Below are 144,179 nucleotides of genomic sequence, written 5' to 3' on the forward strand. Positions count from 1 at the left end.
TTCGATAGCGCTATTCTCTACTTTTTCAATATCGATTACGTCATAGTCTTTTCTTTCTTCCGCCAATATCGTTTATGGTTTTTCTTTACTTTTTTTTGACTGAATCGATATTCTTTATTCGATTGTTTTGCAACTTTATTCAAGCCTTTAATTCTACTTAATAACATACGATGGACAAAGATATCATAGCTATCATAGCATATTTTGACGCTGATGCGAGAAAAACGATAAAAATTGAACAATGCCGATCAAGCGGCGTTGAAAGGATACGCATTTTGTTTGAAGTTATGCATGATTGAGCAACAGTTCTGAGTTAGCACTTAGCAGGTAGTACTCCTCAGCAGGCTTTCTTTACAAAAATAATGTATTTTATGTGTAGAAAGATATAATGATTGGGCCAAGATAGGCCTACTCAAAACCCAATCATTCTTTTGGTGTGTGAGTACTGATTAGGCAACGAAAGTTCGTTACCGAACTTACCGGTATGCGGCATCAGCTACCATTCCAAGCAAACTTTGTTTAGGTTTGTGACACAAACTGACCAGTGACGAATAATAAAGTTTACTCAAATCAAGCGTAGAAAGTTATGATAGGGCTAGGCCTAGTGAGTACTAGGTTAGCTCAAACAACCAAAACCCTATCATTCTTGGGTGCCAGATGTTTCGTCCCTGAGATGTTTCGTCCCGATGTTTCAGCCCTACAAGTCATCAGCTAGTTTGGTGGAAAGAGCGAAATTGAGAGTGGCAAAACACCGTAACCAAAAAGAAGTTTTATTCGAAGTCGGCATGTAGGCCTACTGTATTAGTATATATAGCTGCATTTTAGACTGTAGCTAACCCTAACTCGAGCGATCGCACGCACGCCGCAACCGCGCGACGACGGCAGTGCCCTTGTCATGGGAGACAAGACGAATCACAGACCAGAAGGCTTACTCTCAACAAATCGTAGGTAAAATATTGCTCTAGCGATCATGACAACCGGTCTTCAACTAGGTCGTCTGTCGATGATTCGGCGGCGACCGACCCGAACAGCCTCTCCGCGGCTCCGCCGAAAGAAAGACAACCGCCCTCTTCGCCCGCTCCGGCTCCGAACCGACCATTCAAAACAAGTTTTAACAATTTAGAAAATAATATTTAGCAATTCTAAACAATATTTCAGGTTAGGGTACTTTTGTAATTGGTCTAATTACTGAATTATGTATCCAATATTTCATAAAACTGTTCCTCTTCCTCTGCTGATCAAACCAAGCATGATGTCTTTTTCCATGGATTTGCTTCTCATTATGTGGCCAAAATATGAAAGTTTCTGCCTGACGATTCTAGCTTCTAGGGATATGTCCGGTTTAATTTGTTCGAAAATTTTCTCATTTGTTACTTTGACTGTCCAAGGAACACGCAGTAACCTTCTCCAACCCCACAATTCAATTGCGTCAATCTTTCTTCTGTCTGTTTTGTTCATGTTTCGCATCCGTAAGTTGCAATTGGAAATATAATAGTTTTGATCAGCTTCTTTTTTGTTTTCTCTTTTTTGTTTCTTTGGCACTGCATGCAAAGAATTCAAATTTGGAGGAGTTGGGAAATAAACTCAGTCAGGTGATTGTCCCCATGGCTAAATTCTTAGAGGCAACACTGGTAGGCAGTTTAAAATCAGATACTTGATTTGTATTTTTTTGAATTGCGTTTAATATCGATTAGTCTATTCTATATTCTCTACTTTTTTTGGAGGCTATCGAAATCGGATATTTTTCTACTTTTTTGTTTGACTATCGATATCGATTTATTCCCTACTTTTTTCAATATCGACTTGCAACCCTGGCTATTAGCCTAACCTTTTGCACAGTTACCGTATGTACTACCGGTATATTAGTAAGCTACTGTTGCGGTCATTGGTCAACCTAAGCTATATCAGTCACCAACACACTAATGACATAACATTTTTGATGATTATAATTGTGCATATTAAACATTGGCATTGATCATAATAAGTGCCACCTGCAACACAGCCTTCAGCAGTGACGAGGACTCAGTCTAGGTGTTTGGACAGATGTCGAGCAGCCACTGAATTGATTCATCATCCAGTTCATGCAGAACAAGCATACCATTTGGCACATATGGTAGATAACACAGAACTTTGCAGATGCTGTCGCCTGCACTTTGTTCCTCCTTGCCATACTTACATTCTGGCGGATGAAACCCTCCCCCATTTGTACATATTGAAGCAGAATAGTCCGACACCAGTACGCAAGTGGCTGAGTCACACCCAGGCCTTTTGTGGTAAAAGCTGCTGCAAGGTTGCAAATAATACAGCAAATACTATAGTTTTTTATATTCAGTAAGGTACGCTTGTCCCTGGTGTCAACCTCTGAATCTGTTTCATCTCCTATGATAGTCAAGACTTCAAAGGTATCGACAAACGTAGAGTCTCTTCAAGGCACCGATAAAGCCCTGGTCCATTGGCGCCATGACTAATGTTGTATTGATATGTAAACAACCCTTATTCTGCAATAAGCACTTACACGTTTCTTTTTATTAGGGTGCGCTAGGGCATTGCCAAGAATTAAAATACATCGTACTTCATCAGGGGTAAACTTTTATGGCATTTATGGCAACTTCTTGATATTTTTGAACAGCAGGCACAAAATACAAAAAAAAATCTATAGGCTAATTGGTAGCCTATATAGCAAAGATAAACCAAGCTTTCTTGGAGTTGTGACCAGCTACAGAAATGTCGCATTCAATTATTTAGTTGCGTAAGTGCTGGTGTTTTTTTGTCAGCTGCGTAGCCGAGTGGTGAGAACATCTGCATGACGTTCGAAAAGACGTGGATTTGACACCACTCCACAGCATGCGGCGCGTCCGGTCCCACGAATTACCCATAAGTACCCATAAGCACCATAAGTACCCATAAGCCCCACAAGTCGCGTCGAATTACCCATAAGTACCCATAAGTCGCGTCGAATTACCCATACGCCCCATAAGTCGCGTCGAATTACCCATAAGCCCCATAAGTCGCGTCGAATTACCCATAAGCCCCATAAGTCGCGTCGAATTACCCATAAGCCCCATAAGTCGCGTCGAATTACCCATAGGCACCATAAGTAGCATTGAATTACCTAGAAGTAACGTCGAATTACCCATAAGCCTGTATAGTGTAGAGTGTAGTCTATAGCCGTCTAGAAGCCTAGTAGTCGGCTGCATAGCCGAGTGGTGAGGAGCACGGGCTGGGCGTTCCAAAATATAGTTTGACACCGCTCAAAAGCAGGACACTTGAAGGCATGCCTAAAGGTGGAAACAAAGATTGGCTTCGTTGCCTTCTCGTCCGCTTATGTGTAATCTGCAGTTTGCTGCAGCAGATGGAGTGTTTTGTCCGATAAAACACCTTAACATTGGACAATTTTCCCTATGAACCAGGTGACTGCAGCATAGCAATCGTTCTCGCACTCAGCCAGAGACTTAATTCTTGCTTTGAACTTGATAATTAAAGAAAAAAAAGAATAATGGCAAGGGTGGGAATCAAACCCGTGTCACCAAATTCAATAGCCTTTGCCTTAACCACTCAGCCACGTAAGCGCTCGTGAAACCTTCGCTTGATTTGTTTATATGGGTAGCCTAATGTTTCGAGAACGTTCACAATATTATCAGTTTAGTTTGTTTTTATTTCTGACCATCACAACGAAAAAACAATACACGACAAACTTAGCACAGATTTATAAAAGGTAGAAGCGACAAAACGCGGACGTTATAACGTGCACGATACCAAAGCCTGCAGATTACATATACGCTGACATGAGGCGTAAGTAATTCCACGTTGCTTATGGGTAATTCGACGCAACTTATGGGGCATTTGGGTAATTCGACGCGACTTATGGGGCTTATGGGTAATTCGACGCGACTTATGGGGCTTATGGGTAATTCGACTCGCGTCGAATTACCCATAAGTCGCGTCGAATTACCCATAAGCAACGTGGAATTACTTACGCCTTCATGTCAGCGTATATGTAATCTGCAAGTCGCTGTTGCGACTTGCGATCGTGTCACTTAAACTGATTGTCCTGCTTTGGTATCATGCATGTTATAACGTCCGCGTTTTGTCTCTTCTACCTTTTATAGACCTCTGCTAAGTTTGTCGTATATTGTTTTTTCGTTGTGATGGTCAGAAATAAAAACAAACTAAACTGATAATATTGTGAACGTTCTCGAAACATTACCGATATAAACCAAATTAAGCGAAGATTTCACGAGCTCTTGCGTGGCTGAGTGGTTAAGGCAAAGGCTATTGAATTTGACGACACGGGTTTGATTCCCACCCTTGCCATTATTTTTTTTTTCTTTAATTATCAAGTTCAAAGCAAGAATTAAGTCTCTAGCTGAGTGCGAGAACGATTGCTATGCTGCAGTCACCTGGTTCATAGGTCTATAAAAGGTAGAAGCGACAAAACGCGGACGTTATAACGTGCATGATGTTAGAAACGATTCCCCGCCCATTTAATATTATTGTTGTATCTCTGCTCCATTCTATTTTCATGCTTGAGTGACCCGGCCATGCATTAACAATTTTTGCTAGTTGATCTTTCTTTTTACGTTTTGGCATGGACTGGAGTGGTCATTGTTTTATAAAGCTGGAGAACTGGAGATTTGGAGTGACTAGGGAATATGTAAGAATTCGGTAAGCAACTGTTTGTTTCGTTTTATTATTGTCGTTTTCAATACACCATTTCTTCTAATAAGTAAGGCCTGCACTTTATCCAGTCTAGGCAGAAAACGTTTGAGACATCATTTATAAAACATACCTTTGCTTGGTGCAAGGTTATGCCTGTCTAGTTAACTCTAGCTAGTTGTGTAATTTGTTTGTTATCCTAGGGTAGTCTTTTCAGGTCTGCCAAGGATTCATTTATGGTATGTGCCTTTGTCTAGCTCACTTTAGCTAGTTGTGTAATTTGTTTTGTTATCCTAGGGTAGTCTTGTCAGGTCTGCCAAGGATTCACTATTGGTTTGTGCCTTTGAGCCTGCCATGCTGTAAAGTTTCTTTGAACTTTGTAACTAGTTGTTTTGTTATCCTAGGGTAGTCTTTTCAGGTCTGCCTAGGATTCATTTTTTTGGTGTGTGCCTTTGAGCCTGCCATGCTGTAAAGTTTCTTTGAACTTTGTAACTAGTTGTTTGTTATCCTAGGGTAGTCTTTTCAGGTCTGCCAAGGATTCATTTTTTGGTTTGTGCCTTTGAGCCCGCCACGTTGTAAACTTGGTTTAAATTTTGTAAATAGATCTTCACTTTGGGCAGTCTTGTCAGGTCTGCCAAAGATTGAAGCTTCTAAGCCTGTACTCTGTCAGGCCATTGTTCTAGTCAGGTAGAACTGGTTACCGTTAAACCCTGTAATTTTAGTAGGTTGCTTACTGACATTCTCCGTAACATCGTGAAGGTCAATTGTCACCTCACCAAAGGTAAGTACCATACAGATTTTGTTTTTTGTAGCTTGTATATTGCTGTGTGTTAATTATGGCTCGTAAAAAGCCCAAGCAAACTCCAAGACGGAGTAAGCCAAATGGTTATGCTAGTGGCTCAACAGAGCAGCATGAGGCCGCCTCTAATATTAGTGGTCAACATGACAGTAGCGAAGAGCTGCCAGGTCTTGTTGTGTTAGAACAAGAGCTGGTTGAAATCGAGCTTGGCATAACTTCCATCGACATGGAGCTATGCTCAAGTGATGATTTCCTGAGCTCTTCTGAAGTTTTGGAGGTAAAGAAAAGATGCCTTGAACTTCAAAGGAAGCTCTCCCTTAAACGTTTAGATTTACTCAAATGCAAACCACAGCAATCAGGCTCAATAGAATCTAGGATGAACCGTATGGGGGAAAGCATTTATGGTTTGCTTGAAGCATGCTCTACCCTCATTCGAAGCTGTCGAGAGCAATCCAAGCGAGTGTCACATCAAACATCATCGGTAGTTATGGATGCAGGCAGTGACACAGGCAAAGCTGCTGAGTCTAGCAGTCACGTGACACCCCGTGAGAGTGGTGTAAAGATACCACCTGTAAAAGCAGAACAGGGTATCCTTCAGGGCAGCAGTAGTGCTAGTAATATTCTTAATCCTTACACATCTCCCTTTCGCACTGAAGCTAATAATAGTAGTGAATTTCCCATCGTCGTGCCTCAACCCCAGCTCAGTGCAGGGTTTCAAAATGTTCATGGTCCTCGGTTGTCGCTGGAGAAGTTTGACGGCAATGTGTTAAAGTTCTTTAACTTTAAAAGGCGTTTTGAACGATACATTGAGTCAAACTATCTAAGCTTTGAAGATCGCATCGCCTTTTTGGAGGACAATTGTGTAGGCCAGGCCTTGGAAGTAATATCTGGCCTGAGTTGCTTGCAAAATAGTGAAAGAGCATATGGAATGGCATGGGATAGATTGAGAAAAAGGTTTGGCAACCCTGGAAAACTCATGGCCAAAGTGAAGGAAGATTTGCTGCAAGGACCCCCTATTTCAGAGTGGGATGCGCCGGGCCTCACAAAGCTTTGCGACAAGATGTATAAGTGTGAAGTCAGTTTCGATGGCTGGGGTAAGTCCCATCTTTTAAACAGTGATGAGGTGCTTCAACGGCTGTTCCTGCGACTTCCTTATAAGCTAAAGGAGCAGTTCGTTAATGTTAATCACTTAGGATCGGACTGTGCCACGTTTGGTGATTTAAGAGTCTTGGTCGAGGATGCAGCCTCTCGAGCCGACAGCCAATATGGCCATCTTATGCAACCAGGCAAAGATGTTAAGAGAGCTCCACAACCATCGCTGGCTCGATCTAATCCGCAAGGTGGCTACAAGCGTGCTCCGGTTTGCACAACCCAAGAGCAGATTTCCCAATCTGCTAACCATAAACAAGAGTCCTGTTGTTTGTGTGCAGAGTCGCATGCCCTATGGAAGTGTGAGATGTTTAAACAAAAACCTGTTGCAGAAAGAAGAACCCTGGTGCAAAAGCATAGACTGTGTTTTTGTTGCTTGAGAGCAGGCCACAGAGTGGTTGATTGCAGATTTAAGAAATCTTGTGCAACGTGTGGATCGAGGCATAACTCACTTCTGCATGTAAACCGTGTGGAAGTGGAAAGTCCCTCTTCCCCGAGGAAGAGCATCTCAGCAACAACGTCCGCAACTGTGCCAGCTACATCTGGGACAACAATTTTTAAGGTTTTACCAGTTAAGGTATGGGCTGGGGACCCCTCCAACTATACCTATACTTATGCTTTTATCGATGAAGGGTCCAGCGTCAGTCTATGCTCCTCAAGCCTCGTATCTCGCTTAGGAGTTGCTGCGACGAAAAGCAATGTAGAGTTGCTGACCACCAATGCTGTCTCCTTTCATGACAAGAAAATTGATTTTTTGGCTGTGCAGGGAATGGAAGAGCAAGCTGTGTTTTCCGTTGCAGATGCTCTGGTGATGGACCAGATTGTTGATGTCAGCCACAGTATCCCCACCGAAGCACTTAGTAGTGCATATAGTCATTTGGAGGACTTAAAGTTCCCTGAACTAAAAGATAGGAAGGTTGAGTTGTTATTGGGTAGCGATCTTCACCAGGCTTATCTTTTGCAGGAAGTTCGTACTGGCGCACCAGGAGAACCATGTGGACTGCACACTCTTCTGGGTTGGACCATTTATGGGAAAGATGGCGGCGATAGGCAACTCAACTCACCAGTAATGGTAAACTTTCTTAGCGTAAAAGAGTCTTGCGATAGAATGTTAAATGTGTTGTTGCAGGATTTTAATGACATCGGTGAGCCACAGGTACCCTGTCCTTCAATTGAGGATAAACGTGCGCTGCAGATCATGCAGGACACGGTGAAGAAGGTGGATGGACACTATTCTGTAGGGCTGTTGTGGAAGGATGAAGACCCGGACTTGTGCAATAATCGCTCTATGGCACTCAAGCGCTTAGAGGGAATGAAGCGCCGATTTATTGCTGACCCGGAGTTATTCAATGAGTATCGTGGTAAAATGCAGGAATATGTTAAATGTGGCTATGCTGTGCCACTTGAAACTGGTGTGGTAGACACACCAGGGAAGACGTGCTATGTGCCCCATCACTGCACGACCAATGCGGCCAAGTTTAGAGTCGTTTTCGACTGCAGCGCGAAGTTTAAAGGCGTGTCATTAAATGACAAGCTGCTTCATGGCCCAGATCTCACCAATAACCTTATAGGAACATTGTTTCGCTTCAGGCAACATCCGATCGCTGTTGTGGGCGATATTAAGGCCATGTTTTCCCAAGTACGTGTAGACGAAGGAGACAGGGATGCCTTTCGATTCTTATGGTATCCGGACGATGATCTCAAGGGGGAACCTGTCGACTACCGTATGCAAACTCATGTGTTTGGAGCAAAGTCGTCGCCATGCTGTGCTGCCTTCGCACTTCGGATGACTGCCAAAGACAATGAAGCAGGTGCTGATCAAAACACTGTTAACACAGTTTTAAAAAATGTTTATGTTGACGATATTTGTCATTCATGTGAATCGCCGGATCAGGCTATCGAACTAATACAACAACTGCGTGAACTATTACAAAGTGGCGGCTTCCATTTAACTAAATTCCTGTCTAACAGTGCAGAGGTCTTGAGTTCTGTGTTGCAGGAAGACTTGGCGTCGAAGGTCGATTTGCCTCAGTGCCAGCTTCCAACGCAGAAAACCCTTGGTGTTGTGTGGAATGCTGCGAGCGATTGCATGGAGGTGAGGGTGAGTATCCAACAAAAGCCTAACACCCGGAGAGGCGTTCTCTCCATGATTTCGCAAACATACGACCCACTAGGTCTAATACAACCCTTCATTTTACCTGCTAGGCAACTCCTGCAGCAGGCATGTGACGCTCAACTTGATTGGGATGAACCCCTTAATGGCCTTGGGCCAGTAAACATTAATTGGGAAGCTTGGTTAAAGGCCCTTCCAGAGCTTGAATGTGTTTCCATCGCTAGAAGCCTGACTCTTTTTGGTAAATGTGCTATCCGCTTTGAATTGCATGGTTTTTGTGATGCCAGTACCAGTGGCTATGGGGTCGTGTTTTATGTTAAAGTGTTTTATGATGATTCTGTAGTAATTTGTAATTTTCTATTTGGCAAGGCTCGAGTGGCTCCATTAAAGCCTGTTAGCGTACCTCGCCTGGAGCTCACTGCTGCTGTGCTCGCTGCCAAAGTCTGCAATTTTATCCTGACGGAGTGTGATTTTAAATTCAATTGTGTTGTCTTATGGACAGACTCAACTGTTGTGCTGCGTTACATTAATAATACTTCGACTCGTTTCCACACCTTTGTGGCTAATAGGCTGAGCACTATTCACATGCTTACCAGTGTCAATCAATGGCATTATGTACCGACTACTTTAAACCCCGCTGACCTCGCGTCTCGGGGAGTTTGGCCTGATAAAGTTAATACCGCTAAGCTTTGGTTTAATGGTCCTAAGTTTTTGCATGATGTCACGAGCAATTGGCCAAACCAGCCCGACTTTGTTGGCGGAATTTCGTCAGACGATCCAGAGGTTAAAAGCATTGAATATTGCTCAGCTCAGCAACACGCGATTACGGACTCAGACTCTCTCTGTCGGTTGTTTACCCGCTACTCGCATTTCCACGATCTGCAAAGAACGGTTGCATGGTTGCTTCGCTTCAAATTGTACCTGAAAAGGAAATGCCGAGATGACTCCTTGACTGTTAAGACAGATTCGCTCAGTGTCGAGGAGATGGACGAAGCTGAACTTGCCATTGTCACAGCCGCCCAGCATCAAGCATACCCGACGGTGTTCGCAGTTCTCCATAACCACCCAGGATTTGACGCCCCGGTGGAACTCGTGTCCGACCTGCAGTTGAAGAAGCATGTGGCTTTGAAGGAGCTACAGTCCCTAAACCCCTATGTTGTTAACGAAACGTTAAGAGTTGGTGGGCGATTGCAACAATCTTCTCTGTCAAGCGGAAGAAGGCATCCGATCATTCTCCCATATCAGCACCCAATCACCGATCTAGTGATCATGAGGTATCACGAACGAGAAGGACACATGGGATGCTCACAAGTCCTTACCGCCATTGCTTCCCGTTATTGGATTGTCAAAGGGCGATCAGCTGTCAAAAGGGTCTTGCATTCCTGTATGAACTGTCGTTTTTGGAAAGCTACCGCCGGAAAACAGCAGATGGGCAACTTACCTGCTCCACGCGTAAACAAATCCATTCCTTTTCAAGCTGCTGGCACTGACCTTCTTGGTCCATTGATGGTAAAGAGCGGCCGCAGCAGTGTTAAGCGATATGTTTGTATTTTTAATTGTTTGGCGACCCGTGCTGTGCACTTTGAGGTCGTGCAATCCCTGGAGGCAAGTGCATTCATTCAAGCCTACCGAAGATTCTGCAGCCGTAGAAACGTTTGTCCTACTGATCTGTACAGTGACAACGGAGGAAACTTTGTTGCTGCAGACCGCGAACTTCGGCAAGGACTCAAGAACCTCCATCAAAAGAAAGTCACCGATGCCTTACTTCGGCATGAAACGAACTGGCACTTCAACCCTCCGCGTGCTTCACATCAAGGCGGCTTCTACGAAATATTTTTTCGTTTATTAAGAAAATTGATGCGGTCGCTGGTAGGAAACGCTACGTTGGATGAGTTCGACCTTCTAACGCTGGTAGCAGAGATTGAAAGAATTTTAAACGATCGTCCCATCACTTCGCTCCCATCGTCACCAGATGATCTGCAAGCCCTGACTCCAAGTATGATACTCACCGGATCAGCTTGTGACACCCTACCGCCAGATGTTTTTATGAAGGCTGACGGTTATCGACGCTCTTGGAGAAAGACCCAATACCTCACAAACAAGTTTTGGGAACAATGGCTGTTGCAATATCTCCCTCTGTTGCAGCCCCGACAAAAGTGGTTTGGCACATCTCCAAGCTTGAAACCAGGCGATTTGGTACTGGTAACGGACGAGGCAACTAAACGTGGGCACTGGCCCAAGGCTATTGTAAAGGAAGTTATGCCGGACACTAATAAACTTGTCAGACGCGTGCGAGTAAAGGTTGCTGACGGTACAGAGTTTGTTCGCGACATCAGAAAGATCTGCCTGCTAGAGGGCAGTATGGACTTTTAAAATGACAATTTTGTTTTCTAGGCTGGCTGGTTGGCACGATTGCACAACTGACATTGCTCATGCTGCTTAGGTTTCATATTTGAATTGTATTGCGTGTTTGTGTTTATTTTACTATTATTATTCTTGTGCTCCTCACTACCGCAGCTAGCGCGGCGTCGTCGATGCATTTGCATCCAGCAGTTCTGCCATAACTGTGTTATTGACTCCCATTAATAGTGTTGTTTCTATTTGCATCCTGCAGTTATTTACACTGTAGCAGTCTAGCTCTGTTTTTGGTCTGACTATTTCACACACCTGTCTCACTACTAATGCTTTTGCTATGTGCGATATTATTTTTCGTGTTTTGTCAATTCATTGCTTAATTATCACGACTCGACTTAACAGTCGCGTGTTTTTTCTGGTAGCCTACTTTTGCTCTGACGTTAATGTCACTTGCGCTGGTCATAGCATTGTGCAGTATTAGGTTGTATGTGTGCTTTTGTTTATGCCATATCCCCACTTCTGCCACTGGTACCATGTATGCTATCATTTGTTTTTCGTGTATCCGTTTATGCTGACTTCCAGTTGTCGGTAGACTTATGTTTTTGTGCTTAATTTTAGCAATCGCTAAGCATGTTGGTCAAAAGGGTTTTTTAACTCCTCTTGGGCGTGTCTTCGATGTCCTTCTGTAGGCTACTGTTATGCATGTTCTATTAAGTTTGTGTGTAATGCAAGCCAGCCTTTGTGTTGCAATTGTGATCCTTGCTAACCGCGAATATTTTTGATTCTGGTCGATATTTGCATAATTCATGTTCATTGTCGTTTATTTGGCCACCTTGTGGCAATTAGTTGGTTTGTATTTTGCTTCGTTGTAATCGTTTTACAGTGGTAAAACCCTCATTTGTTAAACTCTGGTTTTGGGGGTGGGTATGTTAGAAACGATTCCCCGCCCATTTAATATTATTGTTGTATCTCTGCTCCATTCTATTTTCATGCTTGAGTGACCCGGCCATGCATTAACAATTTTTGCTAGTTGATCTTTCTTTTTACGTTTTGGCATGGACTGGAGTGGTCATTGTTTTATAAATCTGGAGAACTGGAGATTTGGAGTGACTAGGGAATATGTAAGAATTCGGTAAGCAACTGTTTGTTTCGTTTTATTATTGTCGTTTTCAATACACCATTTCTTCTAATAAGTAAGGCCTGCACTTTATCCAGTCTAGGCAGAAAACGTTTGAGACACATGATACCAAAGCAGGACAATCAGTTTAAGTGACACGATCGCAAGTCGCAACAGCGACTTGCACATTACATATACGCTGACATGAAAGCGTAAGTAATTCCACGTTGCTTATGGGTAATTCGACGCGACTTATGGGTAATTCGACGCAAGTCGAATTACCCATAAGCCCCATAAGTCGCGTCGAATTACCCATAAGCTCCATAAGTCACGTCGAATTACCCAAATGCCCCATAAGTCGCGTCGAATTACCCATAAGCAACGTGGAATTACTTAGCCTACGCCTCATGTCAGCGTATATGTAATCTGCAGGCTTTGGTATTGTGCACGTTATAACGTCCGCGTTTTGTCGCTTCTACCTTTTATAGATCTGTGCTAAGTTTGTCGTGTATTGTTTTTTCGTTGTGATGGTCAGAAATAAAAACAAACTAAACTGATAATATTGTGAGCGTTCTCGAAACATTACCCATATAAACAAATTAAGCAAAAATTTCCCGAGCGCTTGCGTGGCTGAGTGGTTAAGGCAAAGGCTATTGAATTTGGTGACACGGGTTTGATTCCCACCCTTGCCATTATTCTTTTTTTTCTTTGATTATCAAGTTCAAAGCAAGAATTAAGCCTCTAGCTGAGTGCGAGAACGATTGCTATGCTGCAGTCACCTGGTTCATAGGGAAAATTGCCCAATGTTAAGGTGTTTTATCGGACAAAACACTCCATCTGCTGCAGCAAACTGCAGATTACACATAAGCGGACGGGAAGGCAACGAAGCCAATCTTCGTGTCCACCTTTAGGCATGCCTTCAAGTGTCCTGCTCTTGAGCGGTGTCGAACTATATTTTGGAACGCCCAGCCCGTGCTCCTCACCACTCGGCTATGCAGCCGACTACTATAGGCTTCTAGACGGCTATAGACTACACTCTACACTATACAGGCTTATGGGTAATTCGACGTTACTTCTATGTAATTCAATGTTACTTATGGTGCCTATGGGTAATTCGACGCGACTTATGGGGCTTATGGGTAATTCGACGCGACTTATGGGGCTTATGGGTAATTCGACGCGACTTATGGGGCTTATGGGTAATTCGACGCGACTTATGGGGCTTATGGGTAATTCGACGCGACTTATGGGGCTTATGGGTAATTCGACGCGACTTATGGGGCTTATGGGTAATTCGACGCGACTTATGGGTAATTCGACGCGACTTATGGTGCTTATGGGTACTTATGGGTACTTATGGGTACTTATGGGGCTTATGGGTAATTCGTGGGACCCGCTGCGTCTCGGGAATGGCAAGCCAAAACGAGGGGACCAGCTGACTTGCCTATATGTAATTTCGCTGCTTCCTGTTGTCAGTTGTATCGCATCTGTGATGACAGTGTTCTGTAGGCTACGCCATCGCAATAGGCGCAAATAAAATCATGATTATTATTTACCTACTAGGCCTACACTGGCTTTAGTCAGTGAGTATTGATAGCATTGATAGAACTCTACCGTACCAGAACGGATAGCCTTTCCCTGCTTGACTTCTTTCTCTTGAAGTTTTCCTCACCTCGACGAACTTTAATATTCTTAAAAATAGAACACCAAACCATGTTCTGCCTCGTCTGCATTGTAAACCTGAAAAAGGTGGAGGCCTTCATCGTGATAAGTTTTGTTAATTTCTAGCAAAAAGGGGCAACGCTGCTACATCTGCATCACCAGCGTCACCATGCAACACCTGGTTAATAATCCGTGACGATTTCAGAATCGTCACTGCCCTTAAAATTCCCGATGCCAAGATGAACAGTAAGTTTGGCTGCAGCTGTCATTAACTCGGAACCTCGCGCACTCACATTATTCGTGCTTGCACACTTGCTCAGAGCCTCAGGCTATCTTTAGGTTAAGTTATAAGTTTGAGAACAAGTCCTTGTCAAACCGAGTCCGTTTCCCTTAAACCGCTGGTTGACTGTAATTTACTGATAAGCTACAGAGGTTAGTCTATCAAATTAAATAAAAGGATAGCTTAACACATACCGGTACAAATATTGTAATATACGATTTTACAGAAATAGAATGTGCTGCGCCTCCTGCATGTAATCATTTGTAAGGAGTGTTCACCAACAGAAAGCCTATCTACCTCTAAACCAGAGATGTGTTGTTGGGAGAGGGTCATTGATGCGGGTCGTCTTATCCGGGTGGCGTCGATGTCGTCCCTTGCCGATGTCGTGACATCGATGTCGTTCCCTCAAATATCGGGATGCGCAATTATTTACGCCAACAGAAAAAGTTTCATGAGTAAATTTATTGTTTCATGAACACAAAGATAAAAAACAATTAAAAAGCAATGCCGTACCATTTTCAAAGTTTTTGACTTAGGTTACTCAACTACATTTCCATATTAAAATTGTTATTTTGTATCGTAGCCTCAGAGCCTCTGGTAGCCTATTCTCTTTTTCAGATGTTTGCTATGGATGTTTGCTATCAGTTCAGTTATGGTTGTAGATCAGTGTTTCTCAGCCTTTTGTGGTTCATGACCCCTTTTAGGTGATTAATACAGCCTGATACCCCCTTCCTGTTATGTTTTTTTTTTTATAGATATACAAATTAGCACAAAAATACATTTCAATAACATTTAATTTCAAACAACTATGGTGAATGTCACAACTTTTAAGGCGATGGTTGACTCTGTAACTGCATGGCCAACTTCGAAATTAGTGTTTAGGGGTGCTTGATAACGCCAATCTCATATCATCTTCAACTTTCCTTCGATTTCTTGCCTTCGTTTTGATATGGACAAGACAAGACCCTGGGACAAGAGCTGAAAAAAGATTTTCGCAGCGAGGTAGCATATATTGTGGCAAATGGAAATAATATTCGAAAAGCTTGTTCAGATAGTTGTGGGTATGATTTACACACGGCATAGCACACCAGAACTGAGAGAGTGGCATTTCATGAAAAAGTCACATGGGAAAGAATCCTTTTGATGATCGTAACATGGCTGGTCTTGTTATTCATCTGGAATATCAGCAACATCCAAATCAGTAGGGAATTGATTTTGTACAAATGCGGCATCTCTTTTTTTAAGCTCAGGGAAATATCGTTCTACCTGAACAAACGATGATAAATTGGCCTACAACTCAGCTGCGTACCGTTTTTTTTCGTAACAGTGCAACCAATTAGTCACTTGCTACAACATTATACTGTATACTAAAGTGATTGCTGCAAAGATTTTTCATTTATTTGAAAGTTTTTGCGATTTCGAAAATCTTGTATGAATATCTTTGCGACCCCCATGAAATGACCTTCACGACCCCCAGGTTGAGAAACGCTGTTGTAGATTAATTTTATGTTTCGAATCATGATTTCGATTCAGTTCAATTTTCAAGGGTTTTAGTTTTTTTGTTGAAGTTTATAATCCCCCGATGACAGCAGAAGAACGCAAATAACGAACTAAAAGAACACAAATATTATAGAAAACATTTTGCAAGGTTAAAAACAATGAACATTCATTACGGGTCCCTACAAATTCATTCGGTGTATAATCAAGTTAGGCATTATTTGGCTGCAACGTTTTCGATCTGGAAGTTTGTTTTTTTCTTTGCAATGAACTCATACTCGCAGAAAAGCAAGGTATCATTCGCAGATCATCCGAACTACAATGCTGGTATTCGGGATGTTGCTGTAGCAGCTACAGCTGGGTAGGCTGTGGACGGATGCTCCAGTCCAGACAATTCGACGTCCGCTGGGTCCCACGAATTACCCATAAGCCCCATAAGTACCCATAAGTACCCATAAGCACCATAAGTCGCGTCGAATTACCCATAAGTCGCGTCGAATTACCCATAAGCCCCATAAGTCGCGTCGAATTACCCATAAGCCCCATAAGTCGCGTCGAATTACCCATAAGCCCCATAAGTCGCGTCGAATTACCCATAAGCCCCATAAGTCGCGTCGAATTACCCATAAGCCCCGTAAGTCGCGTCGAATTACCCATAAGCCCCATAAGTCGCGTCGAATTACCCATAGGCACCATAAGTAGCATTGAATTACATAGAAGTAACGTCGAATTACCCATAAGCCTGTATAGTGTAGAGTGTAGTCTATAGCCGTCTAGAAGCCTAGTAGTCGGCTGCATAGCCGAGTGGTGAGGAGCACGGCGCGTCGAATTACCCATAAGCCCCATAAGTCGCGTCGAATTACCCATAGGCACCATAAGTAGCATTGAATTACATAGAAGTAACGTCGAATTACCCATAAGCCTGTATAGTGTAGAGTGTAGTCTATAGCCGTCTAGAAGCCTAGTAGTCGGCTGCATAGCCGAGTGGTGAGGAGCACGGGCTGGGCGTTCCAAAATATAGTTCGACACCGTTCAAGAGCAGGACACTTGAAGGCATGCCTAAAGGTGGACACGAAGATTGGCTTCGTTGCCTTCCCGTCCGCTGATGTGTAATCTGCAGTTTGCTGCAGCAGATGGAGTGTTTTGTCCGATAAAACACCTTAACATTGGACAATTTTCCCTATGAACCAGGTGACTGCAGCATAGCAATCGTTCTCGCACTCAGCCAGAGACTTAATTCTTGCTTTAAACTTGATAATTAAAGAAAAAAAAGAATAATGACAAGGGTGGGAATCAAACCCGTGTCACCAAATTCAATTGCCCTTTGGCTATACCATTCCGCCACGCAATCGCTCGTGAAATCTTCGCTTAATTTGTTTATATATGTAATGTTTCGAGAACGCTCACAATATTATCAGTTTAGTTTGTTTTTATTTCTGACCATCACAACGAAAAAACAATATACGACAAACTTGGCAGAGGTCTATAAAAGGTAGAAGCGACAAAACGCGGACGTTATAACGTGCATGATACCAAAGCAGGACAATCAGTTTAAGTGACACGATCGCAAATCGCAACAGCGACTTGCAGATTACATATACGTTGACATGAAGGCGTAAGTAATTCCACGTTGCTTATGGGTAATTCGACGCGAGTCGAATTACCCATAAGCCCCCTAAGTCGCGTCGAATTACCCAAATGCCCCATAAGTCGCGTCGAATTATCCATAAGCAATGTGGAATTACTTACGCCTCATGTCAGCGTATATGTAATCTGCAGGTTGCTGTTGCGACTTGCGACCGTGTCATGTTAAACTGATTGTCCTGCTTTGGTATCATGCACGTTATAACGTCCGCGTTTTGTCGTTTCTACCTTTTATAGATCTGTGCTAAGTTTGTCGTATATTGTTTTTTCGTTGTGATGGTCAGAAATAAAAACAAACTAAATTGATAATATTGTGAGCGTTCTCGAAACATTACCGATATAAACCAAATTAAGCAAAGATTTCACGAGTGCTTCCGTGGCGGAGTGGTATAGCCGAAGGGCTATTGAATCTGATGACACGGGTTTGATTCCCACCCTTGCCATTATTCCTTTTTTTTCTTTAATTATCAAGTTTAAAGCAAGAATTAAGTCTCTGGCTGAGTGCGAGAACGATTGCTATGCTGCAGTCACCTGGTTCATAGGGAAAATTGTCCAATGTTAAGGTGTTTTATCGGACAAAACACTCCATCTGCTGCAGCAAACTGCAGATTACACATAAGCGGACGGGAAGGCAACGAAGCCAATCTTCGTGTCCACCTTTAGGCATGCCTTCAAGTGTCCTGCTCTTGAGCGGTGTCGAACTATATTTTGGAACGCCCAGCCCGTGCTCCTCACCACTCGGCTATGCAGCCGACTACTAGGCTTCTAGACGGCTATAGACTACACTCTACACTATACAGGCTTATGGGTAATTCGACGTTACTTCTATGTAATTCAATACTACCTATGGTGCCTATGGGTAATTCGACGCGACTTATGGGGCTTATGGGTAATTCGACGCGACTTATGGGGCTTATGGGTAATTCGACGCGACTTATGGGGCTTATGGGTAATTCGACGCGACTTATAGGGCTTATGGGTAATTCGACGCGACTTATGGGGCTTATGGGTAATTCGACGCGACTTATGGGTACTTATGGGTAATTCGACGCGACTTATGGGGCTTATGGGTACTTATGGTGCTTATGGGTACTTATGGGTAATTCGTGGGACCGCGTCCGCTACAATCTGGCAACCTTGTGACTAAATGTAATTTTTTGTTGCTTTTTGCATACCAAGGTTGCGTAATGCGATGCTTGTTTTTGTTTCTTGTTGAAATATAAGATGTAAATTGTCTGTAGGAATTCGCAATTTTCCATAAATTTATTTGGAGTTTTAAAATTTTTTATGCAGTGTCATTGAGCAATATCAAGTATCGTATTACTGGTTCAGCTCTGGGAGTGTGCTTGAACGACACATATAAAACAAAGTTCTTCATTCAATGGCACCTAGGTAATAAATGGAATAGTTCACAGGCAACACCATGCAAAAAGTTCATTTTGTAAATCTCAGTGGCCAGGCCTGCATCGGTGGTCAATATTCCACAAAGTATTTGAAACTGGGCAGTGGCTATTTGACCGGCGCCGGTCTTTGAATCTGAAACACTATTTGACCGGTCATGACGTCACTATATAGGCATTTTTTTCTTTTTTAAAGCAAAAGACGAGAAGAGTGCCTATATAAGTTCTAAATTCAACTCCTATGTTCAACTGATTCGGTAGCGCTTAGGATACGTATCGGGTTGGTGCTCCAGAGGGAATGAGTTCGATACTACGGGGAAGCGTTTTTTTTTTATTTTTAGCTAAATTTTGACCCGAAGTGACTCAATCGTTAGGCTTCTGCATTTTTGTGGTCAATTTTTAATTTGAGTAGCTTACAGCCCAATTTTTTATGTCTTCAAATATGAGTAATAAAGTTAAGAGTTTTTTAATTTTCTTGAATTTAAGAATTTCTCTGAATAATTTTCCATTTGTCATAAGAGGATGTGACCGTGTTTGCTCGTTTGCCGAACGACGCAAAAATGTAATGACGAACGGAAAATTACCCAGAGAAATTCTCAAATTTCAGAAAATAAAAAACTCTAACTTTATTAACTTAATTTTATGTTTTAATTTCCTTGAATTTAAGAATTTCTCTGGATAATTTTCCGTTTGTCATAAGAGGATGTGACCGTGTTTGCCGAACGACGCAAAAATGTAATGCGGACTCACTCCCTCTGGAGCACCAACCGGAGACTTATCCTACGCGCCACCGAATCAGTTGAATATAACTGTCGAATTTAGAACTTATATAGGCACTCTTGTCTTTTGCTTTGAAAGAGGAAAAGAAAAAAATGCCTATATAGTGACGTCATGACCGGTCAAATAGTGTTTCAGATTCAAAGACCGGCGCCGGTCAAATAGCCAAACTGCCTTGAAACTGCTAGACTTTCTCAAATGAACTGTCTTATTCCGAGAATAAAGTAGCCTACATGGTATACCGGTGCGTTAGCACCTAGTCACTTCAGCATGAAGATGCTTTTATTTTTTTACAGACTTTTTAATAATAAAGAAAAACTGAGTTTAAAAGCCTCGTAACGTATTACTTAGAACTACATTATATATCTCATATCATAGATCAGGATCAGGGTGGTCCAAACCCTGGCACGCGGGCCGCATGCGGCCCGCGTGAAGCTTTTGTGTGGTCCGCAAATGCTTTGTGCATGCCTGAATTATTAGTGCTAAATCCAAGGTTTAAAAATACACCTACGTTTTATAAATACATTACCTTCGCCACAACCCTAAATAAGTCGCGCATAATCGGGTCAATAGGTAACTATGAGGGAACAATGTCGGTTTGTGACGACACAAACGTGCGTTGATATTTTGCTTTTGTTGCTAGCACTTTCTCAGTTATGAAGGCACTTTCTCCCTTATGAAGCGATTAAAAAGCGACACACGGAACAGAATGGCCGATGAAACCCTGGATGCCTGCTTACGTCTGTCGACCACTGAATTTAAACTAAAGATCGACACTATATGCAAAAGCAAAAAACAATAATTTGTTTTGGTTTGCTAATTTGTTGACGTGTTATGTATCGCATCTTTTTTACCAGCTGAAAATCACTTTTTGAGTCGCAAGCAGAGATTAAAAACTTAGTGAGTTAGACGTGCAGCAAAACATTAGGTCGATCAGAACAGCAAACTCAGTCCTTTCATTGCAACTGTATTTTGTCAGCGACAAGATTTGTTAATGTTCATAGCCTGCGAACAGTAAGAATGTAGCTAACACAGATCGATCTATAGAAAAGAAGTTTAAAATCGCAACCTAATTAAGTTTTTATTTAACAACGTTTCTACTTTCAGCAACGCCTTATCATTTCTCACTATGCGGCCCGTGAAGTTTTTCTCAGATCCTAATGTGGCCCTTCATGTTCGCAGTCTTGGACCACCTTGTCATAGATCATTCATAGTGTTTTTGTGTAAGCTTCTAGGCCAATGGTGGGCACAACTCTTCAACACATATTCTGTGGCTCTTGTATTGAATCTTAATATTACAAAAAAATTAAGTTTATATTTTATAAATATGTTCTCTCGCAAATTCAACCAAGCAGTGATGTACCTAAGGTATGGCAGGCATGGCTCGAGCCATGGGTGCCACATTGACAGAGGCGAGAAAATCGGTTTGTAAAAATTAAAATTTGTTACTTACACTTTCTTCGAAATCTAATTTACACCCAATACAATACAAAGATCAAAAAGGAGTCTCTTACTGTAACCATTGTTAAACAATAGAATTGTGACGTTGCAAAAACAACATTGTGCCTCTCCTGGCTCATTTTGCGTTCAGTCAGCAACTATTGGAAGTTTCATAAGTCGCTAAGCAGCAAATTAATTGAAGCATAGAAGTAACACCAGAATTTATTTATTCAGTTTTATAAGAATTTATAACTTTTTAAATTCAAAACATGGTGCAACCTTGACAAATGAACACTTGGAAGAATTAATTTGCACAACATTAACAACTTATCGTCCAAATTTTCAGAGATTAGCGAGTCAAGTACAAAACTGATATGGATAAACAATGATTGTGTTTTTATTGCTGTTATGTTATTTTGTGTCATCTGATTTTGCGGCTCGCCGGTGTTTATAGTTTATCCGCAAGCGGCTCTTTCTTAGAACAACTTTGCCCACCCCTGTATCTAGGCCATAAGATTTCAGCTCGATGCAGTTCAGAAATACCTTTTTTGGCTAACTAAATTCAAGCAACTCATTTTATAATGACTGCTTTGTTGCTGCTTCAAGGTGTTTGCGGCATTTTTTTATTTGTAATTTTATGTTATTAAAATGTGGAATGGCCCGTTTCGGCGAGTCCGATTCGGCTAATCCGATTCGGCTAATCCGATTCGGCTAGTCCGATTCGGCGAGTTCCCTATTCGGCGAGAGCCTTTTTTGGCGAGTGCCCTATTCGGCGAGATTTTGAAATTTTATTTTTGAAAGGGAATTATTGGGTACCGTAGCCTAAACCATAGCCGTAACTGTTTTCACATCGTTTTAACGTCGCTGAACGTGCAGAAAGGAATAAAAATAAAATGTTTGAACTATTAAATTAAAATTCGTCAGTTCAGTTCATATTTCTGACCATCATATCAAAAACAATACACGTCAACATAGCAAAGGTAGAAGCGACAAAACGCAAAAACGTGCTTGAATTCGTCATGTCAGTTCAGTTGTTTTTAAGGTAGAAGCGACAAAACGCGAACGTTAAAACGTGCTTGTGACCGGAGTAAGTTATTAAGTTGAAAGAAATTTAGCACGGTCGCAACACCTTCAGAAAAATTTAAGATGTAAAGAGAAAATAAAAAAAAGAAAATGTTACAAAAAAAAAATCATGTTTATATCTATAAGTTTGTACTTTTGAATAGTTAAAATGATTAGTTTGGATCAACAAATGTGTGGCCTACAGCTTGGAATGAAAGGAAATTATCGGGTACGGTACCGTAGCCTAATTATCCCTACCAGCAAAAATTTGTTCCAAGAACCTAGTTAGCCTAGCAGTTCATTTTTACATTGAAGTAACAGAATGAAATTGCTAACCAAATGTGTGGCCAATTGTTTTAACGTCGCTAAACGTTGAAATCATGTGGAAAAGAGAACTTTGATGACTAGGATACGTTGCAAGCCTTAAAGCAGCCGGCGGCCATGGCCGCTAGGTAGTGCTTGAATGACCGCCTGTGCTACCTCCTCCGTCGGCCAAGTTTGGCCGCCGGTTTCTTCTAGCCAAATATTTGATTTCGCAATAGAATGATTGTGGATTAAATGTCGAAAATATGCAGTATCAAAGAGTGACGCAGAATTAGGTCAGCTCATCATAGTCACTACTGTTGTATTGAATATATCCAGCTGCGATCACCAGCGCTGTAAGTCTTGTTTGCAATTCCCGATGTTTATTTTAACAAAGTGTTAATCCGAAGTGCTAATTTACATCAGCTGGCAATATTGTCGTTTTTATATCGATTCAATGTTGTCGGACATTGAATCGTTGTTAAAAAGGAGAACTAGGTTAGTTGACATCCGTGGGTAAAACACGTGTCTTCATAGTTGAGAACGCTGTGGGTTAGTGACTTCACACCCTCAATGGTGACATCATAACGACATAAATGGTTGGGTTTTATGAAAGGCGGCATGCAGTTGAAACAATTTACTGAGCTGCAAGCAGTTAAAACAATTTAGGGTCGTTAGATGGTCCCGCAATACCGTTTACAATCCCGATAAAGCATTTAATGTGTGGTACAACGATTCTATTGCAGGACGTCGCCCAGACTTCAACAACGCTGTTCCGGCGGGTCGATTGCCCTCTTGATTAGAATTGAAATTGTGATGAATTTTGTAACTTGGTTGGTTGAATTAAGCAACGTTGAATTTGCGTTCTTTTACTGTTATACGTTACGTGGCGCGCCTTCTGACCAAGACGTTTAATTTCTGATTGTCGCATTTGCCGCGTGCCGGGAGCCGTGGTTTCTGGAGAGTATTTGCCATTGTGTGTTGAGTTTCATTTCATTATCGAAAAAAGCAAGCTAGAGAAATGAATGTGTACCACGGATTTAAGTTGTCGTGTTAAAGCCATTGTAAGTTTATACAAAATCAGGTTTTTATCCCAACTCGCGCTCAATAAATCAAAAAACAACAAGAAACAATTGCAAGTATGATTCAGGCAGACCGAGGAGGGATTGTAGGTAGGCAGTGAGCACCTACTCATGTAACCAAACGCTAAGTGATCATTTTAACATTGTTGCAAGTTTAATGCTATTTACTTGTGCTATCGTTATTGTATTTTGGCCTCCAAGCACGCAGATTTGGCCGCCGAGAAGGAGCTCTCGGTAGGCCACGAGTTTTAAGGCCTGCGTTAAAACTGAGAAACGGAAAAATCACGATGCCAAACAACACCATTGAAACTTCCACAGGACGCATCCAGTGGAATAATTAACCAAGCTAACAATTAACAACGTCTGGAAAAACGTTGAATAACTCGCATGATCAGCAGCAACCAATTCCCAGACAGCAAAATCCGTCATTTTTACAATGCAAAAATGATGTTCTTTTACTGTCTGCGTAGTTGCGAAATCTATGACGCTTCACTCTTTTCAGTTTCATTTCCATGGAAAGACTGAAACAGAATTGTTTACTACGCCTTGTCTTTGTGATCACGTGATCGTGAGACGGTGAGTTTCCTTTGCTTTGCCAAGAATAGATATGACGCAATAAAAATTTTTATTATAATTTCACGGTTATAAAAGTGTTATGTTGTTTCAGGCAAATAATGTTGTAGAGTGCGCGTATAGCTAGTAGCTACGCCGTTTCACCAACAAAACCAGGACTTTCAATAACAGAAACACAACATACGCGCTTTGAAACGGCAGCAACAACTCTAGTCTGTATGTTCCCTGAGATCAGGATGCACATTTGTTTCTTATTGATCGATTCGACCAAATTAACTGAGGTGTTAGTGCCGGGTGCATAAGCAATAAGCACAGTCTCGCCAAAGCACGAAGAGGAACTGAAGCTGTTTCACAATCACAGCAGCAGTGCATGCGAGGCCAAGACGAGATGCCCTTCACTAGATTTAACGTTGATTTTACATCTGACTCATAACTTCATGCTCAACCAAGCAGGATCTCATCCCAAACACCAAATCCGCCTTTTTTGGTTTGGTGGGTTGTAAATCTTTATCTTCGGACTGACAAAGCCTTGATAAGTTATTCCTGGTAGTTTCGCATACTTGTGTTGTAGAGGCTTTTGACGTAGGGTTGGTTACCGACATTGGCAGCGAAGTTTACGATTGCTGAAATGTTGTTGCCAGGAAATTATTCCATCCATTTGGTTGCCGCTGAATGGAGAGCAGTCCTAAGAATGCGTTGCTCAAGCGCACACCCCGAGAGTCGAACCAGCGGCGCTTGATCTTGAAGATTCTTTGTTCACGAAGCCACACGCTAACCAACTGAGCTATCATCGTTTCAACGTCTGCAGACGTTAAATCAATGTAAAAGTGACGGATTCAACTGTCTGGGATATAGCATGAAGATAAATGACGACGCAGGGACGGTGGCCCGAGATAACTGCATCGCATGTTGTTTTCTGCTTTAGAGAAATTAAACCAGAATTAAACGAACACAACAAGACCAGCTGCAAAAATTTACTTATTTTTGGGTTGCCTAACATCAAACAAAATCCATGCAACAAGAAACTGATTGCTCACTGGGATGGACCTTCTTACTTTAATACACGTTGAATCAACGTTAACTTAAACTTTTTTTTACTATAGCCTTTGAAGGTAATCACTGTAATTTATTGTGTTCGCTCGTTCAATAATGCCAATTCGCAAACGTCACATTCGGTTGATTCAATAACATTCAAGCATTCTGTTCTCAGGCTTTGCAATGTTGCTACTCGAAACGAAGTTTTATTTAGGGACATTGAAACGTAAACGTAGCCTAATTCTCCAAGCGAATAGGTTTAGAATGAAATAAAATTGTTGTGCGATTTGAAACAAAATCACGTCAAAGAAATTTTGCGTAGGTATGAAGGGAATTTTGGTTTGAAAATAATTTTACTTTGAACACTTTAGTTCTGAAGAACTCGTTGGCAATTTTTCCAACGAAATGGCTCATGGCATCTCACTAGAAATAGCAATATGCTTTCTGCGTTCGGAGAGTGTTGTGCCTTTCATATTGAGAGGACAAAGAAAGAAGCTTGCTTTTGTTTCGTTGCAGTTTCTGGAACAAACAGTTCTAAATCTTGCGTGGGTCAAGTCAAGAAGGTTATAAATGCTGTATCATGCGATAGCAAAGTAGGTTATAGAAATTTTAGAAATGAAAATAAAACTGCCAAAAACATCTTTGCACGATACATTTCCCCAGTACTACATTGATATAGCGCTTGCAAAGCTAAACTTGAATTTTTTTACAAAAATTGTTAGCAGGGTCAGGCTCATGAAATCCAACAAACCACATGTTGCCGATATTTGTCATGGTAGAAAACACAGCAAAACCATTTACAAAAGTAAACAAATGTCACAAAGAAATAAAAAAAAGGGTTGTCCGAGTAAAACATGCGGTTATTTTCTTGCCCTACCCATGTGAATTGTTACACCAAATATAAAGTTGAAGATTTTCGCCAACTTATATAACGCAGTAAGACGACTTTAGCAAACCTTAGAGGGCTATACGATACTTGGCTGGCCTCGAAAACTGGTTTATGTCAGATTCTATAAAGTAAAAAATAATACATCAATTGTCAGCGCACACAGATACTGCGGTGGCCCTCACCGCAGACAAGAGAATATCTGAGTGAATTTTAAACTTACTGTAAAGAGAGTAAGAGAATGATAAGTTTGTATAAGTTTCATTTCACAAGCAGCAATTTTCACACTGATTCAAAACCTACAGTTGTTGAATCACTGTAAGAAAAGGTCGGTTATTTTCAGGTCGGTTTTTCAAAATGAGTCCTAATATTTCTCTGAAAACGATGGGCATCGATCACATCACGGTCTGGTTAGCTACTAGTATTAAACGCACAAATGAGTCATTCGGACGCAGTGTAGCTAGTGAAGAAGTAATGCATCATCATATTTCTGTAGCTGATAGTATAACAAATTTATTGCGAAATATCATGTCGTCGGCTGAATTAGAAGAAACACGCAATTCAATCATTTATTTGCAGCTAGGGAAACTCGCAACAAAATATTTCGTTTTAAAGTAAAATGCTTGTTCATTTTTGCTTCCAAATCAAAGCCTGCTTGTTTCGAGAGGAAACACACGAAAACCTCGGGTGGCAGAATGCATACTGCTAAAGTGACGACCTACTAGAGCCATGTTCTTCGAAAAAGTAAAATTTATTAAAATGGTTTCCAAAGAGAATAAAATTTCGTTTCGAATAACCCCACCGTCAGAATTGCTGACACAGAAAGCCGACATTTCCACCATGCTTAATTTTCTTTAAACGCAATCTTCACACAATGTTGGTCCACACAAACTCCAAACACGGTTTAAACATATGATACCATGGAAATGCAACCGGTTTGTCGCTGGAGTTTATGAGTTGGAATTAAAAAAATACATTGAAACTATTCGAAACACGTTGGAAGAAACTGTTTTCCATAATTTCTTAGTAACCAAATTCGTTCACACAAAGCCACAACTTCCTAGACAAGGCATGCTGAAAGAAAACTTGGGCACGTTCAACAGCAAATAAAACTACAACATTCATATACCTCATCGTGAAAAAGTATGAGAAGTATCGCCACATTTACATTTATTCAACGTTTAGAAACGTTAAAACAAACCAAAAATAGCGATGTTGTACGTCGAAAAGATGATGAAAGAATAATGAAGATACTTTTGCGATGGACAAATAAATAAGTGCGGTGTTTTTACAATAGAAACACTTAAATTGAAGAACATTTAAACTACATTTGACACACTACCAAAGCTAAGCATGTCCCATCATCTGATTCACCCTCAAGGCAAATTATCTGTTAGCAAAAAAAGACAAGGCTAACATCATATTATATATAGGGTTGCCAGTTCGTTTCTATGTCCAAATTAACTTTCGTGAAAATGGCCTTCTATTCAATTTCTAAGTGAGCAAAGTGGCAGCTGATCGGCACGGGAATCGAACCTTTGTTTCATGCACAGAAGACGAGAGAGCCAATCGAAATGTTATTTCACCACTGCTAGATATCTGGTGTAAAAATTTCTACAAAATAACAACTGAAAGAAATATCCGCACCAGAACAAAGAAAGAATTGACGATTAACTCACTCAGTGGTTCTTTTCGGCTCCACCATAATATGGGGTTGTATACAACATTGCGGCATAGGAATAATATAACTCGCAGACACCTTGATATTCCCAATAACGGTACTACGCATCTGAACTGACAAAATAGAATTCAAAAAAGATTCAATCGATTTCTTACCAGCGTCTGAGTAAAATTAACTTCCAAACACTAAACAGAAGAATTGTGATTATCGGATCAAGCAATGAATTCACTCATCATATCACTTGGTAGAAAAAGCTGCAAAACTTTTGGAGTTTTGCATAATCGATAAGAGCCTGACCTAGTTCTCCCTTTGCACAAATTTTCATGAAAAAAGTTGTAACTTTCTGAAAACAGGAAAAACATAATGGTAAAAAAAATAAAAGTTATCGACATGTGAAGCTTTGACCTAAAGTTACAGCTACATGCAGGGGTGAAACAAAAATAACCAGGGGAAAAAATAAAACAAAACATTCTCTCGTTTCGAAACCCGAATAGAAGTGTCTTTCTGACGCAATCTATGTGGAAAATGTTAAGCCCTAGTTTCACATCAAATGAGAAAAGTCGTTTCTCACCAAGTTTAAACATAAAAAATTACCCACAATCACAGTACGCTTGAAATAAACAACAAAAAATTGCTATCCACGTTATAATAACATATAATTAACCGGTAAAACAATTCAGCTATTCAGGATGTAAAGTCTACATAAGATGTAACAAATGATAGCAATGATTCGCTGACAACGAAAAGGCACTAGCCAGGCCCTAGTTTCATAATAATTAATCTTTTCGGCATTTCACTTTGTGCACAAAGTTAAGATTAACGCTTGTTGGTACAAAGCCAAGCAACCGGCGTGAGACGTGAAAATGTTTTTTACCCAAATATGACGGCGACCATTTGAACACATAGATGTTTGTATGAGCAATAGTTTACCATTGTCATTACATCATAAGCCATGCATTCAACGGCGAAAAGAGTCCGCGGGGAAATACCTGCTACATCACTCTTTTGCAAATAGAAAAAAACTGTCTTTTTGAAATGGGGTTAATTACGCGAAGAAAGAGATTTTCGAACAGAATTAGGCAAGATGCGATTGTGTCACTCACGAACAAAATTACACAAATTACGAGCGGAAATTGATATATGCAATATACGTTTATACAATAAGATGATGTCATAATCTTAACTATTAAATGTCAAGCGCTTAGAGGTTATTGGAATATCATGATTTATGTAAATATTCTTCGGGATCTTTGCGAAAAAACAACCTGTTCTTTCTTGACGTAACAAGGTTACTAACGCAAAATTAACTTTTGCAGAAAACCTGTTTTCATTAATCTAGGGTGACTTGACAGTTTTGGATTTCACCACATGTTGAGTGATATGTCATTTAAATTTATTATTTCGAAATATCTTTATCTTGGTTAGATATTTGGCTGAATGTAAAGACGGCAGCGTTCAAGCATTGAACTTCAGTCTGCAAAAATCTACCTTTGGTGATATTCTTAAAGCTGTCAACATGCAGAAAACAAAGCCTTGTTTGATCTACCCGACCCAGTGATGGGTGAAATCCTGGAAAGATTTTTAAATTATAATAGAATTTCAAAATAAATTATCTCTAGACTAGGCGAATCAGTATAGAAAATTGTATTGAATTTTACACACTGCGAGTTTTGAAGTATTGCCGCCCAGTGACTCCAAACTTGGGACATTCGTTACTCCGCAAGCTCGTCAAATGTTTTATAACATTTTCATCCTTTCTCTCCTAAGCATTGCGTGTCATCTCCGGTACAAGGTGCTCATAAGTTGCAAAACTAAGCAACGACGCATTGTCCTCACGCTTGTTCATTGCACCAATACATGGCGAGTAGCAGATGCTTAACTTTTGATACACAAAATTTGGGCCTGGCTATACATGGCTAAGCATAAAGCATGGTCACTTTTTAGCCATCATAAAAGCACCAAGTCCAACGCACGCAGCAAGAACACCAACACTCATAACAGAGCGAATTCCTGTCGAAAAGTTATTCGGATCAAATTCATTCTCTTGAGAAACATCCATTCTGTTTTCGCTGGCTTTACTCCATTCCACAAAGTTTTCCTGCAAGAAAAAAATCTATTTCAGCAATCGGTAACTGTAACATGACCCTTCACCGCTCTGGTGGTATAGCTCATTCATTCTATTGTCTGCTGAAATAACTTCGATGATGAAAGCGGTTAAGTATGAGTGCTATATATATAGCGTAATATCATACGGCGCAATTCAAGATATGGAATGTCTCTCGTGATTCATCCTTGTTCAATGTAGGTTGCTGAACAGAATTCATTTGATAACGGTTTCGACAATCAAAGAAAATTCTACAATGCCAACGTCAAATAAAGACCATGCCAAGTAAACTACAAAATAACCTTTTTTAATCAAACAACAGAGTATTTGCAATAACTTCTGAAATATTATGTTCTAAAAAAAGTTTATTTCAATTTCAAGTACAATGCGTAACGACAAAATCCCATTTTCTACACAAAAATACGAACACTTACGGTAAACAAAGTCAACTCTCTATGAAAGCTCATCTATAACACTGGTCTGCATGAATTTATTTTCTCTATAAGAATGAGATCAACGTTTTCGAACTAATTTTGGGGCGCTGATTCCAAAAGTGCCGTGCTTTTTTGCCTATATCACATCAAGTTTTAAAGTTACGGTCAAAAAAAGCAAAATATCATGTCTGAAATAGGTGTGTCACAGCCTGAAATGCGAAGACCACAGATTCGGAACCAGCACCCCAAAAATAGCTATGTTTGCATGTTTTTAATGAGAAAACAAATTTGAAGTTGGAAAATGTAGGCCAGTGTAATTAGACCAAAAAAGCTAAAAATTGTCAGCATAATCAAATTCTAAGCAATTGTATCAAAGCATCAACGACCCGTAATCTGTATTTACACGGAAAAGATACAAAATCAGTTCTTTCCAATTGCTGACAAAGTACTGAGCAAATCAAAACATTTCTCGATACAGTAGCTTAGCAGTGTTCTTATCATTAGCAAATTAGAAAAAAAAAAAACTATCAATTAGGGTTATTAAATATTTATATTAAAACTAACTTATACATTGGATGAACCAAATCTTTAAACTTTATGGGTAAACTTTGAAGGCTACTTTTGTGTATAACATCAACTTCTGCATTCAAATGATTTATGTTATTGAACAAATATTAAACAAAATCAGTGGTGCTAGAAGAATGGAAATTTAACTTGGTTTGTAAATTCACATTAAATTCAATTTTGAAACGATTAATTTTTACACTGCAGAGCATTTAAAATTCCAATTTTATCGCGAATAGGGTGAAGAACTTTGCATAAATTCTATTTGATTGCGGTTGTACTTCATCCGCAATCATATGTTGGAGCTGTGTCATCATCTTAAATCATTGAAAAGAAATCTAATTTTGACAAAAATATTAATAAACACTTTATATATAGCATGTTGAATGGAATTAATTATGAGCAAAGTTAAACCAAATAAAATTTGTTGTACATGTGTCATAGCCCAGGTATTTGATGTGAAATACAATGAACCTGGTTGCAAATTTCTAACTTGTTTTACCATTTTAATTCTCATTTAACATTAGATGAAAAAATGGATTAAAACAACAGCATGTCCATGATTCTGCATGGTACGCTTCGCAAAAAAACATCATTTGGCTGATGTCAAATTTGTTAAGTTGTTGTTACTTACCCATCCACCTCGCTTTGCAAGCCATTGTGACAGTTCAGTGTCGAAAAAGGTTGTTACCCAAGAAACAATGCTATCAACTGCTTCAGGAGATCGACATTCCACTGCTCTTACAGCTAACACTCCAGCAAAAACTAAGAGAGCAATAATATGTCCCCATTTAATATGATCGTCATCAGCATTAATTCCGTTTGCAGATGCATATTTAATGTTTGATGCTGTAGCAATGTTTCCATTTTCTGTAGGTCTTCTTGCTGAATATGTTTGCTTCAGTGGAAGACGAAATAAGTCTTTTGTAATCTTTGAGAATATATGATGTACATCATGTGTGGTTAAACTTGTTGATCTGAAATCATATGAGACAAAATTGAAAAAATTTGAAAACAAATGTATATATATATATATAAACCTAAAACATTCTTTTTGAAAAATTTCTACAGTATTTCTAAAAAGATTCTATTTGAATAAGGACCTTCTGATGATCCTCCTTTAAGTGAAACAGGCTGATAAGGACTCAGCTAGTAATAACTACATATATATATTTGATTTAAACCTAAAACAGATTCATGAAGCCTGAAACCATTGTCTTAGTACCTCCAAAACATATTAAAATGCTGTTTTGTGAGAACAATTAAGCTTTATAGCAGGGCTGGGGAGCTGGAGCCGGAGCTGGAGCCTGGAGCGTTGGAGCCAAGCATTTTCTCCGGAGCTGGAGCCGGAGCTGGAGCCTTTTTAAACATTTCTTGTGGAGCCGGAGCTGGAGCTACAAAATATTTATCAGCTCCAGCTCCAGTATTGAATACAGACGAAATTGGTTAATAGTATACAGCTTATACGTATCAATCGTTTATTTGAATCAAAACCTGAAATCCCAAACCAAATCCAATCTGATGTACAGTGCCGGCAAAAAAAATCTTTACATTCAGTCGGCAAAAAAAACTTTACATGTAAAATCTGCAGAAGTTCTTAGCTTACTGTTCTCGCCAAAAGCATTGCGTCACAAAAACGCTTATAGTTACATCATTAGCTACTCTCTGGCAACACTTCGCCGTAAAGCCATTGCTCTGCGTGCGTAGTGTTGCTTTCCAGCATCGTGAATAGTAAGGGGGGTGAAATCGCACAAAATTTTTCATTTTCTTGAAGTTTCGAGGTCTTGCAAATTTTTTTTCAAAAACTAAAATGGGTTGAAAGAAGAAGCAAATGGAAGAAAAACCTCGTGTCTTGACTTTGTGAAAGAAGGGAGATTCTGTGATTGCTGTAGCCAGAGATATTGGGGTCTTCAGAGAGGCAATGTATCACCAAAATCTTTGCAATGAGTGAATATTTCACCTTTTTAATTGATAAGTTGCCTCTCTTGAGACCCCAATATCTCTGGCTACAGCAATCAAAGAATCTATCTTCTCTAACAAACAGGGTTGGCTGATTTAAATCAAATGATTTAAATCATTGATTTAAATCATGATTTAAATCAAACAATAAAAATCAAAAAAATCAATTAAAAAAATCAAATGATTTTTTATTTGCTAAAATAAAAATAAATACATCAACAAACGTTTCACTGCTTCTCTGTAATACAAAAGTTATATTTAAATACTTAAGGCTATAGGCTATGCATGTTTTGAAAGGCAACTTAGTTTACTTGGCAGTTCACAAACAGTGTTGTTCACTAAACATAGTTTTTGAGCAAGTTTTTTCCACTTTTGGTCTGGTTCAATCAAAAGTTCGAAATCGATTGGGCACTGCAAAAGCTGGCGAGCTTGTATTTATGTACAAACTTCTCAATGCAAAATAAACTGCAATTTTGTGTCATCTGAACTTTTATTGTTTTGGTATGGTACGTTGGTAACATAATTATATTACACAGTTAAACTTTCTTTGCAAAAAGTCTGGTTGTAGGCTATGCATCAGTTGAGCAAAAAAGCAAAGTACTGTGTGCTCAAACTTAAGGAAAGATTTTAGTGTAGTGAGATGACAGTCTGAGACGTGCCTCAATCTCGATATGCACATAAAGCAACATATCACACCTACTTAAAAATATGTGCAATAGCGTGACGCGACAATTTATCGAACGACAATTCATCGAAACGACTGTTTATCGAAACGACAGTTCATCAAACGACTGTTTATCGAAACGACAGTTTATCGAACGACGAAGCACATATGCAATGGAATACTCAGGGGCTAGAGGATAATGGTTAGGGGTTAGGGTTACTGGTTAGGGTAAAGGTTAGGGGTTAGGTTTTCGATTAACTGTCGTTCGATAAACTGTTGTTCGATTAACTGTCGTTTCGATAAACTGTCGTTCGATTAATTGTCGTTCGATAAACTGTGTTTCGAAAAACTGTCGTAGTGCCATGCAATAGACACTAGACAGGCTAGCCTACAATGTGATAATAAAAATGATTAAACACTTGCAAAGCAAAGCCTTTCAATCAATCAAGGGGTTAAAAATAATTCTGCTATCTTACTAAAATGATCTCTTCTCCCAAGTAGACTCGACGCTTTTTTATATAAAAAAAATCAAAAAAATCTGATTTAAATCAAAAAAATCCGATTTAAATCAAAAAAATCCGATTTTTTTGATTTTTTTAAAAAAATCATGATTTTTTCCAACCCTGCTAACAAAGTCAAGGCACGAGGTTTTTCTTCCATTTGCTTCTTCTTTCGACCCATTTTAGTTTTTGAAAATTTTTTTGCAAGACCTCGAAACTTTGAGAAAATGAAAAATATTGTGCGATTTCACCCCCCCTTACTATTCACGAAGCTGGAAAGCAACACTACGCACGCAGAGCAATGGCTTTACGGCGAAGTGATGCCGGAGAGTAGCTAATGATGTAACTATAAGCATTTTTGTGACGCAATGCTTTTGGCGGGAACAGTAAGCCAAGAACTTCTGCAGATTTTACATGTAAAGTTTTTTTTTTGCCGACTGAATGTAAAGATTTTTTTTGCCGGCACTGTAAAGTAAAAACATCGGTTAAGAGAATACCGCTTAAAAGAATAAGTCGGATAAAGTATGGAGCCGGAGCATGGAGCCGGAGCCGCTGTTTAAAAATTTATAGCTCCGGAGCCGGAGCTGGAGCTAGTGGATGAATGCTTGATAGCTCCGGAGCTGGAGCCTATGCTTTTTTGCAGTGGCTCCCCAGCCCTGCTTTATAGATATGTTCAACAAGTATAATACAACAAACAGATCAGCAATTCTTCAAGTACGTGTATCTCCACACGAAGCAAAATTTACATCACTTTAAAACTCTTTATTTAAAAAATGAAAAAAAAACTTAAAAAGGCATTATTAATTATTATTTATATATTGAACCATAAGCATAAAAAGCCAAGTAACTTAATCAAATTTAACATCTTTAAATTTATTACAACATTTACAGAAAAAAAACTACATTGAAACAAATTTTGAACATCTTTGACATCACAATCATGATGTCCTCTTCAGAAATAATATGTCTATTCAGAAAATTTATCTATAGCTAAACAAAATACAATGGTTATACATATATATATATATTAGGGTGGCCAAAAAAAATGGAAATTTTTTATTTTTGTTTGCACACCCCCTCATTTGAGGAGGATTCATGAAAAAATGACACTGTGAAAATTTGAAGTGAATCCGACAAGAGGAAGTGCTCTCCCACCGACCTCTAAATTTGCTTTCTTTGGCATAATTCATCAAAATTCCGTGAATATGTGACGTAATTCTTTTTTGACTTATCTGCATTGCAGTTGCAGCATTTTTGTGTTAACCATTGTTTTACTCTGAATTTATGATACAATAAGTGTTTCCATATGCAGAAAAACATAAATAATGCACAAAATAGATCACATTAACAAGCGTTTGGTATGAAATTAAATGCACTGAACTTTAGCGAAAACCGTATAAAAGTATGTTCACTAGTCACAATCGCAACGCTTCAGGTGACAGCACATTGCCCAGAAAAAGCAAAAGAAATGTTTGTAAAGAGTCAAGCCATTGATTTTATTTAATGGAGCTGTTGGCAAGTTGGCTTTTACTTGCACTTGTTGGAAGCAGCTTTCTGTGGTGCTCGATCACCTGATAGAGAAGCTGGCGCTGTTGTTCATTTTCCGCAAGGACTTCATTGAAGTCAGTAGCTAATTTGACTGCCCAGTGCCCGCTCTGCACAATCATTGACGACTTTGAGATCATGGCATGCAAGAAATAGCAGCCTTCGATTAAATGCCTGCTGCATGACAGTGATAGCTCCAGTGTGGATTCCCGTATTGCTTGATGTCGTGTCAAAACAAAGTGCAGCTAAGTGCTCTGCTACAACTCGTGTATGAATTCCACTACTTTTTGGCCCATTAGTGATCCCGTTCCAACAGGCAGCTTTGGAATGCCAAGCAGTATCTCAACATGCATACCAGAAACTACAATGGCCAAAGATTCGCACTTTGTGCCATTGGCATTAGTCAAATGTTTACCATGAAAATGAACAACAAGTGGAACTGTAACTGTTGGTTTAAATTTTTGCAGCACTGCAGCTGCCAGGCTTTCACGTGAGGTGTTTCGAGGCATTCATGACAGAGGAATGTGACATTGTCAATTCATTTATATCAATTCCAGCTGCAGCAAGAGCAGGAGTGACGATCATCATTGCTTGACGACTTGATGTTATAGTTCTGTTCAGTGCTGCATTAAACAGTGGATTATCGATAATGCAGCGTTTTGGTAATGGCTGCTCCTACTGGGTTTTCTTTTGTTTTGGTGTTATTTGGATTTACGGTGCAAACAGTGGGTCACTGGAAGAATCTTCATCATCTGCTAATCATTTTCAGATGAGAAAGCAGCAGCACTTGATGGTACTGGATCAATGCGATTTCTGTTGCGTCTCTGTTCATCATCTTTGCGCTTTCTATACTTTGCAGCAGCTTGCCGATGCATTGGGTCCTCTGTTGTCATCAGTATCTGTCATGCACCACCTTGGTCTATCAAAAACTGGCAGTCTTCTGGTATTGTTATGCGGCATTCCCAGTTAGCATGTGCAATATCAAATAATGCACTTAAGCTCTGGGTGAAGTCAGCTTCTGAGGTCAGCTGGGAAGCTGAATTTCGCCTCCCTTTGTGCTTTGATTCTCCTATATGCTCTTGATGGATGCGTTTTAGTTTGGTAACAACGTGAGTCTTTGCAGTGGTAGCGATATTACCTTTCACTCACAAGAACTGTACTGCAAGCAAGTGGCAGTGTAACCTTATTGATCTTCATCTCGTAGAACCACACCACATACAGGCAGCTGACATAGCCCCTCAAGGGAGTCAACACTATAGAGTGGGTGTCCATTTGTTGACTCTCTTGAGGGCCATGTTAGCTGCCTGTATGGGGTGTGGTTCTTCGTCGTCTACTACGAGATGAAGGTCAATAAGATTACACTGCCACTTGCATGCAGTACAGTTGCAGATGAAGTAATATTAACTACTACCATCTATGCCACTTTTTGGTTTGCAGCACCTTCATCAATATCTGCCCCTACAAATGACCTAGCAATGTCACAGCTCACAGAGGATTATAAAGAGGTTGACAATGCAATTTCTCAAGTGGCAGAAAAAAGTTGAGGTTGCGCTTGTGGTACATCAGTGAGGATCTTGCTGCACTGCCTTTATTCAGTGATAATAACACAGATGAAAAGAAGGCAATCGTTAATGCTCTTAAGAAAGACCCATTTCCCGAAGATGTTCGTCGTGTTGCCCCAAACAAAATTGTCAAGTTTTAACGTCTCTCTTTGGCACAGTTTGTAACACAGCATTCACTTAACCTTTTCGAGTCACTGCTTCTGTTGACACATGGCGTGATCGTGATGATTATAAAGAAGCATGCAAAGTTTGGCGTCATCTCAAAGCCGTCAATGATTGTGCAGAGCGGGCAGTCAAATTAGCTACTGACTTCAATGAAGTCCATACAAAAAATGAACAACAGCGCCAGCTCCTCTATCAAGTGGTCGAGCACCACAGAAAGCGGCTTCCAACAAGTGCAATAAAGTCAACCAATGGCTTGACTCTTTACAAACATTTCTTTTGCAATTTCTGGGCAATGTGTTGTCACCTGAAGCGTTGCGATCGTGACTGGTGAACATACTTTTATGCGGTTTTAGCTAAAGTTTAGTGCATTTTGTTTCATACCAAACGCTTGTTAATGTGATCTATTTTGTGCATTATTTATGTTTTTCTGCATATGGAAACACTTATTGTATCATAAATTCAGAGTAAAACAATGGTTAACACAAAAATGCTGCAACTGCAATGCAGATAAGTCAAAAAAGAATTACGTCACATATTCAAGGAATTTTGACGAATTATGCCAAAGAAAGCAAACTTTGAGGTCGGTGGGAGAGCACTTCCTCTTGTCGGATTCACTTCAAATTTTCACAGTGTCATTTTTTCATGAATCCTCCTCAAATGAGAGGGTGTGCAAAAAAAAATAAAAAATTTCCATTTTTTTTGGCCACCCTAATATATATATATATATATACATAATATAAATAATAAATTCATCAACAGCAAAAACCTAAAAACTGCACAGTGCTTCGGTATATTATTTTTGAAGAGGATATCATGTGATGTCGAAAACGTTCAAAATTTGTTTCAATGTAGTTTTTTTTTGGTTTTCTGTAAATTTTGTAATAAACTTTAATATGTTACATCTGATACTTGGCTTCGTATGCCTATGGTTCAACAAGACAAACTCTCTACCAAAAGCTCTTCTTATATCTTATATTATTTATTTTAATTATGTATATATATATAAATTGTTGTTTAAAGATCTGAAAAACAATCAAAGCAGATCATTTTAAAGCTTTTAAATCACATCATATTATAAGCTGAAAGTAAAAACATTTTTGATGTTTATTTTACAACATAAACTTGTCTGGTTATCTCCTATATATTTTAACAACTTGGTGGGCGATTGGAGTGTTGGTTCAAGACAAGTAATCTGAACACCTCAAACTTGAAAACAGTTCAAGAAAAAACAATCAAACTTTTACAATCACAAAATATATCTCTGGAAACACAACTGTGTAAAACTTGTTGCTTATGCTCCATTTAAAGTTATTATAATATATTGTATAAAAGACATACAATTTTAGGAGTGAACAGATTTTTAATGTACAGTAGGAACAAAACCAAAAAACTTGAGCGATGCACTCCTTGCATGTGGCCACCATACAGCAACTTTGCGACAAAAAAAAATCATTTTGCCTCCAGCTTTAGCATTGCCTGAGGCATGAGTCTTTGTATTCTGAACAGTTATATACTTTCTTTGTGTAGATTTTATTGTAACAAAATTGTAAGATATGTTACTGGTTGAATTTTTAACATACATAAACCAACACTCCTCCCTCATAGTAAAAAAATAAAATATTGCAAATTATACATGAGTAAAAATGCAAGTTTACCGTAGTAAAAGAAACTGATCACAGCGAGTAGCAAAATTAAAAATTATCAAAAAAAAAGTAAAATCAAACATTTATCATTCAACTATTTCATCAACAGATGTGGAACTAACTCTAAATACGGTAACTCAAATTTCAACAGAATTATTACTAGCCAAAAAGTTAAAGAATTATTCTTTTCATCTTCACAAAATATCTCACACCTGATTTCTTCAAGGAGATCAGGAAAAGTTTCTTTGTATCTCTGTTCGTATTGTGCAGCAATGTTGCGCAAAGAGAGGTTAAGTCTTGATGGTGTTTGTTGTGGTGATGGTAAACCAAGCAAAATTTCAGAATTTTCATGATTCATTGCTCCACGCCCATCAGGAATGTAGTTTTCAACAGAAAGCGTTGAATGTATTTTGTACAGAATATAATCTTCTACAACCCGCCTTGTTTGTTGAACCATATTTGTTAACAGTACAACTAGCCTGGTAGCATCATTAACAAAAAAATGAGTTTAAAAACTTAGCAGTTTCTGAGAATCATGTAATCAAACACTCTGAAAGCAAATAAAATAGGACTTTTGACATTCCTTTCAAAAGTGAATGATATCAAACTGTCAAACATATAATGTCTTGTTAATTTCTTTGTTACCGTATTAGACAACGCTCAACTCTTCTATAGAAAAACAGGGATATCTAGAGAAGGGGATACGAAGGCTCACAGCAATTGCCTTATTCTGATGACACTACCAGGGCGGTAGTTTGCAGCGCGTGAAACATGCGGTTCTTTTCAAAATTGCAAAAAGTTTTGTAGTGCAACTGGTACAGTCAGCTACAGAAGACAATTAGTAAATGTTACATAGAGCATATTTAAAAAATACTTGTTTGGAAAGACAGTTGAAAAGTTACCAGAAAGCTGTTTTTCTTAACAAAGCCTTTGCGGTGGGCTAAATGTAAAGCAAGTATACGGGTAGTTGAATTAACAAGTAACCATAAGCATGCTGTGAGTATCCAAGCCTGATGCTAACAGCGCAATGCAGGTTATCATAACAAGATTTATTAAACTACTATTGGTGCCAATTGTCATTTTACGATAAACAGAGATTATTTACGATAAACAATAGCTCTTCTATTGTCAGACGTAATAAAAGCCTTCGTATCCCCTTCTTTAAATATCCCTGTAGAAAAATATGTCAATACATAGCCTAATCTCAAATAAACCAAACTATCAAATTATATTGTTTGATTACAAATACATTTTTTGTAAAATTTTAAAAGTACAAAAAGCAATTTTATAAACTCACTATATGTTCACAATATTTTATTCTTCAATGTTGATTAAAGTACAGTATTTGATCCAAAATACAAGTTATCAGATGCAAAGTTAATTTCGCTGGACAATAACGTATATTATATAAACATCATAAAATGGTTACAGTAGATTGTTGCCTTATCTCATTGACAGTAGAACAGCATTGTGAGTGCGCTATTTAGACAAGTTTGTATCATTGCAACAAAAAACTTTAAAACTATCAAATAAACAAACTGAACCTTTTGTTCAACATATTGCTCACAATACCAGACTTGCTGTTTGTCAAGTATGTGAGGTCATAGCATGCACTGCATACTAGCAATATAAATCCTGAAATCAGTCAAGTAGGCTAGGTTAAGCCTAGCTATGGACACAATCCCAAAGTAATGAAGAATTTGATCTACCGTACTTAATTTATCATGAATGTTTAGTAGGTGTTGTAAAGCTTTTAATTATCTTTTTTGATTGGTTGTGTTTAATTGATCTTGCGTTGCTCTGTGCACAGTCAACAGGTTGGTTTCTGGCATAATTCACAAAGCTATTATTCACATTTCTCTTCAAACGTCCACTTTGCAGTTGTGCTGTGAGGGTTGCAAAGAGTTTAGATGCTTACCGTACTTTATGTTTAGCTATGTTTTATAAAGCTTTTGTTTTGGCAATCTTATTACGTAAATAAAATATGTCAGTGGGTCTAAAACTCAGGTTATGTCACTTGATTGTTGGGCCTAATAGTTCAAACTTCTCAAGTACATGGTTAACATGAAGTTCCTAACTTCCATAGCTCATACCTGACCATGCTTTTGGTCGGTATCCACTTATCTCTGTATAACATTTCGGTCAAAATGTTAAGCCATTCAAGAAACATTCTAGTCTAACAACTGACTTGACATTCAATCGCTTATAATGTGATAATGGAGTTTTTTGGTATTTAACTGGCTCAAATAGGTACCGTAGCCTATAAAATTTCTTTGCCTACATAACGAGAAGAAATTTTGCTTTTGTATACGTTTTGTTAAAAATTCTTTTATTTCCCCTCTTTCAAGAAAAGATTTCCTGAAATGAAGAAATTTCTTCACAACTTCACAAGTGAAAGCCCTGTGCGAGTGTGCGTGCCAACCAAGTTCCAACCTTCCTGAGCTAAACCCCTGGTCCCAGGGTTGCCAGATCAAAATTGCAAAAAAAAGCCAAACTTGACTAAAACTCCAGCCAAAATGAAAATAAAAAAGCCAAATATCTTTTGAGAAGAGCCAAAAAAAGCCAAACAAAGCATGACTATCAAGTACTAAAAACAAGTTATCATCACATACTTGGTGTTATTAAATGGACGAATTAACAGTACAAAGCACTTTTTGCCTGTTAGGGTGCACTGCAGAGAGCATAGCCAGAACAAAAGTATGTTTGGCTAAGAAAAGGCTCTTCAAAATATTCTTCAATTAAACAGTAAGAAATCTCGCACTCTTAAAAAGAGTGTGAAATATTGATTGAAGACCTAGAAAGCCTGTTTTAGAAAACTGTTGCACATTCACAATAAACTTACAATTTAGGACGTAAGGGGCAAAATAAACTCTTCACCTTGCAAGGCACATACAAACATATAAGTGGAAACATTAGGTGCTGGCATGAAATCATGAATCATATTTGAAAAAATTTACAAGTCATTAGTTGAGTCTTGCACGATTTAACTTTTCGTGTAGGCCTACATTAAAGTGGCTCTTAAAATTGAATTTTACTTGGGACACCCTTTCAAATGGTGAGATTGTCAGAAAAAATAACTCCTGCAAACTTTTTTTTAATTTGAAGTTGATTTAGGGGTGGCGGTGGCCTTCCCCCCTAAAGTAGGTTACTGTGCTCTCCCTCAAAATACCAAATCTGCCTATCTCAAAAACCACTTGAGCAAGAGATAGTCTACTGTAGGCTACAGTTTTGTGTCAAAACATGCAGAAAACATAGTTTCCTATCTGAACATTAAATGCATCTATCTTAAGTAGAAAAGCAGTTATTTAGAAAAAACACATTTTAACACAAAAGGTATGATACTGATAGCATTAGCTCTATAAAAGATATGTGACGATCAGTGTTCCCTCTAAGAAATTAGGACTCGTGAAATCTGTCCAAATCTTGATTTCACAATCTTTTTTGTGACCACCAAACAGTCTACAGAATTTTGTTTATTTTCTCAATTTTTGAACCTTAAGGAACACTGGTGACGATATTCATTTCAAAATGCAATTCTGGTAAGTGATATTATCGACAATATTGTTCTTGGTGCAATTTGGAAAACAGTTTCCTGTATTCAGTAACAACTTGCAAAAGAAACTGAAGTTGGACATCATCTTTAGTTTCAGTTTGTTAAAATCCTAGATTACAGCAACTCCTCTCTCTGCTCTGTCATTGACTGGTGAAAGTCCCTTTGCTATGTGTAAAGCTTGAATAAATGCACCATATTCAGTCCAATGAGCAGGATCCTTCGAAAGTATTGCTTCATCTACACCCAACAGCTGAAGAAGCCGTTTTGAATTTAGAGTTGCAAAACTGTTCTAGACCTTTATTGCCAAGAAACGCATCTAGTTTGACGCTTCATCTCCTTGATGGACGTTCTGCTGTTTCATCTAACATGTTTGCCGTCATTAGCTTTTTACTTTCCAGACAATCGGGGGATTAAACAAGACTGGTCAGTAGTCACCCTAGGGTACATCCCAAACAACAAAATCCTTCATTTTTACATCGATTTAACGTTTGCAGATGTTGAGTCAACATAAATATGGCGGATTTTGCTGTCTGGGATGTTCACACTTAGTCAGGATTTTACGGAATTACCAACGAGAAAAATTGCAGATGTAGCCTATATGTTCAGTACTTAAAAAGTTAAAAAAAAATCTATAACTTAACTGGTTAAAAAGCCAAACTTAAAAAAAAGCCAAAAAGAAGCCAAATTACAAAAAAAAGCCAAACCGTAAATCTTCCAGCCAAAGGCCTTAAAAAAGAGCCAGATTTGAGAAATTTGGCTTGAAAAAAGCCAACCTGGTAACCCTGCCTGGTCCAAGCAAACTGTTCACTGTTCAGGACAGGGAAGGGTTGCCAGATATTTTCAAAATTTCCAGCTCAAAAGCAATTTCAAACCAGCTCAAAATAGCCCAATATTGTTGCTTGTACAAACTAGCCCAAAATGAGAAGAATTCGGTCACAAAATCAGTCCAAATTGACGAAACACGATCAATCATTAAAGATCTTATTAACTTACTAAGCGTTCTACCTGGTTTACAGCATTAATCTATACCGTGGTAGGGTAGAAAATCGCTAGCCATAGTGGGGAGCCAGTGAACAATATGAGTATGACACCTACGGTATATAACTCTACTAGACACTTTAGTAGACAGTAAGACAGAGCACTGAAAGCAGGGGCGCCAGAACGACTTTTGACTGAGGGGGGGCAGGATTATGAAAAAGGGCACTTTTATTGCTGAAATGCCATTTTTTTAAGTTTTAAGATAAGATATAGCAATAATGCTCATCTATCGAGTAATGATAGAAGTGTCCGGTATACAAAGAACAATGGCACGGAAGGGCATCATGCTATGTTATAATGATGTGGACCTAATTTACTGTGATACCGAATTTTGTGTCGTGAATATTATTTCGAAGCAAAAATGAAAGATTATAATTAGGTTGAAAGCGATATAGCAGAAATTGTTATATTGCAAATTGTGCAGTAGCTTCAGAGGTGGGCACCCGCTACTTTTAAAGTAGCCCGCTACTCGCTATCGCTACTTGGACCAAAGTAGCGCGCGCTACCACTACCCGCTACCAATTTACAAAAGTAGCGCGCTACCTGCTACCGACCAAAGTAGCGCTACCTGCTACCGCGCTACCTGCTACCGACCAAAGTAGCGCGCTACCGCTACTTCTTCCGCTACTTTTGTCTAAAATGACACTAGGAAACACTCTTCAAGTCCCTAGTGACGCAAAATGACCTTGAAAACGAATGTTATCATTCGTTTACACTGTCATTTTAACGTCGTTATAGAAAACACATTCTAAGGATATTTATTGGTATGCATCTTTCAAAAACACGAGCATTTCAAAATGAGAGTCACTAAGTCCTGCTCGCTTTGGCTTTAGCACATCTTTTCCAACAGAGAAAAGTCTCTCCACTGCAGCACTGGAAGGAATGGGGGTGTTGTATTTAATAAACAGATGTTTTAACTCGGTATTCGAAAAGCTCAAGGACTTTGATTGCTCCTGTCCGAAAAAAAGGTGTCCACAATTGCTGTTTCCTTCTGCACCGACGTTTCACGGAATGGCGCCACAACACACCAAAAAATTCATCCCTGGAGTGGTGACTAGTGTTGGTGTCACTCTTCTCGGTATCAACCTGGCTTAATGTCTCCTGCAACAGTCGAATCACATCTGTCTTGACTTTTTCTCGCAGTGCGTCAGCATCATCCGTGGAAACGTAGTGCAGAAATTGTAGCCACGACGTCTTGAAGGAGGGATGAAGACATGATGCCATAAGACATTTCATGTCGTTGAAGCACTTGTTGAATCGTTTCTTCACCCCTTCAAGGACTTTCACTTTCAACTCCTCACAGGTCACAAGATCACTGATCTCGGTCAACTTCTTCGTGCAAATTGTAATGGTTGGAAGCAAGACTCCGTAATACGCTTTGGACTCGCCCTGGAGAATGTCTAAAGCCTTGCAGATAGGCTTCATCACACGGAGATATTCGCCGAAGAAGTTGACGTCAGCTAGAAATAAATGAGCTGTTTAGAAATAAAATAAACTATGTTGTAACTTCTAAGTTGTAAGCAAAACAAATCACACAAAATAGCCCTGTAATGATTTCTTTTAACAAAAACCATCGTGTAAGAAATTTTTATCAGCAACAAATATCTTAGCTAACCATTTGTCAACAGTTTTACTTTAACCAACACGATAAAAAACCTTATTTTTGGACATCTTAACATTGGTGATGACTGATGAGGTAATGCTCACTGTGCACATGTAGTCTATATATTCTATATAAAATAAACCATATATATACAACTTTACTTCGGCTATTATTAAAATTAAAATGAACGTTATCGAATTCATACCTTGATCGCAGCTCCACACCAGAAAACGAGATTCCCAAAAGACCGAAACTTTGCAACTAAGCCGATTATATAGGCCATAGCCTATATAATATAGCTGCTTGACCACGCCAGTGTTGCGAAAAAAACGAGTAGTTTATTCATTTTAAATTAAAAAGTAGCGGTAGCGGAGTGCGACTGAAAAAAAAGTAGCGCCTCTCCCGCTACTTTGGAAAAAAATAGCGCCGCTACTGCAGCCGCTACTCCAACTAAAAAGTAGCGCCGCTACCGCTACTTTTACCAAAAACGTAGCGCGCTACTGCCCACCTCTGAGTAGCTTACATGACCTTAAAAGGGCACAATTGCTCCCCTGCCCCCCATCTACAGAAAAATTGAGGGCAGGGAGGCATTCGCCCCTTCCCTCCCGCTTCCAGCGCCCCTGACCGGGAGCAGGTAATAATTAATAGATTAAACAAGCGGCCATACCATTCCTCCTTCACGTGACGTTTCCATCACTTTTCCGCTAAGGCGCTAAATGCGCTTATCCAGTTTAACAGAAAAAAAGTTCACTTAAAATTCACTCTGATTCATTCACTGTAAAGCGAAGTTTATAGAATTTCAATGAAAACTGTTGTGATTTTTTGCTATTTTATGCTTAATATTGCTCCAAAAACAAGCCCAAAAACCCGCAGTAACAAACAAAAACAAGCCCAAAAACCCGCAACCCGCGACTGCTCTATTTTTCCCGCAACTCTTCAACCAAACTAGCCCAAGCTGTGAACAGAGAGTGAACAATTGGAAACAGTGTTGCCAAAATCCTCCAAGTGAATTTGTTGGTTGATTGTATGAATCATAATCCTAACAGTAGATTGAGAAATCTCCTTGGCAGCTTAATCCTGGCAATTTCGTATACTAATATAGGCTTTGAACTGCTGACTCAGGCCCGGTCACCGATTTTGACAGATTGAAGTTTCCAACAATTGAAGTCTTGTTTATGTGAATACTATCGTCCACTAAGTGGCGCTAAATAAAAAATAGTTTTGAAATATGTTTCTCAAGCCCGCACCCCGTAACGGAAAGTCGCACCAGACGGGGCATAACAAGCTAAAAATTTCCGGGTGGGTGCAAATAAACACTGTTGCAATATGTCAGTGCCTTCCTCAAAGAGTTTGCTAAAGCGAAGCATATAGAAGTGGATTTGGGGGGGCTGATTCCCCAGAAAATTTTGAAAAAATACCTTAAAATTGCGCATTCTGGGAGTACTTTTAGCCTATGTCCATAGTAAAACTCTGTCAAATGCAGAGATGTACGTATACGCCGCAAGTTCTACGCCGTATACTTGCGGCGTAGACTTTTTGTTTACGCTAACGCTTGTGGCCACATTTTTTTGGATAGTTGTCGCTTGAAGCTACGCCGTAAAGTTTTCGCGGTTTTTTAGCGCATAGCGTCAACGCATACTTTTTAATATCTTAGCTGTTGTTTGCATTTTTTTTATCAAACTTTCCAAATTTTGAATAAGTTGAAAGAATGTTTTCAATGGGTAGGCTAAACCAGGCGCGGATCTATGGGGGGGCCCAAGGGGCCCGGGCTCCCCCGAAATTTTGTGAGAAATTGTTGAATGGTTTGATATGCTTCTAAACAGCTGATATTAGTCCCACAGCGTTCTTAACTTATCCCGGGGGGGGGGATTATTTTTTGTTATTATTAAGGTTGAAATTATCCATCGATTATACATTTTAACAGAGGTGGGCAGTAACTTGTTACAAAAGTAACTAGTTACTGTAACTAGTTACTTTTTGAGTAACTGTAACGGTAACTTCATTACTATTTTCCAAAAGTAACAAAACGCGGTAACTAAGTTAGTTCCTATTTTAGCACTTTTTCAACAGTTACAGTTACAAGTTACTTTTGTATTGAAATTTCAGTTTTTAATTGCCATTTATTTCTCTGCACGTGTTTGAGTCTTGCTTAGTGCGTGTTTGCTGCGTTTTGCGCAATAATGCATTTTTCTCGCAGATGTATCGGCGGAGCACTGCGCATGCGCGGTTCTACTTTTGTTTTGTGGTCTTGTGGAGAAGGGTTGCCATATTGGCGAATTTATCGCCAAAGTCCAGAAATCTGGCGATTTTTTAAGACGTTTCGCTTCATATTTATGATTTGGCTCTTTTTTGGCGATTTTTGATAACTGCTGATTTGGCTAAATTAATTGTCTTTGGCGATTAATCAATATGTACCAAAGACAGGCAAGACACAACAATACAACAGGGTTGAGCATTATAATAATATATTTTACATATTTACAAATGAGTTTAACAGTCAAACGTTTTCGGTTTAACTTAAGCCCTCATCAGGAACCTGAAAATATTTATAAAAATGCAGTAAATTTCAACTTCTTGAAGGTAACTAACTAACTGACTATAAGCATCAAGAAACACGCAGCGATTAAAAGCAATTTGTTGATGCTTATAGTCAGTTAGTTAGTTACCTTCAAGAAGTTGAAATTTATTGCATTTAGTGTAACGCTTGCAATGCCTCAAAAAAGATTGTCTGACATTAAAACCAGCAACAGCATTGCTGATTGCTTGCCGTTGGTGGACGTTCTTGTAGAAGCACTACAAACCAGATTTGGTCATTGGTTCGAGGACAGCGACTTTCAGCTTGCGACTGCATTCCACCCACAATTTAGACTTAGGCTATCTGTGTTTAATGCCTGATCATTAAGCGACACTGCTGAATTGAAGACCAAAACAAAACAGAACATGCTTCAAGCAATTGAAGAAGCAAACTGCTCTGCTGAAGAGGGAGTAGCAGCGACACTGAAGTGGATGGTGGTAGGTAGAGCCACGGAGGACTTTTTGCACCAATTTACGCAAAAACCAAGAAAAGAAAGCAATGCGGTTGAATCTGTTACAGGAGTATTTGGAAGCGGACCCTGAGAACAAGTTAAGCGGATCCAGATTCACAATTGGACCGATGAAAAAACTGTTTTAAAAACATAACACTCCCATTCCGTCAAGTGCTGCAGTAAAAATATTGTTTTCATTGCAGCACTTGTTCATCACCAGACTTTATTCGTTCATCCCCGACGCCGACACACGCTCCATCGACCTGACACTACCAAGACAGGCATGGGTGCGCCTCAACCGTCTCCGTATGGGCATCGGGCTTTTTCGTTCAACCATGCACCAATGGGAAATGGCCTCTTCTTCCTCCTATGAATGTGGTGCCGAGGAACAGACCGCAGACCACATCACTGATTGATTGATTGAATAAATCTTTATCCTCGGACTGGGAAATCTTCTTGCAGAACTTAATCCTGGCAGTTTCGCATACTTGTAGACTAAAGACTTTAAATCACTGACGCAGGCCCGGTCACTGAGATTGACAGAGTGAAGTTTCTGATTGTTGAAGTCTTGTTGCCGGGAAATTATTCCATCTATAAGATGTCGCTAAATTAAGAGTAGCCCTTAACGTGCGTTGCTCAAGCGCATGCCCTGAGAGTCGAACCAGTGCCGCTTGATCTTGAAGCTTCTTCGTTCCAGAAGTGACGCGCCAACCAATTGAACTATCGGGGCGGACATCATCAATGACTGTAACATCTTCAAGCCACCTAACGGAGTGGAAGGTCTGCGTGTCATGAATGATGAAACCAAAGACTGGCTGCTCTCTAGTAGCCTTCCAGTGTAGTCCGGGAACATCGTGAATCTGGGGCGGTAAAAGAATAGACTCTCGGCCCCAGAGGCTCACACAACGACGACGATTGGGCAGGCACATTTTGAAGCCCAAAAGGGCAGGCCTGAGTGACGAGCACTTTACGCGACTTATGGGGCTTATGGGTAATTCGACGCGACTTATAGGGCTTATGGGTAATTCGACGCGACTTATGGGGCTTATGGGTAATTCGACGCGACTTATGGGTACTTATGGGTAATTCGACGCGACTTATGGGGCTTATGGGTACTTATGGTGCTTATGGGTACTTATGGGTAATTCGTGGGACCGCGTCCGCTACAATCTGGCAACCTTGTGACTAAATGTAATTTTTTGTTGCTTTTTGCATACCAAGGTTGCGTAATGCGATGCTTGTTTTTGTTTCTTGTTGAAATATAAGATGTAAATTGTCTGTAGGAATTCGCAATTTTCCATAAATTTATTTGGAGTTTTAAAATTTTTTATGCAGTGTCATTGAGCAATATCAAGTATCGTATTACTGGTTCAGCTCTGGGAGTGTGCTTGAACGACACATATAAAACAAAGTTCTTCATTCAATGGCACCTAGGTAATAAATGGAATAGTTCACAGGCAACACCATGCAAAAAGTTCATTTTGTAAATCTCAGTGGCCAGGCCTGCATCGGTGGTCAATATTCCACAAAGTATTTGAAACTGGGCAGTGGCTATTTGACCGGCGCCGGTCTTTGAATCTGAAACACTATTTGACCGGTCATGACGTCACTATATAGGCATTTTTTTCTTTTTTAAAGCAAAAGACGAGAAGAGTGCCTATATAAGTTCTAAATTCAACTCCTATGTTCAACTGATTCGGTAGCGCTTAGGATACGTATCGGGTTGGTGCTCCAGAGGGAATGAGTTCGATACTACGGGGAAGCGTTTTTTTTTTTATTTTTAGCTAAATTTTGACCCGAAGTGACTCAATCGTTAGGCTTCTGCATTTTTGTGGTCAATTTTTAATTTGAGTAGCTTACAGCCCAATTTTTTATGTCTTCAAATATGAGTAATAAAGTTAAGAGTTTTTTAATTTTCTTGAATTTAAGAATTTCTCTGAATAATTTTCCATTTGTCATAAGAGGATGTGACCGTGTTTGCTCGTTTGCCGAACGACGCAAAAATGTAATGACGAACGGAAAATTACCCAGAGAAATTCTCAAATTTCAGAAAATAAAAAACTCTAACTTTATTAACTTAATTTTATGTTTTAATTTCCTTGAATTTAAGAATTTCTCTGGATAATTTTCCGTTTGTCATAAGAGGATGTGACCGTGTTTGCCGAACGACGCAAAAATGTAATGCGGACTCACTCCCTCTGGAGCACCAACCGGAGACTTATCCTACGCGCCACCGAATCAGTTGAATATAACTGTCGAATTTAGAACTTATATAGGCACTCTTGTCTTTTGCTTTGAAAGAGGAAAAGAAAAAAATGCCTATATAGTGACGTCATGACCGGTCAAATAGTGTTTCAGATTCAAAGACCGGCGCCGGTCAAATAGCCAAACTGCCTTGAAACTGCTAGACTTTCTCAAATGAACTGTCTTATTCCGAGAATAAAGTAGCCTACATGGTATACCGGTGCGTTAGCACCTAGTCACTTCAGCATGAAGATGCTTTTATTTTTTTACAGACTTTTTAATAATAAAGAAAAACTGAGTTTAAAAGCCTCGTAACGTATTACTTAGAACTACATTATATATCTCATATCATAGATCAGGATCAGGGTGGTCCAAACCCTGGCACGCGGGCCGCATGCGGCCCGCGTGAAGCTTTTGTGTGGTCCGCAAATGCTTTGTGCATGCCTGAATTATTAGTGCTAAATCCAAGGTTTAAAAATACACCTACGTTTTATAAATACATTACCTTCGCCACAACCCTAAATAAGTCGCGCATAATCGGGTCAATAGGTAACTATGAGGGAACAATGTCGGTTTGTGACGACACAAACGTGCGTTGATATTTTGCTTTTGTTGCTAGCACTTTCTCAGTTATGAAGGCACTTTCTCCCTTATGAAGCGATTAAAAAGCGACACACGGAACAGAATGGCCGATGAAACCCTGGATGCCTGCTTACGTCTGTCGACCACTGAATTTAAACTAAAGATCGACACTATATGCAAAAGCAAAAAACAATAATTTGTTTTGGTTTGCTAATTTGTTGACGTGTTATGTATCGCATCTTTTTTACCAGCTGAAAATCACTTTTTGAGTCGCAAGCAGAGATTAAAAACTTAGTGAGTTAGACGTGCAGCAAAACATTAGGTCGATCAGAACAGCAAACTCAGTCCTTTCATTGCAACTGTATTTTGTCAGCGACAAGATTTGTTAATGTTCATAGCCTGCGAACAGTAAGAATGTAGCTAACACAGATCGATCTATAGAAAAGAAGTTTAAAATCGCAACCTAATTAAGTTTTTATTTAACAACGTTTCTACTTTCAGCAACGCCTTATCATTTCTCACTATGCGGCCCGTGAAGTTTTTCTCAGATCCTAATGTGGCCCTTCATGTTCGCAGTCTTGGACCACCTTGTCATAGATCATTCATAGTGTTTTTGTGTAAGCTTCTAGGCCAATGGTGGGCACAACTCTTCAACACATATTCTGTGGCTCTTGTATTGAATCTTAATATTACAAAAAAATTAAGTTTATATTTTATAAATATGTTCTCTCGCAAATTCAACCAAGCAGTGATGTACCTAAGGTATGGCAGGCATGGCTCGAGCCATGGGTGCCACATTGACAGAGGCGAGAAAATCGGTTTGTAAAAATTAAAATTTGTTACTTACACTTTCTTCGAAATCTAATTTACACCCAATACAATACAAAGATCAAAAAGGAGTCTCTTACTGTAACCATTGTTAAACAATAGAATTGTGACGTTGCAAAAACAACATTGTGCCTCTCCTGGCTCATTTTGCGTTCAGTCAGCAACTATTGGAAGTTTCATAAGTCGCTAAGCAGCAAATTAATTGAAGCATAGAAGTAACACCAGAATTTATTTATTCAGTTTTATAAGAATTTATAACTTTTTAAATTCAAAACATGGTGCAACCTTGACAAATGAACACTTGGAAGAATTAATTTGCACAACATTAACAACTTATCGTCCAAATTTTCAGAGATTAGCGAGTCAAGTACAAAACTGATATGGATAAACAATGATTGTGTTTTTATTGCTGTTATGTTATTTTGTGTCATCTGATTTTGCGGCTCGCCGGTGTTTATAGTTTATCCGCAAGCGGCTCTTTCTTAGAACAACTTTGCCCACCCCTGTATCTAGGCCATAAGATTTCAGCTCGATGCAGTTCAGAAATACCTTTTTTGGCTAACTAAATTCAAGCAACTCATTTTATAATGACTGCTTTGTTGCTGCTTCAAGGTGTTTGCGGCATTTTTTTATTTGTAATTTTATGTTATTAAAATGTGGAATGGCCCGTTTCGGCGAGTCCGATTCGGCTAATCCGATTCGGCTAATCCGATTCGGCTAGTCCGATTCGGCGAGTTCCCTATTCGGCGAGAGCCTTTTTTGGCGAGTGCCCTATTCGGCGAGATTTTGAAATTTTATTTTTGAAAGGGAATTATTGGGTACCGTAGCCTAAACCATAGCCGTAACTGTTTTCACATCGTTTTAACGTCGCTGAACGTGCAGAAAGGAATAAAAATAAAATGTTTGAACTATTAAATTAAAATTCGTCAGTTCAGTTCATATTTCTGACCATCATATCAAAAACAATACACGTCAACATAGCAAAGGTAGAAGCGACAAAACGCAAAAACGTGCTTGAATTCGTCATGTCAGTTCAGTTGTTTTTAAGGTAGAAGCGACAAAACGCGAACGTTAAAACGTGCTTGTGACCGGAGTAAGTTATTAAGTTGAAAGAAATTTAGCACGGTCGCAACACCTTCAGAAAAATTTAAGATGTAAAGAGAAAATAAAAAAAAGAAAATGTTACAAAAAAAAAATCATGTTTATATCTATAAGTTTGTACTTTTGAATAGTTAAAATGATTAGTTTGGATCAACAAATGTGTGGCCTACAGCTTGGAATGAAAGGAAATTATCGGGTACGGTACCGTAGCCTAATTATCCCTACCAGCAAAAATTTGTTCCAAGAACCTAGTTAGCCTAGCAGTTCATTTTTACATTGAAGTAACAGAATGAAATTGCTAACCAAATGTGTGGCCAATTGTTTTAACGTCGCTAAACGTTGAAATCATGTGGAAAAGAGAACTTTGATGACTAGGATACGTTGCAAGCCTTAAAGCAGCCGGCGGCCATGGCCGCTAGGTAGTGCTTGAATGACCGCCTGTGCTACCTCCTCCGTCGGCCAAGTTTGGCCGCCGGTTTCTTCTAGCCAAATATTTGATTTCGCAATAGAATGATTGTGGATTAAATGTCGAAAATATGCAGTATCAAAGAGTGACGCAGAATTAGGTCAGCTCATCATAGTCACTACTGTTGTATTGAATATATCCAGCTGCGATCACCAGCGCTGTAAGTCTTGTTTGCAATTCCCGATGTTTATTTTAACAAAGTGTTAATCCGAAGTGCTAATTTACATCAGCTGGCAATATTGTCGTTTTTATATCGATTCAATGTTGTCGGACATTGAATCGTTGTTAAAAAGGAGAACTAGGTTAGTTGACATCCGTGGGTAAAACACGTGTCTTCATAGTTGAGAACGCTGTGGGTTAGTGACTTCACACCCTCAATGGTGACATCATAACGACATAAATGGTTGGGTTTTATGAAAGGCGGCATGCAGTTGAAACAATTTACTGAGCTGCAAGCAGTTAAAACAATTTAGGGTCGTTAGATGGTCCCGCAATACCGTTTACAATCCCGATAAAGCATTTAATGTGTGGTACAACGATTCTATTGCAGGACGTCGCCCAGACTTCAACAACGCTGTTCCGGCGGGTCGATTGCCCTCTTGATTAGAATTGAAATTGTGATGAATTTTGTAACTTGGTTGGTTGAATTAAGCAACGTTGAATTTGCGTTCTTTTACTGTTATACGTTACGTGGCGCGCCTTCTGACCAAGACGTTTAATTTCTGATTGTCGCATTTGCCGCGTGCCGGGAGCCGTGGTTTCTGGAGAGTATTTGCCATTGTGTGTTGAGTTTCATTTCATTATCGAAAAAAGCAAGCTAGAGAAATGAATGTGTACCACGGATTTAAGTTGTCGTGTTAAAGCCATTGTAAGTTTATACAAAATCAGGTTTTTATCCCAACTCGCGCTCAATAAATCAAAAAACAACAAGAAACAATTGCAAGTATGATTCAGGCAGACCGAGGAGGGATTGTAGGTAGGCAGTGAGCACCTACTCATGTAACCAAACGCTAAGTGATCATTTTAACATTGTTGCAAGTTTAATGCTATTTACTTGTGCTATCGTTATTGTATTTTGGCCTCCAAGCACGCAGATTTGGCCGCCGAGAAGGAGCTCTCGGTAGGCCACGAGTTTTAAGGCCTGCGTTAAAACTGAGAAACATTCACAAAAGCCCTTCGATACGTTGCATTTTTAAGATTATGCATTTTGAAGATAATGTATTCAGACGTTGAATCAATGTACAAATGAACTGTTAGGCTAAATGGGTTCTTGGAACAAATCGAAGGGCTTCTGTGAATGTTTTCCAGTTTCAACGTATCCTAGTCAGCAAAGTTCTCTTTTCTACACGATTTCAACGTTTAGCGACATTAAAACGATGTAAAAACGGCAATTTCTGCTGGTCGGGATAACTAGGCTACGGTACCTGATAATTTCCTTTCAATCCAAGCTGTAGGCCACATTTCTGAAGGTATTGCGACCGTGCCAACTTACTTCGGTCACAAGCACGTTTTAACGTTCGCGTTTTGTCGCTTCTACCTTTTTCTACACCTTTGCTATGTTGACGTGAATGGTTTTTGATATCATCATCAAAAATAAAAACAACTGAACTCATCATCATAATCCATCGTCGGTTTGTTCCCCACTAGTGGGGGTGGCCGATTGTTTCCGCGCAGCAATTGTTTTAATCCCTTTTCTCCATTTCACCCTGTCCCTTGCATCTTCCTCCTTCAGTCCGACTTTTTTAAACTCATCTTTCACTTGTTGTTTCCACGTTCTTCTTGGACGACCGCGTTTCCTCTTCCCATCCACCTTTAGATCTAGTGCCTTTCTAAGAAAACTTCCTTCCTCCCTCCTTATCACATGTCCATACCATCTTACTCCATTTGCCCTTGCCAGTTGGTCTATGGTCTCTCTCATCTCTAGCATATCCAACAATTCTTCAGTCCTTTTTTCCCTTCTCGTTTTCACCCCACACATTGCTCTCACCATTGACCTTTCCGTTCTTCTCAGGATTGCCAGTTCACTCTCTCTCAATATCCATGTCTCGCTACTATATAGCATTGCAGGCCGCACACAGCTCCGATATACTTTCCCTTTCATCCTTAGTGAGAATTTTCTGCTATACAACATTTCCCCACATTCCCTGAACTTTGCCCAGCCCAATCTTGCCCTTGTTGTCACCGCTGCTTCACATCCACCATTTCCATTTATCCGATCACCCAGATAACAGAAGTCTGTCACTGTTTCGATGCCATGGCAGAACTCATCATCATGGCCTTCCACTTCATTCCTTCCTTTACTGCATTTCCCACAAACAAAACACTTCGCCAATCTTGTTGCGGCTCTCTTGACATTAGCACATCTTGCATGTACCCACTTTACATGAACTGACATGACGAATTCAAGCACGTTTTAACGTTCGCGTTTTGTCGCTTCTACCTTTGCTATGTTGACGTGTATTGTTTTTCATATGATGGTCAGAAATAAAAACAACTCAACTGAACTGACATCACAAATTTTAATTTAATAGTTCAAACATTTTATTTTTATTCCTTTCTGCACGATTTCAATGTTTAACGATGTAAAAAGTAAAGCGGCAATTATAATTAAGCTACGGTAGCCTACCCGATAATTCCCTTTCAAAAATAAAATTTCAAAAACACGCCGAATAGGGCACTTGCCGAAAAAGGCTCTCGCCGAATAGGGAACTTGCCGAATCGGACTTGCCGAATAGTAGCAGACCCATTAAAATGAGGACCAACTAAAATCATTAATATATTTTTCTGTGCTTGACATTTGTAACATAGGGAAACAGCTTACTTGATAGCTGGTATCGTCAAATATTCCGCATTTGCACAACAGGCAAACTAAAAGTGTTTTTCCTCTTTTTGCATTTTGTAAATGAAGACTTTTTTAATTGTGAGGATCGTACTGTAACAAAATTTCATTGTTGAAGTTGAGAATTTTTCTTGGTAGATTTTTTTTTTTTGCCAAAATAGGATGCAGTCATGTCAATCAAAAAAATATTCATTTAATCAATACCGTTCAACTGTTTGCTCTAGTTCCTTATTCAAATTCCATTTAATATAGTTACATTAAATTAATATTTTACATTGCAGATTTTATATGCTGTACAATGGCTTACTCTGGCTTACTTTGTCAGAGATTAAATATTTTAACAATCAAAAGTCGCTATTTGATAACCACTACAAGCTCATTTACTCAGCTATCATGTCAGTCAAAAGAATTGGTATCATCTTCAAACGCATGTTTGAAAAAGCATACAATACCCCATGAAACAATATCTACAAAAATCTACCTCAAATCAAGTTCAGTTAATTTCATTTTGCATGCTAGGTATTTTCAAACTCACCAAATTTTGCTGGATAAATCCAAACTTGAAGATTCTTTAAAGGAAAAGCAAAAACAAAAAATACCGATTGGTGAAACATCTTATGATGCATTGAGTGACATGAAAATTGATGCAGTGACATCAGAAGCTACTATTGAAGTAAAAAAGCCATCTCTTTGGAGCAGATTTGTCGCAGAAGTAAAGCATTATTATCATGGATTTCGGTTACTTGTCTTGGATGTTAGAATTGCTTTTCGATCATTGCGGAAGCTGTTAGGGGGCAAATCTCTTGTGCGTCGTGAACGAAAACAGTTTCTGAAAGCTGTGGCTGACATTTTTCGATTAGCTCCATTTTCTGTATTTATAATTATTCCTTTTGCTGAACTTGCATTGCCAATAGCTTTGAAGCTTTTTCCAGGCATGCTGCCTTCAACATTTGAAACTTCTTCCACGAGAGACAGTCGACTTAAAAAGCAACTCAAAGTTAAATTGGAAATGGCAAAATTTTTGCAAGATACTGTGGAAGACATAGCTGTTCATACAAAGGAATCTTCAACCAAAAGTGAAGCTACAAAAAACTTTATAGAATTTTTCAAAAAAGCCCGCAATGCCGATGAGGGTCCAACAAATGAAGAAATCCTTCAACATGCTAAACTATTTCAAGACGAGTTAGCATTAAATAATATGGATAGACCTCATCTTATTGCTCTTTGTCGTTTAATTCAAGTGCCAGCTGTTGGTAATAATGAAATTTTGCGCTTCTTAATTCACATGAAGCTTAATCAACTCCACGCTGACGACAAACTGATCATGGAAGAAGGTATCAATAGCTTAACTACCCAAGAGCTTGTGGTAGCTTGCCAAGCTAGAGGAATGAGAGCGCTTGGACTTACTCGAACTAAATTAAAACAGCAACTTGGTGAATGGGTTGATTTACATCTAAATCACGATGTACCCAATTCTTTGCTTCTTTTAAGCCGTGTTCTTTACTTACCAGATAACGTTCCTGTCGAAGAAAGAGTAAAAGCAGCCATTTTAACTTTACCTGAAAAAGTTGCTGGGGAGGCTGAAGTTAGAGCTGCCGAACTTAATTTAGAACGAGTGGATAACACGACACGGTACAAGGCTGCCAAGTTGGAAAATGCTGATATAGTAAGTGAAAAGTCCAAAGCTGCAGAAGAAAAGTCGGCTAAAGAGGAAGTGGCTTTGGAAGACAAACAAAGGGATGTTGTTACAGCTGCTGATAAAATCAAAAAGAAGCAGGCAGGAAAAGAGGTACTTTCAGAAGGACCTGTTTTAGTTGACAGTGCAAAGTCGATTTCTGAACACAACAAAATTACCCAAGATGACATTGATGTCATTGATGATGCAATCAGCAAAATTGTTCCAAAAGATGAAGAGTTGAAATCTGAGTTGGAAGAACTTCGCGAAGATGTGGAAGAGTACAAATCAGATGTAGAAACCTTAACAGCTGAAATTAAGTATGAACAATTTAATGCTGAGCTGCTTGATACAACTGCTGGAAAATTACTGCAGAGAAAAGTCAAGAAAATGATTGACAACATGGAAGATATGCTTGACGATATAGAACACACTGAGACACAGAAGACAGATATTGACAAGGCCATAGCAGTAAAAGACTTAGTTCGGACAATGCAGTCTCTTACTAAACTTTCTGAAGAAAAACTTCTTAATATTTTTGGTACTTTAGATACAAACAAAGATGGTCATATTGACGTGGTGGAAGCTGGCAATGTAATAAAAATTCTCAATCAGGAAAATGTTGAAGTAACACCGCAACAACTGGAAGAAATTGTAAAACTTTTATCCAAACAAATGGATTTAAAGGATTCTGAAAAGGGAGAAAGTAAAGGTCTTGAAAAGTAGTTGTATTCTAATTGACTTTCCTTTTCCAATTCGTTGTCTTCAAGCTTTTCTCTTTATAATCAATTAAATCTTTTATTATCCAAATTCTATTTTTATTGGTTAAAAGCGGTATTATACTCATAAGTTTTTACTCTCTTAATGTGTGTTGCTGTCGATCTGTGTAATTTTGATAAATAACATCACTAATGTGTTCATAAAACCATCAGCATGTGGTGACACTTCTACCATTTAAAGTGATTATTTGTATGATTGCTAAACAGTAATTTATTGATCTTTTGCTTTTGTTCTAGTTTTGCTAATTCAATAGAGATTGCAAAATTTTAAAGTTTAATGATATATATATATCATATTTTGATTTGTCCACTTGAAAGTCACACTTTGCATGCAAGTTTTGTTTTCAAGTGTTTTTGAAGGGTAAGGTCAGACAGGGAATACTGATACATACTACTGTTAATACACAATAAATTTCTTGAACTGGTTCCAATGATTGGGACAAAACTTTCTTTACAATCTTAAATACTATACTTGTACTTTCTTACATTTAACTTAGTGTACGTTGTACCATGAGTGGTATTTTAACTACTGTGCACTGTACTCTTCAAATAAATACTGCCTTTATTAAAAAAGATGGAACACGTGTAATCGTGTATGTCAGGCAAAAGCGTACTATTTACCATATTTTTACTAAAATACTAGTTTGACCATGGAATTTCACTTGCTTGTCTTAAAAAGAAGATGCTATCTAGTGCACAATATATACCGTACAGTAGTATGACATGCATTGCAATCAGGGTTGGAAAAAACCTGGGTGTTTTTAATAATAATCTTATTATTAATATCCAGCTCGCCCGGGTTTGTATGGGCAAAACCTGGGCTTTATTGGCAAAAATAGGTTTTGTCTCGAAAAAAATTGTTTTTGGGACTTTGTTCGGTTATTATTTATGCGATATATATTCATGTGAAAAACATGCTCCTAGGCCAGTGCTTCTCAAACTGTGTGCCGCAAAACTTTTTCGAATTCTAGAAAATAAATTTTGGCTATGTTTACTAATCCTATTCAATGATTGAGTTCAAAAGCTATTAAAGTAATCTTACCATTTGCATCTTCATTTCTCTGTGAATACGCATTTTCTATTCTGACAGAAATTAAAAGCAAATAATGGGAGATCATCTTGGAAATAACGACAAAATGCAAGTGTGCTCGGCAACGACGGAGCCTTGTTTCAATCTTATTTGTTCCCAAAAACAGGCACACCCATTGCATTAAAATTTGCAGAATAACATTTTTTGAAATAAATTTGTTTTCGTAGTAGGTATGCCGCATATTTTTTAAATCTTCTTGGTGCGCCGCAGGGTGTAACAAGAATTTGATGTAAACATATACATAGCCCGGAATGGCCCGTTTCGGTGAGACCGATCCCTTAACGGGGGATTTTTTCAATTTTTTTTTGTAATTATCGGGTACCCTAGCCTAATTATCATTGCCGTTTTAGGGTTAGGATTAGGGGTTAGAGGTTAGGAACTCACCGAATCAGACTCACCGAATCGGACTCACCGAATAGTAGCAGACCCACATAGCCTACATTAGTTTATTTTCTAGCAATAGTTGCAACAAAACTAATGCTAGAAATAACAATTCTGATGAGCACCTAAACTTTGCAGTATTTATTTGATTAGTTGTTGAAAATAAAACTTTTGAGAAAAACCTCTGTTTCTTTAAGTTTTTTTTATTGAACAACTTTGAATTTTTCACAAATTGGAGCAGATTTCTTCATTTAGCCTTGAAACAAAAACTCGTTTTTTATAAAAACCCTAGTTACCCACTACAACACTGATTGCAACACATATATGTATTGTGCAGTACATCCATACATTGGCTTGCTAATCCTGGGTTTGGTGTTATGTTTCTATGTTGTATGCTTGCTTGTCTTTTTATATTAATGGAAAAAGTTTAAACATTATATTGTCGCAGAAACATGTTCATTGTTCACCAAAAAGATTAAATGTTATTTTTATTTAGCTGGAATTCGATGTAAAAAAAATATTATTCTGCAATGCAGATACAAAAGCTTGGTCTTTCGGTTGGTTTCATGCACTAATCTTACATTATATGAGGAATCATTTAAAATCTCAGGATGTTTATATTGGTAAAGTGATATCCATGAGTCATGTGGTTCAGTTATATGTTGTAATCAAGTTTTAATCTTTACTAAGTTTGATGTGCTTTGTACTGGTAGCAAAGAATAGTATGTCTATGAATAACAGCAATAAATTGGAAAGTGTTGTTTCTGGATAGGTTTAAAGGTCTTGATTAAACTGGCATACTGAAAACGTTTTATTTGTGAGGTAGTCATTCGTCAGGCTATAAGCAAGCACACGGAGTGGTGTTACTTCTGGCTTTGTTCTCTTTTTTAAAGGAAAATGCTGGTGCATCCACTTTTCCACTGCACTCTGTTTCTTTTATCTCAATAGTCTTATTTCATGGCCTTTTGTGAAGTTTATTTATTGTTCTGAGGTTTCACTTTCCAACCTCCAACAGCAACCAGTCCATGAGTCTTATTCTCCTATTGCTCACTTTTCAGTTTATCTGACCAAACTGTATTTGGATCAGTTACAAATGTAATTGAATGCAATTAATTACACATTTTCATATTTGTAAAATTTTGAGACTTTTTGTTGATTGTGTAATGTAATTATAATTTTCAAAAATTTTTGTCCTAATTCCCAGGGTCCGATTCGGTGAGTTCCTAACCTCTAACCCCTAACCCTAAAACGGCAATGATAATTAGGCTACGGTACCCGATAATTTAAAAAAAATTAAAAAAAATCCCCCGTTAAGGGATCGGACTCACCGAAACGGGCCATTCCGTAATTCCCATTATATACATTAGGTAAGTCGTAAGCATGATATATATACATCTGTTAAGCTGCTAGTTGGGGTTCAAAAAGGACTTCTACATTGCAACCTAATCTTTAACAATGCAATTCTGCTTGTAGTAGTACGGTAGTTCAGTTTTAATCTGGTGATGTCCCCGTTACCGAGGGTGGCCAGGTTCACCTCCAAGTGTCGCAATTGCCTTCACACCCTGCCTATGATATGTCTACAATACATGATAAAATCAAACTGTAAAAATTTATTGATGATAAATTTTTGTAATTGAAATGTGTAATTAATTACATTCGAAATTAATTGTAATTTGAGACAATTGCAACTAAAAAATGTTGATGGTGTAATTGAACTGAAACAATCCAGTTGATTCAACTCTTGTTTAGATACTTTCAATTTCCACAATCTGCTCGAAGCATTGTTTGTCTCAAAACTGACTGTTTTCGTTTTTATCACACATTCTTGTGCTTTCATCACTCTATCATTTCTGTTCTCTAGTCCAGACTCTACAACATAGTCTGTTTCATTCATGTGATCTACTACTACTACACCTCGTTTGTGTTTTTGGCATCATTCTGTGACAAATTACTTCTGATTTTGGTTGAACTCAACACTCCAAGATTTCCGCTGAATTGTCATCAGCTTTTCTTGCGCACAATATTTTTTCTTTACTCCGTTCACCTTCTCAAATGGTCTTCTTCTATTCACTTGTGATCCGGAATGATGACAATGCACTTCATTGAACTTCACTATGATAACTAAATAACATTACTCTGTAGATTTCTCAAATAAAATGTCTAGTGGACAGCAAAAGGCTGCTTCATAGTTGTAGCACAGAGTGACCAATTGCTTTGTTAGAACCTCGCCATTCAGAAACATCATTTCGTGGGGTTGCTTACAATCTGCTTGTTAATATATGTAAAGATCAACCAGATTTGCTAACAATAATAAAGTTTTACATTATGGTCTTAACAGTGCATTGCGAAATTATCTTGCGAAAGGTTTTGTTTATCTGACGCAATTTAAAGTCAAGGAGAATCTTATTAATTTATTAAGCTTACGTTTTGTTTTTCCTACGGAAAACCTGAATTGATTTTAGTGAGCTGCTTGTATTTTTTGATGCAATTCTGAACTTTATGTTCATCTATAATTGTAAGCGTTTTTTTAACAGTTGGTTTAAAAAGTCCAATAGCAGCATTTGAATTGTGATCATGGTGGATGTTTCTGTGGTGAAACAAGAAAATACTGACAATGCTTTGGCATTAGAAGCTGAGTAAGTAACTTTTTTTATATGTCGAGAAATCTTTTTTTTCTGAAGAAGCAGTTAGTTGTATTGTCTTTTTGGCGACTGCTATAGCGTTTGGTATTCGCAAACGATCTGGATGAAAATGCTGAAATACTGAGCAAAGTTCAGTTTGTGTATAATTTTAAAAAGTTCTAAAACATGGTACACTACAAGCATCGATTTGCATTGTCCACTTGTTACTTTACAGAATCATCAGTCTATGCGCAAGTAGTCCAAAGGGTGTCAGTGATAAATCGCTGGAGAATGCCGTGGCGACAGTGGATGTGCGACAAAGGGCTGCAGCTATTAACCGACTACTTACAATGGTAAAGTGTATTTTATAATCAAGTTTTTCAAAGTTTTTAGCACTGAGTTTTGCATAATTTTTTCAATTATATGTTCCAAGAACAAGAGTATAAAAACAGGGAGCAAGTCTTTTAGGCGCTGACAGTTAGGCGCTGGTCTAATAGGCGCGCACACTGTGGCGTCTGGATATTTAGGTGCGGAGCACTGTGGCGCCCGGTCATTTAGGTGCTATTCCTAGTAAAGTATGTAGATTGTATCAGCATGGCAGCTTGCCAGAAAATTATATCATGGCTTCCGTGAGTGAAGCTGCTTAAACCGGCAATGCTTTTCACACAAAATGTTTCTCGAACAAAAAGACTGTAGGCTAAATTACGTAAACTTTTTGCTTAAAATTTTCCAAATTTTCTCCATAATCATTCTGCTGTACCTCCTAAAGCATTGCGCGCAAAAACGAAGTAAAATTTTTCTCATGTGCAGAATTGTTTTGGCATTCGATTAAACTACATATATTTTCAAATTATTTTATCATGCTTGGGTAATGGGTAGTAAAGATTATAATGAAGTACACTTTTCTGCCAACTTTTAATTTTTTTAGAAATTAGAAAAAACACCGTATAGAAAGTTGCCAGTTGTACATTGAATGTTTTAAATTTTATTGCAAAGCTTTGCATCTTCAGATAGCTGAAGATGTATGCTTTCATTTGATGTCAAGATTGTGCGTCTACGTCGATCACATGAGATGTTTTTACGGCGTAAATACAACAGATTTGTGTGAAAAATGTCTGGTTATTTAGATTAAACGTCTTGACCTCGGTGGTTGCGAAAGAGTTAAATCAAATAATAACTACACTAAACATCAGTAAAAAAATCATACCTTAGCCTATATTGAAGCGGGTGGTTAAAATTTTTGTGTGCAGTGCCTGACTTTGCAAGTAGCCTAGGCTACAGCAAAGAACCCACAGCAAGCTCTTTTGTTTGAGAAGGTAGGCTACACGAGGTGGAAGGATGAAGATTTTTATTAAACAATTAATAAATACGAAAAATGCGCAATCAAACACTGCAACGTATACATGAAGCCATCAGCAGCAATTTTTTCACGATTACGTGAAGTTGAAATAGTCGAAGCTGCCATATCAAACTTTGCTTTGTGATGTGGCAAACTTTTCGGTGCAAATGAAGTGCTCAGATCCAACATCGGCTTATATGCAGGGCAATTAGACCAGTAGACCACCTGATCTCCACAGGACATGTACTTCTGGAGTAGAACTTGCCGGTTTAAAGGCGCAGCTTTGTGCAATCTGTTACCTTTAATAATTACTTCTACTTGAGACAGATAGATCGTGTGGAGTTGAGGTGCGTGAAAACGCTCTACTACTCTTGATATTAGCACATTTTTACAGGACATTTGCAATGCATCCTGAACACAAGTTGCAGCCAGATGGAACTTTACTTAATCTGTTATCTTTCGCAATTACTTCTGTTCGGGATGGATTGGCCATGTGACGAGAACGCGTAAGACGCTCTACTACTGTTCACATGAATACATTTCTACAGGGCATATAGGCTACACCTTGGCTACAAGTTGCAAGCATAATGGTGGGACTTTGCTCGTTATTAAACCTAGTCGGAGTTTTGACGGAAAACTAAGTTACTCTTCACTTAAGCCTACCGCCCGGTTGAATACAGGCTACGGTACATTTTTTACTGATGTTTAGTGTAGTTATTATTTGACCTAACTAAAAGTGAACTCATACATGTTCGGAAACTTGAATAATTTATTGATAAAGCTTTCGCCGACGCAAACCTGGACTAACAAGAAATAAATGCTGAACACGCGCATTAAAAAAACAACATATTTTTCTGTTCAATATAACATTTTATGTGAAAATCATTGCCGCTTTAAGCAGCTTCACTCACGGAAGCCATAACATATTTTTCTGTTCAATATAACATTTTGTGTGAAAATCATTGCCGGTTTAAGCAGCTTCACTCACTGAAGCCATGACATATTTTTCTCTTCAATATAACAATTTGTGTGAAAATCATTCCCGGTTTAAGCAGCTTCACCCATATATTTTTTCTGTTGAATATAACATTTTGTGTGAAAAAGCATTGGCGGATTAAGCAACTTCACTCACTGAAGCCATGACCAACAACGCACACGCATTAACAAAACAATATCTTTTCCTGTTCAATATATTATTTTGTGTGAAAAGCATTGTCCTACGCCCCTACCTGCTAAGCTGATACAATCTACAGACTTTACTAGGAATAGCACCTAAATGAACGGGCGCCACAGTGCTCCGCACCTAAATATCCAGACGCCACAGTGTGCGCGCCTATTAGACCAGCGCCTAACTGTCAGCGCCTAAAAGACGTGGACCCTAAAAACATACAGTTTCAGATTTACTTTCTATATTTTTGTTTAAAGGGAAAAATCGAAGTTTTAAAAGGATCTTCGGGACTAATTTACAGATTGAAAAGTACTTCTGCAATCAGGTGATATTTGCTTATCGTGTATGATTATACAATACATGTCCATAAAGAGTATAATCTCGTGAACGAATTGTAGACCATATTCCAACTTGTGAAACTATGTGGCATTCATTACGTACCGTACTGGTAATTTTTCAAAAACCATTACGTATATTACATAGGATTTTCAAAACGATGTAATGTTTCCGTTTTCTCTTTACATAATACAAGGTAAGGTCACAATACAGTTCTCACTTTGTACATTGCTGCAGAGATTATTTGTTAAGTTGTCACTTCATCTATGTACTTATTAAGCTTTAGATGATCACTTTGCACTGTCAGTGTACATGATTTCAACGTAGGGTTTGACTTGTTTTTTCATTTATATAAAGTAACTCACTTGCGAACGTGACGTCTGAAGCAAGAATAACGTGCACAAGCGTTATGCTTTTTACCTTGCACATGGGATGTCTGCTATCTCAAATGCAGGACATTCCATTACGAAAGTGATCCCATAGTTCACATTCATAGGAGAAGTGAAACTTTCTCTGTTGTACGTACCAATGTAAGGTTGTCATGTTTTTAACTGGTCGTAATTCTGTTCAATGCAGCAACATCAAAGGAGTGGATAGCCAAGAGAAGTTGGTTTATCAAATTATTGAAAGTGCCGGAAATAAAGGCATCTGGACCAGGGAGATCCGGTACAAGTGCAACCTTATGCTGACGGAAGTGAACAGAATTTTGAAGACCTTGGAAAGCAAGAAGCTCATTAAAGCCGTCAAGTCAGTTGCAGTATGTAATTGTGCATCCATCAATTTTGGTTTTGCTTCCATAATTGCCGTTATTCCCGCTTGTTTAGAGGCATTACTTTTTTGTGTGATGTCATTCAAGCTGTTGTTTAGGCTTCCAAAAAGAAAGTCTACATGCTCTTCAACCTACAACCTGATCGTTCTGTTACTGGAGGCGCATGGTACAGTGATCAAGATTTCGAATCGGAATTTGTTGAAGTTCTTAATCAACAATGTTTGAAGTTTCTTCAGCAAAAGGCAGAAAATGGCGAAAAGGATGTAAGTAACTGTAAAATTTATAAAAAAAAATGTTCTTATTTCCATATGCCAACAAAGGCTTGGACGTCATTATCAGGATTCTTCATTCATTCGTTCACGATGTCTCATCTTAACCAATTCAGGCGATGCTCTCTTAGATGGTTATCAACATTAAAAACTTTGGAACTATCTAATGAAACAAACTTTTAAACATTTTTCTCGGTGGCGCAAAGGTGGGCCGGTTTTGCTTGAAATTATTTCCCTCCATCGATCACGATCTTCCGCATCTCCAATCCAACATTGCACATCTCTCTTCACGGAACCTTTCATATTTAATCTCAGTGTTTCTCTGTTGCCATCTCCTTCAATAACAATGCATTTTTGACTCAGACCGAATCATCCTTTTTCAACATATCAACACATGTCCTTATCATCTCAACTGCCCTTCAAAATTGGTTTCACTTTTGCAGTTCGGTACTTGGTGTCCTCTTATCGGAAAATCGTTCATCTTTCTTTGCACCCTCCTTTCTCTCAAGTCTCAACACATATTGCACAGTCAGATTTCAAGTTTTACGGTCTTAGAATATTCCGTTCTCACACATGCTGCATGCGTTTGAATAGTTTAATTAGATTACTTATAATATAATTCTTGTATAAGCTATCTTTACTACTTTCAACCATATTTTTCCATACTGATTACTGGTACTACTAACTTTACCTTGTGTCAACAGATGGCGTTGTCCCCCATTGCGCAGAACGCCAGCTCGTTTTGTTCTTCAAAAGAGGTCTTGGATTACATATTAAAGTTGGGTATAAGCAAGGTATGCCAGACAAAACAAATGATAATTTGGAGTATAAGTTTGTGTGCTTGGGATTATTCATCACACATACATTTGGCAAAGAAATGTTGTGCTCTTACTGTTTTTCAATGCGTTTCCCACAATTTCCAAGGCCTTTAACAAGTAAAAATGCTTTTTAGCGCTTGTGAAACCTGAGCTTGAGGTTTTATGCATAAATTATGAAGCCAATGAATTGCGACATTTTGAAGGTGTTGAAGTGGTTGAAAAACCTAATACAAATCTAGTTGGATCGAAAAAGTTTTCTGAAAACATAAAGCTCTCCATTTTGTGAGTGATAGCGACAAGACGAAGCATTGACTGATTCATGTGTTTGCACGAACGTTCAGATCGACCTGGGAGCAGAAGACATCGAAACTATCCTCGATACGTTAATATTCGATGGGAAGGTAGAGATGACCGTCGTACCAACTGCCAACGGTGAAACCTCAAAGCACTTCCGATCAGTGAAGCCACTTATCGAGGCCACTAACTTTACCAGAACGCCGTGTGCTGTTTGCCCCGTATGTGACAATACTGCGAAAGTTGTGCTAAAGCAGGGGTTCCCAAACCTTTTTTACACCGTGGCCCCATTTGAAAATTTTGAGAACTTAATGGCCCCTCTATTTTTTTCAACTTTTGAAAAAATTGAGAAACGTCATTTTAAAAAAAAACTTGTTTATACAGTAACCGGTAGTAGTATTTTTATTAAATTTTAATTTATTTATTTTTGTTATATAGTGTTGGAGTGGACTTAGAGATGATAAATTAAAAAAATTCTTATTTTTCAAATTTTTTCATGGCCCCCTTGAAAAAGGCTCATGGCCCCCAGGTTGGGAACCCCTGTGCTAAAGTGTATTGTTGTTGTGCATTGCAATTTTTGTTTCGTAAACATACAATCAAGAAGTACACCACAGGGTTTAGGATAAACGAAAATCAAAAAAAAACTTTTTCGGGCATTTTTGCTTCTGCAACGCTCTAGTTAACAACTTGAAGATGTACTTAATTTTAATTAATAACTTATAAATTTTTAAATATTAAATAAATATTAAAATATTAATTTTTTGTATTAAATTTTTTCAATCAAATGCATGTTTGGCTACTCAAGAAATTGCAAACAATACTTCTGAAATTGAGTTATAAATTAACATTTGGAAACTACCGAAGTATCGGTTGTAAATCAAAGCCACGTATCTGCCATGGTTCTGTGAACCTGTTGTATCGATAGCTTTTCGTATCTACATTATTACCCTTATGGCATGGTTTAGCATCTGCAACTGTCTTACGGTGTTAACATGACTGCAAGTAACTTAATGAATTCTACTGTATTCCCGTTCTAGGTTTTCCACCAATGCATTCCTGGTGGCCAGGTGTCGCCTGAAGGATGTGAGTATCTCAAAGACTGGATGGAATATTGACGTGGCCGAAGGTTGAGCGACAAGTCGAGATGTGGCTCTCTGGTAGCTGTGCGCTGATTCAGCTGCTTTACGTTGACGAGGCATGTCCTGTTGGACTCTAGTGACGGTTCTTATTGACTTTGCGTGGTATTTTGGGGAACTTGTGGGAGATAACGAAAAACTCTTTGTGCATTTGAAGTTGAACGTAAAACTTGCAAAGCATTTACAAATACTAAAGAGAATATGGAGTTTATGTGACATACTGTATGTCTGCGAACTATGCTAAGCGAATGATGAAAGGAAATTTTTGCAAAATATGTTTTGATGGTAAGCTAGCTAAATTATTCAACATGTTGAGGAATGAAAAACGAAAGAAGTCTAAAAGCTAAAAAAAATTATTCTATATTTGGCCTAATTTGTACGGTTCAAGACCACAATCTTTGCCAGCCAGCAGACACCAAAGCAGCAGATTAACTGGTTAGAGTCCGCTGTAACCTTACAACTCCGTAATCTATGACGTTTTCACTAACATTATCACTAAATAGGTGTTCACGATTCTGGAGGCTGTTGGTCTATGTCCTACCAGTATTACGTGTGTACCTACAGTAACCTAAGCTTTTTCCAAAAATGTATGATTTAACATGGATTCTTAATTACTTTACTCCGAATACTGCCTTGGATCACCTGACCTTTATTAGTACGATAGTAGCTGATGTTAGAGTGCAGCGGCATCAATGCCGGCGCACACTAGTAGAGCATTTGACCGTTTTTAGGATAGACGTTAGACAACCATTCTCTTGCCTGTCCGCTTCATCAGGTGAGTGGTTAAAGCGCCACTCATGATTAAGCGGCGCTGGTTCGGCTTTCAGGGTATGCGCTTGAGCAACGCATTTCAGGACTGCTCTCCATTCAGCGGCACCTAGTGGATGGAATAAATCTCCGGCAATAAAACTTCACTGCCAATCTGGCCATGCGTTAAGCCTCTACAAGCATGCGAAAGTACCCACAATAACCTATCAAAGAAGCTTTCCCAGTCCGAGGATAAAGATTCAAAACCAACCAACCTTCTAGTTCCACAATGCTAAAAGAATATTCAAAGCCGAATCTGTTTTTAATTTGTTTTTAGCCTATAGGCCTATTCTTAAATACTGTAGCTTAGTCTAATTAGTTTAATGGTTTAGCTTAAAATCAAGTTTAGCCGCTAAAATGAAAAAGTGACACGAAGAGTCCCTTGTCGAAATTGAAAGAACTTTTAATTCAGTAAGCTATCTTGTCTTGGACTGGGAACCAAATTCAAAACAATCGTTGGTAGGCTACCGTAGCTTCGTTTGTTGGTGCAGCAAGTGCCACGCAGACACAATGGCAATAGAAAAAGTATTTCGTGAAACCTTTATTAATTTATCACTGGTCTTTCCTCTTTTTATAGTGGCAATGATCACACGTGCTTCGTTCCCTGCTTAGGGCACCAAAATGTTGAACCATTTCTCTTCGTTGGTTTATTGACATATTTTTACAATGTACCGAATCAATACAATGATTAGCATAGCAATTTTTTATGATAGTAGGCCTAATACAATACGGTACGCCATTCAAAAATTAAACAAAATGTTACCCAGATACAATCAAGGTTAGTTAAGGCAACGCACTAACATTGAAACATTTCGCAGTAGCCTACACAGTTTGGAAAGTCCTGGTTTGAACGACTCAGTTGAAAGAAAGCCACTGCTAGTCATATTTTTAATACAAAATAAAAGCAAGAAGTAGGTCAAGTTTTCACAGACCCAGTTTGCTTGCCACATGGTTTGACAATTATCATTCTGAGAACCGTTTGATGGACGTAGCAGCCAACATGTAGCCTAATACTGATGGAGCTGAAATCGTTCAAGTGATTAGGCCTAGGCTACATTGAATTCAGAGCATATGGGCTCAGAGGCTTTCACTGTTTGAAACTGAAATATTTCAAAATAATTCGAATTTAATTTTCGAAACAAAATTTCAAGTTGTTTTTCTTGCATTTTAAAATACCGTATATGCTATAAGAACGTTTGCATCATTTCGATCAACCTTATTCAGAGTAAAATTTACTTCAATTGATTGAGTTTCGCTTTACTTCGTTTTGAGTTTGACCAAAAAACTTCGTTTCGAGCAGCGCTGATCTCCACAAAACTTTCCAACAAAAGCGACACCAAACAAAAGCACATTCGAATTGTTTGGCCGACTGCAAATTGAAACTATCAACCGTCAGCTTATTAAATTTCCTATTTATCTTAATAAGGTCATACAACAGCCATACGTCAGCCCAACATGGAAACTGAAAACTTTTCAAGTGCATGGATGCTTCAAGTATGTCACTTTCCAAATGATGTCTTCCTGGCATCGGCCATGTTGTGATTAATCAATTGTTTCTTAAAAAGTTCGATGTCAGTGTCAGTATTGTTCCAGCAACATAGAGCATGAAACTTTCAAAGACAAAGACGAGTCGTGGAAACAGGAAATGTACTGTATGTTCTTCATGGAAACGTCAACTGTGAAGCAATAAGTAAATTTAGGCTGCATCTTCAGAAGCTTCAGGAAGACTAAACTTAAACTTAGTCCACCTCATCACACCGTTAAAGTAGGCTACACGAAGTTGTAATTGACTTTTCTATTATTGTCTTTAAAGCTTTGACTTATAACATCAAAAGTGGTTATTTGTAATCTTTGTAGGCTATGTAGTTTATGCATTATTTCGTTGTTTTGGATATGGGCAGCTTTGTCTGATAAAATAAATAATATAAAGTAAGCAGGGCGTGGGTGCTTTGGTTCAACGTAAGAAAAATTGCGGTTTTGAGAATAGCCCACGTAAGCTTTTTTGAATATCAAATAAACTGTTGCCAAGTAGCCGAGCCGCTATTACAAACAAGAACATAAAGCGATTATACGTAAAAATATGTGATAAGCCACTTTTTAACAAGTTAAATTTATTGCAACCCACCGATTTTGTCTGAGAATTATCTTTCTCAAAGGTCATCCGGAGACTCTCTTACACAGCGAATTTTTTCTTGTTCTATTGTGATTTTCCCGCTCCAGCTTAGCATACACAGCCCACGTGTTGGAGGTTTTTGTACTGATAAATACAGAAAATAAAAAGGTAGTCATAAAAATGAATACATGGAATGTTAAATTAAATTGCCTTGCCTATTTATTACAAAACATTTAAACTAGTGTATGTTTCAAATTTTTGTAAATGGGCCGAAGTAGTCATTGTCAGGGAATGGGATGGAAAACAGATTTTGGGATGGAAGATGGAAAATTTCAAGGATGGAAGATCTTAATGATGGGATGGAAGACAATCTTCCATCATTTCATCCCAATTCCATCATTAACTTTCTAGCGCTTTATTGAGACATGCAAAATATTACGTTGCTTGCTGAAATAATTCGAACGGTGCGTTCAAACAATAATTAATTCAAACAGTAGCCTGCGTAATCCTTATGAAAATACTGCTGCTAAATTTTTAGCTTAAATTTAGCCTATGGTTTTTAGGTTGACTTGTGGCATAAGTTATTTAACGGGGAGATCACAAAATGTGAAGATGGAAGAGATTTTGAGATGGAATGGAAGAAAATCTCAAGATGGAAAAAACGTCTTCCATTTCATTCCATCCCATACCCTGGTCATTGTAGGCCTATGTATTCATTGTTAAGTTTATGTCTAACCATCACAACAAAAACAATAACCTGAGCTATAGGATAGCCTAGCCGCAGTGTTGGGCGCGATAACTCATTTTTCAGTTAAGCGATAACGATAATCGATAAACGAAAAATGCCTAAAGCGATAACGATAGCCTAAACGATAAATCAAAAAAAAGTTAAGCGATAACGATATACGATAAATTATCACCGATAATGTCCGATAACGATATTTTTTCTTGATTAGCGCTGCCTCATCCCATGCAGCACGAACTGTTTTCATCAACATGACGAAAAATCGAACATAATATAGGCCTACTGTTATGGACTTCTAAATAGTAAAATCTGGACTGGAAACGCAGTGGACAACAGTAGGCCAAACAGTTGGTACAACAGTTGGCCAACAGGGTTAGCTACTTGGCTGTTGGTCCACTGTTGGTCAACAGTTTTACCAACTGTTTGGCCTACTGTTGTCCACTGCGTTTACAGTCCAGATGCTACTATTTAGAAGTCCATGATACTGTAGTGTAAAGGGTCAAAACTTTTTGTAAGTTATGTATAAACAGAATCGCAACAGCGGCAGTGGGTATTGAATCTTCAACCTGTTGATCCAGAATCAAACCACTGAGGTAACCGCCGTGCTTATAATTATTATACCTTCAGATACCAGTTGGATGCTTTTATCAATTGAGTTAGGCCTACACTGCCGCTTACGTGCAGTGGGTTAACTTTTTAAGTTAAATGGCACTTACGCATTTGATTATTATTTTTAGATTAAAGTTATATCGCCAAGCTAGAAAAAAATCGATCTTACAGTCTATAACCGATCTTGTGTTGTTATTGTGTGTGAATTTTGTCTTTTAAACTGAGTTTGTGACTTAACCGCACGTCTCAAGGCAAGTTCTTGCAATTTTAGTTAATCTACTCATCTAAAGATTTAATGCGCTTAAAACAATAAGTTTCATGTTTTGACGAGAGAGATTTTATTTTTTTACGACAATTACTTAAAACTAACACTTCCAACGAAAAAAGAAAACACAAGAATAAAATAGTTGATCGTGAGGTGGCGCGAAAGACCATGTTTCCGATGTAAAAGCGGCCTCGTATTGCGACACTTTCACAAACCACTTGCCAACTTCTTTCGCTTCGCTTCAAAGGAATCTGTAGCCTACCGCCTGTGCGCTTACATTTTAATTGTAAAATTCATTCGCGATTGCCGATTGCAGCAAAACAACAAGAGCCTTGTTGCATGCATTTCATTGCAATTTGCAACTCTAAAAATTATTGTGTTGTCAGGGCCGTCGCTGCAGGGGGGCGTGCCCCCTCCCCTGACAACGACCTGTGCACACACACTTCAGGCACTGAAGAAGAACTGGTTTTAATTTTAGTTTCATTAACTAGGTGGCTAGTCAAAATATTACTTTTCATGGTCTTTCCACTTGTGTATTGATCCGAAATAAAATTTATCGGCGATTAATTATCGGCGATAATCAAATTTTGCCTTTGGCGATAACGATAAACGATAACTGAAAAAATAATTGAGCGATAACGATAAGCGATAAAAATTTATCGCCGATAATGCCCATCACTGAGCCTAGGCTAGGCCTACATGTCAAACATAGCAGAGGGGAAAGATCTAGAAAAAGGTAGAAGCGATTCAAGTGACAACGCTAACGTGCTTGGGACCCAAATAGGATAAGCAGTTTAAATTTTGCACGGTTACACCTTTAAGCAAGGATACACATTGTAAAGTTTTATCACTTAAAAAGAAAAAAACATCCTTGCACCTATTTTTCAGAAAAAAGTTAACCTATACACATACGCTGCTACAAGCATCGTTAATTCGTTAGGCTATAGGTCTGTTGTTAAAAGTTTAACACCAACCAACTTGGTTGTTCGCTCAAAATCTCACAACCTAGCATGCCTTTTAACAAAAAGTAACCTGCGGCCCCCGAAAATATTGATTTGGTCTTTATTAGTTGATCCGCGGTTCATCAACTACAACACAAAATTATAGCCTACCCTTGCTTGGCATTCAGTTATATACAGTATATACACCCATGTTGTCATGACGAGTGAGCGCAGGTAATTGATGGCGAAAATTATAACCAACTGAAACACTAAGGTAAGCTTACTTACATTCTGGTTTGCGATTCCAGTTTGCTTCTCCCTTTTCCACTTGTTCTGTTGAACAAGATGTTTTGAGGAATAATATTGTAATAATCGTATTCATCGTAATATTTTTCTTCGAACTCGTTCATTTTGAATTTTATCAAGTACGTTTCTGAAAGGTAACCGTTTAATTTGCGAAAACAATCTGTTGTGAAAGACCTGTTGCAGCTTCCTTTGTATATGCTCACGAAAATACTGCGTAGTCTGTTATTTTTTCTTTTTGCTTAAACGGTGATGAATCATTGGTTGATAGACGATCACGTGAACGCATGAACTCATTTCCCTGCTTGAGGGCAAAACAGACACGCAAACATTGCGTCATGTCTGTGTTCAAGTAGACTCGTGGCTGAACAAAGCATACACAATGATGAAACGCAAAGCATGTGGTAAATATTTTTCAGCATATTATAAACTCCGAGTGCTTTTCAACCACTTAACGGAAACGATATTGTTGTTTTACAAGCTGGTATAATTCTCATGTGACTTAACACATTGTCAATGACGACAAAAGTACTTATACAGTTATACACACATCTGGCTTGCTTCTTGTTGACAATATTTTTGACCAACCTGCTTTTGGCGCCCCTGACCCTAGCACAGTGGTTCCCAACCTTTTTTACCAGGTGGACCCTTTTAGCGGATATTCAAATTTAAATTCCCCCCTTATAAATTTGGTTCGTTAAAAACTCGTTTAAATTTATATTTTAATCTAAGTCTTGAAAGATAAACTAAACTTTTATTAGCTTTTTAGCCTGTAATTTTCTTTTTCATACTAAAATAATTTAATTAATGAAGAACGTTGCTGAAAAGTATTTTATTTAAAGAATACGGTACATTTAAAATATAAAAGTCAATGCATTTAACAGTCTGTGTGAAGCTTGTGATTTTTGTTTCGACAACTCATGAATGCTGGAAGAGTATTGGAAAGAGCACAACGAATATCATTCTCCACGTCTAATCCATTTCTCCGTTTTGTTTTCATTTGCAAAAGTTGAAAAACCTGATTCGCATAGATAAGTGGAAGCAAACGGAAGGATACCTCTCTGCAGTTTGGAATAGGAATTACACATTAATGGCCAAAATCCAGTGATTGATTTTTCTCTGAATACGTCCCTTGCAAGAATCCCACTTGAGCTCTAAAAATTCATCCTGCAATTTATCGGGAAGTTTTCCATCAACAATGTAAATGAATTTCGTATTAAATCAAGCTCATCGTCATAAATTTCAGAAAAATATTGAATGAATTCCAGTTCTAATGCTGTGATATGTTGCAAAATCAATTCTTTTTCCAACTCTGGAAGAACTTGTTCTTTGCGTCAACAACCAGCACCGATGATAATTCTTTAAACATAGTAACATGTTCAATTGTTCATTCTAACTTTTCTCTTTCAATTACCAAGCTTACTGGTGAAAGCTTCCAAAGCATCTTTAAATGCTAAGCTTTACTGGCATCTGCTCCTGGAAAGGCCACCCAAGCCAGGCTGGTCGAAAGTTAGAGGCCAGACAAAACGTAGTCCCTTCGCGACCAGGACAGCAGAGCCTTCTAGTAGGCTACCTTAAGACAATCTCCTAAAGACAGTGACATAAATCAATCGCTTTCTTCCAACCTGTCTTGAGCCAGAAGGAAGCAGTACTCCAGTAGCCTACAGTTTGTAAATTCACCTGGTATCAATATGTCAATGGCTCATAGATACAGATAACCCATGTTGATGCGCAATCTGCTTTGAACGGAAATGGCGATTGAATATATAACGTATATTGGTGTTTTTCCTTGCATTTTCAGATTTAGTTCTTTCAATGGATCAAACAGATCAACCAAATAAGCAAGGAATTTAATCCATCTGTCATCATTCAGAAATGAAACAAACTCCAATTTTACTTAAAGGTCAAAAAATAATTTAAGCTTGTCTCTGAGCTCTAACACTCGCTTGGTTACGTTTCCTCTTGAAAGCCATAGAGTATTTGAATGAAAAAAAAAGCAGGCCTAGGTAAGGCCTACGCGATGGTCTGCATCCATGTCAGCGCACAGTTGCTTAAATAATCGGGAGTTAATCTAACAATAATTTCCTCTTTAACCCTCTACTCTAGGCCAACTTATTAGGCTTAAAAAGGTTTACAATCTTAAAACCAAATCCCCCCTGAAAATTGCAAAATTCCCCCCTAGTGGAGAATTCCCCCCCCCGGTTGGGAACCACTGCTCTAGCAGGTAAACGGATTGTTTTGTAAATTACATCAAAGTGATGTTCCACTTACTTTTTCAGCTAAAAATTGTGCAACTTTATTGATTTTAAAATCCACCAAGTCGAAAGTATAGCAAACGTTAGGGGAGACCGGGGATAGTTCGGACGCGGGGATACCTCGGATAAGGCATTTGACGTCACAGTAGAGTATTGTTAAATCACGTTTACCAAAGCTTTGTGGCTCCATTACAAATCAGGATAAAGTTTGCAAGCATGTTTGGTTTTCTTAGAAAGTTGAGGCCGAAAAAGTAATTTTATCAGTGATATCAAGATTTCAAAATTGTACGTGTTAGGTCATAATTCCGTTGCAGTTAACCAAAACAAACTTTTTATTGATTGAGGTTGTAGTTAGAAAGCAATACTCAGATAAGCAAGTGATGATTTTGACCAGCAGTTAATCAGGTAGCCATATTTTCTTCATTTACCTGTAGTCACGTGGTCGGGGATACTTCGGACACAAGTCATACAACGGCGAAGTATCCCCGTGGAAAAAATCAAACTTTAACAAAATCTTATTTTCAGATCTTTTGAATAATTTATTGGATTTTAAAGACATAATGGTTCGAACATATAAAAGAAAAACAAATATTCTGTATTAACTGTCAAATCAACTCAAAACGTCTGCATAAAATTGCTGTCCGAGATGACCCCAGACATGTCCGAAATTACCCCGGTACCGGGGTGACTTCGGACATTTGAGGACCGTAGAAATTATGCTTTTTATAAGCATTTTCGGTTTTCTGAAACAATCAATAGCCTACTCCTACCCTTTTTTGGCAAAGCTTTAAGGTTTACAACAAAATAACATTTACGAACTTGCTGTGTAATTTAAAAAAAATATAGGCTGCTTTCAAAAAATCGTCCGAGCTATCCTCGGTCTCCCCCTATGTGATAGGCGTGTAACGCACACTGGTGGTAGGCTATGTTGTCGTTTTCTCTTCACTTACATGAATCAACAACATAGGCTAGGCTAATTTTTTGGTTTTTGCAATACTGGCACTGCTAATAAGCTTTGATCTACTCTATGCTTTGACACAAAATATAAGCGAAGAAACAGCCCGCTTTAGCATACACTTTACTTCCTGCGTGCATTCGAGTTCGACGTTCCTTTTTCGTGGCCGCCACACCTCAGACATGAACTATTATCATGAAGTCATTAAGTCCAGTTACACACAATTAAAAATTCAGAGATAATTTCTATAAATTTTCTTCAATAGATATTGAAATGCTGCTGCGGCAAATAAACACACAAAACAACAGTCTACTGTATAATATGCTGCGCGCATAATTCACACTTTAACATTAACTGATAATACGGTTTTTAAAATCATCAACATGATTTTGGAAACAGGGTCAAAATTAATATCGGAAAAGTTTTTTTCCCTGTTCTCGGGTTGGTGCGGCTTTTAAAAAAGAACCTCACTGCCTCGAGGTCTTTTACTTTCATACAGTTTCCAATTGGCAGTAAAATTTTTGTTAACATAAAGAATTGCAATGACCTGAGGCCATATAGGCCACCATAATTACACCATCAGTTTTTTTCGCACGTTCCACAATTCATCCATTGTGCCGTCGTTATCATAAATAGAATTAATTTTAATTAGAGCGCGCTTTAAATTTTCGGTTTAGCCCACTTTAATTTTTACTACTGTAGTTGATTAACCATGGGTTTGTCGTTGTCATGGATCTATAAAAATAATTAGTTTTAGGAAGTTCGAAAATGAAAAACCAACATTTAAGAAAGTTGTCTGTTTTGTCACTCTTCTTTTTTTTTACCACATATGCTTTTCTTTCATAAATCTATGGACATTGGACGTGTTCGAGCTCTAAGCTATTTGCTGACTCGTGACTGTGAAAATCACGTTACATTGACTGATGAGCCCAGGCTGCCCAGCCTCATGGGCGAAACACGTGTCTATCGCTGTCAATTCTTGCTACACTCGACTACCGAGAAACACATGTTTTTGGAAAAGTCTTGTTGGCTAGTGTGGAGGCTACACCGGTATGGTTAGCAAAACACAATGCTCGCTATGCTCAGGCCCGGATTTAGGAGGGGCAGAGGGTGCCCCGGCCTCCCTTTTGAAAGGCCCCCCGACGTGGAAAAAGGTGTTTTTGTGTTATTATTTTTTTTTCTTTCAACCTTTAAAGTTTCTGCAAAATGTTGTGCAATGCAGTGCTGGAATAATGCTACTGTAGACGTAGAGGTGGTTTTTCGCGGCTCGGCGCAAAAAATTTTTCGCACGGCGCCCCCCAATCTAAAAGTGCCCTGGCCCCCCATCAGCTAAACCCGGCCCTGGCTATAGTGAGTAGTTAGGTAGTGCTGACGCCAGGAAGTTCGCCCTTATTAACAGGCTACTATCTGCAGCGACATTCTGTTTGGAAATCATTGCTGTGGAGCCTTCCTAAGAACTAAATCTGAGATTAAAATAGCCCCGTGTCACGATTTCTTTCTATCTCTTACCAGGAAAAAGACTTGGAAAGGTTCAATGACGTAGTTTAATGGGTCAAACCGAAAAGCAGTCAATTAAATGTCGAATAATTCTACTAGTGAAATGATAATCTGACTTCTTGAAGAACTTTAACGAACGGCTTCTCAAATAACTCTAAATTCGAACACAATTTATATCAGCACCAATTCTCATCTACTTGTATTCAATTACTTCAAGTCTCAATCACCAATAATTTCTGCATCAACTACCAATCCACAACTCATAGCACAACTCTCATAATCAACTAATAATAATCATCATAATAATCCATTACGCAAATTACACCACTATTTATAAAAGGTTTGTTCGGTCTAGTAACTTCGAGAAGGTTACATAGTGTTGCATCACACGAACTCATCGTCGGTCACGTAGCATTGAGCGGCATAAACAACAGAAGTCTCTAGAATGTCACGTAGGGCCGAAGGTTGTAGAAAACACGTTACATAATACAGATTTCGTAATCAGAGGTTACTTCAGGTCATAACCGATAATAACGCATCGCACCAGAATTCTACAACCAAAACAACACGTTCTGTCAAGACGCAAAGCAGCCTGACGCGAGGCTTTGCACATTGATTGTGACATACGCCCCCCCCCCCCCCCCTTAGAATATTGTTGCAAACAATATAACAACACAATCAATACAAAACATATTAAGTTACAAAAACAATTAATTACTCAATAAATCAATTCTCATAAGTCCATCGTTGCATGATCTACCAACGATAACTTTTCTCAAAACAATAGTCACGTTTACTGTGAAAGTTTCCATCGTCCTCAACAACTTCAGTACATCGGCGAGCGAGATGACCCATCTTCCTACATCGGCTAGCGAGATGACCCATCTTCCTACATCGGAAACACCTCCTCTCCGGACAGTCCTTGGCGAGATGACCTTCTTTATGACAGTTGTAGCAAGCCTTTTCATCAAAAGGGCAGCTCCTGGCTATGTGTCCAATCTCCCCACATCGGTAGCAGTGGTTGTCACGGCAACGTCTGTTTTCCGAATGTCCGCCGTCAGCAACGCACTCCCTGGCGAAGTGTCCGCGTCTACCGCATCTATAGCAAACTCCAAATGGTCGTCGCCTGCCTCTTCTCCTTGGTTCTTCGCGCTCGTAATATCCGTCATCGTGAGATCGTTGCTGATTATCTGCAGAACAATCTCGAGCAAAGTGACCATTCTTGCCACAAGAATAACAAGTAACTTCAGAATTTCTCCCAATAACATTTCCGATTACAAGATCAACTAAAGAGTTTTGTAAACATAACGCTTTCACAAAATTCACAGTCCCACTACAATATGGAGTTTCGATATATATCCTCGCTAACGGTCCTTGAATTGAAGTGTTATTTATTGACATCACAATTCCAGTTTTTCCCGTTAATTGACTGTCTTTAACCAAATCTCTCCTCACCATTATACCCGTAGAACCAGAATCACGTAAAACTTTTACCTTTTTGTTTCCAACTTTTCCATCTACTACTGGCAGGTAATCTTCAGGTATTATTTTTCCGCAAACATCTTCATCCGGTTTCTCCTCTTCAAGCGTGGGTTCAGGAATCATTAACGCACAACCGCATCGATAAACGTCCGTGTCTTTATCTTTTCCAGACTGATTGGATCGGGAAAACGACTTGTCCTTGCATTCCTTCGCTTCGTGTCCTTGCCTATTGCAACGATTGCACCACTTCCTCGATTCCTGATGATTTCTGTTAGTCTTCTTCCGGCAGTTAACAGCCTTATGACCTAAGCCATTACAATTAAAACAACGTACTTCTCTTGGAACCGCATCTCCTTTAAAATTATTTGTTTGCTCTTCGTCATTATCGCATGACAACGTTTCTTCAGTCGACAACTTCTCATCATGAGCAACTAAGTACTGTTCTGCCACACTGGCTATTTCTTCTAGAGTCTTTGGACTTCTCTCCATTAAATAAACAGACAGATCTTTTGAACATGAATCTGTGAATTGTTCCTTAACTATAAGGTTTGCCAATCCGTCCAATGATTGTTCGGCCCCCGAAAGTTCAAACCATTTTAACAAAAGGTTTCTTAAACGTTCAATAAATTGACCTGGGCTTTCGTGTCGTTCAGGCTTTGCCTCACGGAATCTTTGACGGTATCCATGCTCGGTGAAATTGTATCGCTTTAACAGAGCTAACTTCAATCTGTCGTAGTTCATGGCCTCTTCTTGCGAAAGTCTTGAATATACATCAAGAGCTTGTCCCGATAATAACATGCTTAGCTGGGTAGCCCACGTCGACTTCTCCAATTTGGCTATTGTAGCATATCTTTCAAATCTTAACAAGTAACTATCCAACTCATCTTTTTTTTCAACAAATGATGGCAAATCTGGACGTCTAACTTGCGCCACAATAACATCTCGAACATTATCATTAGTAGAATTAGATCGCTCACCAATGTCCAGTTTTTGTTTTTCTAAATCAAGCCTTAACTTTTCCAATTCATGTGAAGAGAGGGGCGTTCTTCCCGGCTATCAGCACAAGGCTGAATTGCGCTCTTCTTTCTTCAGCTTCTGCTTCGCGTTGCGCCCGATTCTCTTCGGCTTCTGCTTCGCGCTGTGCCCGCTTCTCTTCAGCTTCGGCTTCGCGCTGCGCCCGCTTCTCCTCTGCTTCAGCTTCAAGTTGTGCTCGCTTCTCTTCAGCTTCAAGTTGTGCTCGCTTTTCTTCAGCTTCAAGTTGTGCTCGCTTTTCTTCAGCTTCAAGTTGTGCTCGCTTTTCCTCAGCTTCAAGTTCTGCTTTCCTTATTTCACGAGCAGCTCTTCTATCTTCTCTTTCGTCAGCTTCTCGCTGAGCTTTCTGGTCCATTATCTTGTGATACTCTTCCATCACAAACTGAGACTTCTCATTACCAGTCAGCCCCATTCGTTCAGCCATGCTCCCTAAGTCTTCAATCATCTCATGTTTGACAGTATCCGCCATCTTGACATTAATTTATTATTCTTTCAATAAATCTTCGGTATTCTTCGGTTTTTCGGTTAATTTTTTTCGGTTTATCCCGGACGAGCCCCCAGAATGTCACGATTTCTTTCTATCTCTTACCAGGAAAAAGACTTGGAAAGGTTCAATGACGTAGTTTAATGGGTCAAACCGAAAAGCAGTCAATTAAATGTCGAATAATTCTACTAGTGAAATGATAATCTGACTTCTTGAAGAACTTTAACGAACGGCTTCTCAAATAACTCTAAATTCGAACACAATTTATATCAGCACCAATTCTCATCTACTTGTATTCAATTACTTCAAGTCTCAATCACCAATAATTTCTGCATCAACTACCAATCCACAACTCATAGCACAACTCTCATAATCAACTAATAATAATCATCATAATAATCCATTACGCAAATTACACCACTATTTATAAAAGGTTTGTTCGGTCTAGTAACTTCGAGAAGGTTACATAGTGTTGCATCACACGAACTCATCGTCGGTCACGTAGCATTGAGCGGCATAAACAACAGAAGTCTCTAGAATGTCACGTAGGGCCGAAGGTTGTAGAAAACACGTTACATAATACAGATTTCGTAATCAGAGGTTACTTCAGGTCATAACCGATAATAACGCATCGCACCAGAATTCTGCAACCAAAACAACACGTTCTGTCAAGACGCAAAGCAGCCCGACGCGAGGCCTTGCACATTGATTGTGACACCCCGATAGCTCAGTTGGATAGCGCGTAACTTCGTAAATGAAGAAGCTTCAAAATCAAGCGCCGCTGGTTCGACTCTTGGGGTGTGTACTTATCATGGAATAATTCCCCGGCAACAAGACTTCAACAATCGATAATCTTCAATCTATCAATCTCGGTGACCGGGCTACGTTAGTGGTTCAAACCTTCACATTGTTTACAAGTATGCGAAACTTCCAGGATTAAGCTCTCAAAGAAGCTTTCCCAGTCCGGGGATAGAGATTCAATCAATCAAGTTGCACTAAGGGGCTGTCTATAAAAGATGTCCTCAGGCAGGGCTTACAAATTGCAGACTTTTCGTTAACAAAGTGCGGACATTTGAGGAAGTTAGGCTTGCCATACGTCCCGGTTTAGCCGAGACAGTCCCGATTTTAAGGCCTTGTCCCGTTGTCCGGCCCGGTTAACCAATTTGTCTGGGAATTTCAGATTTGCAAAAAAAAATTTAAGCTAGTCATATTAGCAATTCTTTCCCAAAACTGAATAAATGCAACTGCTTGAAATAAGTTTTGGGTGCCCTGTAATGAAAAACAACAAAAGAAGATGAAATGATTGCAGTGATGGAAGTGGAAGTGTGCTAAGTTTAGATGGGATAAGGAAGATGTATGGGCTAGAGATTATTCATAAAAAGTGCAGAAAGGACAAAGTTTAGTGGAGTGATGTCATCAAATTTGAATTAGTGATGTGTTTGTTAGAAATTAATTTGGTTATGAGTAAGCTTACTGTGGATATCTTCGATATACTGTCAGGGCCGGACTTCGCTGATGGGGGGCCCGGGGCACGTTTAGATCGGGGGCCCCCGTGCAAAAAATTTTTTCGCACCTACGGCGCGAAAGACCACCTAGGCGTCTACAGTGGCATTAATCCAGCACTGCATTGCATTTTGCAGAAACTTCAAAGGCTGAAACAAAAAAATAATAATAACATAAAATCACATTTTTTCCACGTAGAAGGGCCCTTCAAAAGTCGGGGGCCCGGGGCAACTGCACCCTCTGCCCCCTCCTAAATCCGGGCCTGTATACTGTGGCTAAGTGATTGATTGTCTGCTGTATATTTTGAACAGAAGTTTGAGGCAATATTAGAAAATGAAAGTTTACCCATGATCTACACCGAGAATTTCTTTATTTAAAAGATAGCCTACAGGCAATGGTAAATTGCTTTGCAATAGTTGTCTATCTGTGTTTCTAATCAGCCATGGCGGCGGATAAAAACTATTTAGCTACCGGTACCAAAAAGCACAAAGCTTCTGTTGAAGCAGCTTGCATCCTCATCTCGTGTGACATCCTTTTTCAAAACTACTGGCACCAATGTTGCGCTGGCTATAGCTGCAAAAGAGGGAACTCTTGCCTATCATAACACTACTGATGGGCAAGTTTTTTAAAGTTCAGATTGCACTTCCAAGTTGGTTTCAACACTGTTCGAGCCTAAATTTTTCTTAGGCAAAATAAAGTGGGGAATTTATAGTTGTTAACGTTATTTCCCCCCACGTCCAGTGACGAACCTCGCCAGGAGTTGGATCAAGTTAATTTCGTTACTGTTACAATTGATGCCTCCGACAGGAAAGAAGTAAGACTTGTTCCCACTGTAGTTCGTTACTTTCTACCTGAAACTGGCATTAAATTGAAGCTGTTACAATTCAAATCTGTTCCTGGAGAAACTGCTACAATAAGTTACTAAGCGAATACGTGCTCTCGGTTCTTGACCGTACTCCGTATGTTCCAGACACATGTTCACCAAATCAAACGTCATGTAAAACCGTTCAGGTCTACTGAATCTTAGCGTAGGCTATTACGTAATGGAATATTTCTAAAAAATGAGCTGATTGCACAATCGATTGCAAGACCTGTAAAACATTGCAGCTGCAGCATAACATTACACCATCGTTAAATCTTTAATTACTTGAATAGATGTAAGCCAAACAGGTGCTTGAATGGCTTGTCAATGCTTGTCATTATTACGTCACAGTAGCTCCCTACGTGCGTTTGAAATACTGCAAGCTATTCTCGTCATTTTTAAAATTGTTGATTGAAGGGTGGTCGAATATTTAACTGTTTGCTTAGTGCTTGCCAGCTGGACGAAATTTCCATCTTTATCCAAGTAATTTGCATTGTAGTGACAAGTTTTAGTGGCGTACGGTGTTGCGTCCCAATTTCGACAGCCAGTGGCTATTTTTACAGAAATACAATTCTCGAATAGACGTTTCCAGAAGAGTGTTTCTTTCGGTCATTACATAGCCTACAGACGAACGGATCCGGGAATCTTATGTTACAATTTTCCCACGAAGAGATTATGGTTTACCGCTGTGACCATAAATAATAAAGACGATTCTCTGGCTAGTGTTTGTACGGAAGCACAGGCAAGACACCGTACAGGACTCAAGGAGAAACTGATTGGATTTTGTGCGAACAACTGCAATACGAATTTTGGAATGGGAATCATATCTGAACGAGTGTAGCGATGCGTATGAAGATGTGATACCTCATTTTTAGATGAACTTGAGTGAAGACTTATCCTGGCCACTTGTAGGCTACGTAGGTCTGCGGAAAATATCAACAAAATGTTTCAGAAGCAAATGATCAACATCGACTTCCTTTTCGATGAGCTCGTTTTGGTAAAAAAATACATGTCTGAGAGTGAGAGAAAAGAATCATGGCAAAATGCAACTACATCTTTCGAACAATAGTGGATCTATTTGTTCCAAACTTTCATCAACAAACACATAACCATTCCAAACTTTCAAAAACTTGTCGAGATTGTGCTTTGTTTGTCTGGGACATCAGCACCAGCTGAGCGAATTTTTTCCATTGTAAACAATATTTGGTGTGATGACAGAGGCCAAATGCTAAAACAGAATGTCAAAGCTCTTCTCACTTGCAAAATTAATGTTGATTTGACATGGACAGGTAGTGAATTTTATGGAAAGATAAAATCAAACACTGTACTTTTGAAAAAGGTGCTTAGCACAGAAAAATATTATTAGGCCTGATTTATTGCTCATAAATATTATTAAGTTCTTTTGTTTTCGTTGGTAAAATAGGCCTACATAGATTATATTGGTAATTTGCCCATATTAAATAATTAGTTGCATTAAATTCTTTTATATTAGGCCTACATTAAGTTCATTTGCAGTTTTCAATATGCGTCCCGGATTTGGATTTCTAAAAAATGGCAAGCCTAGAGGAAGGGGAAGGGTAATTTCATAAGGACGTCTTTTATGGACAGCCCATAAGGCTGAATTTTCCAAATGTTAAAAAAATTGCTACTACAAACTCACTGTTGTCGTTTAATTTAGCGTTTTTTAAATTTATCTGTGATTCAGTTTCTGGTTTCACATGACATTTATTTATTTTTAAAGTGTGACAAGATCATTTATTTTAAGTTGTCTTAATTCACTAAGCCAAACAAACGACTCCAGCATACATGATCACAAGGCTCTATAACTTATAGGCAGTGATGTACGCGCATACAAAAAATATTGACGCCGTCAGCGTAAACGCAAACGTTCGAAAAACCATACGCCGTATACGTCAACGTAACTTGTAAAAAAAGTTGGCGGCGTCAGCGCATACTCTAGCGTAAACTAATTTTGTTTGCTAGGTGCCAAACATTCACATGGTAGGCTATAAACCACTCGAAATAAACAAGTTTTATTTTGAATTTCCACGAAGATACACAAGCATCTGAAAGTGTTTATCTGACATTTTGCTGTGTTTTGGTTCCAATATGTCTTTGCCCATTGAAAACATTCTTTCAACTGCAGCGCTGGAAGGTTCTGTTCTGTTCTCTCGTTTGATGTGTAGTAGCTTAGATTGGCAATGCCTCCTCGTGCAGCCAAGATACGGTAGTTGGGTCCAGTTGTCGAATACCAGTGATTCCACTTGGGGGCCGTAAGATGGAACATTCGTGGAGTATGTGTTGCGTTGTTTGTTCTACTGCTCCGCAGACACATATCGGCGAATTATGCAACGCCCACCTAAACAGATTAGCTCCCTTGCAGCCAACGTCACATCTGATCTTGTTCAATGTGACCCATGCCTTTCTTGAGAGGTCTGCTCCAGGAGGGATGGAGAGTGCTGGTAGGCTATAACTGAAAACTGGGGAAGCGCTGGACGGTATTGGCGTGTTGTAGAGAAAAAATACATTAAAAAGTATGCGTTGACGCTATGCGCTAAAAAACCGCGAAAACTTTAGCTACGGCGTAGCCTCAAGCGCAAACATCCAAAAAAATGTGGCCGCAAGCGTTAGCGTAAACAAAAAGTCTACGCCGCAAGTATGCGGCGTATACATACATCTCTGCAAACTAGCTATGCAGAACAGAATTGGATCAATTAGGCTACACAATTTTTAGTTCAATTACATTACACCATAAATTTTTTAACTAAGTTAGCCTACATTACAATTACATTGTTCTGAAATTTTTAAATTAGCCTACAATTACTTCCAAATATAATTAATTACATGTTTCAATTGCAAAAATTAAATATTTATGTTCATCGATCAGCCATACTAGCACAATGCAGAAAGTAATGATTCTCACTTGTAGGCTGTGGAAGGAAAGTTGAAGCAGCAGCTTTTCGGTAGTAGACTAATTCATCTTAAACGAGCATGGTTTCTCACTTTTGCAGGCAGTATGAAGTGTTGTAGGCACTCGTAACACTACATTGGCTACAAGTTGTAGCCAATGTAGTGTTACGAGTAATGAAGCCAAAAATTTGCCATCCCTCTGTAGCCTTGGCATGCGCTCAAATACACGCGATGACAGTTTCTTGCGCAATGACACCAAGTAGTGGCGGTCTGTCTATCTTCAAATTAATACGTAATCACACTAAGACTAATTTTATGTTTTGCCTTCCTGTTATTGTGTTGAAAGGTTAACTTCGCAGCACTAAGCTTTTCATTAAATTAATGATAATAAATGATGGTGTTATGCTCACAAGGTTGTCATACCTTAGTTGGCTACACAACAATTCAAGTGCTGTTGCTTGTTCGTTCTTCTTGTCAGTGCAAATCAGGGCTGCCATAGTGTTTGCAGTGTTATGGAAAGCATTGCCATTTTGTCATTGCAAATTAATGTTGCTGACGTTTTCATCCAGCGACACTGTCGGATGTTCAAGTGCAGATATTAATTTAATGATTATTGTACTAATGTACATCGTAACATTAACATATATATAATACTTTTAGCTGTCCTTCGTCTTCTACATGATTTACTTAAAATACTTTTAAAATTGTTTTTCAAAAAGCTATTCAGCAATGCAGTGAAATAATGAGAACGTGGTTGATCCGCCAATCATCACCCCTTTCTGGCAAGATGAAAATTGTTTTGGTTATCAAACTTTAATGAAATTGTATGCACTACGCCAGGAGGTGAGCTTTGTGTATTTCGTGCAAAGCATTTCCATCTAAAAAAAAGTCCTTATCACATCGATTCAACGTTTACAGACATTTGTTAGCTGTGTTGCTTCAGCTAACACAAGTAAAACTACTGTTTGCCCTTTTGAATGATTAACTAATTAGTAGCTAAGGTCCATACCCCACTGGTGATTTGTCTATAAGGGTGACAAGTGACAACATTCCTTCTTCGACCTGATATAGCACGCACTACCAGATTCACGTCATTGTGTACATGTCCAATGGATACCAGATAGTGGGATGAAAGGCAAAACCAACGCCTACTTCGCGCTGATTGGCTGATTCAATCACGCCCACGCGACGTCAACAAACATCGAACCAGAAACGATTTAAAAAAATTCCAGTCATGTACGACGAAGTCAATTCGAAAGTTGTGTGTATTTGAGCTGCGGCTAGTAAGTCAAAAGATGTCATTACAGTGACGGCAATTTGCAAATAACATCAAAAGCAACATAAACAACTACACCATTCGAACCAGACGTGTAACACCAAAAGCAAGTGAAAGCTTGTGTTGTGTATGACGGCTACAGAAGTCGTTCAAATTCATCATCTTACAATGCAATGCTTAGTCAGGAAATTACACATTTTTTACGTCATACAACACTAAAGTGTGGGGCAATGATGCATAACTCAATAAACATCGAAATATTTGAGGAAGTGCTTGCATTCGCAGACATAGGTAATACGTTGACGTTACTTCGATAAAAAATCAGATGTAATCGAATCATCGCTTGTTTGAGCGCCAAAGAATAGAAACCACCATGATTTTAGGATTGATTTTAGCATTAGCACATTGAAGTATTGTCCACAGAGAATGAATGAAATGACACACAGTTCCATACAAAATGTGGTTCTATCTAGCGGATCTTGATTTTAAAATCATCATGAGCAATTTTGCTAAAACAGCAATAAATAAAGTGAACAAGATTGGATAAAAAAAATAAACAAATAAGTTCAGAAAAACATCATTAAAATACACATCATTAAAAGCAACCCAGGCATCACGAAAGCCGGGAGACAACCAAAACGACGGATCAATTACAAACAGCAATCCTTAATAAAATAGAATAGGTTAAACTGGGCAGAGGGTACTTCTTAAATAGGCCAAGTGAAGTGAAATGGAAATTCAACTCCAGCAAGTGCATCAGTAATTAATATCTGACGTCACAAAGGACTTTTCTGAAGTACAAATATGAAACCGTACTGCAAGTCTTCGGAGGCAAATGGCAGACAATAATCGAAATTTGACATCGTACAGTATAAAAAAATCAAATTTGCAGTTTGACCACGCTCTTTGACACCGTGGGTTGGTAACATTTTGCTTTCCTTGCGTTTGACGCTGTTAGAAACGAAAAAAACATATATAGGAAATTTTGTCAAAAAAGAACAATTTTGAGGTAAGGAACAAGCAGTGACGCTTGATGCTACGTTCACCATGTGAGTACGTGACGCTGAATGAAACTCAAGTCCGTCTGGGCTTTTTTGAGTTGCTCAAACCGAATCTCTTGATTCGCCACATGGCAGTTGTTTGAAATGCCAAAACTTACTCGTACTGTTTATTCCGTTTTGAATACAAAAACCGAGATACAACTGTCACGACGGTGAATGTCGCCGCGTTGACAGGAAAAGCTCGCAATAGACACGAATTAAGACCTCTGCAAAAAACAGCCTTGTGAAGATTATCATTGTGATACCGTTAACCTGCAGTTAACCTATTAACATTTGGTGTATCTGGTAAAACACTATCTCTTGAGATGATATCTTTTTTAACTTAAAGTGTTAGTCAGTCGAGAGTATGATACTGTATAGCAAATACAGAAACCGTGAGTCGATCATCAAAGATCGGTATCGCAATCATTCTGTCACAAAAGTTTTCAACCGTTTCCGAAAAACCGAAAAAATGTGTCCTGAATGTGTTGATGGCCTGAATATGCACTCTTCTACTTTTTGAACTGCATGTACAAAGCGTTGTTAACAATTATCGTACACCGTTAACACTTACCGTACAACTAATTGTGAAAAATTAGGTTTGTAAATTTACAACACTTTCGAGAAAATGAATACTACCAACCTGAAAAATACATTCAATCCATTTGATTTCCATAGTTTCTTGATACAATCCAAGGTACTGGAATATTTCATTTCCTTGCCGCCAGCTCCATCTGCTTGCAGATGGGATTTAACAACATCAACAGGATAAGTTATCGCCCATGAAGCCATGCCGGAAAATCCTCCGGCTAATAGCATGTTTGCTATGTCTTTTGATGTATGAGCTTGTGTTTTGCTCACCTGCAAAAAAAAAAAAAACGTGTACGAAGAGGACCGAGTTACACCATCATGTCACAAAAACACTTAATAAACGTACTTCTGTTTAACTTGAAAAAAAAAATTGAAAAACGGCTTTCTATTTAGTTTCAAAATAAAATGCAGATTTGATTACTTTTAAAGAATCTCATCCCAAATACCATTGAGACAAAAGTGTTCAAGTGTTAACAACGCATGGTCTTCAGCTCTATTAATCAGTGACGCTGCGATATTTCAAGAATTTGTAAATGTCCTTAAGCAACAGAAGAGATGGCGATGACTACTACTACCTCTAAAGTTTGCAAACAAACTATTTAAAAAATTTCACTGGTACATTAAGGGATTTTAAAAACTTAGACCACGCTCTGCTTTGGGGTCATATAAATTCTTTATGATCGACTACAATACTCACCACAAGAACACGGGATGTAAGAAAATCGTAACTGGCAAAATAGCAACCAAACGCGGGAGTTTCCCTAAGTAAGGTGGTGACCATGCCACGGTAGCAACCACGAAATCCTTCCCTTCGGTAGATTTTTCGTAATGCGTCTACAGAGTTCTTGTACACGACCTAACACGAAACAAAAAGAACTCTATTTTTGAAAAAAATATGCTACAAAGTCGAAGACACGTCTGTACTTCATTGAAAATAGCATAAAAATAGTGGAGTAATGATCGAGATGTTCATGCATTGATATCACTCGACTACAAAACTTCACTAATTATTCGGTTGACCAATCAGTGAACGAGAAACCATGTAAGGGTACTGTCAGATTTGGCAAGGTTGGGTCTCAAAAAAGAGGGAAAAAAATCTTCAATTGATGTCAATGTTATCCCACTTAAAACCCTTTAGCCTTGACCTTGCAAATGAGAAAAACACCAAGTTTTATTTAAACAATGGTAAAAAGATAAAAATATGAAATGTAGACGAATTCAGACTTTTTAATATTTTGATAAGTGCTGTTTCCTTGGATTTGTTTAGAGGTAACTAGTAATTACAGTTGCTGTGCATGTTTGATCACTTCAACAATGAATTCGATCACAATTACATGAAAATATGTAATCAAATACGATCACCTCGCGTGGCTATACCAATGGTTAGCGATGGGAAATGCTTGCTGCTATGGAAAGCACCCACTATTGTGTTGATGCTTAGGAAAAGCCCATGTAAACAATCCTAACTGTGACTAAACCATACTTTCACCACTTAGTTGATTTCAGTTATACTGTATACGTACTGCGAAGCAATATTTACCTTTTCAACTGCTTTGCGCTTTCCAATGCCTTGCACCTGCATTTGCGTCTTTGCTAACTCCATGGGAGAACATATTGTACACTGTACGGCCCCTGCAACCATGCCACTTAAAAAATGAGTTGTTGTAGTATCTTTGCCAAGCAGTGATATAGTTTGTGCTTCTACGCCGAACACAATGGCATTGATTATGCTCAAGCCAATTAAAGGTGACTGCATTCCTTTATATAATCCAAATGCCTAAAAAAATAAAATATTGATTATTGAAACATAAATCAAGTATGTAATTGCTTAAAAAAGAAACTGAAATGTAATCATATTAAATTCAATGGAATGCCATAGCATTGAACAATAAACATAATTGTATGGCACTGTTTTTTCACTTTCATTACAAAATTTTATCCTTTCAATGCTTGAAGTTGTTTAATGAAGCTTGTAGTGTCTTCGCTCCTTCCCAATAATAAAATACATCTTTGTTCAGAATGTTCACATTGCTAAAAGTTTGAATACTGTTTTATAAGCCTTCATATCCATAAACGGAACATGCTTCTATTAGTGCACTGTGTTCAAACAGGCATGGTCCAGGTGGTCAGTAGTTATATAAAATGTTTTGCTGATAAATAGGTCATTTGCAAATAACTTACTGTTTCTTTTTCTATAATACTGTTGAAACAATGCCATACCCCCCGATAAGTACTCTGTGTTTGCAGTCGAACCTGGAAAAAAATGTGAAATGTGAGATATTTACAGACTCCAAAAAGATTAGTTAAAATCCTTCATGAAATCAATGCATCATTCAAAATTAATTGAGTCAAATATTTTTCAAACATGTAACAAATGTTCAAATAATAATTAACTAATAACTAAAACAATAATACTTAAACTCACCTTAATTGTATCCAGTGGTTGTCCAACCAAAACGCCAGCAATTCCTAAGAAAAGGTTTGAGTAAGAGTTTGCTAATTTGAAACGTGTTTAATTTGAAGATCTGTGAATATTTAAAAGTTGAGTGTAATGGAATGTTAACATAGAATACAATTAACCCAGTGGCCACTATTTCATTTTTAAACTTGATATCATACCAGTGAAATAACTTTTTCAGACCATTGATTTTAAAGGTAGTTATGAAACAATAGGACGCCCAGGAAAACATTTCCGGTCAATTAAACCGTTCAGCTCAGAGACACCAATTTTTTTATGTTGTCTTACCCACAGAGAGCTGAAAGGCTTATAACCCATAAGTACAATACTTCTTTTTAGAACAAAACACAAAATGAGTGATTTTTAGCATTTCAAAGCTTATACAATAAAAAATTCACATCTAGAAAAGTGCAATGGATGAAGCCATACAATTTCTTTTAAACAAAACTGGCATTAAAATGGAAGTAAATTAACTGTCAATCTTAATTTAAACTTAAAGTTGATATTTTACTTTCATTTTAACAACATAACAATTCCAAAATCTACACAAAGATATGAAAACAATGCAAGTACCTCCTGCACATCCAGAAACATATTCAATCATCTTTAAGCGTTGAAGTATCTTTAATCAAATAAAAATCTCTCTCCAGTAGTGCAGCAAACAACTCAATCCCATTACTATTGCAAGGTTTTCTGATGATGGCAAATCTTATGATCCGGCTGTTAAAAGGAAACATATTACTAAAATTTAATACATAAAGGAAAACCTGTCTAATTATAAGTAAAAAGTGATCCAACTGTCTAACCATGAAGTTCCAATGTTAACATTAACAATATGACTTTAAGTCAAGAGTAATTTACCGAAAACTGGAGCATATGGTGAAGAATGGTATATCACAATTAGTTTTTTGGCACACACTTTCACAAACAACGCATACAAGTCATACATAAAACACTTTAATGCTGTTGCAAAGTTTGTATTGTATATAATATTAAAAAAAAAATGTTTTAACCCCACAGCTTCGTTCATGACGCACTGACTTCAGTGACAAACCTGTGTAACGCAGCAAGAGTGAGTATATTCATATAACCATAAGCGAGTTTAATTCTGTATAATAAGGTTTACAATTGGGACTGTATGAACAGACTTCAAAGTTAGCATATTTTTACTTTGGCAAAAACGTTGCCGAGGCCAGTTCATACCTTGAAAAGATCGAGAGAAAAAAAATAAAAAAGCCGAAGTCGCTGACACAGTTTCCGCAAACATTTTAAAATTTTCCACAAAGAGACAAAAACTTTTAGGATCATTACCAGAAATTTTAAAATGTTTGCGGAAACTCCGATCAACCCTAACCCTTTTAAAATGTTTGCGGAAACTGCGATCAGCCACTAAGGAACAAATCTATGGCTGTGACATAACGACTGGGAGGAATGTCTAACCCTAAATCTTAACCATACAACTGCTCGTGTGGCCTCGGCATTTTTATTGTTGACGCTAATGCGCCATTCATGCATCTGCGTCGGCAATCACCTCGGCAATTGCCGAGGCTAATTTCGAAGACTGATGAAACATTAGAGCAGATATGAACTATTGTTTATCAAAAGTGACATAAAACAAAAATACACAATATTTAAGTTTTATATTTGGTACTGAGAAAACGAAACAGCCACTACCATAAGGTCTACTAGTCAATTATCCACCTGGAAAGAATAATTCTACTTCCAAAGAAAAAGCAGTAACAAAGTATCTTTTAAATTATTATTATTTATTTGAGTCAGACAAAGTTGTCCATATCCCAAACAAAACAACGAAAATTAAACTAAAAGCATAAATTATTCTTTTGCCTATGACCAATTGCAGTGACATAGTTGTGCTTTACCCAAGACTTTATATTTTTATCTATCATACCGTAATAATTATAATCAAAATGAACTAAGAACCAACTAAGGATTTCCAAAAATATTGAAACTTGAAAGTAGCAAAAAAAACTTTTTCTTTCTGACCATGTTGCCAGATTTTCAAGATTATTTCCGCCCAATGAGGTGAAAAGAGGAAAGGGGAAACAAGTTTTATACAGACAAACTAGTCCAAAATTAGACCAAAATCATCAAGTAAACAATTCCTAGTCTAAAACCATAGTAAAGCTAAACAATAAAAGTACTTCTTAGTGAAGCAATTAGAATATAAACCTAACTACTTCACATTTTGCGATTTAGGAGCAAATAATTTTACCCTTTTCAAAATTGTTTTTTTTTTATAGAAAATGTTTACATATGCAGTAATTCTAACCATAACTTCTATCTTTTACTAGACCTCTGTTATGTTTGACATATATTGTTTTTTGTTTTAATGGCCAAAACAGTGCAACAGTGCATATCTTTGGCGACATTCATTTAGTTGTTTTCTTTCCATGAATTAATGGTGCGACACTGATGAGCCTAGCCTCATAGACGAAACACGTGCCTATCGCTGTCAATTCTTGCGACACTCAACTGCTGAGAAACAACATTTCAACAATCGGAAAACTTCACTCTGCCAATATCGGTAACTATAGCCCTATGTCAAAAACCTCTACAACAGTGGTTCCCAACCTGGGGTTCGCGGACCCCTTGGGGGTCCGTGAGAAAGCATTTGGGGGTCCGTGGTTACCTTGATGAATTTTGGAGAAAAAAAAGAAAAGCGATCTTTTTACTTTCATTTCTCTGTTTAAATGCAAATGTGTCAATTACACCGTACTTTTAAAGCGCTCTGTCAAGAAGTAGGATCAGATTACGAAGTAGCCTACTTTTGTATCATTTTGAGGTACGTTTGTTATCTAGAGGAGAAGTTTTAAAACGACTGCAGCAGCTAAAAATGAGGTAGGCTATCAACTCTTTTGAAAGCGAAAGAAAGTCCACTCTCAAAATTATTTGAGAGTAAAAGTTTTCTATACGCATGGTCTACTTAGCCGATATTTTGGGTCATATTAAAAATGTTAATCATGGCATTGCATGGCATAATCAAGGACCAGGTGTGACAATAAATTATTGTCAATAATTGATGCAGCTGAAAAACTGAAGGCGTTTTTAGCCAAGTTGTCGGTTTGAAAACGCAGATTGGAAGCAGGTAGCCTAATTACGCTAACTTTCCAATGTTAGAAGATCTTATCTTGATGGATGAAACTCAAAGAGAATGAACTCTTTTGATCTCTATGGGAGAAAAATTTTGCGCACACTTGGAAACTCTTCAAATGTCATTTCGACGTTATTTTAATTTAGAACACCTGCCGAACGAAGTTGAAACATGGATTAGAAATCCTTTTCTTTTTGACTTGAACAACATTAGCGATGACGATCTCAGTAAAGATGATCTAATTGATTTGAGATTAAAAGAGTTATTACGCACTGAATTTCATTCAAAAACTGTGGAAGAATTTTGGTGCTCACAACTGCAAACCTAGTCCTACCCATTCTTGACAAAGCAAGCGATTATTGTTTTGTTACCATTCATAACCACTTAACCTTTGCGAGGCAGGATTCTCAGCTCTTGTTATAATAAAAACTAAACATCGAAATCGCCTGGACGTTGAAGATGATATGCGTGTTGCATTGTCAAAAACTCAACCACAGTTCAGTCGTTTAGTTCAGTAAAGGCAACAACAGCCCTCTCATTAAATTTGCTTACGTTGAAAAAGTTTCGGCATGGCACTTTGGGTCACCTTAATATTCAAATACTGCTGACATTTCTTGAACAATTCATTCATTTTCTTATTTGAGCAACTGTTTAACCTGATATTTGCCGCAGGAGTCATAGCGGTAATACAATATGACACAGTACAGTAGTTGAGGCAAAATTTAGGTAGGAGCCCGCAAAATTAATAATTTGTCTAAAGGGGTCCGTGACAACCAAAAGGTTGGGAACGACTGCTCTACAAGAACAGGCTACGAAGCTACGGTACCAGGAATCCTATCAAAGCAGTGGTGTAGCCAAGAGGGGGGGGAGGTTTAGGGGTTACAACCCCCCTTTGGCACGCATGTGACGTCACGATATTGAGAATGATGCTTTCAGTATCTTTATGCTTGAGAATGATGCTTTCAGTCTAAAACAAAGTTTGCCTAATTTTGAACGAAACTGCATTAAAAGAGCGAGTTTTACCAATACCAAACATCTCAGCCAGGAATTAGCAACAAGAAAACATAGAGACTTAGCTTTATTTCCAAAAAATGCCGAAGAAAACAGGATCTTGAACCTTCTTGTATGCCACCGGACAGCACCATTTTACAAAAATATTAATACCCACATTTTTGTTGAAAATACTCTCAGAATGCAACAAATTCAAAGTAATTTTTGAAAATTTTCACATGTTTTCACATGATCCACAAGTCTGTAGCCTGTTATAAAATCGCACCTCCGCCATTCTGACAAAATAACTTTTAATCAGCTTTGAATTTGCCAAATAAAATGATAGTTTTATCTTTTTTACGTGCATCTGGAAACGAAATTCCATACTGAACATGATGATGTGCACTTGAGCAACGCACGTTAGGCCTTAAGGACTGCTCTCTATTCATCGGCGTCTAATGGATGAAGTGATTCCCCGGCAACAACACTGTAACAATCGGAAACTTAACTTCTGTCAATCTCGGTGACCGCCTGCAGTGCCGGATTAAGGGGGGGGGGCGGACTGGGCTGAAGCCCAGGGCCCCCACTTTTGGGGGCCCCCACCTCAAAGAAAAAATCTATTAATTTTTTTAGTTGCACAGCTGGAGATTACTGCTTTAATTCGTATCTCAAACAAGCAAGGACGGCTCACCCTTATGTGCTGCGGTGCTGCAGCACCCCTGCCCAGCCCCAGTTATTCAATTTTTCTTCGTTTTTTTAACAAAAAACATATTTATTTGATACTTTCATATCCGAAAATGGTACGGATTACCGGTCAAAGTTATGATAATGCTGCCAATATGAGTGGCAAGTATAACGGTCTTCAAGCTCTTTTGCGCGAGAAATGTAGTGTAGCTAATTATGTCCCTTGCACAGCACATTCACTTAATTTAATCGGTAGCCTAAATGTCCTGTAGAAACATGCCGTTCTGCCGCTGAGGTTTTTGAATTGTTGCAAAGCCTTTATTCATGGCTCGTCTCGTCTAATCATCGTTGGCAAGTCCATCGAAAATTCCTAGATGGTTTGCCTGTTTTGAAGACATTATCTGATACAAGATGGTCAGTTAGATATGATGCAGTTCTTCTTCTATCGAGTCTTCTAAAGTTTGTTGATACACCACAGATTGACACATTCTTCCGCAACGGAGTTATACACTGACAGGTCTCACCTACTGCACCGGGTGGCAAGCCGAGGACAAACAAGAAGGTGATCCGCTGCATAGGCATAGCCAGGGGGGCGAAAGGGGCCATGCCCCCCCCCAAATTTTCCAAGTTTGGATTCCGAAGTTGAGCCTTTTGTTGAAAATATAATAAAGTTTGTAGAAATTTATATCGTTTTCCAAGACATCTGGCTATTAACACCTCCAAGGACTTGTTTTAGACACACAGAATAACACCAATAAATTTTTCAAATCGTAAATCGCGCAAAATTTACTCGTTTTACGTTTCTTTGAACTAATTTGTGGAAGCAATTTCAGAATGGCTTACTCTGTTGGGTTTTTGTGTAATTATTGAGTTTTTGTGTAGCTGAGTTTTTAGTGTTCTCTAATTTAGCCACAGTTTTTGCCCGTTTGTGTGTAAGAGCTATCTTTAATAAGTTAATAGCTGTTTATCTGCTAATAAATTTCATACAAATATTACCCTAAAAGTGTTTTCAGAAAGCGCTATAATCCATTATTTGAGTGTAATTTTTCAAAAATTTTCCGGGGGAGCATGCCCCCGGACCCCCCTAGAATACGCGTGCCTTCGGCACGCTCTAACCCCCCTACCACTTTTATTGCTTCAACCCACCAGGATACGCCACTGCACATCAAGTGGCGATGGCTTCAAATCAAACACTTTGTTGTTCTCTTCAATTCATCAAATATTTGGCCCCCCCAACATTTTTTTCTGGCTACGCCACTGGTCCGCTCTTTGGGACTCGGTGCCACAGATACATGCAACTCGCCCCGTGTCGTTGCCCCACTTCATCATTAATTTTTAGCGAAAAATGTCACTTGATAAGGGCCTCCACTTTCAGCTCAGCCCAGGGCCCCATAAACCCTTAATCCGGCCCTGACCGCCTGCGTCAGTGATTCAAAGCCTCTACAAGTAGCCTATAATGTGCAAACTGCCAGGATTAAGCTCTCAAAGAAGCTTTCCCAACCCGAGGATAAAAATTCCATCAATCAATGTATGCTGTATGCAAAGAAGCTGGAAATATTTTGCATGATTTACGTTTATTATCATTCAATTGAAAGTGAGATGGACAGTGGACACACGACTATTAGGGCGCGTTTGAAAATGCAAACTCGGGAGAGGACGAAAGGATAAAGTCAACGTTCTGCGATGCCGAAATAAAATTAGATGTGGTTTTATTGATGCTTATTTGTTTCAATGCCGATAGATCTGAATTTTGTTGAACTGAACTTTGGGTATTTGCAATTTGTGTACCGACAATATCACACATCTTTATTTTTGTGTTTTGTACAGCTTTGTCTGATGCAATAATAAATTACAGGAACGAAGTTATTTGATATCATCTTGTTTGCTTGTTAGCTCATTTGTAGGCTACAATGCAAAGCCTGAAAAAAGATTTTTTTAAAAACATTTGGATGAACATTGTGTAGAAAATCCCGCATTTTTTCCAACATTTTGAGAAGTGCGTATGTTGAAAAAATTCAGAAACGTTTAGATTCGGTTTAGATTCCCCGCCAAATCGAATGTTCGCGGTAAAAATATCTTGCAGTACAGTACTCATCTCTGATACAATAGGATACATATCATACATCTGATACATCTCTGATACAAAGCCCTTCAGGCTTTGGCGAATGGCGACTAGCGTTTCATTTTCACAGGTATAGGCTGCGTGATAATTTATATTATTTCTGTCTATCTGGAATGGGCTACGATTTTTATAAAATGATGGTAACCGATTTTTAGAATCTAATAAGCTTAGTTTATAGCCTACTTTGTCTATAGGTGTAGTAGGATAGTCATACTTATATCGTTTTTTGGCTTAATATAAAATAGGGTTATCTATTCGAGACTTGTTTGTATTTCAGTTGCATGAAAATTTAAGGAAACTGAATCCGAAAGTGATAAGTTGCAAGTGCCAAGCAATATGGATTTTTACATTGTGTTTAATCAAATCTATCTTTCAGAAATTTGTATTTCTTTAAACCAATTTTTTTTAAAGCTTTGTTTGTTGTTTTATGGAAGGAAATATGTCATCTGTGCACAATAATCATTTAGACACTGGGGAACCTGCATTCAAACTTATGAAAAAATCAGCTCCAAACAAAGTTACTGTTGTTTTGGGGGCACAGTGGGGTGATGAAGGAAAAGGAAAAGTCGTAGATTTACTTGCAACTAAAGCAGACATTGTTTGCAGAGTTCAGGTATGCTGCATTTTATTTTTGCTAACTGCATAAAGACATGCTATTTATTTTCTTCTTTTGGTGTAGTGGGTTTGTTGTGACGGTATGTTTCTCTTTTGAATGAATCTATCATTCTATTAGTAACAAGAATGAGTTGACATTTCTAGAAATGTTGACACTATAAATGTGATGATAAATTTTGTTTAATCACTGATTTTATTACAAAAAACCTACTCATTATTGCTATTAAAGTGTATTTCATGACAGCTGTAGAATGTAGATCTATGCCGGAGCAATTGGAAGATCACACATTAATATAGGCCTACAGAAGCTGAGTATCTTTATTCATTGCTAATACTAGGGTACCGTACTGTACTAATTTTGTTGACCTTGAAACGTGGGAGCTGGTGTACTAGTCTCCTCTTTGGTCATAAATAGTTTGATTTAAATTCATGTCAAAGATTGGAATCAACCAAGACTTATATAGGGTATAGTGTGTGAACAGCATTCAGGTTGGTTATGCCTTTACTAGTTTGCCTTTACTTCTCTATTTTTTAACCCTAATCTTCAGGGTTAGGTGAGGGTTTCAGTTGGCTTTAGATAATTATTATTAACATAAGGCAAAGTAGTCAAGATACAAATGAGCTACTTTATCGTATAGTTTTGGTCGATTCCATACTATGACATCATGGCATTTTTTACCAGGGCGGAGACTTGTACAGTTGTACACCAGCTCCAAAATTTGACCTGTTTTTTTTTTAAAACTTTGAATTGATAATTAATCTTGACTTATTTTACTGAATAACTTTGTATTCTGTCATGGTTGGTAGCAGCCTGAAATTTGGTTTGTGAGCATTTTACAAACTTTGAACAAGGCAAAAAAAATGCATTTATTGACATTTGGTTGTCTTAGTTATACATAATGTTTAAAGTTTCTGTTGCTTGCCAATTTTTCCCTTAAATAGAGAGGCTTCTTTTTACAACCACAGAGGTTGCTTAGGCATATCTACAATCTTGACTTTTTAAAATAACTCTGAAATTACTGTGAAAATTAAGTTATGGATCTATTATACATATTATATATAATCTTCAAACAGCCGCGGATCTAGGAGTTTTTTTTTTGGGGGGGGGCAGAAAATTTGAAAGTGAATTAAAAAGTAATAAAAAGATAAAACAGATATGAACAATCAGTGGCGTAGCCAGGAATTTGGGGGGTTTTGACGGCCGGCGGGCTTAGCCCGACGGCGTGTTCGCCAAAGGCGACACCCAGCGGTGGGGGGCTTCTCCCAGAAAATTTTGAAAAATTACTTTGAATTTGGTGCATTCTGAGAGCAATTTCAACAAAAATATGAGTATAAATATTCCTGTAAAATGGTGCTGTCTGGTGGCATAGCAAAAGGATAAGATCATGTTTTCTTTGGCATTTTTTCGGTAATAAAGCTAAGTCTCTATGTTTTGTTGCTAATTCCTGGCTGAGATGTTTGGTATTGGCAAAACTCGCTCTTTTAATGCAGCTTCGCTTAACATTAGGCAAACTTTGTTTTAGAGACATGGAGACTGAAAGCATCATTCTCAATATCGTGACGTCACACGCGTGCCAGAGGGGGGTTGTAAGTCCGCTGTGGGACTAATATCAGCTGTTTAGAAGCATATCAAACCATTCAACAATTTCTCACAAAATTTCGGGGGGGGGGGGGCCCAGGCCCCTTGGCCCCCCCCATAGATCCACGCCTGTCTTCAAACAAGATATAATATAACAATTTCGCCTTTTTTGACTTTGATTGCCCTAGCCATTATTTTTTGTTGTTGTTGGGTGTAACAGCCATAGGCTACGTAGCACATTAACATAGGTTACATCATTTTTGCTGCTTTCCTATTTTTATATTTAATTCTATAATTATTATTCACACTTTAGTGTTTTCCTGGTCATCAATAAAAGCTTAATCTTATTATGCGTAAATAATCCTGATATTGCCTCTTTGTAACATTAATTATCATTTAACTATTACATTTTCTTTGATCAAGGCCACTAAAACCTAATTCATGTTAAACCTGGCTACTATTATGTTGGTGAGAAAAGTTTGTTTTCAGAATTCTGAGCATTTTTTCATTGGTTTCTGCTTTGCTTTCAAACTACTGTTATTTTGGTTTCTGAACGATATCAAGGAATGCTTGAATAGATGCTATTCAGTCTATGACTTCCTTGATATCTATCTGGTTGTTACACTTCTTTTACAGTAATCACATTTGTTAGGTGTTATCCCATTCATAATCTATGTGTCATCAATGTAAGTTCTTGCTATTGTAAAAATAAATATTTGAGCAGGTCCAGTTTTTACTTTTATAAAGATTTGTCTCTATCAAGCAAATACAACATTTCTTATAGTTGATAAGCAGAGCAAAAAGCAATTCTAATTGAAGGAATTTAACCAGTGGTTCCCAACCTTTTTTGGTGACGTTCTCTTATGTTGATTTTAAATATCTTGAACCCCCGCAAAACCTTTAAGTGACCCCCTTGGGGGCACAAACCCCAGGTTGGGAACCATTGGTATGTATAAAGTGAACCTGTATCCAACAAAAGTGCAAGTGCTCATACTGCTCAATCATGGTCATTTTTATAAAACAATGTTTATCAAACCCTTTTTTGTTTGAAAAGACTTTTGCTAATTTCATCTTAATTTCTTCTCAGTTACCTCGCAATTCTTATGCAGTTCAAAGGTTTGCGGCCCATGGTTTGAAAAGCACTGCTATATAATAGCAGCTGGGTTTCTTTTTTCGCTGAGACTTTTCGGTCATTTGTCCGAAATGGCTTGAAAAAATTCGGTCATTTTTTATTTTTTTTGGTCATTTTTAGTCATTTTTGGTTATATATAGTCATCATCATCATCATAATCCATCGTCGGTTTGTTCCCCACTAGTGGGGGTGGCCGATTGTTTCCGCGCAGCAATTGTTTTAATCCCTTTTCTCCATTTCACCCTGTCCCTTGCATCTTCCTCCTTCAGTCCGACTTTTTTAAATTCATCCTTCACTTGTTGTTTCCACGTTCTTCTTGGACGACCGCGTTTCCTCTTCCCATCCACCTTTAGATCTAGTGCCTTTCTAAGAAAACTTCCTTCCTCCCTCCTTATCACATGTCCATACCATCTTACTCCATTTGCCCTTGCCAGTTGGTCTATGGTCTCTCTCATCTCTAGCATATCCAACAATTCTTCAGTCCTTTTTTCCCTTCTCGTTTTCACCCCACACATTGCTCTCACCATTGACCTTTCCGTTCTTCTCAGGATTGCCAGTTCACTCTCTCTCAATATCCATGTCTCGCTACCATATAGCATTGCAGGCCGCACACAGCTCCGATATACTTTCCCTTTCATCCTTAGTGAGAATTTTCTGCCATACAACATTTCCCCACATTCCCTGAACTTTGCCCAGCCCAATCTTGCCCTTGTGGTCACCGCTGCTTCACATCCACCACTTCCAGTTATCCGATCACCCAGATAACAGAAGTCTGTCACTGTTTCGATGCCATGGCAGAACTCATCATCATGGCCTTCCACTTCATTCCTTCCTTTACTGCATTTCCCACAAACAAAACACTTCGCCAATCTTGTTGCGGCTCTCTTGACATTAGCACATCTTGCATGTACCCACTTTCCACATTCCTTGCATTGCATTGAATTTCTCATCACTCTCTTGCCACATATTCCACAGGGATCTACTTTGCTCTCAACAACTGTTCCTTCTGCTCCACTCACCATCACTTTTGTTTTTTCAAGATTCACCTTCATACCCTTGGTTTCAAATGCTTCTTTCCATTTCTCAAACTTTCTCTCCAGTCCCTCCATACTATTACTTGTCAAGACCAGGCTGTCTGCATACAAAATTTCACTCAATACGCCCTCCCTCACTCCTTCAGTTACAACATCAACCACAATAGCAAATATCAGAGGTGACAAAACTGATCCTTGGTGTACACCAACCTTCACAAAAAACTCGTTTGAATAATTTGATCCAACTCTCACTTTTGTTCTTGCATCCTCATACATAGACATCACAGCTCTCACTAATACCTCCGGTATACCTCTTTTCCTCATTGCCCACTCCATCACTTTCCTTGGTACTCTGTCAAATGCCTTTTCTAAGTCGACGAAACACATATATAGTTTTCTCTGCTTCTCTCGGTATTCCTCCTGCATTCTTCTCAATATAAACAGAGCATCCACTGTACCTTTTCCTGGCATAAATCCAAACTGCATATCATTTAATTTCACCAATGTTCTCAACCTCTTTTCTAGTATTCGCTCCACAATTTTCATTCCATGCTCTAGTAGTTTAACACCTCTATATGCACTGCAACTTCTCACATCCCCTTTTCTCTTGAACAATGGAACAAGAGTACTATGCTTCCACTCCTCCGGCATTCCCTCTCCATCTAATACCCTTTGGCTAAGTTGTAGCATTACTTCAATTCCCAACTCTCCACTTGCTTTTATCATCTCTACGCTCACTTCTGATGGACCGGCTGCTTTATGCAGTTTCATTTGTCCCATTGCCTCCACCACTTCATCACGAGTAACCTTTCCCACTGGACCCTCCACCAGATCAACCTCTGTCATATGATCCCATACATTCTCCTTATTCATAACATTTTCCATATGTTCCTTCCACACTTCTCCTCTGCTTTCCGGGCTGAAATGCAACTTCCCATCTCCACTCCTTATACATCTTCCCCCTACAATATCATTCCCATCCTTTTTCATTTGCTTTATGAGTCTGAATACTTTGTTTTGGCTTTCCCCCATTTTATTAAGTTCCTCCTCAGCACCATTCTTCATAGCTCTTGCAACAACCCTCTTTGCCTTCTTTTTCATACTCTTATACTTCTTTTTATTCTCTTCTGACCCATTTTTGCGCCACTGCTTGTATGCATCTCTTTTCTGTGAAATCGCATGCTTCACCTCTTCATCCCACCACCATGTGTCTCCACGATCCCTCCTCATTTTCTTTTTCCCACATACTTCATCACATGCTGCTAGGACACCTTTCTGAAATGAAGCCCACAAGTCCTGCGCACTCATGTTTACCAGCTCTTTTGCTCTTTTCACAAACTTAATTCTCGTTTCTTTTTCCTCCAGTTTCCACACATTTCTCACAAAAACTCGTTCTTTCTTCACAATTTTCTTCACTTTTTTCATATTTAAGTCTCCTACTACTAGTCTATGCTGCAACTCCCACGGAATTACTTTCACATTCTTCAAGTACTTTCTCTGTTCCTGCCCAACCACAATAAAATCAATTTCCGACTCATGTCCTCCTGAGCTGTAAGTCACCTTCCTTTTCTCTTTCTTTTTAAACCATGTGTTGGCAATACAAAGTTTCCTTTCATCACAAAATTCAAGTAGCATTCTTCCTTCCATGTTTCTCTCCCCAAAACCATACCCTCCATGAATGCCCTCGAACCCATTTGCTTGTTTTCCAACATGTCCATTAAAATCTCCTAATCCAAACACCAACTCTTTTGAACTCCGTAAATCCCATTCCTCTGCCAAAACATCATAAAAACTTTCCTTTTCTAAGTAATCCCTACCACTTTGAGGTGCATATGCACAGATTAGCCTCACTACCTCCTCTTCAAAAGCAAGTACCATTGTCATCACTCTGTCACTCCTTCTTCTAACTTCTATTACTTTCTCACACAATTCCTCTTTTACCAAGAAACCAACACCACCGATTCCTGTGTTATTTCCTGACCACCATAACTTATATCTCCTCCCATTGACACCTAAAAACCGCGCTGACTGTCCCCTCCATCTTACTTCCTCTAGGCAACATATATCCACCCTTCTTTTTCTTAGTTCTTCACATATTTCAGTTCCTTTACCACACAAACTTCCCACATTTCAGCATCCGATTCTAACACCATAATCTTTTTTCAATGTTTTTTTGTTTTCTTGGAACCCAGAGATTCTTCGCACCCCTTGCCCATCTAAGGGCTGCTGGGGACTAGGGGCCATTTTTAGCTTTTGCTGCATTTAAATAATATTTTGGAGCAAAGATTTTCCAGCCGGATGCCCTTCCTGACGCTAACCACAGTTATTGGCGGTGGGCCTAGCCCTAGCCTTTACTTAAAAAAGTATTTCCTGCAAGGCAGCAGGATTTCTAACAAGTTTTAGCCAACCAGTCGAGGTTGTTGCCCATGAGGTGGGACGTGGACCCACTTGTTAGTTTGGTGTGTGATCAAGACCAGTGTTCCCCAAGACCCATGGTGTAACAATCCATGGCGACTGCCCATAGTCAATTGACTATATATTTTTTCGGACATTTTGACCGAATTGACTATATTTTTTTCGGACCCTTTGCTAAAAAATCGGTCAATGACCGAAAAAAAAAACCCAGAATAGCAGATGTTTGCATCAAAAGGTTATCGTAGTGCTGTGTATACCACAGGTTCATTATGCAATTACTTTCCTTTTTTAATTGATCAATAGGGTGGGAACAATGCTGGACATACTGTTGTGGTAGATGGTTTATCTTATGACTTTCATCTGTTGCCGAGTGGGATTATCAACAAAAGTTGCACTGCTGTAATTGGTAATGGTGTTGTTGTAAATATTCCTGAACTTCTTAATGAAGGATTGAAGAATGAAGAAAAGGGTATGGTATTTATATATATTTTATAAAGCTATAAACATTCAAACCAGATTGAAACTATTGTATATTAGGGTGGGCCGTTTTTGACTTTTTTTTGAAATTCAAAAACGGCTAGTCATAAAAAGTGGCACATGCATGAAAAAATTACGTGTGCAAAATTTCATCAGTTTGGGGGTGCATCTTCTGCCCCCGCAGGGGGGTCAAACTTTCAATTTTTTGAAGAAGAAGGGGAAATTTTACTTTCCGTTTTAACATAATTTTTTTTATAATTTTTCTACTGGCTAGTTATAAATTGTAAGTGGAATGTATCCAGAACTTTCCTATGTAAAGGCAAGTTCGAAGCTTAAGGTTTACTGCCCCCGCATCGACGACCAAAATGCTGAATTTTCACCAATATTTGAAATGCTATTTTGTCATTACTCAATAAACAAACTTGTCGCAAAAGGGCGAGATGGTGTTAACGCTGTACGCTCATTTATGTTTTGTCCATTAACTTTGCAGGATGATACGAATGAGGTACGAACATCAGTACATATTCATGATAAAGAGTTACAAAAAAAAGAATAGTCTTTTGAAGTCAAATTCTAGAGGTGGGCCTAAATTTCAGCAAAATTTGGACCAAATGAAAGAATCTGCAAAGCAAAAATATTTGAAATCGGTTGTTGTAGCCTAAGTGTTCCAATTTTCTGCAATGTACTTGCCCGCAGGAAAATCGTGTCCCTGTTACAGAACAACAGTTCCGTCTTGATCAAAGAACAACTCGCATAATGGTGATTGATAAACATGATAAATCGGCCACAAAATCTAATTTTAAACGTTTTCCGAGGAGACTCGCAAGATCAGAACAATTCAGTTCTTTATGTGAAGACCCAGGAGCAGGCACAAGTAGCGCTTTAGTTAAAACACCTTTAACTTCTTATTCAAGCTCAGAAACTTTGTCATCCAATGAAGAACGCTGCAAAGATTTTGACTATCAACCCAGTTTGGCCTCGGAAAACCCTAGAAAAAACAAGGTTACTTCCAGTTTAGTTGTATTTGCTGAATCATGCGATCGTACTGGTATTTCAGATAGGTCTGCAGCACTTAGCCTATTGCTTCATCATTTCTACAAGATGCGGGAGTTGTCAATCAGTCATAGATAAAAGCAAAGTGAGAAGAGCGAAAAAAGAAATGAGGTTTACAACTCAAATGGAAAGTAGGCCTATCATGTGCATAAATTTGCAAAGCATATATTTTGATGGCCGAAAAGATTAAACCATCAAACAAGATGAAATTGGTAGGAAACTTCGAAAACGTTTCGCAGTTGAAGAGCACATTACTTTACTTGAGGAGCCAAGTTCTCATTTCATTGGTCATTTTATTGCAGCCAACGGATCTAGTGTGTCAATAGCTACCGGGATTCTTGAATATCTTGGATCCAATAAAATTAGCTACGATAATGTAATGGCAATTGGATGCGATGGAACCGCAATAAACACAGGTCAAAAAGGCGTCGTGATAAAGCTCCTGGAAGATTATTTCCAAAAGCCACTTCAATAGTTAATATGCCTACTCCATAGTAATGAATTGCCTCTTAGGCACCTTATAAAAGATATGGCAATACTAGCAGACCTGATAGCTTCACTGGGCCCATTATAAAGCAGCTAGCCACTGTCACACAACTAGATGTTGTAAAATATAAAGCAGTTCCGGCACCAGAGATTGAAATTGATGAAAAGGACCTCAGCACTGACCAAAAATATTTTCTACACATGCACAGAACAGTGAAAAGTGGAGATATATCAATTCATTTCGCATATAGGGGTCCAGGTATGATGAACCACTCAAGATGATTGAACACAGCCAATCGAATTCTACGTTTATACGTTGCATCTAACGCGTCAGCTGTATTGGTGGAACGTGTGGACTATATTATGAATGTTTATATTCCAGTATGGTTTGCCATTATAAAGGAAAGCAATTTCACTAATGGCTGAAAACATTTCTTTAAAATTCTACACTCTGCTCAGAAGCTATCGAATAAAGCTCGCAATATCCTCAACAAAGTAATATAGAGGAATGCGTTTTATGCCCATCCTGAAAACATTTTGATTGCAATCATATGTTATACCAAAGAGTATGTAAGGGAACTAAGATTGAAAAGAATTTTCAATTCAAGAATATTATGATCTTATAGCACTCGTCAGCAAAAATTCACCCTGTCAATATTGCAGTTCAGTTCCGAACGTTACTTTGAGATGACAGACTGGCAAAATATTCCAGTTAAGGAACCCCCCAGCGATGCGTGGTGTTGACAGCAATGTGATAAAAGAGCACATCAAAACAAAGATGCCTTCACAACAGTTGTTTTGTACGTTTTCTCTGCCACATACAACAGATGCTCAAATTGCTCATCACATGTGGTGGACAGCATTGAAAGAGATGGGTAGCCTACATTAAAGCAATATTACAATCAAGAAAACAAATTCCTAGGTTCCAGTCGAAACAAGATTTTATGATTCATTAGACTTCAGCCAGAACTAAATTTGAGCAATAATCTGGGGAACTGGCTAAAAGACCTTGTTGTTTGTTGTATTTTTGACACAATTTCGTTTTTTGTTTTGTTAACACAAGTTCTTTTTTATCGTTACATTGCTGTCAAACAAAATTTACTCTTGTATGTGGTTCTGTAGTAGCCTATCAAGTGAACGTTTAATAGTTTGTAAATGACAAATTTGTGTAAATAAGATCATGATAACAATTCACGTGGAACTGTACAGTACATTTCATTTACGGAACCTGCAGATCATATTGCTTTTATTCTGAAGTAAATTATAGGTTGCGTTTTATAGCTGCAACGCCTGCAACTGATCAAACGTAGGCTAATATTGCTTTTAATTTAAGCAAGACTACGTCTTATAGTTTGTCAGTTCGTATCATCCTGCAAAGTTAGTGGACAGAACATAAATGAGCGTACAGCGTTAACACCATCTCGCGCTTTTGCGACAAGTTTGTTTATTGAGTAATGACCAAATAGCATTTTAAATTGGTGAAAATTCAGCATTTTGGTCGTCGATGCGGGGGCAGTAAACCTTAAGCTTCGAACTTGCCTTTACATAGGAAAGTTCTGGATACATTCCACTTACAATGTATAACTAGCCAGTAGAAAAATTATAAAAAAAATTATGTTAAAACGGAAAGTGAAATTTTCCCTTTTTTTTCAAAAAATTGAAAGTTTGACCCCCCTGCGGGGGCAGAAGATGCACCCCCAAACTGATGAAATTTTGCACACGTAATTTTTTCATGCATGTGCCACTTTTTATGACTAGCCGTTTTTGAATTTCGAAAAAAAGTCAAAAACGGCCCACCCTATTGTATATTACTATATTAGATTTGTTGTCCTTTCCAATTTTTGCTGTTATATTTTCAATGCTGTATTTTAAGATGAATTGTGGTGTGAGATATGCCATCAATTTATAATGTATGTACTATATTATACACATTGTATAGTGTATATGAACATACAAAATATATGCAAATATAATATGCACAAACACATATAAAATTATTTCGATTACTGTTAAAACTTGAGAAGTTCAATGATAATTAGAATGACAAAATTCCAAATTAGTGTACTTTTACAGTACTGTATGGTTTGGTGCCACATGCAGATAAGGCGCTCGCTTTCTAATCTTACAATCCTGGTTTGACTCCCGGCTCAAGCTGGTTGTTGAAAAACACCGCTCAGGCGCTCACCTCTACCCAGGGTGTAATAAATTGTATGGGCGAAGTTGCTGAAGGAAAGTCAGCTGAGAGAAAGCAAAGATCACTCTACTCTTGTTAGGGCCGATGGCTTAGTACAATGAAAACCTTTTCTTCTCATCCCCGATGCTTGGATCAAGTATGGGACTCACTTTTATGTACAAATTTTCTTCATACTTGCACAATGTACATTGTACAATTGTACATTTTACTCGCTGATCACAAAAATATCGCATTTATAAAGCTGATACGTTTGCTGCAGAAATGCGAGTGGTTGTGTCAATTAGCTTTTGGATTTGTCTTGTATTTTGAAGGGTTGACGTGGTGGAGAGATAACCTGATCATCTCAGACAGGGCACACATAGTCTTCAAGTTTCATCAGCATGTTGATGGTCTTTTGGAGGCAATGAAAGGAAAACAAAAGTAACAATGGCGACCTTTTGTTATTAATTTATTATTGGTTTTACTTTTATAGATAGCCTACCGCATGTAATTTATGATAGGTTTTTTTATGTTTTTCACAAACTGTACCGGTAGACTTCTTTTTCATCTTGATGCTACGTGTTTGCTGTGTTATGTGGTTTTCACAGCTGTGTGTTCCGAAAGCTCGTGAAAAACCGCTACCTATTAATCACAGCGAGCTCACAGCATTGGGCTAGGTTGAAAAAGAACATTTAAGTGAAATAAATAATGATCATGCTGCTAAAACCTAAACTCAATCCATTGCATTTTAATATTTTGCTTGAAAACGAAACAGGAACTGTTTTCTTGGTGCCATTTTAAGAGATTAGTTGTTTCACAAAATTTCTGTTTAATTTGGTTTTGGTCGTGCAAAATTGAATTAATATTAAATTAGACGCTGTCATGCCATCATACCATGAATTGCAAACATTTTCCCCCTACTGATTTAACATTAATAAGCATCATGGACTGTTGATTGAAATCCCTTAGTTTGCGCTATGCTGACAGCCGTGTGGTAAAAATAAAAACAGGAACTAAAAGTCATACCACGCCACCCGATTGCGAACGTTGCATTTCCTTTTCAAAACATTATCTTTCAACGCTTGACTGTCTGAGCTCGATCTTGACTGATAAAGCAACACGTTCAGCAATTGGTTTTTCTATGGGGATTTCTACGTTTCAAAATGTTCGAAAAAAAGTCAGTTGCACTACAATTCTTTTTGATTATCGTTTGAAGGATATCTTAAGTTTTTTTTGTCTACGTCTAGACTTGGAACGACGAAGAAAGGCATTGGTCCTACCTACTCTTCCAAAGCAGGAAGAGTGAGTTTACGACTTTCTGAATTGTTGGGCAAAGACAGCATTTTTGAAGAAAGGTATGCAACTTTTTCCAGGAGCTGATGGAATTAAGTATCGGTATTTTTTATTCTTTTTTGGTATTTCTAACTATTCTTCTTCTTGTGACGTACTGCTCTTAGTTCCCTAGAATGATGTTTAAATTTATTTTTTATACTTAGCGTTTGTGTTAAAGACGTTTTATATTTCTTGGGTGTTTTCAATAGCAGCTGTGCAGTCATGCACTTTGTCTTGGTCCTTTATAAAGGCCACTTTCTAAGTGTCAGTTTGTTTACTGAAACCAATGCTTCTTCTATGTTGAGCTGCAGAATGCTGCAGAAACCAATGCTGTGTTCTGAGCATTGCAGAGGTAACACTTAGCCTTCCTTCTCCAGGTTTACAGCCCTGGTGAATCTCTACAGGCAACAGTTTGATGACGTCGACATCGACGTTGAAGCTGAGTTGGAAAAATACAGAAAACTTAGAGAAGAAATTCGACCAATGGTGAGAAGAAAACTTCCCACCATTTCAATACTTCGTCAGTTCAACGTGATCGCTGCATGAACATTTATACTTTTTTTTACCAACGCAGGTCAAAGATGTGGTGTACTTTATGCATGAAGCAATTCATTCAGCAAAGCCAAAGACAATTTTAGTTGAAGGAGCTAATGCCACGATGTTGGATATCGATTTTGGTATTTATTATACAGCTCTTTCGTTGGAACGGTGTCACTGCGTTTGGGTAACACTGAACGATCATCATTGGCTAATCATTTTACCTATGTTTGATGTAATTTTGCTAGTGAGCTTGCTTTCTTGTACCCAGGGCAAGCAAGACGAAGCAATGCAAACTGACTGAACATTACAATAAAAATAGATTAGACGTATTTACAAATAATTTGACCAGTTGAACGTTATCGGCTTATCCTGATGAGGCCTTAAGATAAGCTGAAAACGTTCGACTGTTTAAATTATTTGCAAATATGTGCAGTAGTACATTATTGTAATGCTCAATTCTATTTTGTTGTTTTGCCTTGTTTTTTTTTTTGTTTTATAGCGAAGTTAAAATCTTGATTTGCATACAGGTACATATCCCTATGTAACTTCCTCCAACTGCACCATTGGAGGTGTCTGCACTGGCCTTGGCGTCCCACCCAATTGCATCGGTGAAGTAGTCGGAATTGTCAAAGCCTACACAACCCGAGTTGGAAGCGGGCCTTTGCCGACAGGGCAGAAAAATGTGAGTGGAAGTAGAGTGCAGCTGTTTTAATCGATGTTCACAATTGATACTGTATCCTAAATTGTAGTTCTAAATTGATACCGATGCTGTTGACAATTGATACTTGTTTACAATCTGCTATCGATCTTACCAATAAAAACGTGACGTTCACCATGTAGTTTTTAGAAGTCTATGTCTTCTCAAAGTTTATTTCAATAGTATTGGCTGCATAGCTGTCATCATGTGAGACGTTTGTGTATGACCGTTTTAAGGAAATCGGTGAAACTCTTCAAAGAGTTGGCCACGAGTTTGGCGTTACCACTGGACGCCCCAGAAGATGCGGTTGGCTGGATCTGGTCGTCATCAAGTATTCCCACATGATCAACAACTTCACATGGTTGGTTCAGTTCGCATGATCGTTTGTGCAACATTTACCTTATTAAGTTTACAAAGTACTATCGCGCTAACTTTTGTCACCGAAAAAGTGATTCACTCTTTTCGTGACCGATTTTGTTTCTTTTTTGGCGACGTTTAGGAAATGTAGAAAACAACTTGCGTTTGTTGGATATCCAATTATGCATTTCCTTTATATTGCGCACAATGAATACTTCTGTATTCGTGCACTCAAGAAAATAGACGTATTTCTTCCGTCAGCGTTTGGTAAAGTTTCAAGATGCCAGGAATGGTGGAGGCTGTTGCAAGGATTAAGGAAGAAAACACAGGTAAATGATGAAATAGATAAGGTCGGACTGAAGGAGGAAGATATGTTGGACAAAATAAAGTGGAAAAACGGAGTGAAGACAATTGCTGTGTGGAAAAAAATAACCATGTCCACCAGTGGAGACGTAAATCATTTCTTCGTATACATCAATTGTTCGTGTAGTGAATTGTTCGTAAACAGGTGATAGGTCAAATGTTTGTGAACAATCTTTCAGTCGTTACTCAGGGGCGCCGGAAGCGGGGGGCAGGGGAGCATCATGGATGGACAGGGGGCAATGGTGCCCTTTTAAAGTCATGTAAGCTACTGCACATTTTGCAATATAACAATTTCTGCTATTCGCTTTTAGCCTAATTATAACACAGGCCAACAAAAAATTTTTGGCACAAATAAAGGTGAGAGTCATTTTAAAGTATTTCAAGGCCCCTGATTCCGAAAATGCACTTAGTTTTTTCGAATTGGCTCTAGTTTTCGAGATATTCGACAATGAAAATATTTTTGAAATCGTTAATCAAAAGCTTTCACTCAAATGCTCAAAATAATATTCACAGCACAAATTCTGCAACACAGTAGGTTACATCATTTAACATAGCATGATGTCCTTCTTTGTATACCGGACACTTGTATCATTACTCGATAGTGAGCTGATAGATGAGTATTATCGCTATATCTTATCTTAAAAGTTTTAAAAACAATGGCCTTTCAGCAACAAAAGTGCCCTTTTTCATAATCCTGCCCCCCCCCCCAGTCAAAAATTGTTTCGGCGCCCCTGTTGTTACTCGTGCAGGACATTACCTTTGAAAATGCTCAAATTTCCAATAAGTAGTTTCTTGCCCTTGTGCGTTAAGTGCACTATAATCTTTGTAAAGCTGGCCACCATACAAAAGTATTGGATTTCCTTTTTCGCTGCCATTGTGAATCAGGGACTCTACACTCTGTCTGCTCGTCTACAGCACTTCACATCTAGCACATCTCTAGCATATACGCTACCCTAATTAATTGTTCGTAAAGAATTGTAACTGTTTTATGAACAATTAGTATTACGGTCAATTGCACGCACGAAGAAATGCTTTACGAAGAATTGTTTTACGAAGAATTAACTTTACGAACAATTGTTTTACGAACAACTGTTTGCGAAAAAAACGTGGGACACCTAACATATGATATCCGCCCTTCAAGTTAAGTTGCTTTGCACTGTAGTTTTGATATGCGCCTTGTATATACTGTACATTAAGTTCTTTGACCAAATAACTTTACGGTGGCTAAACGTTCAGACTTTCAATACGATGGATCTTCCATTTTTCATGGCAAGACTTGAAAACACTTTAATTGTCTTATTGTTTGGGTTTTTAACTGGGACATAATTTTGCATTGCACAAAGTTCCTCTGAAACCGTCCTTGCGCTCTCCAAAGTAGCAAAAGTCGCCGACTCTGCTATCTGGGGTATTATCTACAACAGTAGAACATATCGGATCAGTCGTGAGCGTGGCCCACGATCGTGAGATATCTGCATGATTGACAGTATCACGCCGATATAACTTCCACGAACAGAGGTAATCAGTCACATTTATCGGCGGATCGGAACCAACAGAAAGCATATAATACATTGACTTGTTTGCTTCAGATACGCATGCATACGTTCTACACATCCTTAGGAGGTTTCATTTCGTTGCAAGCAAATGTATGACCTTTAACGGTCGACACGGTGGTTAAGTTCTCTTTGTTGTGTTATCAGCACAAAGGCCTTCGTTCGGTTTCTAGAAACTAATATATATTTACCGGTTTTTAAATATCATCCACTCACGTCGCCAAATCGCTTTCCTCTCACGGGAAGCTATTTAAGAAATGCGTGTTAGAACCGCATGACTGAGCATTGCAGATTGAGGATTCTGACCTTTTTGCCTTGAAATTTACCGCTTTCGAAACACGTGGTCACGTTGCTTGCTGCAGCGCAATGTCTCCGACTGACGTTACTACTTATTTTCTTAGACTTAGAGATTCTTGTCTTTTCTCGATATGAACAGGGTCACATTTTGTAATTAACAGGAATTGTTACACCGCATTTGCTTTGAAGAAACCTCTTACAGTTTTTTGGACATAAACTTTTGTTATATTTTTGCTTAAAATAAGGATTGTTTCTAGCACTAAGTAGGTTTAAAAAAAAACGTATCGTGTTTCATTGCAATTTGAAATTTGGGACAACATTTTAGAAGATTGCCGTGATTTATGTAATATACCCTATTAACTTTTGTACACTATTATGCCGATTTTGATTACTTATGTAATTGATAACTGAGAAAATAAAGACAGGCTTTTGCTTGCGCTTCATTTTCATATTATATAGGCAAAAGCCAAAATGTTTGAAAAACGCTTTTTGATTTACAGTATTGCCATTACAAAGTTGGATATTCTTGATGGCTTCGAAACGATTAAAATTGGGGTTTCGTACAAGTACGAAGGGCAAACCCTCCCTGCTTTCCCCGGTAGGTATATTTGCGCTCTGTCTTAACATATTGTTGCTATCTTTCTGTTTCCTGGTCACGTTGTTCTGTCGTGTTGAAATGACATTTCAGTTCCTCAAAGGCTATTTTTTGCCAATGATTCTGTGATGTTGATGACTTACTTCAGTCGTTGCTTGAAGAAGTTATCTTCAGAAAAAGTTTGCTTAGTTTCATGTTTAAACTAACCATTGATCAACGTAGCGGTAGTTGTGGAAATCCTTGTCCGCGTAACTTTAAACTGGTCTGTAGCTCAACATTAATAGAAAAAAAATCATACAAACCCACGTTGTAGCAGCTGTGCCGCTGTATCTTCCGGAAGTAAAACAAAAGAATGTAATTACTATTTTGTATTAAAGCAAAGATTGCGTGCTGTATGCAGTATGGCTGTGTTTCTCAACCTTTTGTGGTTCATGACCCCCTACGGTGTTTAATACAGCCTGCGACCCCTTCCTGCTATGTTTTTTTTATAGATATACAAATTAGCACAAAAATACATTTCAATAACATTTAATTTCAAAAAACTGCTGAATGTTACAACTTTTAATGCGACGGTTGACTCTGCAACTGCTTAGCCAACTTCGAAATTGGTGTTGAGTGCTTGATAACGCCTAGCTCATACTGTAGCATCTTCAACTTTCTTTCGATTTCTTGCCTTCGTTTTGATATGGACAAGAGCTGAAAAAACACTTTCGCACAGGTATGTTGTGGCAAATGGAAGTAATATTCGAAATTCGCTGTAATATTCGAAAAGCTTGGGTATGATTTACGCATAGCACACCAGAAGTGAGAGAGTGGCATTTTATAAAAAACGTCACATGAGGAAGAATAATTTTGAAGATCATAAAATTGGTCTTGTAATTCATCTGGAATATCAGCAACATCCAAAGCAGTAGAGAACGGATTTCGACTTAGTTCAAATGCGGCATCTCTTTCTTTGAGCTCATAGAAATATCGTTCTACTTGAACAAACGATGATAAATTGGTCTACAACTGAGCTACGCGTTCTCTTTCGTAACAGTGCAACCAATTAGTCACTTGCTACGACATGTATACTAAAGTGATTGCTGCAAAGATTTTTTCATTTATTCGGAAATTTTTGCAATTTAGAAAAACTTTTGTGAATATCTTTGCGACCCCCATAAAATGACTTTCGCGACCCCCCGGTTGAGAAACGCTGCAGTATGGGAAACAAGAGACGTTAAATCGTATACATGGAATTTTCAACATTTTTTTATATGTATTTTAATTCTATTCTAACATCAGACAATTTTACTTTCAGCTTCCCTTGAACTTCTAGAAAAAGTTGAAGTTGATTACGTAACCTTGCCAGGCTGGAAGTCATGCACGAGTTCCTGTAGAACGTTTTCCGATTTACCTCAAAACGCTCAAATGTACATCAAGAAGATTGAAGAGGTTTTGCAAATCCCAGGTCAGCTGTTTCGATTTGAATACCTGGCGAAGTAAAATAATTTGCTGGCTACAATGATGCATAGCGTTAAAGATCGTGTGGTTTACAATGTTTGTATTGGTTCCCAGAGAGCAAATCAATCGTTTTTTACATAGATGCAACGTCTACAGCCGTTGAATCAATGTATAAAGACTGATTTGCTATCTGGGTTTGAACATGTCCGCCCCTTTTGCTCGGTTGGTTAAGCATCCGACTCTGTTTACAAAGACAGCGCAAAATCAAACAGCGCTGGTTCTGTTCTCTGGGTGTGCGCTTGAGGCCTTGAGCAATGCACTTAAGGACTGCTCTCCGTTCATCGGCATCCAGTGGATGGAATAATTCATTGACAACAAGCAGAAACTTTACTTTGTCAATCTCGGTGACCGGGCTTGCGTCAGTGGTTCTATAAACATGCGAAACTGATAGGATTAAGCATTCGAGGAAGCTTTCTCAGTTAAGATTTCCTGAATCAAATCAGTCCGGAAGTTTAGTTGTAACTCCCAACTTAATTCATATCAAATCTAGAATCAGTTTTCAAAGGGATTTTAATTAGAATCAAGTATCGTGTTGCCCTGGGTTTAAAGTAAAAAAAAAGCAGAAACAATACCTGATATAACCACCAGAAGAAGTCAGTCGGGTTTCATTGACGAAACGTAAACGCAGCAATCACCTTACACATCTTGTGATAGCTTGCATCAGAAGAACGTATCGTGTTATTGATCATAAACAATGTATGATTTCAGTGAAATGGATCGGGGTTGGACAAGCACGTTCAGATGTCATCCAGCGGTATTAACGCTTATGTTCCTTCACAAGAATTGCATTTGTTTCTGTGATCACCGTGGTGCCTTAAGAAGTTCGATTTTAATCGTGTCCGTTAGGCTTCGGCTTTATAATTTATGATAAAGCTTATCTTACCCCTCGACGGTTTGTCAGTGGAAGTGTAGAATTGGAATCGTTAGCAGTGACGCAGTGTTGTCACTGCAGTTCCGTTTTGTGTTGTTGTAATTGTTAAAAAAAGCGTGTGGATTAAAAACTTTTTCTCGTACCTCATTGCTGAGCAGCCGGCACTGGTCATTTTTTTTGTTATTGCATTTTTCAACACACAAAATGCACAAAGTTGAGATTAAGTTAGACCATACTATAGTTGATAGTTCTCTTTTTGCCTCTTTCTGTCTACACTACAAATAGAATAATACACAAATTTGTATTTTTGTCGTTTAACTTGCAGTTTCTTCCACTAGATATGCAGGTGAAGAAGCAACCGTTTGCTGAATGATTGTATTTTATGTATGCGGTAGGCTTAAAGTAAGGTAAAGGGGGTCCCATACTTGATTCAAGTGTCGGGTATGAGAAGATAAGGTTCTCATTGTACTAAGCTTTCTGCACTAAGGTGAGTAGGGTGGCCAATTCCTTTCTCTCGGCCGCCTTTACTTCAGCAACTACGCCCACCCAATTTATTACACCCTGGGTAGAGGTGAGCGGTGTTTTCAACAACCAGCGGAAGCCGGGAGTCGAACCAGGTTTGCATAATTGGAAAGCCAACGCCTTACCCGTTGCTCCATCCCACCGCTGAGGCTTAAGCTTATTCAAATGAAGGTTGGAATCTTTGAGGTTTATTTGCTGCTGTAAGCAAAATCGTTGGGAAAGAAGCGCATGCGGAGCGGAAACAGATGGGCCACGTTGTACGGCGATATCCGAAGATGCAAATTGAACATATTTCAAGCACAATACACTCGTTTCGACCCTTCTCACCCAAAGCAGAACGAACTAGGTCGCTGAATTTCAAGGAAACAGAAAATTTAAGTCAGTTTGAAATCCCTTAGATGCATTGCGAAAAGTTTGACGTACGATGTTGTGTTGTTACCATAATGAACGACACGTCACACTGTGGTTTTTCCTGTCAATATAGCACTAGACTTATATCGTGCTTTTATTCGGCATATTATAGGAATCAGAAAAAAATGACTTCACGTGTAAATGTCGTGTAATACACACGCTAAAAATATGTATGCTATACCATTTAAGTAGAGGCTTAGCCACTCCGTAGAATCCATGTTATCTCTCATCATTACGCCTCTTGCTTAAATGTTACGATTATTTCCTCTTTACTCGACAGCTGTCGCACAAGCATATTTTATTGTCAAACTCCAGTTGTAAATTTGTCCCAAAAAAAAACAGGCCTCCACACTTTTTCATGCCTGGGATTAGTCTTTCCATTGTCTGGTATCTTTCCTGCGATGACTAATTTCCCGTGAGATACTCGTGTGCATCCATTGTTCAATGTTCAGGTAGTGTTGAAGCTGCGAATACCACAAGATGTGATATGACAAACGTTCTTCTCTTGTGTTGTCGCTATATGTCAGGGCATCTGTTGGTTAACCACTGCCTGGTGTCGTCGTCGATAGAAACGAGGCCTTCCATACCATGAGGTGGTCTGTATAGCCGACAATCCTTGATAATGTGGGCTGCCGTCTGCACTCTCTGCCAAGCCCCAGCGTAACGTTGAATTGCACAAATGAAGTGCCCCTACGGGAGAAGGTAATAAAATCAGTGGGGAATCAAGCCAGCTCCTTGCTACAGCTGTGAACTGTCGGTTCATTTCTGCTCTTCATCCGGCAGTTCAATCTTATAATTTTAAGGAGGGTAGTAATCACATTTGCGCAACAAATGGTTTTGTTTTACAACTCATTTAGGTCCCTGGTGTTACTATTTTCAATGTAGCATCTTTTCCACCACTTGCGTGTTTTACGTATTGTTGTTACTACGATATTTAATTTTTTAGATGCAATGGCTAATTTCCTCAAAAAGGCAAAATTCTACACCAAAACGTTTTAATTTGTTGATGTCATACAGTAATGTCGTCAAATGATGTTCAATCCAATTCGCTGTTAGTCTTTTGGTTCTGTACAATTAGTTCTTACAATTAACGTTTTATGGCAGTGAGAACGATTTTTATTGGTTGAAACGGCATTAGTTTACTTTTCGTCAGACTTCATTCTTCTTCTCTCGTTTGACTTGTAGTAGCTTAGATTGGCAATGCCTTCTCGTGCACAATGACAAGTAGTCAGACTTCATTAGCTTGTCCCAATGAAGTAAGCCCAGGTTGTAATTTACCTATTTATAGGTAAAAGAGAGCAGAAATAAGGAAAACAATGTGAAAACTTTGACAACACCTGCTTGGCCTTGAGGAATGCGCACTAAACTTTAGGCTTGAAGTATTCTCCATTCTTGCCAAAGGCTGGTCTTTGGTTCACCGTGCAGCACTCGAAACAATATTCATAAAAAAATATTTTCTACACTTACGCCGCCAAAAAGAATTTATTTATGCCCCAAAACTTCTTCGGTGGCCTGAAATTACTTCACTTCTTTTGTCAAAATTTCCATGTTTTTTTTCTGGTTTCTTCTGGGCAACCTATAAATTCCTTACCACATTTAAGTTGATTTCATTCTGACGATAAGCTCTTGAAGAAAGTCAGAAGAAACGTACTGGAGCTTCGAGCAATAGAAAACTCTTTTCCCATGTTCAACTTCTGTACCATAAATCAATCTACTTTCGCAAAATTCATTTTCCCATACAAATCAGAAATAGATTTTCTTGGTGCGACAAGCTACTTTTATAAAAGCCAAACAAATGACAGCGTCGCTGAAAGGGATCGTGTTTTAGATACCCTGGTTGACTTCGTATCTGCTCTAGAAAACTTGACACCATTTGGATTCTTTATTTCCGTTAAAATAAACCAGAATTGAGTTTACATACCGGTACCTACCTTGATTTAGGCGCAGTCATTAAAAATAGCCCACATGTGAATTTTTGAGGGGATGTGGTGCTCACACGCATGGCCGGATTTACCAATAGGCTAGGCAGGCTGAAGCCTAGGGCCTCAACGTCAAGGGGCCTCGAAATTCGGTTTCGAAGTTGGTAATTCTGTTAAAAACTTGACAAGTTTAAACCCTACCTAAAGTATATATATACCAAGCCTTTCAGAGTAGAAAATTCTATACACAACTAGTTTGACAGACTTTCTAAGCGAAATTAGAAATGAGTTTGACGAGTTTGATCACCAGGTAAAAGCAACCTTGCCGAATATTAACTACAGATCTGTCACTAGGAGACAAAGAAATGCACCTGACCCTTTAAGTGAACTCTCTTCAAAAGAAAGGTTTAAAATAAATTTCTTTATCTCTATGCTCGACGCACTTGAAGCCAATTTAAGAAGAAGAGCTAATGTGTACCGTGACATTGCAGAAATGTTCCTCTTTCTTGCTAATCTGAAAGCAACTAAGGTAGAAATTGTACGAGACGTAGGACTTTTAAAGGAAGCGTATCCGGAAGATGTTGATCCGAAACTTACTGATGAACTTCTACATTTTCATTTGTACGTGAGACAAACACAAAACCAAGGGCTTACCGGTACAGAAGAGCAATCTATTTCCTTGCCTCATGGAGACCTTCATGAAATTATGTGCAAGGAAAAAATTAAAACTGCCTTTCCTAATGTGGAAACAATATTAAGACTGTTTCTAAGCTTAATGGTCACTAACTGCAGAGAGATCTTTCTCAAGGCTCAAAAGCATCAAAAATAAACTGAGATCGACAATGTTTCAAGAAAGGTTGTCCGCACTGAGCATTCTGTGCATTGAGAGTGACAAACTTAATCAAATAAATTTTGATAAACTTTTGCATGATTTTGCTTTGACGAAAGCTAAAAAATAATTTGGTAACATAGTCTTACTCTATTTGATGGCTGTAAATATTTCTTATGTCCTCGTAAATAAACTTTACAATTATTATAACGGTTGTTTGATCAATAAAATTAAAAGCAAAATTGCCTTCACTAAATTTTTATTTTTTTAATTAAAAATTTGCACCCATAAATGTGGAAAATGAAAAGAACGAAGAGTTTAATGCACTCATATTTTTAACATTAAGACATGTGATGTTGTTTAGAGAGAAATTCTGAGCTCAAAAATAGGGAGGGCAGGGGCGCCGCAAGCGGGGGGGCAGGGGTCAATTATTCTGCAGATGGAGGGGCAAGGGGGGGCAATGGTGCCCTTTTAAAGTCATATAAGCTACCGCACATTTTGCAATACAACAATTTCTGCTATTCGCTTTTAGACTAATTATAATCTTTCATTTTTGCCTCAAAATATTATTTACGGCACAAAATTAGGCCTTAAAACTAGTTTTTTTTTTTCGGCGGCCAAGTCTGCGTGCTTGGAGGCCAAAATACAAATAACGATAGCACAAGTAAATAGAATTAAACTTGCAACAATGCTGAAATGATCACTTGGCGTTGTTGAAGTCTGGGCCTGGGCGACGTCCTACAATAGAATCGTTGCACCACGCAATAACTGCTTCATTGGGATTGTAATGCAGTACTTCGGGACCATCTAACGACACTCGCACGAGTGTCTCCAATGTGGCTAATTGAAAAAAAGTTCGCCACTCCCCTAGAATTGTGTTTAGCAACGAAAAACAACGTTCGACATGTGTTGACGATGACGGCAAGGTAATAAAATAAGTATTTCAATGATGTGAAGGACATTAGCCTATTAGAAGAAGCATATCTTTTGCAAAATATGATCAAAAAATGTTTTCCCCTCGGATGTCAACTAACCTTGTTCTCCTTTTTAACAACGATTTAATGTCCGACAACATCGAATCGACATAAAAACGACAATATTGCCAGCCCATGTAAATTAGCACTTCGGATTAAGACTTTGTTAAAATTTACGTCGGGAATTACAAACAAGACTTATAGCTGATGATCGCAGCTGGATAAATTCCATCAATAACAAATATTCTCGCACAATGCAACAGTGGCGATTATGACGCGCTGACCTAATTTTGCGTCACTCTTTGGTATTACATATTTTCGACAATTAATCCACGATCATTCTATTGCGAAATTAAATAATTGGCTAGAAGAAACCGGCGGCCAAACTTGGCCGATTGAGGAGGTAGCACCGGCGATCATTCAAGCACTACTTAGCGGCCATGGCCGCAGGCTGCTTTAAGGCTTGACAATAGGTTACATCGTTATAACATAGCATGATGCCCTTCTTTGTATACCGGACACTTGTAGGCTATCATTACTCAATACCAGTGACGTTCGGTGGCTTAAACCGTTGGGAAAGCAACTTGTAAATATGCTGCAGCAAGGTAGTAGGCCTAGGCACGAAGGGCGTAACCGTCGGGCGAAGCCCGAAGGCGTGTTGCCGAAGGCAACACTTCCAGCGGGGGGTCTGGGGGCCTCCCCCAGAAATTTTTGAAAAACACTTCCAATTTGGTGCGTTCTGAGAGCATTTTCAAAACAAATCAAACATAAAAATCTGTCAAATTGTGCTTCGCCTATGTCGTGATCATACATCCATTTAATGTTTAGAAGTCATGAACAATCTTAATTTTAACGTTGCAGGACCAAAATCCAGTGTTAGACATGGAATAATAGTTGTCTAAATATTTAATTCGTCATGAATGTTCATTCTGAGATATTCAGTTAGGCCTACACTACAAAAACTAACACTTAGGTCTAAACATTACAACCGCAAGCAATTTGTACAGAAAGCTGGATAAGTTTGCCTCCTGCGTATAGAAGCTTAACAAACTAAATATTACATCCGCACCTGAACGTTCATTGGCGAAGTAACGTTATATCAACGCTGTAAAAAGGGCAAAGGCATGACTATGAAAGCTAGTAGGCTAAAGCACAGTACATGGCGAGGAGACATAAAAAAACAGCAACAATTATTTCGGCATTATGATGCTTGTGCTGTGTACCGTGACGACACCATTCTGACGAGTTAGTCTAGCCGCTCTAGCGAATGTACGCATTGACGTCACTGGGAAAGCAAGACTCACCTGGTCTCACCATAACACATCTGATTGGCTAAGCAGCTGGTGACGTTTTGCAAAACGAGTGATGATTGGATAAAACGAAGGCGTTTTTTGACATTTTTGAATCTGGGTAAGCAACTTTGATAGTTGCTTGCCTTGGAGCCTCAGTGATTGTTTCTGACAGAAGCGTTTGCGTTAATTGGCATTTATAGGCAAGACATGCAGTTTGGTGAGGATTTAGACTACTCACAAGCGTTACGAGCAATTCTAGTCACGAATACAGTAATTTTCAAGTTAAAATAGACATGATAAAAATAATAAGAAGTTAAACCTAGAATTCAGTCATTATACTTTGCATAGTTTTCGCTCAGGTAAGCACTGCTTTCCTTGCTTTCCCTCACCGATCGTCACTGCTCAATACATAGTGAGCTGATAGATTAGCATTATCGCTATATTTTATCTTAAAACTTTAAAAAAATTGGTCTTTTAGTAAACAAAAGTGCCTTTTTTTCGCAATGTTGCCCCCCAGTTAAAAATCGTTCCGGCGCCCCTGAGGAAGGGCCTCACAAATGAAATAGCCTAGGGCCTCTCATGGTCTAAATCCGGCCCTGCTCACACGCCTCACCTGTAGCCTACGTCATCAGTTTCTATGTTCCAACAGAAATCAATTCTAGTGAAGACAAGCCTTTTTGCTTTTACAATCAATTGGAAGCTGCTATTTTCATCTAAGTTTATACCAAAACATTTTTGCTTTCACAATAAATTGGAAGCTGCTATCTTCATCTAAGTTTATACCAAAACATTTCATGGTGTTTCTAGCCAGAGATTGTTGCAAATTAAGAAAGGATAATGTCGAGCAGTTGGAAAACATTCACTAGGCTAGCCTACATGAAAAAATCATTGATTATGGAGACAGATATTTGACAAAACACCTAAACTTTCTCGATTTCCACATAAACCAAATCGACCATGGATGCACATTAATAGCACAAACAAATTCATCATATTGTCAATTAATAACGGGTTAGATCAGTGATAAACTGCGGAGCATATTCATCTTTAGAAATAGGCTCAGATCATAGATTTTATCATGCTTCTTCAGGATGAAGTTTTACAAAAAAAGAACTAGCAATCTTTAACTCATTGTAGGCTTAGATAATGCTATGGGATCCAGTCTTAGCAATGCAGATAAGCAAATAGATTCAGTAGAACTAGTAGGCTAATTAGTACGGAGATTGGGGATTTCTAGCAGGCATGGAGGAACCATTTTAAAAGTAGGTGGGCCAGGCAAAAATATCATTACGTTAACTTTTCGTGCAAAGTAAATTTATTTGAGTTAACCTTTATGATAAAAGGTAATAACTGGATAAGTAGCCAATAAATGACGTTGCCATACCGATGAAACCTTTAGCTTCTAATTTTGATCTACACCGGGAGCAAGGTTGGCATTTGACTAGCATTTTTTGTTTGTGGATTAGTGAAAAAGAAAGTGAAAATAAATGATAAAAATTGAAGGCCTCTCCGAAAAAAAAAAGCTTGATTCCTCAATCAAATCAGTTCTTTTTTTACTTTGATTTGACGATTGTGTCTACAGACGTTAATCTATGTGGAAAAGGCTTATTTGCTACTGGTTAAGTTGTAGCTTTGCTTCTATTTAAGACCTCGCAATGTTGTGTACCGAGATTGATAAAAGTAGTTTTTCAAATTTATCAGTTGAAAAATTATAAAAAATTATTTCACAAATTATCATCGCATACTCTTCAGATTTTTGAAATTTTTATTTTAAATGATTTTCCCTTCTGTCTGCTGGTTTTTTCCTATGTGACGTCAAAAGCGAATTAATGGAAAGGTTATCTTTAGTGTCCATTAAAAGGCTTTTTCAAACGTTAAAAACCGCCGCCAATTGCTGATAGACAGAGTTTTTGTGATATCTTTGTTTATTTAAACAGATTGTTTTTCAAAGATGGATCGAATACTAAGAATAGGCCTAAATGGCTATAGAAAAACAACATTGCTTCATATTCTATACCTCCAACAGTTGACTTGTTTTTTTATTGTATTACGTTATTCGAAGACACCTTTAGTTCTTCAATTCATAAAGGCCCCAACAAAACATTAGACATTATGTCTGGTAACCTCTATAGCTATAAATTGGGTTGCACTGATAGCATGAGTTTGTTGAAGGTTGAGTGACGATACCAGTTCTAAACTAAAACATTTCGTTTCGAAGTAAAATTTCTGTCTGTGGTTTTCTTTGAAAGTAAAGGTGCTAACTTGGTCTCGTCAGGAGTTCAAAACAAAACTCGCATCAAATGTTCTAACCGGTCAGGCAGGCTTTCTTTGACAACAAAAATATTTCGTTTCACTGCAGATTTCCTTCTTTATTTCATTTCGCCTAAAATTCTATTTATTGCTCCTGACATGGTATTCGGAGTTTGTGCTGAATATGTTGTTATGTCATCAGTGGCGTAGCCAAGGGGTGGGGGGGTTTGGGGTTACAATCCCCCCTTTTGGCACGCGTGTGACGTCACGATATTAAAAGTGATGCTTTCAGTCTAAAAAAATTGCCTACTTTTAAACAAAATTGCATTAAAAAAGCGAGTTTTGCCAATACCAAACATTCAAACATCTCAGCCAGGAACTAGCAACAAGAAAACATAGAGACTTAGCTTTATTTCCGAAAAATGCCGAAGAAAACATGATCTTATCCTTTTGCTATGCCACCGGACAGCACCATTTTACAGGAATATTCGTACCCATATTTTTTGTTGAAAATGCTCTCAGAATGCACCAAATTCAAAGTAATTTTTTAAAATTTTCTGGGGGAAGCCCCCCAGACCCCCGCAGCTGGCTGGTCAAAACCCCCCCTTTCAAAATTCCTGACTACGCTACTGTATGTCATCATCAAAACAGTGGAAACGGAGCACCTACACGGCAATTAGGCTAGTAAGATGCATGGAGACTGTTGAAAATAAAACAGCATTGTTGCAATAAAAGCGTGATACTACAATTAAATGTCGTAATTTAATGGTATCTCCGGGTCCCTAAAACACAATGTCTCGAAAAAAACATGAAACGTCTCTTTATTCATAGCGTGACACGCCAGCGTCAAAGCGAATAAGAGCATTGTCTGTAATGTTTTTTAGATCATTGTTATCACAGGAAAGGCTTAAGGGGGCAGTTGGTGAGAATGTGCTTCATCGTCTGATTGTCTAAGTCACAATCACACATTGGGTCGGAAGTCATTTTCCATTGAAAAATGTTGGTTTTATTTCTACCGACTCCGCAGCGGGCTCTATTCAAGCAACACCACTCTCTTTTCACAAGCTTGTTCTAGGCTTTTGGAAGGACTTGGGAATGGGATAGCAGGATGTTGTAGCCAGGGAATGGGATGGGATGGAAGATGGAAGGCATATTTTGTGATAGATGGAAAATGTCAAAGATGGGATGGAAGACAGTCTTCCATCAATCCATCTCAATTTCATTATTAACTTTCTAGCCTAACACGGTTTAAAACATAAAAAAATTGTTAAAATAACTTGAGTAAAAGTTGCTATTTGATTATGTTCCTTGAACTTAATTCAATTTTCGGTTTGTATTAAACCAACGCGACTGTTGTCTGAACGGTTGTTCGAGAACGAAAAGTCGACAACATTCACATTGTCACGATTTCTTTCTATCTCTTACCAGGAAAAAGACTTGGAAAGATTCAATGACGTAGTTTAATGGGTTATAACCGAAAAGCAGTCAATTAAATGTCGAATAATTCTACTAGTGGAATGATAATCTAACTTCTTGAAGGACTTTAACGAACGGCTTCTCAAATAACTCTAATTTTGATCAGAAATTATATCAGCATCAATTCTCATCTACTTGTATTCGATTACTTCAACTCTCAATCAACAATAATTTCTGCATCAACTACCAATCCACAACTCATAACACAACTCTCATAACCAACTCAATAATAATCATCATAATAATCCATTACGCAAATTACACCACTATTTATAAAAGGTTTGTTCGGTCTAGTAACTTCGAGAAGGTTACGTAGTGTTGCATCACACGAACTCATCGTCGGTCACGTAGCATTGAGCGGCATAAACAAGCAAGTTTAAAGAAGTCTAAAGAATGTCACGTAGGAGTAGAGGACTGTTACATAATACAGATTTCGTCATCAGAGGTTACTTTAGGTCAATACCCGATAATAACACATCGCTCAAAATTCCATAATGAAAACAGCACATTCTGTCAAGACGCAAAGCAGCCCGACGCGAGGCCTTACACATTGATTGTGACACACATGAAACAAGCATCTGATCCTACGCACCACCAACCCGCAAAAACACATTGACGATACACTTGGAGGCACCGAAAAAAACAAACAGCCATCTAAGCTGCCCCTGATGCTTCAAATAAATAGACAAAACACGGAAACAGCCACTCCAACGCATTCCATCTCGCTGCGCTCCATGTACCACAAGTGTCGAAGTTGCATCGAAACAAGACTTCATATATGCTGCAGGTCTTCTAGTCTTCCAACACCAGACTGTACGAATCTTAATCTTTAGAAAAATACTGCTGTTAAATGTTTAGCTCAAATTTACCTTATAGTTCGTGGGCTAACTTGTGATATATACAATTTACAGGAATAACAAAATTTGCCGATGGAAGATGGGGATGGAAAATAGAAAAAAAATTGACATGGAATGGAAGAAAATCTCAGAATAAAAAATGGAAAAAATGTCTTCCATTCCATACCCTGTGTAGTTTATCATGTGCTCAACGTAAATGATACCGAAAAAAATTGTCTGCATTTATTGTGATACAACACTAATGTTTTGTGATACTCTGTGGTTCAAAACTTGTAACCATTTTTTGACGTTGCATTTAGCATAGGAAACAATTATTTAACAGTGGAAGCTCTGGTATGACGACCGTTTGATAACATGCTTGAAGGTGGACCGGAAGCTATTGGTCGTAGTCTTTGCAAAGGTTGCCAATCGTTCCATAACATATTGCACAAATACACAGGTAGAACGGTTCACTGTCAATTGAACTTCAATTCAAAAAAGTTATGCCAGTGATAAAAATTGTTTTATTTTTATTTTTTACGAATAAGTAGTAAATTCGACAAACAAAACTCAGCTGAAAATATCAATCACGATGTTTTATGGCAAACCTTGAAACCCTCTACACGAGCTATAGACTAGCGTACGAAGAGTTGCGTATTTAGAAATGAGCATTATCATTTATTGGGAGAGTTGTAAAGTTATAAATTGCATCCTACGCTGTTATTTTCAACCTTGTCGATGGAAGTAACTTCTTAATTAACTTTACCACCGGCCAATTCATTATCTAATCTTTCATCAAGCAGACTAAAATTTGCTTTTAAGACTTTGTGTTGTGCGCTTTGACTTATTGCTTTTGACCACTAAATTCAGCATTGCAGTTTGACTGCACAACTTCTCTTAAATTTATGTTTATTTGAAAAGATGAGAGATATATTGCAACAACGAAATAAAGCACGACGCTGATTCTGGAAAATGATCATAAACATTTTTTGCTGCAATGAAGCAATCGGCTCACAACAGAGCAATGCAAAATGCTGTCGCTTTCTTTAGCTAATGGTGTGCGAGCAGCGGTGTCTATTACTGCTGTGTAGCCTACACCCTACAGCAGCACAATACGTATACATAAACCACACAGAAAAAACAATAAGCGCTATGTGTCTCAGACACAAGTACTGAAAATATATATAAAAGCAATTTAGTATGTGGCAGTCATTATCACATCTCGGTCTCTTTGATTTCACATTGAAGATCAAAGTTGAAATAGAAGTAGGCCTAGACAAAATTTATTGTAAAAGTACAATTGAATTAAGGCAATTGTGTACTTTATAAGTAATTTTAATTTTGTGTTTATTAGATAAGTTAGCCAAACAAAGCTAAAGCTAAATTTAAAAATATAGTGTGCAATGTATAGGCTACAAAAGCAGAAATTAGTTTTCGATGTATTATTAGTTCACGTTTTGCGTTGTTAGCAAGCTATTAACTAATTACAAATGCACTGATTGCAATATTCGTAACATCGATAGCGTTTGTCTAGCACAGATCATCTTCAGTGAAACCCATTGTTATTAAGCTAAGTACTAAGTAGGGTTGCGATTTCGAACAATCAAGTCACTGCTAAAGTCTTAACTCAATTTTTTAAAATTACATTTGGAGTTTACCAAACAAAGGTGTAGCAATGGCATTCAGTAAAAATATAACACAAGCCTTGCACGTGTTCAAATTTGCTGTAAAAGTAGGCATACAAACAAGCAATAATGTTGCCGCAGACAGGTCAGTGAAATGGGTTAAGGTTAAGCTATCGGGCTGAACAGAAGCTTAGTTACCATCGTCCTTGTATAAAAGAAGTGGCAGTGGTGCATTTTGAAGGGCAATAAGAGGACGAAACAGAGCTCACACTCTGAAAATATTTACTTTGGAAGCATAATTATAAACAATCTTGCTTAGAAATCATTCCAAACATTTTCATACTACTCAACTAAAATTTTATTAATCAATCATTTGATGCATGTTTCATCGCGGTTAAAACAGTGCAGCTTTTTGCCCAGTAGGCCTACTTGCATTACAGTAGAGTAGAACACACTGTAACAGCGTGGCAATCAGAGTGTAACATTGCGCTGTTCAAATCTGCCTCACATTGCAACCTGAAGGACAAGTTTCAAGTAGGCCGACAATTAGAATATTTTTCTATTTTTTGAATCAATAACAGCCCATTTCTTAATCTGAAAGTACAGTAGAGAAGGTAGGCTACTACTGGTAGCCTGCTGGTCAGTAGCCTAGAATAACATTAAGTAAAACAAACATGAGAAAACTGTAGGTAGAAATAATTTATAGAAAGAAATAAAGTATGCGACATCAATGCTAATGTAAGAAAGAAAAATTTCACTGTAACGTCTGAACAAATAATGCATCGTCAAAAGCTTATGTCCAATGTCCATAGACCATACACGCAAGCCTAGGTAAGTTAGTTGTCAAAACAATTGTGAAAAGCATGTCGTCTGCTTATTTCAACACCGATAACCACATTGTACTGCATGAGCGAAAAAATAACATTTTGCTTTTTACTTCTCCCCAACTCATTCATAAGGTTGTTCACGCATCATTGAACATGGCATCAATCATTCATAGCAAAAAATATTCATGATTTCAAGTAGAGTTCTTATTTTCATCGTTTTTGAAATAACTACATTCGAAGCAACTTTTTCATTAAGCAAGGTCTACATTTTTTAAAACGTAAAGTCCATTCTTTCTGAAAAATTTCCCAACAAAATTTAATCAACTGAAAGTTAAATTTTTGACAGTCAGAAAAAAATATGCTATAGTACTTCACCATGATAGCACTTGCAATTACACTACAGTAGAATTCGCCTATAGTGACACCTGAAGGGACCGCGGAAAAAGTGTCACCATAACCGAAGTGTCACTGTAGACGAATTCTACTCAACTGTTGCGTATGCAAACGGGACTTTGCAACAGGTGTCACTATAGACGAAGTGTCACTATAACCAAAGTCACTATAGGCGAATTCTACTGTATATTGCTGAGATACCTATTAATATAGTTTATTTTATTTGTCATTACTGTTGTTGATGGAAATATTTTTACTACACAACACTTCATTGACGCCGAATAAATGCAAATTTTTCCACAGAAAAAAACTTGTAATTGGTAAACTTTCTATGTAACCCTGTCCAAAATCGTAAAATTCCTTTTTTTATTACTCAACTAACTACTTCAACTGAAAACAACAGAAATTCATTTTACAACAGTTAATTATAAAATAGAGTTAGTAAAAATGTTTTTTCATGAAAGTTTAGAAAAATCTCCCTCGATTCGCTCTTTTGCCTTTCAACAGTCCACAGTTGCACAATAGAAGACTTCAAATGACATTACCAATGTCCATACATGGGAAACAACTGGCAAGTTACGCTTTGACTAAATCATCAACCTTCCAAACAGTGTGAAAGATTTACTTCGGCATTGTGTTATGAATAATGCACCTTGAAAGTTATTAACGGAAATAGCCTATAACTCTCGAGCTGAAGAAGAAGAAGATACACGAGTAAAAAGCAAACGGCTACTCGCCCCTTTCTGTCTTGACGGACGTGGGGTACCAAGGTTATAATTTCCTTGCCACTTGCAAGTTAGCAATTGCTTGAAAGTTTCGCGAAATGTCTTGTTGCACAGAGCAAAGCAAAAAGGGTTTACTGTTGAGTTGATGTAACACAAGTAATAGGCAGCATCCCAAGCAGCGACCGGAATACAGCCATCTTTGTTTGTGCAAAATGTTTTATAAACTACGAAAATGTTGTAGGGAAGCCAAGTAATCAGAAACGCAAGCAAAATCGCACTCAGTGTTCTGCCTGCCTTTTTTTCATTGGAAGGTAATTTGACCTTGTTGCGTGGTTCACTTTTCGGTGAGCCCTTTTTAAATACTTTATTGTTGGAACTTGGCTTGGAAAATTTTTTAGTTTTTTGCTCACTTAGCGCAGATTTCATTTGACAGATTTCTGAATCTGTATCAGATTGCAAAATTTTCAATGCTGTAGTTTCACTTTTTGAACGAGTTGAGGGAACATTCTGTGGTATTGTTGAGATAAGCGGAGTGTCGAGTTCTCGTAAAGAAGGTTCTGAATTACTGTTCATTTCCTCTTTTGTTGAATTTGCTGTGGTAAATTTCTTTTTTATTTTGCCAAAGAAGTTTCTTGAAGACGTTTTATTATCTTTTGCTCTGTTTTCTCTGTTTTGTAAAGACAAGTTTGAAAACACAACTTCACTTTCATTCGACGAAATTGATTTCTTGGTCTTTACTGATGTGCTGTCGTGAATTAAAGGACTTATACTGAGACGAGATACAGACGAACTTGTTCTTGTCCTCAAATTCATCTTTTCTTGAATTCCCTGCTCAGATTTTGACTTGCGATGTGACAATAAGCTCAATCGAGATCGTGTGACTTTCTTATCTGCATTTTCTTGCTCCGTAGGCACGGACCCTTGTCTGTTTTCTGTTTTGTCAGCGCGCGAATCCAAATCAAGACGAGGCGATGCTGAAGGGGAATTTGTACGCTGCAGAGTTTTCCGAAAATTCAAAAAAGGCGAACTGACTGAGCGAGATTTGCGGTAACTTTTTAAATATTCCAAGTACTGCGAACACTTGCGTGTTTCTCTGTAAATAAGACCATACAAAACGCACATAACAGACACAGGTAAATAAAACGCTAGAATAGCTGTCACCAAAGTAAGAGATTTATCTTCTTCCAAGAACTGGATCAGGCATTGATCATACGCGACTGTTCGTCCGCGGACAAGTGGCCAAATTACAATTCCAGGCGACCAAAGTAAAAACGACAACACCCAAGCCAGAATAATAAATACTCTTGCTTTTGTCCTGGTTCGTTTTTTCCTGTAAGTGAAAGGCCGTGTCACTGAGAAGTAACGATCCAGACATATCAGCATAAGGTTAGCTACCGAGGCCATGCTCAAGGTGTAGTCAATGCAGAGCCATATATAGCACATGATCGGTCCCAGTGACCATTTTCTTGTAATCATGTAAATCGGGTACAGAGTCATTGATACGCATCCGATGATAAAATCTGATATGGCTAAACTGACAAGGAACATGTTGTTGATCGTGCGAAGCTGGCGGTTGTGCCGATACGATAGAATCACCAGAAGGTTGCCAAGAACAGTCAGGAACATGAGGGTGACTGCAACAATAGAGATGACGACAACCTGAAAGGCAAGAAAACAATTGTTGAAAAGCAGACTTCGACGTACGTGCGCATGTCATCGGAATACAACATAAGCGGTTTAAAGTTGGTCGAGCTGAAAGTAAATTGAGTCATCAATCCAGGACATGAAAGGCCAAACGTATCTTTATGTACCATTCAAACCAACGTCACCCACAAACTGCTACAACGCATTAGCTTACTTTGCACTTAAACTAACATGAAAACAATGCGCATTCAAAAGCAATAACATTATTAATATTTTATGGTTTAAAATACATGAGTGATTCTAAGGTTAACGCAATCAGAAGCTTTGTATGGCGTGAAAAATGATGTAAAAAATGATGAAGATTTGTCTGAATTTCAAAAATTTTAGAAAAAGATAGCAGGCTAGTTAATACAAACATTCCGATTCCATCTTTTAAAAAAACAATTTCATCTTTTATAGAACATCAAACCGCACAGAAAAAAAGACTGATGTATTCCGCAACAGTCCTATCTTAAAGGTTAAGTTTGTTTTTCTGTTTAGCAGTTGCTGTTCAGTGATATTTTGAAGTTTTAAATGCAACGTCTTTCACGACAATCTTGAGCTCAAATCATTTTTTGTGGATCTGTCTTCGTGGTCAGCAGTGATTGCAATGGCGACATAAATTATGTAAAGCTCTTTCTTTGCTTAAAAAAAGAATAAGCAAGGCAAGTAGGAAATCACCATGAGCAGCTTCAAAAAGCTAAAAACAAACCATAAACAGGAGAAAAAAGAACGATGAGGTGAAAAATATATATTACTTTGTGATCGAATTGCTTTGCCATCTTTCAATAAAGTCTGCGCAATGATATACCCTACATTGAAAACAATCTTCAACATCGGTTTACTGCAAGTAACACTGGCATCATAATAATACTTGTGCTAACACAACTAAATAACTGAAAAATGCACGAAAAATCTTCTGTGCCCCAAAGGTAAGCTGCGTTCAGCTCGGTAAGTAAATATGGTAGAAGATCTTTGCAATAGCGTACTCCGTACTGCCCTACACAATGGTCATTTATCGATTAACAGTCGTTTCACAACAGTTCATGTATTTCAGGTGGCCGTTGTTGCTCTACGTAACTTCATATTACGACTTTTCGGATGAAAGAACATAATCGGTGCTGTTTCAAAAATGTTTATGTTTGAACAGTCAAACCCAGTTTTTTGAGAAGCGATTTAAAAAACGCTAACTATTCGATCATCACGCTTGTTCAGAAACAGAAAAACTCAAACGTTTTTATAGTGTTTTCAGGTGAAAATTTATAGCGCATCAAAGAATGAAACTGGCTGCTATGCTCCGTTGTTATAGCCTACGCTTCTTTAATGGGTCGCATAAGCTTTTGTTGACACAACACTTATGATTGCGTAGGTAACTCGTAGGGCAGCGTTCACTCAAAGCTACAAACCACTTTGACTTAGTAATTGAAAAGCTTTTGGTTCTATTATATTTTAAAATTTAAAACATTTCTCTTTTAGTGTTTCTTCAGTGTCATACAAACTTAGCCATATCATAATGATACAACTTTGGGCTTGAAAAGACGGCTATTGTCAATCAAATTAGTCATGGTTCGTTTACTGAATGAAGCGACACGAAAAAGATGAAGAGTAAACAAACTTTGAGTGATGTGTTTAACGATGATGACAATCCAAATTGCTGTCTTCTACCGTTTAAAATGCGTTTTCTCTCAAGCAAAATATCGATCGTAAGTGAGATAGTACAGCCACAACATAACATCAATTGAAAGGTTATCAAAATACTTTTTCACCCACTGCATGGTAATTTACTACTTAAGTATTTGTAGACTACACTAATAACTCAATCATCCTAAGAATTTGGTTGTCTTGGGCTCTTTGCGGTCAAGGTCATTATAATTGTACAGGTACTTTATAATTGAAACTTCAGCTGCTTGTGGCAACAGTTTAGGCTGCATAACTTCCATAAATCAAGCTTTGTATTGCAATTATGTTCGAGCGATACAGCACATAGCCGTAGGAGAGGTAAACATTTTGGGAGCGAACAAAATTTGCCCAAATTTTGTCTTTGCAAATACACTTTCAAAAACGCAACATTACTCGCAGTCCCTGAAGTGGTATATAGTCTAATACAGGGGTCGGGAACCTTTCTAAATAAGAGTTTGTAAACTGGTGAGATGTCGAAACATCAAGGTAAGATTGATTAGCCCAAATGACTGGACATTTTTGCCCAAATTCGTAACGTTTATTTTTTCACCTGGGAAGCGACCGTCTCCTTTTACCTTCCATCTCTTACGGCTGTGATACAGCATGTGCATTACGCAGTGACAAGTAAAGTCTTTAGTTTTTGCCTTTACAGTCGACATAAGCTTGTACATTTAATAAACACGCGTCAGTAAAATAACCCATAAAGTTGATTTAAGCAAACCATACAGTTATCGATAACAAAAAGATGGTTGTATCAGTGATTTAACAAGCAGTCTATCTGCTTCATTTTTAAAAACATGAGGCTGGTAAATATAATGAAGCTGGTAAACTGTTTGTTGCGTTGAGTAACAAGGCTTATACTAATGATACGGGACAGTCAACCGCTTCGTGGACAGTTTGCTGGGTTGGTTCACAAAACAGAAAAGTTTTATTAGTCAACCTGCATCAGCGATCGGTGAATGCACCAATCAGAATTAACTGCATACAAAAAGCTGTCAGAATATAATATCTCGCACAAAAGGTTAGTAAAAAACTTAGGACATCATGAATACAACTTGAAAACGTTACAATGCGTAATTTGAAAGCTTACAAAAGTCGTGGTTACAAATGTTGAACTATTTAATAATTAATTGAAGGATGACGTGAGCTTGTTTTTGTGATACTGTATCAAGGTTGTTTGAATCACCAAGGTTGATTCGGTAATCAGGTGCCCACCACTACAAGCATTTGCTTTTTTATTTGCTTAGTTCTTTTCTAATAAGAAATCAGACAAATGTCAATCTGACTAATGCAGTATCGGAAACACATTGCTCTTCTGCTTGGAAGTACAAAGCAGCAAAAAATTATGAAAAGATCAGTGAAATGGTCATGCATGTCATGTTGGAAATAAAAAGCGATCGTACGATTTTAAAAATTTCAGTTGATTTAACATCTACAAATGTTTAACCAAAGTAAAAAGCTGGGGTTTTGCCAGCTGGGATTCTAACCTGCGCTATTGAATGCCCTCCAATATCGACCTGTCCATTTGTGACCTCATAGTCGTCATAGGAGGTTGTATTGCTGCCAGGCCAAGCAGTACTGAGGTTAATGAATTGAGCTGTGGTTGAAGATGAAGTTTCCCGACCTTGTGTAACGCTATAATCTGATATTGTTGAAATTGCCATATTCCATATCTGCCTTTCAAGAAACGATAGTTGATGATTTCGTGTTCAGTAAAAGACAGTGACAACCTTGCTAAAGGTTGTGAACTTTAACTGAAATTTAATGATTGAACAACAAATATATCTGCAAGAAATCAATAAAAAACAAATAAAATATGAAACTTCATCAGCGACTCGAAAACTAGATTTGCCCAGTTGTTTAAAACGCTCTGCAGTGTGTTTAAGTCGGCAAAAGTAAATGCTGATTAATTGCTGAATAACTCCTAGCAGACCAAAAGCAAACAAATAACATCGCATGCTTGTGTGCGGTTTGAAACAAAAGACAAGTCTTTACAGCACAACAACCAACAGGCATTAGTTTGGAGAAGGTTGATCTATTATACAACAATATTATGCAATAGGAAAACATGGTAAAATTGTAGTCTTGAATGGTTGATGCTTTTAATTTAATTGTTACACTTGTAGTTGTTGTTGTGAGATAATTTTAAAGGACAATTTGTTTTCACTCTTTCATCACCATCAAAAAGGCGATTACAAATTTCCAAGCTATCAAATACATTATTTTTGGCATTGATTCAACGTATGCAAGTGCACACCAGATGTGTAACATGTTTGTCTATGAAACTAAAAGTGCAAGCCCATGAAAAGTTTTGCTTGTTTCATCAAAGAGACAATCGGAGAAAACATAAGCTAAGCTACACTATTTTATTATTTTAACTACCAACTTCAAGCCACAAGCAAAATAATACTGACAGCTGTAAAAACTAAATTCCACTGAACGTCGATCACAATTTACAAGTTATTTAAGCGAAGCTGTCTGCAGACGTTGAAACAATGGTAAATTGATTGATTTGATGCCTTGGAAGGAGAGAGCAATGAATTATCACAAAAGTAACAACTCTGACACGCATGACAACAAAAGTTACCCAGAAGCAAATACATCATTTTTTTTATGCAGGTTTATATGCGGTGGTTCGGGGCTCGTTTTTCCCTGACCAAGTTTTTAAGTTTAGATTTGATTAAAAACGAGCAGGCCTGTCACTTTTTGTGCAATGCAACTGCCAACATGAAAGTAAAGTATGACAGGCACAACAATGGGTTTAGTCAATTTAAGCATAAAGATTTTTACGTTTTTTTTTATGATAGGTTACACTGGCACCACATTCCAGCCACATAGTTTCCTGCAGCAGCAGCATCTTTGTGGCGTGTTGGCTAAAAAGTGCACCGTGTAAGTTGACTGTTAACTTGAAGCCAAGTTTTTTTGGTTGCAATGATTATATTTTGACTATTTTGCATTCATAAAACGTTTGTGTACGATACAGTAACAAGCGCATTAGTTTTCTACCAAACAGAGCACAGTTGTGACCTTCACCGCATGACTTAAGCTTGGTTGTAACGAAGGCATAAGCCAACGTGTTTCAGCTGTTAATGTGCTTACATGAATTTTTAACCGCTAAGCATTCGTTGAGTTTGATTGTTTATTTACAAGATTTTTGGAGCCAGCTTGATTTTAAATGTGCAGTCGAACGGTAATCTGCGCCAACCAATGGCATTAGCGCGGGACTGATTTAATTAAAAGTGCTCAAAATCTATGCAATACAACTTAAAAAGTATCTTTGCAAAACCGCAATTTGGTAAGTCATGGATGATTGCACAGCTTTTCTGTTGTCTAAAAATCACAAAATGATCTTTACCACGTTCAAATGTTTAACTGTAAGCCTTATGCAGCTAAAATGCCCTAAAAATAACAAAACTGCCAATCAAACATAATGAATAATCATCTTTACGTTATTTCTTTAGGTAAAAAAACATACAAATCAAATAGAAAACGAAACTGAATACTGAAAAGGTTAGATGTTCATCAAGAATATTATCTTTTCTATCAAAGGTTACAACGTTCATCTGATGAATGCGCAAGCAAAAGCAAAAACATACAAGCTGTTTTATTGTGAAAATAGGAAAATAGTTTTCTGAAAATTTTGCATCGGCCTAGTAAGCGATAAATTTTATGCTTTTTAAAGTAACAGTACTGTGTTGAAATGCTAACATAGTTTTTTCGCTGAGATACAAAAAATCATCTACGTATTTGAAGATTTGATTCAAGAAAAGATTCAAAAAAGACTTCTTGACAAATAACCTGTAAGCGAGAAATATTAGAAATATTATTTATTCATAACTAAGAGATTCTTCCCATGTGGTGTTGCTTGTTGCAAGTGCTTTTATTTCATAATTGAAAAACGCATATCACATTGATCAGTGTTTTCAAAGCTAACCTTTCAACAGCGCTATTTTTAATTAAACTATGCTCCTGATTAAATTGCGACTTGCAAGCTAAAGTTTCTCTTGCAGCTAAATTCTTCTCTTGCAGTTACATTGTCTTTGTACTGCAAATAAATGCAGCCACTTCAAAATTTAGGCAGGTTACTTTAAAATGACACTATAACTAACACATTTTGAGAAACATCGTAGTGTATTGAACGATGTTTGAGAACGCATAAATCATTCAAAATGGAGAATTTGCTTTCCAGAAAAATACACTGAGCAGTTATGCAAAGACCACAGTTTTCATCTCATTTTACGCTTTTTCCTGGCAAGCACAATTGGTCCCTTTTATAGTGATCTAATATCTATTGACATTTCATCGATGAAAAATTGTGCACTTTCGCCAGATCGGTTATGACGTGCCTGAAGTAATTGACAAGATAAACAAATGTGATGTCTGACGCATCTATGCACACTCTCTGTTGCTACGCAGCTTTCTTTTCACACATAAGTCGTTGCCTGTCTGCATAGGGTCAGTCTCTCAGTTATTAACTAATATATAGGAAATGATGAAATAGTTATGAATTATATAGGAAACAACATAGGAATGATGTACATTGTACAAGGAATCATTGGCATGATACCATAAATGAGCAGTTACGTGAGGTTTATGCATTTCGTTTCAGAGTGAGCAGAAAACACTATGAAATCATGGGGAATAATACATACCATAAATATACCTTACGCATTACCCTTGACAGTTTTGTGTCAAAACCGGTAAATTGCGACTCATGGAGAATCCTTTCTGTGCGCGGAAAAAAGTTAAGTGGGTAAATATAATGCTAAGCTAAGCACATATTTGTCCTCCTGTCTCTGTCCCAACCAAAATACGTAAGTAAATGCATTTTGAGATTTTCTTCCAAGCTCTTACACGACTTTCGTTTCAACAAAATCAACTTGTCTCGTATTTCTTTTGTTGTCAACGTCTCTATTTTAAGGTTGTACATTATCTTTGTGCATTTATGCAGACCTAGGAACAACTTAACAGCTTCTGCTATTCTAAACATTTCATAACGGTTATTCAGTCAGTGAAAACTACACCATAATCTAAACTTACCCCTTTGAAAATTCTAACTCCTTTTTGGGTGCTGTTCGTAAAACATATCCAGTCGATTTTAAACTTTCTGACATTTGCCTTTTTCATGAGTGACTGCTTCTCAGGAGGTTAAAGCATATTAAAGTCAGATGCAAATTCCTTACCACTTGAATGTTACTTTATATCTCAATTGTCACCTTCTATGCACTACTTTCCTAGACATTTTATTGTGTATAGTTTGAATTGGTTGAACCATGGCCATTGTATGTTGGATGCTACAACCAACAGCTCCTTTCAATCTGAACTTCCGCAAGGCCAATATGTCAAAAAACTGTTCAAATTGGCAACGTATGTGGATACAAGAATACGGAAACTCTTCAAGCGGAAAGAATTCTTCAAGTCGGTTTTGCAGTTAAGAAATACATCATCTACTGTAGAAGATGAAATTTAAAACAAATAATTTACAACATTAAATTCACTCTTTATCTATTTATCTGTCTTAATAAGTTCTGCCTGCAGAGCGACGAGCAAACCTGTTAAAATCATCAAAATTGCCTTGAGCTAACGCAATGTGACTTTCATGTGCGTGTTCCACTGCTCGATGAAACCAAAATATCAAAATACGAGCGAAGCGCAGCAAACAAAAAAGTAGGCTACGTGATGACATCACGAAAAACGTCTTTTAACAGTTTCGCGATGCACAAGATAAAGTACAGTAGTCACCAAATTTAGTAGCAATAACACATCATTTTTTTTTCATTCCATTTGAAGATTTTTGTTTGTTGTGTGAACATAAAATATTTGTTCATATCAATCACTTAAAAATGCAGCTTTTTTACAATAACGAGAATATTTTAATGTTTTGTTTTAGACACAGAAGATGACTTTTTTACAAAAAGCTTAAATTTAAGAAAATACTTTGTGAACGCAGAAGATTTTTTCATTTGAAAATAGCAGTTTTAGTTGCAAATAGTCTTAATCAGACAACTACTTTATCAACGATACGCTGGGAAGAAAGTCGGTTGGATCACATTTTCACAAAACGTTTAATTTGACGATTACCACCCGAGACCAATGCAATCTATATCTACCTGGTGTGCAGAAAATGGCGGTAAGTATCAAGTCAAAAATGTAAGATAAAGTATGAAAGGAAAATAAATGAATTTGTCGTCAGCAGTAATAAGCTACAGCATTGTTAACCGTGATCAGATCGAGCGCAAAAACACAACCATTGCGCTGAAATTGTAGTTTTGTACATCGTAATACTGTGCCAGCATGGAATGTAGTATTTGTCGTTAAAATGTAACTATATCCGAATAAATCGAATTGTTCATAATCATTGATTTTTAAATTTTTCGTAAGAAACAAATGCAAAGTTTCAAATGAAACCGCCAACTTACAAACGGTCCCTTCCCAGACAGACAACGTCTGCAGGCATTAAATCAATGTAAATATGACGAATTTTGCTGTCTGGGGGCAGTCAGCCCGCAGTTAGCAACATGTCAATCAAGTCAATTGCAAGAGAAAGATAAGATCTGGGCATTATTGAATTGCCGCCCTGCAATGTCTACGTGAAGCTGGAGATTAAATTAAGAAAGGAAATTGAGCGACAATACTTGTGGAAGATGGATTGTTTTCGTTTTTGTATAAAACCTGTTAAACGTTTGCTAGTGGTTTCTACGACAGACTTTAGTTTTTTTACATATCGAGGTATTTTTTCACATTTTGTGTTGAAACTACAAAATTCACTGCAATCTTATCGAATCAGTCCAATATGTCATTTCGGACATGACTACCCTTACAAGACCGTCCAAGTTTTTTTTTTGAATGATGAAAGTTTTGGTTGCATGATTTTTGGTGCTGTGCTTAAACAGTATCAATTATATTATCCTCAACCGTTTGGTTAAGCAGACGTTTTGACACGCGTTGCCATTTCATTACGTTAGCCAGGTTGGTTGTCAACTCGCCGCCTACAGACAACTTGGGTTAGTTCGTCAAAAAACATTTTGCAAAACAAAAATTCCTTTAATTTCGACGTAAAACTTCTCCACCTGGTTACGAGATCAAAGCAAGTTTGTTTTCCACTTAAACGGTTGAAACGAAATGAAACAATCGAAACTTAGAAAGAAGAATTTGCAGTAAGCAAATTTTAATTTAGGCTACTTTAAGTTCAAAGAGAGTGTCACATGGCTTGACAATGAGCTAGGGAAGATGGGTATTTAAAGGGAAAAATATTTCAAAATGAGATTTTGTTAGGTATCAATACTTAGTTTTATAATGTTTTCTTTTCGCTCAAATAAAAGTCGTTTCAAACACTTTTAATACTGTAGATGCTGTACCAACACGGCAAGTTTTGACACTAATGCAATCGTTCATTCACTGCAATTGCGCCGCCATGGTTCAAACACCGTTACCAAAACAGCCCTTCAAAGAGAAACTTGATTACAATGAAGAACGTTATTATCCAAAGAAGCAGCTGTCAATCAAACTATTCATGATAAAGACTAACCAAATTATATTACATCATACTACTATTTCACAATATGAAGGCTTGCTATCACATGATTATGCAAATCATGCTTGGCCTCAACAGGGGCGTTCAGTATTAGTTGTGCATATGAAAACATATGTGAAGTGTTTTGTGAGATAGACCAAGAAACAAAAAAATTACTTATTATGTCATTTATTTGAGTAATTTCACTGTGGGTGGTAGCAAGTGATATCTGCAATGTCAAGGCGTTTGCTTTCCATCGCATACCACACAAACCGAAATAATGATCGGTGGATTAAAGGAACACGATTATTTACATTTGTAAACTTATCAAAAGCTTAGAAAGTCTTCAACACCAAGATTGATGTTGAGCACTGCGATAAGCTTTTAGCACATTTTGATAAAACTGACTTTTTACTGGATAGTAAAATAACCGTAGGATTCGCAAAAGATCTACTTAAATAATTGCTGAAATCGGCTTTGGCACGTTAGTACGTTGGGCAAGGCACACAAAGA

General features: G+C 38.2%; 7 protein-coding genes and 1 long non-coding RNA gene across 10 annotated transcripts; 4 read left to right on the top strand and 4 right to left on the bottom strand.

Annotated features, from left to right (window-relative positions):
• Positions 1–5,492: 5,492 nt before the first annotated feature.
• Positions 5,493–11,090, top strand: LOC145766073 (uncharacterized). The gene is made up of 2 exons (XM_082577732.1): positions 5,493–8,958; positions 9,220–11,090. Exons 1-2 carry the CDS (start codon positions 5,493–5,495, stop codon positions 11,088–11,090), a joined length of 5,337 nt encoding a protein of 1,778 aa, XP_082433858.1.
• Positions 11,091–24,869: 13,779 nt separating this feature from the next.
• LOC145780295 (apoptosis regulator Bcl-2-like) lies at positions 24,870–39,108 on the bottom strand. Its single transcript, XM_082592001.1, has 3 exons — positions 38,864–39,108; positions 31,248–31,590; positions 24,870–29,609 (listed from the first exon to the last, which is right to left on the bottom strand). Exons 1-3 carry the CDS (start codon positions 39,106–39,108, stop codon positions 29,445–29,447), a joined length of 753 nt encoding a protein of 250 aa, XP_082448127.1. The 3' UTR covers positions 24,870–29,444.
• Positions 39,109–56,503: 17,395 nt separating this feature from the next.
• LOC145776394 (mitochondrial proton/calcium exchanger protein-like) lies at positions 56,504–59,316 on the top strand. Its single transcript, XM_082587797.1, has one exon. The coding sequence runs from the start codon at positions 56,566–56,568 to the stop codon at positions 58,330–58,332; it is 1,767 nt and encodes a 588-aa protein (XP_082443923.1). The 5' UTR covers positions 56,504–56,565; the 3' UTR covers positions 58,333–59,316.
• A 154-nt stretch (positions 59,317–59,470) lies between these two features.
• Positions 59,471–69,398, top strand: LOC145780304 (DNA-directed RNA polymerase III subunit RPC6-like). Its single transcript, XM_082592010.1, has 8 exons — positions 59,471–62,492; positions 62,713–62,830; positions 65,242–65,309; positions 65,897–66,077; positions 66,188–66,352; positions 67,063–67,152; positions 67,518–67,691; positions 68,508–69,398. The coding sequence occupies exons 1-8, from the start codon at positions 62,431–62,433 to the stop codon at positions 68,583–68,585; spliced, it is 936 nt and encodes a 311-aa protein (XP_082448136.1). The 5' UTR covers positions 59,471–62,430; the 3' UTR covers positions 68,586–69,398.
• Positions 69,399–70,037: 639 nt separating this feature from the next.
• Positions 70,038–74,593, bottom strand: LOC145780312 (uncharacterized). Its single transcript, XR_014290611.1, has 3 exons — positions 74,375–74,593; positions 71,539–71,670; positions 70,038–71,089 (listed from the first exon to the last, which is right to left on the bottom strand). It is a non-coding gene; the product is annotated as an uncharacterized LOC145780312 (long non-coding RNA).
• Positions 74,594–88,626: 14,033 nt separating this feature from the next.
• LOC145770212 (mitochondrial basic amino acids transporter-like) lies at positions 88,627–93,557 on the bottom strand. 3 transcript variants are annotated; one of them, XM_082581805.1, is made up of 7 exons: positions 93,308–93,557; positions 92,702–92,745; positions 92,458–92,529; positions 91,817–92,053; positions 90,974–91,132; positions 90,329–90,546; positions 88,627–89,912 (listed from the first exon to the last, which is right to left on the bottom strand). In XM_082581805.1, the coding sequence occupies exons 1-7, from the start codon at positions 93,336–93,338 to the stop codon at positions 89,801–89,803; spliced, it is 873 nt and encodes a 290-aa protein (XP_082437931.1). In that variant the 5' UTR covers positions 93,339–93,557; the 3' UTR covers positions 88,627–89,800. The 3 variants fall into 3 exon arrangements, with proteins under 3 accessions (XP_082437931.1, XP_082437946.1, XP_082437939.1); XM_082581820.1 differs by having other exon boundaries at positions 92,702–92,801; positions 93,308–93,556; XM_082581813.1 differs by lacking the exon at positions 92,458–92,529.
• Positions 93,558–100,022: 6,465 nt separating this feature from the next.
• On the top strand, positions 100,023–119,013 carry LOC145780367 (adenylosuccinate synthetase isozyme 1 A-like). Its single transcript, XM_082592070.1, has 11 exons — positions 100,023–100,255; positions 106,721–106,886; positions 110,939–111,047; positions 111,854–111,961; positions 112,316–112,424; positions 112,513–112,615; positions 113,006–113,160; positions 113,412–113,536; positions 116,243–116,340; positions 117,638–117,787; positions 118,549–119,013. The coding sequence occupies exons 1-11, from the start codon at positions 100,070–100,072 to the stop codon at positions 118,599–118,601; spliced, it is 1,362 nt and encodes a 453-aa protein (XP_082448196.1). The 5' UTR covers positions 100,023–100,069; the 3' UTR covers positions 118,602–119,013.
• An 11,110-nt stretch (positions 119,014–130,123) lies between these two features.
• On the bottom strand, positions 130,124–139,149 carry LOC145780342 (muscarinic acetylcholine receptor M2-like). Its single transcript, XM_082592046.1, has 2 exons — positions 137,641–139,149; positions 130,124–134,449 (listed from the first exon to the last, which is right to left on the bottom strand). The coding sequence occupies exons 1-2, from the start codon at positions 137,815–137,817 to the stop codon at positions 132,743–132,745; spliced, it is 1,884 nt and encodes a 627-aa protein (XP_082448172.1). The 5' UTR covers positions 137,818–139,149; the 3' UTR covers positions 130,124–132,742.
• Positions 139,150–144,179: the final 5,030 nt, after the last annotated feature.

The sequence above is a fragment of the Aplidium turbinatum genome, chromosome 1 (genome assembly GCF_918807975.1).
Source record: "Aplidium turbinatum chromosome 1, kaAplTurb1.1, whole genome shotgun sequence".
Taxonomy (NCBI): Eukaryota; Metazoa; Chordata; class Ascidiacea; order Aplousobranchia; family Polyclinidae; genus Aplidium; species Aplidium turbinatum.

Excerpts from the sequence above, each read along its gene's own strand:
- LOC145780367 (XM_082592070.1), top strand. The coding sequence starts at position 100,070 with ATGGAAGGAAATATGTCATCTGTGCACAATAATCATTTAGACACTGGG. Across the intron at positions 113,161-113,411 it reads TGCCGACAGGGCAGAAAAAT|GAAATCGGTGAAACTCTTCA; the intron begins GTGAGTGGAAGT and ends GACCGTTTTAAG. Across the intron at positions 116,341-117,637 it reads AACCCTCCCTGCTTTCCCCG|CTTCCCTTGAACTTCTAGAA; the intron begins GTAGGTATATTT and ends TTTTACTTTCAG.
- LOC145780295 (XM_082592001.1), bottom strand. The coding sequence starts at position 39,108 with ATGGTTCAACAAACAAGGCGGGTTGTAGAAGATTATATTCTGTACAAA. Across the intron at positions 31,591-38,863 it reads GATCTCCTTGAAGAAATCAG|ATCAACAAGTTTAACCACAC; the intron begins GTGTGAGATATT and ends ATATGATTTCAG. Across the intron at positions 29,610-31,247 it reads TTGCAAAGCGAGGTGGATGG|GAAAACTTTGTGGAATGGAG; the intron begins GTAAGTAACAAC and ends TTTTTCTTGCAG.
- LOC145770212 (XM_082581805.1), bottom strand. The coding sequence starts at position 93,338 with ATGATTGAATATGTTTCTGGATGTGCAGGAG. Across the intron at positions 91,133-91,816 it reads AGCGCAAAGCAGTTGAAAAG|GTCGTGTACAAGAACTCTGT; the intron begins GTAAATATTGCT and ends GTTTCGTGTTAG. Across the intron at positions 89,913-90,328 it reads GGATTGAATGTATTTTTCAG|AGGTCTTAATTCGTGTCTAT; the intron begins GTTGGTAGTATT and ends TGTTTTTTGCAG.
- LOC145766073 (XM_082577732.1), top strand. The coding sequence starts at position 5,493 with ATGGCTCGTAAAAAGCCCAAGCAAACTCCAAGACGGAGTAAGCCAAAT. Across the intron at positions 8,959-9,219 it reads TAGAAGCCTGACTCTTTTTG|ACTCAACTGTTGTGCTGCGT; the intron begins GTAAATGTGCTA and ends TCTTATGGACAG.
- LOC145780342 (XM_082592046.1), bottom strand. The coding sequence starts at position 137,817 with ATGGCAATTTCAACAATATCAGATTATAGCGTTACACAAGGTCGGGAA. Across the intron at positions 134,450-137,640 it reads GAGGGCATTCAATAGCGCAG|GTTGTCGTCATCTCTATTGT; the intron begins GTTAGAATCCCA and ends CTTGCCTTTCAG.
- LOC145776394 (XM_082587797.1), top strand. The coding sequence starts at position 56,566 with ATGAAAATTGATGCAGTGACATCAGAAGCTACTATTGAAGTAAAAAAG.
- LOC145780304 (XM_082592010.1), top strand. The coding sequence starts at position 62,431 with ATGGTGGATGTTTCTGTGGTGAAACAAGAAAATACTGACAATGCTTTG. Across the intron at positions 62,831-65,241 it reads TTAACCGACTACTTACAATG|GGAAAAATCGAAGTTTTAAA; the intron begins GTAAAGTGTATT and ends TTTTGTTTAAAG. Across the intron at positions 66,078-66,187 it reads AAGCCGTCAAGTCAGTTGCA|GCTTCCAAAAAGAAAGTCTA; the intron begins GTATGTAATTGT and ends GCTGTTGTTTAG.